A 144,179-nucleotide genomic window follows, 5' to 3' on the forward strand; every position below is an offset into this window, starting at 1 on the left:
CCACTTTACAAGGGAGCTTCAAGTTGTAGTGTCTTGATCCTAAATCAAGCTCTTCAGTTCTGGCTCCTGGTTCTCAGCTTTTATATAGGGCTGTCTCCTATAGAAGTTAAATGATTAAACACTGCCTCAAATGCCCAATCTTGAAAAATTAATTTTAAGTATTCTAGTTATAAAAGCAATATATGGTGATTTAAAACCAAAACAGCCAAAAACAATTTGGTAACACCTAATTTTCCAGCCCTACCACATTTGACAGACAGCCTTCCAGGGTTTTGTTCCAAGCCTATGCATATCTTTTTCTACTAATCTATAACCCTCTATATTTCCTACAACATATACTGGGAATGCATAATCACATCTTCACAACAATGCTATGAGGTATGTACCATTATACCATTACTGTTCCAACCACAGAAATGTTACTTACAAGTTCACACAGTATGCAGGAAAGCTAGGATTCAGCATCTGTCTGTATCCAGAGGTCAACTGCCACTTCTTACAGATCTCTTTTTAATAGAAATTTTATTTATACGCACATAATTTTTAAAAAATGGCCAACAAGAATTTGGTTGTGCTCACCCTGTGGTAGCTCCTCTATGTATGTTTGTGTGCCACTGTACTATAGTATGTTACTACAGAAGTGGAATTGCTGGGTCCCAATGTATGGAGTAATTTACAAGGGTTCTTTGGTATACGTACTGTATCTGGATTAGTTCATCTTTTCCAGAGGGCGGATAAATCTCTCTGTTTTGGAGTTGTGTGTACCTGTACCTATATCCTTCCCAACACAGAATGTTAATATTTTGAAAGTTGATAAAAAAGCAGAGCAGTAGCTTTCGCTGAAATTGAAGCTTTCAGTTCTAAGGGGGAGATCTGATAAGGTGGAGGCACCTACTGGTGAAAGGTGACATTGCAATCTCACTCAAGGGAAGGAAGCACCCCTACAAATGGAACCGAGGGTGCTTCCAGTGTTGGTAAAAAGCAGTCTTCCACTCTCCTATGTCTGTGGAGCTGCCAGATTTTCATTTCAGCCTTTCTCCCTTCAATTTTATAACAGCTGTTAATGAGAAAAGTTTGCCTTACAGAAATTTGCTTCATAGATAACCTGATAATGGCTGGTTTTTCTCCACAGCAAAGTCCCTCCTCCTTAGTTTCCTTACCTACATATACCATTTAATAGGAGTGTTACCATGGAATGAGCACCTACTAGTCCACTGACACAAAGAAAGCACAAACTGGTTTCCTTCTCACCCTGTCTTAAGATGTGAATGCTCAAATTTTAGGCATTTATTGAAAATTTATACATGCCATATAAATGGACTGAACTTCTTAAGTGGTACACCATTTCCACAAAAGCTGTGTGCTGGATAGAGAGGCTGCAGCCTGACCACATTCTCTGCCACTGCCCGTGAGGGCTGATGGCACATGGAAAATGATGGGCAGACTCATGAACACATGTTTGGCATGGTGCTTTCTTCTTCATCTTTTATTCCCATCAGTCCTAGGCCAGAGAATGATCCATGAGTGCTGCAAACAAATGGGGTGAAGATAGGTCACTAATCCACAGGGTTTAAAAGAATGGTTACAAACTCATAGGTAAGAGGTGGTAAGTTTTTTTGGATATGTGTATGGGGTGGGGCACAGGCAGGTAAGGCAGTTGAACAAAAGCTGCCTACTGAAAATGGCTCAATGGAAAGAACACTGACAAGTCCTAGAGTCCTGGAATCAAATCAGCTCTGCCATTTAACAGATGGGAGGCATATCTCAATCTAGGGTGAATGACCTCAAAGTGGGCTTTCATTTTTTCAACTAAAAAACTATTAAATACGTATGTTACTATCTCATGGGGCTTTTGTGAGGACTATCTAATAATAGCTAAAATATACAGATCATTTCCTTATGCTTTCTTCATATATCACACAGATCATTCACCAGGTACCAGGCTTTATTTTATAAAGTACTTTATGTGCATTCTCATTTAATCTTTCAAAACAGCTTATGTACCTAAACTAGGTACTGATGCAGGTCTAATTGTTCTGTCCACTTTTTAAAAAGAATCAAGCTCTTGATTGTTCAACAAGCTGAGTGACAGAACCAGGTAATAAAGGCAATCTACCATCAAGAGTCCTTCTAAGCCATGTATGTTGTAAAACACTTGGTCCAGTGGCTAGAATGCAGACATCATCCAGTACATGTTCATCTACCCACTCATTCCAGAATTGCCTATCTTTATGCTTTAGGATTTAACAGGAATTTTTCTTTTAAAGAAAAGATTTTACAGTTGAAAGGGTTTGGAACTCACTGCTATTCCAAATCTCTTATTTTACCAAAGGGAAATTGAGACCCACAGAGGGAAAGTGGCTTGGCCAGTTGTCAGAGAAGGTATGTGATAGTGCTGGGACTGGCAGAAGGCAGGACCATGCTCCTGAAACGTGGGAAGGGTCATAATCTGGTCTGGGCCTTGCCCTAGACCTTCTTTGACTGTTTTTACTCAAGTGGGGGATTAGGCAGCTGCTTTTTGTCCTGCAGAGGCTATAGGATCTAAGGCCTCTGGCTTAAAACTGGGATGAACTATCTCCCTGAGGGGTTAATAAGTATTATTAATTAATTAATTAAATGGAAGAGCATATGTATGTGTAAAATGGATAATGGATATATAATACCCAAGAATAAAGAGAGGATTCCTTAAGTCCTCATTTATGTGCTGGAAGGTCAACCAAAAGGCCTTTCTCTCAGCTGAAGTCTAGAGGCCAGAATCCTGAAGGGACAACCCTTTAGTCCTTACCTCTTGGTTCCTGGCAGCAAGATGAGGCAGAGTGTGCCTGGGCCCAGGCTGTGGTAGAGCTTTCCTATCTTCCGGCCCCAGCGCCAGGCTGCTATCTTTGGGTGGTCCATCTTCAGAGCCTAGGATCAAAGGCAGATGTTGACACTCAGCTGGAGTATCCTCTGCTCACCTTTGGAGGGGCTGCAACTTTCTTCAAGTTCTAGGACCTTGGGGTCCCAGAAAAGGCTCTGTTTAAATTCTCTATCTGCAGCTAAAGCCCATTCTTCAGGGTTCCCTGTCCACCCCACCATCTCCAGGCCTTCGGTCAGTTTAGGAGTACAACTGTTGTTCTTTCCTCCATTATGGATTGGGTCTTCCAGGGCCCTGACACAGAGGAACCACGTCACTAATGGCCCCTGCCATTAAGTATCTTTGTGACCTGGGCAAATCCCTCAACCTGGGCAAATCCCTCAACTAGTTCTGGCGTCTATTTCTCACCTATTAAGTGTGGGAGATGAGACGAGAACAGGGTTTCCCAAACTTCAGCCATTGACCTTCTACCTTTACCCTTTTACTTGTGTATCCTAATATTTTTCTTTAAATTTTCTGCCTTCATCTCACTAAGATAGATCTGTGAAGTCATCGGTTCAATGTGATTGTTATACAAGTGTTAGAACAAGATCTTAGCATAAGTAGGGGGAAAGGTCCATCTATGACCACTAAAAATCATCTTGTGTATGTACTACACTTTGGGAAACCCTAGATTACTAAAGACTTGCCCAGCTCTTTAACCTCCTATGTTAGCCCCTCAAAGTCCCTTGGAGAGCCATCTGGAGGATTAAAAGCCTAACTGTAGCAAGTATGGAGTGGGCAAAAGCATGAGCTCTTAGAGAAAGAAAAATGTGTCCAAAGGCTGGGAAGCTAGAGAGTGAAATAAAACTAGTGCCAGGGGAGGGAAAAAAAAGATTCAAAGGCTTAAGTGTCACTTGAGCTGGACTCTCCTAGCTTCCATAAACACGAGAAGGCCAACCAATGCCAAGAGCTAGCAAACCAAGACCGCTACCTCTGACCCCAGGATACACTCACTCACTCACCTGTAAGGCCTGCTGCTCAGAGGGGGGAGGTATGACACGAACCCCTGGGGGCCTTCTTGATTCAGGAGGCAAGCCCCTGAGCCAAGCATGGAGATGCCTGGGGGTTAGGGCATGCCGGCCTTTCAGCTTCCAGTCCTTGCCTTTGAGAATGTCGAGGGCCCTCTGGGCACTGCCAAAAGTTTTGAATTCTGAAAGCAAGAATAGTCCTGTTCTTAAGGGCCACAAAGCCTGGTTACCATCCAGGGCAAAGGGAGGGCAGAATCAGCTGTTAATGTGATCTAGCATCCCAGGTGGGGCTATTTAGTGAACACTTCCCTTCTCTGACCTCATGTTATCACCATCCCTAATCTCCTTCCCCAAGGTCACATTCCATAGCATAGACTTACTCAGGAAACAGTATCTTTTTTGCTTTCCACTTTTAAGATCTTTAGGCAGGATGACCGCTTCCAAGCCAAGGAAGAGGTTGGACTGTTGAAGTAAGTGTTCTTTGAAGGTTTCGCTCACTCCAGACAGGTATATTGTACCTCGGTTCTCAGAATCTTGTTCTAGCTCATTCACAAGAGTGTTAGAATCAAGGGTGAGCTCTGTCACAGGCCTCTGCACCTAACCAAGAAAGATGGCATTAGTGATACAAAGTCACCACTCGGGTGCCTTGGTGGCACAGTTCATTAAGCCTCTAACTCTTGGTTTTGGCTCAGTCATGATTTTAGGGTAGCAAGATCAGAGCCCTGCACTGGGCTCCACACTCAATGTGGAGTCCGCTTGGGACTCTTACCCTCACCCTCTGCCCGTCCTCCCTGCCTGCTCTCTCAACTAATAAATCTTAAGAAAAGTCACCACTTCAAACTTTAGGCCTATTATATACTAGCAAGAAACTTAATTCTGTGGTTTCTTTATCTGTATAAGGAGGCATGATAAATGCCTCAGAGGACTACAGTAGAGACTTAATACATAAATACAAATGTTTTTGTGTAAACATACTCTCTCCCTTTCCTCCCTGCACAAACACCCTGCAATGGAAATATGTTCCCTGACTTCTACCCCAATGAAACTCTTGATCTGCCTAAGAAACTTCAGAACACCATCTGATCCCTTTGAAAGCTAAAGGAAAGGGCAGCTACAGAAAAACACCCAGAATAAACCATCCAGGGTCTAAGGTAGTGTTAAAAAAACACAAGGAAGACCCCAATTTAGCCCCAGGCTGATTCTGACAAAAATGAAAGCAGTCATGTTTTAGGTCACTGCTAGAAGAATGCTGCGCTTGACCGAAGACTTCCCAACACAAAATCCTCTGCTCAGGCCTCTTGAGGGCTTTTCTCTAAGCTTTTATATACTAGGGCAGTATAAATAAAGGCAAAAGGGTGATGCTTTTTGCTTTCTCTGGCCACTCTACCTTGATGCAGGCACCTTCTACCAGAATGCCATCCAAGGATTCTATGGCCAGCTGGGCAGCTTCCAGGACTTCATATTGTATACAGAGATGTGGCTGCAGGAGGAAAAAAAAAAACAACAAACCCAAGATTTTCTTATCTCTGCTTTCTGGGCTCAAACTGCTAGAGAAGGGACTGGGAAAGGGCCCTGAACTAGTGGCCAAAGCCACCAAAATGAATTTCTCTTTGCTGTGCTGGGCTAGACAGCAACTGTAGATCAACTTTAAGTAGAATCACCAAAGTTCAAGAACCGATTTTTCAGCCAATAAATAACCTTTACTTGTTAATTAAAGTTGAAGTCGTCTCTCCCTGGGTGGTACAGGCAAAGCACTAATAAATGTTTACTAACCACCTTTTCATATTATTTATTACGAACCACTGAAGACATCACTGCAAGTCATTTAGATTCTCATTTGTCTCGTTAGCCTATAGGCTTGGGGAGGTTAAGTGCTTCCATTGGATAGGCTCTATCTTCAAACTAACTGCTTTTCTGCTTAATGATGTGATGTGCAGCATCATCATGGGGACAAAAGTGCTCCTACAGAAAAGCTTCATGGTACTAGATTTGGCAAGTTTCCTGAATGTGACACCAAAAGCAAAGGTGACGAAAGTAAGATAGATTGGACTTAGAATTAAAAAGTGCATCAAAGGATACTCTCAACAGTGTCAAAAAGCAACCTTATGAGTGGGTGAAATTTTTCAAATCACATAACTAGTGAAGATTTCCTATCTAAAATACATAAACTAAAACTCAACAACAAAAAATCAAATAACCCAATTAAAAATAGGCAAAGGACTTGAATAGATATTTCTCCAAAGAAGACATCCAGTGGCCAATAAGCATATAAAAAGATGCTCAGTATCACTAATCATAGGGAGATGCAAATCAAAACCATGAGCTACTACTTCACATCCATTAGGATGGCTAGTATTGAAAGAAGAAAGGAAGAAGAATGACAAAATGTCAGCTGTAATATAGAGAAATTGGAAACCCTGGCACTGCAGGTGGGAATGTAAAGTTGTGTAGCCACTGTGGAAAACAGTATGGCAGTTCCTGAAAATATACATAGAATTATCATTTAACCCAGCAATTGTACTTTGGGTATACACCCACAAGAACTGCCCAGACATTCCAATGGATATCTATACATCTATATTCACAGCAGCATTACTCAGAATAGTGAAAAAGTGGAAACCATCCAAATGTTCATCAACAGATGTATGGATAAACAAAACGTAGTACATCCCCACACAATGGAATATTATATCTGTCCTTGAAAAGAAATGATATTCTGACACATGCTACAACATGATGAACCTTGAAGACATTCTGCTAAGTGAAATAAGCCAGACATAAAAGGTGCTGTATGTGATTGATTCCATTTACAGGATGTATAATAGAGTAGTGAAATTCATAAAACCAGAAAGCACAAGAGTGCTTACCACACCTGGTGGGCAGGGACTGAAGAGTTATTGCTTAAGGGGTACAGAGTTTCAGTTTGGGATGTTGAAAAGTTCTGGATATATTCCAAGACCCCCAGCAGATAACCTGGAACCACAGAGAGTACTGAACCCTATGAATACTGTCTTTTCATATATATAAGTTAATCTAAAAATTAGGCACAGTAAGAGATTAAAACAGTAACAATAATATACTGTAATTAAGTCATGTGAATGAGGTCTATCTCAAAATATTCCATTGTACTTACCCTTCTTGTGATGATGTGAGATGATAAAATGCCTGTCTGATAAGATGCAGTGAGGCAAGTGACATACATAGGCATTGTGAGGTAATGTTAGGCTACTGCTGACCTGATGGTATGTCAGAAAGATCATCAACTGCTTCTGGACTGTGGGTAACTGAAACTGTGGATAAGGGGGTACTACTATACTTAGTAACAGAACTGTATATTTAAAAAATTAAAAAGGCAAATTATATATATATTTTACCAAAAAAAGAGAAAAAACCCCCAAGACTTAAAGCAGGTGGTTATGGTCCCCTGACATATACTTCCCAACCCTTAGGTCATCTTCTTCTATTTTTAGGTATGAGAGACATTAATAAAAGATTTGGAGAAAGCACATTTTAAACATCTAGGATTTTATACTTCAATCACTTTGCAAGATGGCAGATTCTTAATTCTCAAAAGAATCAGAGAATCTGGCAATACTGGGTACACTTTATAGTGAGTCAAGAACTGTGTTATCAAACAGCAGGACTCATATTCCAGCTGGTGACAGTCAAGCTCACATCACTAATATTTGTTATGTGAATGGCCCCAGGAGGCATCTGAATTTCCAACACTAATCTAGAGGTGAAAATCCAAGTTTTCTCATTTCATTACCTGATGGGTTTCAAGAACAAGAGTCATGGACCGGACTGGGCCAAAGCTCTTAAACAGCCTTTTCAGAGCCCTGAGGTTGCAATTTTTGCTAAATGGCCCAGCATAAACAGTCGACATCTCTGTCCACTTGATCCTCATCTATAAGAAAAACAATACAGTGAGGAGGTAAATGTGGTAAGAGAATTAAGTCAAATCTAAAGAAAACAGTCAAACCATGGAATAATTCTGCTTTAAGGAATTTCTCAACACAAACACTTGCTGAATATACAAAAAATTTGTATACCGGGATTTCACAACTGCATTATTTGGAATAGCAAAAATTTATAAAGCACCAATAATGAAAATAATAGGTATATCATAGAGTGGAATACTATATAGCCATTAAAAACACAGGAAATTAAATCGTGACTGACATGAAAAGATATACACAATACACTGCTGAATGAAAAAGTTGCCAAATAGTATACATAGTTTGATTCCCATTTTAAAAAAATATATTTTCTAAAATATTAATAAATACATTAAAAAATCTGGAGAAATATAGAGCCAACTTATCAGAGTATGCATTTCTTTCTGTAATGCAGGGAGATTATAACTCATTAAATAAATCATCTAGCACAACTCATTTACTTACCCTCTTGTTCATTTCCTCAGTGAGGTTGGGTGAAAAGGGTTCAAAAGAGAACTGGACGATGCTGAAGGGAAATAGGGGAATTTCCACTCGGGCCTGCTCAAGAACCTGCAGAGAACAGGAAAGCCAAAATGAGGCAGATACCTAGTGGCTCCTGGAGGTGAGCCACAATAATATAAGTAAGGATGCCTTTTTACCCATAGCAAAAAGCAATATGGGGCTGACTTTAAGGTCTGGAAGAAAATGGTGACACCGTGTATCCTCCTAGAAAACAGGAGAGTCAGTAAAATGATGTAGAACCCATGCCTTTAGCATTACTAGGAAAAAAGTCTTAAAGAACCTTCAAAATACCTCTAAGAAATAAGCTGAATTTCAGCAGAACTCCCAACATTTTACACTGTTAAAGCCTGTTTTTACTAACAAGAAGAGGCTTCAAGGGCTCTGGGAAGAAATCAAGACACATGGAAGACTTAGATGAAGTACAAACGAAATTACCCCCCAGAAAGAAAAAGTACAACTAAATGCCAAGATAACGGACACAGGTCACAACTTTAATATTGCACAAGCACAGCCTCAGAGAAGTGCTTTTGGGGAAGAATAAGGTATAAAGAGAAGAGATACTGCAGGGAAGGGAAAGAAGTAAACGACACCTCTCCCCCATCCAACCGTGCACAGTGCAACCGAGAAGAAACCTCTCACACTGGTGATTGTCCCTTGGACAGAAGCAGTGTGGACCTCGCATTCAACAATTTGGCTTGTGTTGAGGCTGCCTCAGAGACTAGTTTCTGTCTCACTTGACTCAAAGCACTGATGGTACTGGAAGCATTGTTTGGAAACTCCTGAAAAGGAGTAATGTCGGCAAGGTCACGGACTAGAAAGCTTCAGGCCCTCATTCTTCCACAGACACCAAGTTAATAAAGAGACCAGAATACTAGTTTGTAAGAACTCTAGAGCCCAGCTGAGAAGCAACAGCACCAAGACCAGCAAAAAACCCCAAGGAATTCCAGAAAAAGGGAAAGGAAAATATGCAGAGTTTTGTATGCCCACCTATGTTCTCCCCTATCCTTCCTACACTCCCTCTGGAAGGAAACAAAAGAGGGGGAGTCCGCCTCCAATATTATGGCTAGTCTGGGGTTGCCTGAGAGACTAGTTTCTGTCTCAACTAGAGCACAAATGGGATAGGCAGCCTTGTTTGGAAGCCACTGAAAACAAATGCAATCATCATAGCACAATAGAGCTGCATTCCATAGGCAGATGCCCAAGGGAGCAAGAGATTATGAGCACTGAGAAGAAAGAAAAGCTCCTTAGGGAATCTAAAAGTATACAGGCAGGCTCAGAGAATATATATCCTCAAACTGGTTTCAGAGGTCCTGAAACCTCTAGCTGGGCTAAACAGTGAAAGTCTTCCATTCCATGATGCCAGGTCTTAACGATGGGAGAGGTAGTTGTCTGTGTGTTTTTGGTTTTTTTCCCCAAATGATTAGGTCTCAATAAAGATTATAAGGCATGCAAAGAAATAGGGGAAAATGGCTGAAAACAAATAACAGTCCAGAAATCAAACAGAATGAACTACAAGAGAACAAAGACAAAGGAATGAGGAAAATGCTGAACAAAAATAGAGTATCAACAAAGAGTAAGTATAAAGAATGAAACAAACTAATTCTGGAGCGGGAAAACATAATAACTGAATTGAAAAATTCACCAAAGGGGTTCAACATCAGATTTGATCAGGTAGAAGAAAGAATCAGCATTACAAATATAGATCATTTGAATCATGGATCAGAGTAAAAAGAAAAAAGAATGAGGAATGTAAGTAGATCCTAAGATGGGACAATGTCAAGACCAATATACATATAATGGGATCGTGGAAGAAGACAGAAAGGGTCAGAGAGCTTATGTGAAGTAATAATGGCCAAAAACTTCCCAAATCTGAGGAAAGAAATGAACGCAGAAATTCAAGCTCAAAGAACTCCAACCAGGATAACTCCAATAAATCTAAAGAAGGCCACGCAAAGACACATTATAATCAGGCTGTCAAAAGTCAAAATCAAGTAGAGAATCTTAAGAGCATTAAGAGAAAAGCAACTCACTACATACATATTAGGGAACTTCCTTAAAATTATCAGTGGACTTCTCAGCAGAAATCTTACAGGTCATCAGAGTGGCATGATAGATTCAAAGCGTTAAAGGGGGAAAAAAAAAAAAAATCAAGAATACTGTAGCCGGCAGAACTCTGCTTCAAAAATGAAGAAGAGGGGCGCCTGGGTTGCTCAGTCCTTAAGTGTCTACCTTCAGCTCAGGTCATGATCCCAGGGTCCTGGGATCGAGCCTTGCATTGGGATCGGTGCTCAGTGGGAAGCCTGCTTCTCCCTCTCCCACTCGCCCTGTTTGTGTTCCCTCTCTTACCATCTATCTGTGTCAAATAAATAAATAACTAAAAAATTTTAAGGAGAAATTAAGATTTTCCCAGATCAAAAAAAAACTGACAAAATTCATTACAACTAGACCTACTCTGCAAGAAATGGTAAGGGAGTCCTTCTAGATGAAAAAACATTAGCAACATGAAGCCACATGAAAACAGTTTCCAGTAAAGATGAACATGTGAACCAATACAGTAACATCTATGAAGGTAATTTTGGTGTATAAATTCCCTTTTAATTCTTATTCAAAATTTAAATGACTCATGAATAACTATATTCCTATGTTAATGAATATACAATGTATATAGATGTGGCTGAATAATTATTAAATGAATGTTTACTTATTCACTTTCACGATCTAATTTACTAATAACTTTTCTCTTATTTTTTTTTAGTATAGCTGACACACAATGTTACATTAATTTCAGGTATACAACATAGTGATTCAACATCTCTGTATGTTGTGCTATGCTCACTACAAGTGTAGCTACGATCTCTCACCATATAATGGTATTACAAGATCATTCACTGTATTTCCTATGCTGTACCTTTATATAAAAATGCAATTTAACAAAGGGGGGGGGAGTGGAGCTTATAAAAGTACAGTTTCTGAATGCACTTGAAATCAAGTTATCAGCTTAAAATAGAATGTTTAACTTTAAGATGTTATATGTAATTGCAGTAACTAAAAGGAAAATATTTATAGAATACACAAAAGGAAATAGAAAATTATGTCACTACAAAAAAATCAATGGAACACAAAGGAGGACAGTAGAGAGGAAAAGAGGGACAAAAGCTACAGGATACACAGAAACAAAACAGAAAGAGTAAGCCCTTCCAGTCTAGTAATCACTTTAAAAAAGTATCAGCAAACTAAATTCAACAATACATTAAAAAGATCATACATTGAGGCACCTGGGTGGCTCAGTGGGTTAAAGCCTCTGCCTTCAGCTCAAGTCATGATCCCAGGGTCCTGGGATCAAGCCCAACATTGGGCTCTCTGCTCAGTGGGGAGCCTGCTTCCTCCTCTCTCTCTCTCTGCTTGCCTCTCCACCTACTTGAGATCTCTGTCTGTCAAATAAATAAATAAAACCTTAAAAAAAAAAAAAAAAGGATTAAACATCATGACCAGTGGGATTTATTCCTGGAATTCAAGAATGGTCCAATATATGAAAATCATCCCATGGAATATACCACTTTAATGGAAAGAAGGACAAAAACCACAAGATCATCTCAATTGATGCAGAAAAAGTATGTGACATGATTCAACACTCTTTTATGATAAAAACACTCAACAAACTAGGAACAGAAGGAAACTACCCACCAGAATAAAGGAAATATGAAAAGCCCACAGCTAAGACTTTAAGACAAACAATAACGGCTGCTCTTGCTACCTCTATTTAACATAGTATTGGGAGGCCTAGCCAGAGTAATTAGGCAAGAAAAAGAAATAAAAAGCGTACAGGGGCACCTGGGTGGCTCAGTGGGTTAAGCCTCTGCCTTCAGCTCAGGTCATGATCCCAGGGTCCTGGGATCAAGCCCCACATTGGGCTCTCTGCTCGGCAGGGAGACTGTTTCCCACCTTCCCACCCCACCCCACCGCCTGCCTCTCTGCCTACTTGTGATCTCTGTCAAGTGAATAAATAAAATCTTAAAAAAAAAAAAAAAACACACATACGAATTGTAAAGGAAAAAGTAAAACTATCTTTGTTCACCTATGACATGTAGAAAACCCTAAATATTACACCAAAACGGAACAAATGACTTCTTCAAAGTTGAAGGATATAAAATCAAAACACAAAAAAATCAATTGTGTTTCTATATACTAAAATGAACAATCAGAAGAGGAAAGTAAAGAGGAAAAAAATTTCATTTACAAAAGCATCACAAAAGAATAAAATTCTCAGGAATAAACCTAACCAAGGAGATGAAACACTCCTAATGCTAAAAACTACAAAACACTGTTGAAAAGAAATTTGAGAACAACAGAAACATTCTCATGTTTACAAACAGGAACACAGTACCATTAAGATGTTAATAGTACCGAAAACAACCTACAGATTCTTTGCAATCCCCTTTAAAATTCTAATGTCATTTTTTTCTACTGTCTTTTTTTTTTTTTTTGCAGAAATAGAAAAAAAAATCATAAAATTCTTATGGAATCTCAAATAATTTTGAAAAGAAGAACAAAGTTGCAGGACATAAGGTTCCTGATCTCTAAACATAGTACAAGTTACACTAATCAAAATAGTATGCCACTGGCATAAAGACAGACATACAGACCATGGAACAGATTTCAGAAATAAACCCTTGTGTATATGGTCAAATAATCTTTGACAAAAGTATTAAGACCATTCAATGAAAAAACATAGTCTCTTAAAGTGGTACTGGAAAAACTGGATATCCATATGCAAAAGAGGGAAGTTGGAACCTTAACTTACATATATATAAAAATTAACTCTAAATGGTTTAAACACCTGAGAGTAAGATCCAGAACTAGAAAACTCCTATAAGAAACCATAAAGAGGGGCGCCTGGGTGGCTCAGTGGTTTAAGCCGCTGCCTTCGGCTCAGGTCATGATCTCAGGGTCCTGGGATCGGGTCCCGCATCGGGCTCTCTGCTCGGCAGAGAGCCTGCTTCCCTCTCTCTCTCTCTGCCTGCCTCTCCATCTACTTGTGATTTCTCTCTGTCAAATAAATAAATAAAATCTTTAAAAAAAAAAAAAGAAAAAAAAGAAACCATAAAGAAAAAGCTTCATGATTCTGGATCTGGCAATGATTACTTGGGTATGACATCAAAAGCATAGGGAACAAAAGCAAAATAGACAAGCGGGACTACCTCAGTTCATCAAAACACATAATCAGCACAGTGAAAAGGCAACCTATGGAATACGAAAATGTTTCCAAATTGTTTATCTGCTAGGGAATTAAAAGCCAGAATATATAAAGAATACATAGACTATATATGTAAATATATAAAGAACTCCTAAAACAGCAAAAAAACCCAGTTCAAAAATGGAATTGAATAGACATTTCTTAGAATATTATATACAAATAGCTAACAAATCCAAGAAAAAAAAAAGAGGTTCAACATCACTAATTACCAGATGACAATGAGATATCAAGTCACACCTTTAGGTTAAGATGGTTACTATCAAAAAAGGAGAGAAAAGTAAAAGTGTTGGCAGAGACTTGGAAAAGCTGGAACTCTTATTATGCATTGTTGGTAGGAGTATAAAATCCTGCAGCCACTATGGTGAACACTATAGTAGCTTCTCAAAAAATTAAAATCCCTTTAAGAAATAACTATTAGTTGCACCTGTGGGGGCAGTTGGCTGAGCGACTCCTAGATTCAGCTCAGGTCATGATCTCAGGGTCTTGAGATGGAGCCCTACATCAGGCTCCTCACTCAGCACGGAGCCTGCTTAAGCCTCTCTCCTTCCTCTTCCTCTACCCCTCCTCCCCCCAAATACATAAATCTTAAAAAAAAAAAAAACTTAAAATCGTAAAACTTTCAAATCTTAAAAAAAGCAAAATAATAACATGTGAAATAAAATGAATGATGGCAAAAATAGCACCAAGGCTAGGAGGGGAATAATGCAAATATAGTTGTAAAGTTCCTATATGTGAAATGCTATATTATTATTAAGGTAATTACGGTACTAAGGTAAACTATGATAAGTTAAAAAGATAGATTATAAATCTTAACACAACCACTAAGATAACATAACAAAGAATCACAGTTAATACACTTCCAAAGGAGATAAAATAATAAAAAATACCTCATTAACTCAAAAAAAAAAAAGGGAAAAAAAAATAAGAGATGGGACAAACAGATATCACAGCAAGATAAGAGACTTAAACCTAACATCATCAAATAATCATATTAAATGCAAATACTCTAAATACTCCACCTAAAAGGCAACAATTGTTGAATTGAATAAAAAAAGCCTGACTGGTCACTATAAGAAACCCACTTTATTTTTTAAATTTTTTCAAGAAACCCACTTTAAAATAAAAATAAATATAGCAGGTCAACAATAAACAAAAAGAAGCAGAAGGGCTATATTAATACCAAAGGAGAAGTCACAATAGTCAGCTAAGCATCTGCCTTCAACTTTGGTCACGACCCTGACGCCCTGGGATCAAGTCCCACATCAAGCTCCTGCTCAGTGGGTAGTCTGCTTCTTCCTCTCCCTCTCCCCCTAGGTTGTTCTCTCACTTGCTCACTCTCACAAATGAATAAAATCTTAAAAAAAAAAAAAGAATAGAAAATGTTTCCAGGGATAAAGACCTATTTTAATGATAAAGGGGCCAATGCATCAGGAAAACACAATGTATAATGTTTATGTATCTAAAAGGAAAGCTTCATTATAAAGCAAAAATTAATGAAACTCTAAAAACAAACAAATCCACAATTATAGTTGGATATTCCATCTCTCAATAAATTTAAAAGATTCAAGTAATTCAAAGTACGTAAGTACATTCTTGGACAATAGTGAATTTAAGAAATCAGGAATAGTTCTCAGGAAAATCCCTAATTATTTGGAAAATAAATAGCACTCTTCTAAAAAAAACATGAGCCAAAGAAGAAATCAAAAGGAAAATTAAAAAGAATTCTGAACTGAATGAAAATGAAAACACTTTTTAAGTATTTATTTAAACTTATCAATCTTTCTAAGATGAAGCTAAAGTAGAACTCAGATGGAAATTTATGGCTCTAGAATACCTGTAATAAAAAAGAAAGACCTCAGTTAACACTATTGTGGATGCATTAGCCAAAGCATTTAGAGAAAAAATAATTAGGGACATGAGAACTGGAAAAAGAGAAATACAACTATGGTACATAAGCACACTGGAATACCATGGAGCTATAATAAAGAATAAAGAAAATCCTTAATAAACTGGTATGATAATGATTTCTAGATATATTGTTAAGGGGAAAAAGCCACTGCAAAAGAGCTTATATAGTATGTTAACCTCTGTGCAATAAAGAAAGAGAAATAAAAAATCATATATATATGCTTTTCTTTACCAAAAAAAGCAAATGAAGGATAAAGCAGGGAGTGGGAAGGAATGGGTAAAAGAGATGTATGAAGGAACTGCATTTCTCTTAGTTTACAGAGTTTGGGGAGTTTTGCCTTTGGAAGCACATTATTGTTCTACAGATCCCAAAAATAAATCAACAAAGATAGAAGAGGAGGAAAAAACCTAAAACTGAAAGCAAAATGAAACAAATGAACCCAACTATATTTTCAATATAAAACACAGCTAATCTGAAGGGGAGGAAAAAACCAATCCAAGTAACTTATAAATGAAATCTTCATATACCTAATACTCATTTGTAGATGGGGTGGGGGATAAGGAGGAGAGTGAACTGTAAACCAAATTCTTAACTATAGTGATTTGGGTGCATCAATTCTAAAAGCATTTTGGATATAGTTTAGGTTGGACCAAATGAGTAAATGTTGTTGTGAGCCAGGGTTGCCACACTGGATAAAGAAAGTTACAAATAGAGAATGAGGAAAAGCAAGGAAGAACCTTATATGAAAAGGCTGAAATAAGAGGTATTTGTAGAGACACATGATTTCTAAAACATGTATATGTGTGTATATTTATGTGTGTGTGTGTACATGTATCTGTCATCGACATGCATATATTTCCTAACTCTGCTTTAAGGGTCTAGAAGCAAAGACACCCCAGTACCAATATGCATACCCAGTGCCCAGCTCTTGGTTTCTAATACCAAGATGAAACCGAGTATCTTGTGCCAGCGAGGAAGAAAATGCTCAAAAAAATTATGAGTCCATGTCACAAGGACAAAGGAGCCAACTTGAAGGGGCTACCATTAGCCAAATCTGTGAAGTTTGGAAACCAAAACAATTTAATACAATTGTAAATTATAAACCACTGAAGTAAACAGGAATACTGAATGAATGAATGAATGAATAATACGTACGATAAAGGAAGGGTTCATTCTTTTGTTGTCCATCTGTCCTTTATATTTATAGTAAAATATGTTTTACATAAACATATATATAAACATATTTATATAAAACATTTTACTATAAAAATGAAAATGATACACATTTTTAGCAGCATAATTTTTATTTTTTTATATATTTTATCCATAGAACTTTTATAGTATCAAAATCAGAAAACTTAGAGAAGGAAACAGGAAAGTAATTTGTGGCCCTTAATTTTAGCTGGTTCATTTTGCTGTTTTTCCATTTAATGTTTAAATTTGTGCACATGCACACCAATTTCTTTAGAAAGCTTTCCTGTTTACATCTCAGACTTTCCTTTTTTTTTTTTTAAAAAGATTTTATTTATTTATTCGACAGAGAGAGATCACAAGTAGGCAGAGAGGCAGGCAGAGAGAGAGAGAGGAGGAGGCAGGCTCCCTGCTGAGCACAGAGCCCGATGCGAGACTCGATCCCAGGACCCTGAGATCATGATCTGAGCCGAAGGCAGCGGCTTAACCCACTGAGCGACCCAGGCGCCCCTCAGACTTTCCTTCTTCCTGAAATGCATCATTTTAAAAACTTTTTAGTAGGGTTTTTTGGTATAAAATGTTCTTCTTTATCTGAAAAGATACTTCTTCCACTTTCATTTTGATACAGTTTTGCTGGGTAGACTTTTATAAGTTGAAAGTCACCTTCTGTTGGTACTTTGAAGATATGCTTTCACTGTCCTCAGATTCCTACTGTTGCTGTTGAGAAATTGGCTTATTGCTCTTTGAAGGTGATCTTCTCTCTGGCTTGCTACCAATATATCTGTTTGGGAGGTAATAAATACAATCTCCCTGCAATATGTCTAAATGCGATTTCTTTCTTTTTTCTAATGTGATTCCTTATTATATTTATCCTGCTTATAATTCACTTAGCAACCTGAACCTGTGTTCACATAGCTCTGGTTAGTGGAAGAGGTATCCTTTCTCCTGTTCAAAAGACATTAGTCCATGGGATGTCACTTTTTCTGCCTTCTTAGCAATTCTTTATTATTATTTACATTCTATTCTGTATTTTCAGCTCTCCCTCTCTCCTGGCTCTTTCCTTGGAAGCTTCTAGCACTTCCTTTGAGAAAATGAAAATAGTAAAAAAAAGAATGGAGATAATAAAAGTCGCTGACATATTCCACTTAAGGAGGTCCCCTCAGCTCCAGCCCTTAAGCAGAATCTCCAAACTCAGACGCATCCTCAGCCGAGGTATTCCATGCTGACAGATATCTCACTTCCCACGAAAAATCAGCACTCTTGCTTATAGAGTGCTGAGTAACAATTAGTAAATACGAAGGAAGTGCTAGAGCTGGAAACCATCATTGTGCAACCATTACATGGGAATCAAAAATTTTTGCTAAATATTAAGAGGGGAAGTTTTGATGAAAAGCAGGATACGTGCTTTCCTTAAAATTATCTCCTCATATTACTTATTAGAAGGAACAAAAGTAGTAAATCTATTGTGGAGAAAGCAGATAGTATCTTGCTAAGGTCATCAAAATAAACAGTACAAAATAAAGGACAGATGGACAACATGTGCTCTGAATGTGATACCCTGAAAAGGAAACTTGACTTAAAGTAGTTTGGTAAAGAATGCATAACCTGTGTCTAATCATGGGGAAACAAACCCATAATGAGGAACATTCTGGAAGGGATGACATGCAACATGTATTACTTAAAAATTACCATGAAAGACAAAGAAAGAAAGATCGAGAGATATATCCAGATTAAAGGGAACTAAAAATATAGGACAACTAAATGCAATATGTGACCCTAGTATGTACTGCTCTGAAGGAAAAAGAAATGCTAAAGGACATTATTGGATCAACTAAGAAAATTGGAATACAGATGAAATTACAGAAAGGTACTGTAACAATATTAACTTTATAGAAGTTTATTATAGTTACGTAAGAGAATATTTCTGTTCTCAGGAAATATACATTGAAGGATCTAGAGGAAAATGACCATAATCTATGATGTGATCAAATGGTTTAAAAAATAAAATGTCATATAGAAAGAGGAAGATAGAAACAGCAAAAAGAGCATAAGCATGCCCGCACACACACAGATAGAGCAAATGGGGCACAACAACAGACGATGAATATAGATAGAAGGTATATACCACCATTCGTGCAAATCTTCTGTAAGTTTGAAATTCTTTCCAGATAAAACTAAAATACATACATACATACATACATATATAAATCTGAACAAGCTGACCTAAGTTCGTGCTGCAATACATCCCTTCAACTTTACACATACAGCAATAATAGATAAAATTTAAGAACAGAAAACCAAAAAAATAAAGTTAGGCTAAACTAAGATAAACATCTATATAAGTTAGAAGAACAGAAACTCAAAGTGGTGTGGAAATACCAAAGGTGGGATCTACAGGCAGACATTGACAGCTGACAGTTCTGCTCCTGTGGGGTAATTGGGAATAAAAGTGCTCCTTACAAGATGTGAGACAAAAACCAGACTTGATAATGGTAGCCAGTGTTGTTGATGAAAAAAAGCTTGCTGCTTAGTTTGAATTGCAAAGGGCTACATTCCCGTTTGCTTTGAGCATAATCTTCAAAGAGACAGCAGGTCACTCACCTCTTTATTTGAAAGGCACTTAATAGTCTGACAGTTTCTGGCAGAACAAAGTTCACTAGTTTCTGCTTCCCGGGTCAAGAAAAGGAGCTTCTGACCCATTAAGTCCAAGCATTCCAAAACACTGTGAAGAAGTATAAGAGATCAGGGAAGAACAACAGTTTTCCCTAACCTAAGACTTATTTCTCTACTTGCACTGTCTAAATAAGGCAGCCACTAGCAACATGTGGCTATTTAAATTAAGGTTGATATAAAATAAAATTACAGTTCAGTTCCTCAATATGCATTAGTCACACATACTGTACTGTGTGGACCTTACTGGACACCACAGACCTAAAACAATTCCATCACTGCAAAAGTCATAATGGACAGTATTGCTCTATATTTAGGGGAAGGACAGAGAAACAAGAAAAATACTCAAAGCTCTCTATCTAACAAGTTTATACTCTAAGGCTCTGATACATTTATTATGGTGTGGTGGTCAACTCCTTCCAGGCCTGTTTTTTGTTTTTCCCTAATCTTGGCAATACACTAAGGCTATAGTTGATTCTTCTAATCAAAATACCCAGGAGTCTATCATCTTGCCTAACGCTACTCAGTTCACTATATTTCAGTGTCTTCCTTTTTGGTAAAAGAGTTATTTTAAGACCAGTCACTACATTTAGAAAGTAAGAAAAATAAATAGGTACTATTTAGGGTGGAAGGTGGTATTTTTCCCTCTGTGGTTTTTGTGACAGTAGAATGTTATTTATACTATTGGTAAATAATTTTCAATAGACTCAAAAAGGGAAAAATTTGCAGGTTGTCTAAATAAGAAACCAGATATTCTTGTTTTTGTTCTTGTTTAGAACTGAAAAATATTACCTTGTATTTGGCTGATAAACTATTTCTGCTGTATTTCTCAGCTCTTGGCCTGTTGCTAGCAATTCTTGGTGACTAGCTAGTGCTTCCAGATTTAGTTCTGCAATCTTGAAGAAAATAAAGTGGTAAAAATCATCTAATTTCCTGCAAAGCATTTGAGGCTTGAAAAACAAAACACCACAAAGCAAAAAAAATCCAAGAAAAACTCACTCAAGTGGTGTTCTCTACTTCTGTAGACAGTGGCTTTGCCATTGCCATAGTCCCAGGTTGGCTTCAATAGCTACCAGATGGTTTCTGACCACTTAGCCAAGAATGACAATCTGTTACCAGCTGCTGATGTTGTTACATGAATATGGGAAAGGGCCAAGTAGGGCTAAGTATAAAGGGATGGCATTCTGGCTCATCGCTGATCCCACAGTCAGTCACTTAAAATTTACTTCTTTGTGAACATGCCATTTTTGGAAATTATAAAAGAATGGCTTTTATAGCAATAACAAAAAAAGACCTTTTATTGGTTTAATACAAAACCAGTTTATTCTTCTTCCATAAAGTGGGAGACCACTTGGGAGTTGCAATGCAGAGAGTGAGATACAAACTACTATCATTATTTATACATATATGTTATAAGACATTTTAGAATGTCTTTCTACCACTGTGACACAAAATACTATTCTGGATGCTCAGGATCCCACACAGACTACAGTGTATTTCACAGTGGAGTTATGATAGAATATATCATGCAATGGGACAACCTAGTAAGTTGGAATGCATTGTAACAACGTATGTAAGAAACTGTCTCCTTCAAGGTTTCCCTCATGTGCTGTCCTAATCTACACCCACTGAACTGCTGCTGAAACGGCATGCTTCCCCCACCCCAAAAGAGCAAAATCTATGTAGATCTTTCATAATTATTATTATAATTATCAGCATACAATGAGCCACACATTATTGTGCTTAATATATTCAAGGCACTGTACTACTAGCTTTATATAAGATACCTCATTTACACGCACCAATATCTCACAGAAATGTGTTTCCATTTTACAGATGTAGTAATTGAATTTCTTTGGAGAAATTGACCCAGATTATGTAGCTAAACATAGTACTATCTTTTTTTTCCTTTAAGATTTTAAAATAATCTCTATATCCAACATGTGGCTCAAACTCACAACCCCCAGAGATCAAGAGTTACATGCTCCACTGACTGAACAAGGCAGGTGCCCCATACCATCTTTATTTAAAAACAGGTAAGCCCAACTTCAGAGACTACATACTTAACTATTACATTATGCTAGTCATACAGGTCTTAATTCTGAATGCTCAGCTTGAATTACACTCCTATTTTTTTTAAAGAAAGGTAACAACAGGAAATGATTATCTGTGACTATCTGTTCTAGTCTCATAATTTTAAGAAAAGCAAACACACAGGTCAAATATACTAACCTTCCTTGGGCCATACTTAAGGAAATACCGGGCCAATTCAAGGGTTGTTCTAGCATCTTCTGTGGCATCATGACCAAGCCTATCTGGACACTGTATATCCTTCCTGGAAAGTCAAGATAAAATTGACTTACTCAACAGCATTTTCAATGATCGGTTCTTTCAACCACCTCTAATATTCTGGTTATATGTAAAATTTCAGCAATCTGATAATCAGATTTTATCACAACAATCAAGATTACTTTATTCCTAAATGCCAGGAGAGTACGTGAAGTGAGAGGCACTGATGACGCACAATCATCAGAAATGGCTTTGTCTACAGCAAGCATATCATCTGGACAAAATGCTACCCAATAAAGTCTCTGGCCACTCCCCAGTGAACCCTTTTGCCTCAGTCTTTTAGATGTAACCACTATTTAAAGCTACCTTCCAGAAATTTTATATAGGTACTTAAATTTTATATAGGTACTTAAATTTTTTCTTGGTTGTTTTCAAAAACCTTAAGAAAGTACAAATGTTTGTGTCTATAAACTTATTAAATCTAATCTGTATCATACTGATATCTAGGCATATACAGATCTTCTTCCGCATCTCCATTTTATTCTCAGTAGTACTTTCAGAGGTTTCCTTATTAGCAGATATAGACCCATAACATTCTTTTAACAATAACAAAGTATTCAATAATACAGATAAACTTAATTTATTTAACCACTCCTAGAGAATAGTTGCAGTTTTGGGCTGTTTTAAACCATAGTATAATGAACATCCTTGTACACAAGTGTTTGTGCATAACAGAATACATTCTATATAGGAACATTATGTCTTCAAATTCTGGTTAAGTTTTCAATTAGTTCTGTCTAGTTTATCCATCAACTCTTCAGAGTGCATGTAAACCCCTTCTATATTTCCATAATTTCTTTATCTCTGAGTCCTACTTCTCTGGAATTGGGATCCCAGGATTCACAAGAAATGAAAGGAATAATGTTTACAGACATTAAGAGGGAGAACAGAGACCCTGAATTTTGCAATATGCATTAAATAAGAAATTATATGTCAACTTACAGGCAACTTGTCAGGACAATGTTATAATATACAAACAACCTACCCCAAAACAGCTTTGGCTAAGAACTTTAGCTTAAATCTTCTGCCCTGCTCTCTGACATAAAGCAATGATGTATCAATAACATATGGATGTATCATCTGAGGAGGAAAGAGAACAGAATGAGTAGCATCCTATGTTAAAGGAAAAAACAAGTGGACTGGGGGAATAGAAGAATCCAAGACTTTAGATTTGAAATAAAAGGAAAAGGCATATAAGGTGGAAAAACTCAAATCAGATACTCACTTTCAGTGCTCTGAGATCCAAGTCTAAGGAATGGCCCACTAACACAGCATCAGGAGGAAGCAGTGCTTTTAAATGTCTCTGTACATCTTTGAGTTTGGTGGTCACTGGATTAAGAATCTTCTTTGTGATTCCCGAAAAGCTTTTAATAAAAAACCAGAAATGGACAGGTCAGGATATTAATAGGTTTTCCTCCCTGGAAAGTCATTTCAGAAAGAGTATTTTTAAAAACTAATACATGCTCAGTGTAAGAAGGTTGAAAATACAGATTAAGAGGAAATTTAAAATAACCCAAAATCCCATGACTCAGAGATGATCACTGTTTACATTTTAGTAAATATCCTTTCATATTTTTGGATACATATATTCATGTGTGTGTGGACAGATTTACCTTAAAGATTTACTTATTTGAGAGAGAAAAGAGAACCAGAAAAAGAGAGAGAGAGAATCCTCATGCAGACTCCCCACTGAGCACGAAGCCTGATGCAAGGCTCCATCCCAAGACCCTGAGATCATGACCTAAGTTGAAATCAAGAGTCGGATGCTTAACTGAATGAGCCATCCAGGCATGCCCATGTATATATTTTATTTTTATAAAAATGCAATCATAATGCATGTTATTTTTGAACATGATTTTATCATTTGCCATATATCATTAACAAGTTTTCACATCACTAAATCTATTTCAACACATCCTTTTAAATGGTTAGAGTATTCCATTATGTGGATTTCAGAGTTTGACCAATCCCCTACTTTCAGATGTTTATATTCCCATATTTTTGAAATATTGTGACAAACATGCTTATACATACATCTTTGCCACAAATGACTGTTCCCTAAGAATACTAATTAGGTCTACTAATAAGGGAGGGCAGAAGGCAAGGTGAAAAATACCTGGTGAGGTAGTCCAGAATCTTGTTGTCAGGTTTAACAAGTTCATCCATTACACAGCAGCCTCCTTCAGCAACCAGTGAGATGCGGGTTAGCTCTCTCCCCTTGGATGTGAGGCACTGAAAGAACAGGCCATTGTCAGACTGCTGAACTGTGGAAGCTCTGGCTTGCTCTCCTTATTCACAGTATCTCAACTGCCATGAACTATAATCTACTGGGGTGCCAGTAACAATGGCACAGCCTTTGCTAACTAGAGAGCCCAGTATGAATGAAATTAAAGCTAGAGACTGCTGAACATTTCATCTAATTGCTCTGAAAAGGATGTGCTCAAGGAAGATGGATAGAAATAACATCATTCATCATCTTACCATTTATTGTTATGACATCCCCGTATTAGCTGAGTACCACAAGAAAGTAATTTTTAATTAGTGCATCTAATGCAATACTTAGCATTCTACATACACCACCTCATAGTAACATGATGAGGTACCTCTCTTATTATCCCCACTTCACAGACAGAGAAGTTGAGAATGAGAGGTTACAGAATTTGTCCAAGGTGACAACACCAATAGCTAAGACCAGGATACATACACACTCTGACATGAGACTTGAAAACTTTAGCTCTTAGCCACTCTGTTAAGAAACAGAGACTGGTACCTGAGTACTGATAGGGGATGCCCTGTCTTTGGAAGGAGACTTACTAATGAGACACAGTAAAACACAAAGGGAACTTGAGGGAAATCCTACTTCTTTTCTTTTCTAAAGATTTTATTTATTTGACAGAGAGAGATCAAAAGTAGGCAGAGAGGCAGGCAGAGAGAGAGAGAGAGGGAAGCAGGCTCCCTGCTGAGCAGAAAGCCCGATGCAGGACTCGATCCCAGGACCCTGAGATCATGACCTGAGATGAAGGCAGCAGCTTAAACCACTGAGCCACCCAGGTGCCCAAGGGAAATCCTACTTCTGATCTTAAATGTGTAAAACTAGCCAAACCCATGTAATTGAGTCAAAATCTCTAGGGGAACAATAACAAAACACCTGTTCAAAAGACAGAGTAAACTTACGTAATTGACAGAGATTTGATTAAACATAACTAGTTAGAAAACTTATGTGATATTTATTCTTTTTTTGGGGGGGGTGATATTTATTCTTGATAAATCTGGAACAAATATCCAAGTTTTCTAAAATGTGAGTAAAAGGGTCTACTTTCAGTTATTTAAACCAAAATAGTAGAACTAAATGCACTAGTTCACTAGTGCATTAGACTCAAGAAATCATCTACTGGACTCTAGTTTGTAACCTTCCAGTTGAAACATTAAAAGTAGTACTTACCATTTCACAGTCAAGTCCAAAGAGAGGACTGCTGTCTGTCACAGAACCATTACATTTGGTAGGTACAAAGTTTTCACAGTCAGGAAAACCTAGGAGGAAAAGAAACTAAAAATCTGCCTTTAAAACTAGAGAAGATAAACAATACTTTTAGATTCATTCACCAAGGGAAAACCGAAATACCAAATTTGCTGGACACCTTCTCTGTTAGACACTTGAAATATAAAAATTATATGAGAGATAATGTTGGTCCTCAAGTTTTTCTCCATCTGCTCATTTTTATACTCTTGGAGAATACTACAGGCTGCCCTTATAGGGAATAATAGGGCCTAGACATCATGGCAGTTACCAAGTAACAATTTTCCCTCCATATGAGGAAAGAGATTATAATTAAATTGTAGCTGGGGCGTCTGGGTGGCTCAGTCAGTTAAACACCCAACTCGATTTTGGCTCAGGTCATGATCTCAGGATTGTGCGATCAAACCCTGCATGGGCTTCACAATGGATGTGGAGCATGCTTAAGTTTCTCTCTGTCCCTCCTCCTGTGTGCACACACACCCTCTCTCTTTCTAAAAACCCAAACCAAAAAAATAAAAAAACACCTAAATTTTGGCTAAATCCCAAGTCACTGGACCTTTTCATGTAGGCACTAAGAGGATGAATAAAGTATGCAGAAACTACATGTAGTATCTTTCCTTCCTAAATAAAGAAAAAGTAGGAACAAAATTCCACCATAGTAGAGATCTAAAAGGATTTCACTGTAGGCAGGGAGTAATAGCCACCATGTATACCTCTGCACCCAACTCTATCCTTGAGACTTCCCTGAGATCTTTACTCAGAATACGCTTGCATTTTTTTGCAATCACAGACTGAAAATTCCCTATAGGAACACACCTACAGGCTTAAGGTACCCCTTCCATTGTGTACCCTTAGTTAATAACAAGGAATATTCAGCGCAGAGTTCCCAAAGTGTTTGAACCATTGAAGATTTCCTACCTTCAGACAGAGGCTTAAACAGTAAAATTACCTAGGTTTTGTGTGACAAGAAACAAAGTACAGTGTGAGAAACTTTGACCAGTTTCTGTGTCATAGTACCTCAAAACTGCTAACTAATTACAAATAAAAGAATCAAGATATGGTCTAGATCAGAAAAGAGAGGCATCCCCAAATCTGGGAGACATTATACTTGCTGCTCTTATCTAGATGATTAGTAGTAATAATAATAAACAATAACTTTTCACGCAGAGTACTAACCACTATACGATCACGGCGAGCTACTGGGGATTCAACAACCATGATATATGAGCTATTAACTCCATTTTACAGATGGTAAATGAAAAGATATTCAACATCATCAGCCATTAGAGAAATAGAAATTGAAATCATGATATATTGCCTCAAACCACCTTAAAAGATACAATAAAAAAGAGAATAACAAGTTGTTCATAAGAATGTACAGAAACTGAAACCCTTATACATTGCTGGAGGGAATGTAAAATGATGCAGCTGCTCTGGAAAAAGTCTGATAGTTCTTCAGAAGGTTAAACAATTACCATATGACCCAGCAATTCTACCTATGTATATATTTCCCCAAAATGAGAACAGATGTCCACAAAAAAACTTGTACCTGAATGTTCATAGTATATTCATAATAACCAAAATGTGGAAATAACCCAATGTCCATCAACTAATGAAAGCATAAAATGTTGCATATCCATATACAGAATACCTTTAGAATGAAAATAAATGAAGGTGACAGACGGCAGCTACTTACTGAGTACAACAAAATTACAGAGCTGTCAAATCACTATGCTGTATACCTGAAACTAATGTAACATTGTGTGTCAACCACCAATACTTCACTAAAAAAAATAATTGCTAGTTAAGTCTTAAAAAAATAATAAGTAGGATAAACTGAAAGATACAAGTTTCCAGATATGGACGGTGCCACACATACTATTTTCAAACTAAATTTTATATATATATATATATATATATATACACACACACACACATATATATCAGATTAAATATATCATCAGATTAAACATAAAAATACATTTATATATAAAAATAAGTATGTATGTATATATATAAAACCAAATATAAATGTAAATATCAGATTAAATATAAACCAACCTTGTAATGGAAAGTGAAATGTTTTCATTTCCTCCTTTGTGAGAAGGCACCTGGTTAAGCCCACTTTCTTAGAGCCATACTTTTGAATAACAGGGTCATTCTGCAGGTTGACGCTGACTTTTGAACTCGCAGAAGGTAAAGACCCTGAAATAAAAAGAACAATTAAACTTATGTCAGAATGTCTGTTTAAGAAGGGACACCTGAGTGGCTCAGTCTGTGAAGTGTCCAACTTGATTTCTGCTCAGGTTGTTATCTCAGAGTCATGGGATCAACCCATTGGGTTCTGTGCTCAGCATGGAGCCTGCTTATTCCTCTGCCTCTGCTCCTTCACACTCCCCTGACCACCATCCAGCTTGCACTCTGTCTCTTTCTTTTAAAATAAATAAAATCTTAAGGAAAAAAAAAAAGAGTACACAAGAAAAACTGATAGAACACAGTGATAGAATAATTCAATTCAGTCAACAAATTTTTACTAAGTACTTATATGCCTGGCATTATTCTATCCACTTGAGATTCCTCAATGAACAAAGTCAACAAAATTCTCCATGAACTGAAATTGTTTCTGAAACAGAAATTCTTTTCTGTTTAAAGTAGTTGGGAAGATGGGACAATAAAAAAATATATAATATGTCAGGTAAAGATAAGGACTACAGAGAAAAATAAAGAAGGGAAAAGAGGAGAGGGTGACTGAGGCAGGAAAAGGATTACCGTCATATATTTTATATTCGGGGAAGACCTCTCTGATAAAGTGACAAGTGAATAGATATTCATGGGAACCAAGGGAATGAGCTATACAGACTGGGTATGGGGAGCCAAAAGAAAAGTAATTCTAAAATTCAAGACTGTTGGGGTGCCTGGGTGGCTCAGTGGGTTAAAGCCTCTGCCTTCAGCTCACGTCATGATCCCGGGGTCCTGGGATCAAGCCCTGCATCAGATTCTCTGCTCAGTGGGGAGACTACTCCCCCCCCCCCCCTTTGCCTGCTGCTCTGCCTACTCGTGATTTGTCAAATAAATAAAATCTAAAAAAAAAAAAAATTCAATAGGAAGCAGATAGAGGAGATAAGAATCCCTGGCTACTCCTCACCACTTTTTCATGTCTCCTCAATGTAACTACTCAGTTATTTCTGAACACACACAAAAAAGCATCACTGAACAATACTTACCTTACTATATCTAATGAACTCTAACAAGTTCTTTTCTATTGCATCACTTACCTGAAAACAGAAGGTTAACTACAACTTTCTCATGGATACAACCCATTGTTTGAAAAACACAGGGTGCCTGGTGGCTCAGTGGGTTAAAGCCTCTGCCTTCGGCTCAGGTCATGATCCCAGAGTCCTGGGATCGAGCCCCGCACTGGGCTCTCTGCTCCGCAGGGAGCCTGCTTTCCCTCCTTTCCCCTCTCTCTCTGCCTGCCTCTCTGCCTACGTGTGGTCTCTGTCTGTCAAATAAATAAATAAAATATTAAAAAAAAAAAAGAAAAACACTGCCATCATGGATAGTTCTCTTTTAGATGGCCGGCATCTAAACCTTCTGCCTATTCCCCACTGTGGGTAGTATTAAGGATGTCCTTTACATTAGTCAAAGGCAAGACCTTCCTTCCCATCTGTGCACTCGTAGGTACAAAGACCCACTGACAGTTTAAAAATTATTCACAGTGGGGCTCCTGGGTGGCTCAGTGGGTTGGGCCGCTGCCTTCGGCTCAGGTCATGATCTCAGGGTCCTGGGATCGAGTCCCACATTGGACTCTCTGCTCGGCAGGGAGCCTGCTTCCCTCTCTCTCTCTCTGCCTGACTCTCTGCCTACTTGTGATCTCTGTCTGTCAAATAAATAAAATCTTTAAAAAAAAAAATTATTCACAGTAATTTCTAAGAGTCCAATGTTAAGTGATTTGCAGGGATAGCCTTTTCTATCTCACCTAACCAGATGGCTCCTGGGACATGAATATTGGCTATATGGTTCCTGCTCTTTATCCTCCCTAGGTACTTATCCATTTTATTCTTTAAAAACAAAACAAAAAAACAAAAAACTGCTCTTCTGTTTAAGGTAGTTAGAATTGACCTTTGTTGTTTGCAAGTATAAACTTGACCGATAAACCCACAGCATATCCAGAATGTCTTTTAGAATGAGCAAATCATCAAACTAGAGTCACAACCATACCTCCCACCATCTTGGATAGATCTCCTGTTGTTTGCTTCTTTTGCAGTCCAATGATATCAGCTAGAAAATTAGATGATGGTGGTGGCAAGCGGAATTTCTGTAAGTACATACCAAGTTTTTATAAAAATGCTTGAAAGCAGTTAAAATATTGTCAAAGACTTGCACTTTTATTGTCAGCTGAGTACTAAGAAACGTTTGGACCTTAACTATTCTATTTGTATTACAAAATGAGGACTATCTCCTTAATGTGTAAAAGTGACTGGGTAATAATAATTTAAAAAAAGTGGCCAAGTAAGTGAAGCCACCTTTATCCTACTCCCAGATATTTTCTTTGGTTCTGATTACATGCCGGAAACAAAAACAAGCATTACACAAATGTGTAACTAAGAAAAAGAAAGTCCCTTATATTTTTCAAAGCACTTCTGTATCTATTACTTTAGTGGACAGCTTGCCAGGTAGTTAAGACAGATGACACAGCAAAGCTGAAAGGTTGAGATCTCCAGCCTTAGGCTCACCTGTGCTGAAATTTCAGCTCCACCACTTCTAGCTATAACCTGGACAAGTTATTCAGTTTCCTCACATATAGAAGATATTTTTATCTCTCACAGAAGTACTTTAAGAATTAAAGATGATGCACACAGAATGATTGTTGTAGGTCCTAGCATGTATGTAGCCTTTGATAAATGAAAGCAAAAAAGAAAATGGAGACCCAAAGAGATTAGGACTCACCAACTCAAATCCCTCAGAGGTAAATGGATGAAACAGTCCAATAAAGACTGGAGGTGGCTATGGGAAGGAAAACAGGGAGCACATGCCTCTTCTAAAGATGACAGCTGCTATTCAGCTCCAGATACTGTTCTAAGGATGTCCAATTTTGTGATGTTGTCAGGAGGCCAAAAAACACAGACTTACATAGAGTTTTTAATTTTTAAAAACATCATAGCCTGAATAAAATAGGAAGAATCAGCCTGGGAACTATATATAGACTGTAATCTGGTAATAAATATTTTGCCTAAATTATCAAAGAAAATCAGAGGCAAACCTAATCTCAACAGGAGAGCTCTGAATCTTAATCTTTCTTGCTTCCTACAACCTCTACTGCTTGTTCAATAAGGTTGCCCGAGAGCAATTTGAGACGTGCACTAGTCTCTGGATGAGAGGACTCAACTCAGGCCCTAATACAAAGTTTTCTTAACTTACATGTCTGAATGCCTTTCGGAGAAATCCAAACTCCAAGTAGAACCTGTAAAAGTGTAGCTGGCTCATTCCCTGCAGTACAAAAACCACCACGTTGTTCAGGTGGTTTTGGTGAAAAAGCTGGCACCAGCTGTTGAAAAATCAAACCAATACAGCTAAAGGTGATATCATCAAGTCAGGTATAGACATACAAAAGGGAAGTGTGGAAGAAAAAGTAGTGAACAACAGTTAATGAAATTTACCATTTACCATTACTCAGTGACTGCCCAGCAAAGAACAGCTACTATTGTACAGAATTCAAATAAGATAATTGTTTACTGCATTCAAATCAATTACGATAACAAGGGAAACACAATGTATTCAAATTTAAAATCCTATTACGATTTGTTTTAAATTGGAAATAAACTCATTTTACAAAGGCATATCCTCAAAATCCCTAGCTGCTGAGTCCTTCCTTTTTTTTTTTTTTTTTTTTTTAAGATTTTATTTATTTATTTGACAGAGAGAAATCACAAGTAGATGGAGAGGCAGGCAGAGAGAGAGAGAGGGAAGCAGGCCCCTGCTGAGCAGAGAGCCTGATGCGGGACTCGATCCCAGGACCCTGAGATCATGACCTGAGCCGAAGGCAGCGGCTTAACCCACTGAGCCACCCAGGCACCCCTGCTGAGTCCTTCCTAAGCTAATAATGACATGACTAGCTTTAAGAAAGCCAGTTTCAGATAAATTGACAGACTACTGGTAATATTTGTTAATGGAGAAGATGGCTTTTGAGTTATCTAGTCAATCTCTCTCACATAGGTATGTCTGAAAAACTGAAAAGTTTTGTAAATTTTTATTGGTACATATACAAAAGCAATTTTCTTTAGACATTTAACAGTGGCATTGACGATATCAGAATAATAAAATTGTCTTTGTTTCTTAATGTGAAAGGAACAAAAAAGATGAACTGGGATACTTAATCCATGATCATGGTATTTCAATTGGGTAACCCCTAGTGGACTAGGGGTTACAAACCAAAATGCCTTTAAATGGTGTTGGGAAAGATCACTGAAATGACATGACTGCCTGCAGATATGTCAGCTGGCCCCAGCACCTGAAGGCTCCTCACCCCTTCTCCTCTGTCCTTGGAATGTGGGTTCTGCTTATCTTTCCTGATCCCAGAGGCTGCTCCAAGGACACAGCCTTGAGACAGTGATGTGGTGTTGAAAATACCTGCGTGGTTCATAGGACTGAACCTAGTTAAGGCTTCTATATACACTTTTTTAAGATTTGGCAGGCACGTGTAGGAATCCATTTGTCTTCCTCCTGCCAGAGACAAGCCTTATATGCAAGTTCCCTTGGTTTATTAAAACTGCCACTTAGCAACCTGGCGCAGCCTGCCTCTTTCTTCAGTCTCTCCCTACCCTTCAATAAGTGTGCTGGGTATCAGTTTATACCCAGGAAGCTCCCAAGAGGGTTGCAAACCAAAAAGCAGCCAGACAGATAATGTAAATAAGGGAAACAGGCCTTATTTACCAGTAAGTGGTACACTAAAGTATACATGCCCCATCTATAAGGGGAAGGCTTTGACAAATTGTTGCCATTTGGGAATAGAGGAACAATTGCCAGATCTTAAGAATTTTTTGAAAAGATAAATTATCTGGATTTTAATAAAGGAATTACCAAATTAAATGTTGGCAACACCTGCAAAGAAAAAATGTAGGGGTAGCCTGGGTGACTCAGTTGGTTAGGCATCCGACTCTTGATTTCAGCTCAGATCATCATTTCAGAGTTATGAGACTGAGCTCCGCATCAGGCTCCACACTGGGATTGCAGCCTGCTTGGGATTCTCTCTCTCCCTCCCCCTCTGCCCCTCCTCCGCCATTAAAAAAAAAAGAAAAAGTTTAGGACATTCTGTATGGCAAACAAATAATGTCAATTAAGGAATATGTGACCCTCTATACACTAGTTTGAAACCTTGGGTCTATACCCCCCATTTAAGTTCATCTCATACCTGGGTTTAGGAACACTGGATTTGCCCAGAACTGCATACTTCAGCAATTCACATAACTGGTCATGGGTTACTTCACAGTTTTCAGCAAATAAAATGGTAGATAAGCGGGCTTTCTGCAAAGATATATCAAGTCATTAACAATCAAGACTACTGGAGCGTCAGGGTGGCTCAGTCAGTCGAGCGTCCAACTCTTGATTTTGACTCAGGTCATTATCTCAGGGTCTTTGGATTGAGCACCCCCCCCATGTTGGGAATCCCCACTCAGCAGGGAGTCTGTTCCTCTCCCTCTTCCGCTGTCCCTCCCCCGCACACATGCTTGCTCTCGATCTCTCTAAAATAAATAAATCTTAAAAAAAAAATTAGGACTGGGGGTGCCTGGGTGGCTCAGTTGGTTAAGCATCCGCCTTCAGCTCAGGGCATGATCTCTGAGTCTTGGGATCAAACCCCTCAACAGGCTTCCTGCTCAGCAGGGAGTCTCTTTCTTTCTCTCCTGCCCCTCCCACCATTCATTCTCTAATAGAGAAACAAAATATTACAAAAAAAATTAGGACTATTGAGAACAGGATCATAGCAAAGCAAATTATATGCAAATATAAGGAGGGATCTAATTAATTGGAAATGAAGGTCTAAAACAACAACCTGTGATATAACATTATTAATATTTAATAAACATTGGTAAGAAACCTTAGTACAGATACTTGGTTTCTTGCTAGGGATAACAGAATGAATGAAACATGATGCATGCTCTCCAGTTCATTCTACTAAGAGAAAAGAAATACAGAAATAGGTAATTCCAATACAAAGTGGGTAAGTGCTATTATAAAAGTATAGGAGTAAAGAGCCTAACTGCCTTGGGGACTAGAGAGTTTGCGGGATAGCTTCACTGATATTAAAAATACTGGGGTTGTCTTGAAAGGGGGGAACATTGTGTCTAAACACGTCATTTTGTTTGGCTGGAACCAAGATGGCATGTTGCAGTGCAGTAGAGATCTGTGAGTAGAGAAAAGAGGAAGTCAGGTCATAGATCAATGCGGTCTAAGCTAAGGAATCTGACATTATTCTGGGGAAACAGGGAGTTCACTAAAGCTTCTCCCTCCTAAAAAAAGGGCCTAATTCTTTATCTCTATATTATACTGCCCCTACAGAATTAGAGTATACATTCTGTTTGGTAATGAACTCTGCAACCCTCCCATCCCCCCAAAATCAGTAAATATCTTTTCATATCAGTTAAATGTAACAGACACCAATTTTAATAGTCCATTCTGTAAAATTTATCTCAACACTTACAACGTATATGGAAAAAATTCCCTATTGATGACACTTTTTAAAAAAAATTATACAGTATCATAAGCATCCTTTCAAACATTCCTGTGTACCTGGATAAATTCTCCAGTAAGTTCCTGGTCAAAATAAGCACATACAGTTGACCCTTGAACAACACAGGTTTAAACTGTGTAGACCCACTTATACGTAGCTCATTTCTGGTAAATATAGTATAGTACTGTAAATGTATTCTCTCTTTTTTTTTTCTAAGATTATTTATTTATTTGACAGAGAGAGAGAAGAGAGTGACAGAGGGAATACAAGCAGGGGGACTGGGAGAGGGAGAAACAGGCTTGCCACTGAGCAAGGAACCTGATGCAGGGCTTGATCCCAGGACCCTGGGATCATGGCCTGAGCTGAAGGCAGACTCCTAATGACTGAGCCACCCAGGTGCCCCAAATGTATTCTCTTCTTTATGCTTTTCTTAGTAACATTTTCTCTGGCTTACTTTATTATAAGAATACAGTATATAATACATGTAATTTACAAAGTATGTGTTAACCACCTGTTTATGTTATCAGTAAGGTTTTTGGTGTACTGGTTACCTGTATTATTGATAAGGTTTCTGACTTTAAGTACTTAAGTTTCTGGGGACTCAAAAGTTACACATGGATTCTGGCCTGCACAGGGCAGGGAGGGTAGATGGTGGTTTGGCACCCCAGTCCCCCATGTTGTTCAAGGGTCAACTATTTAATTGTGACAAGTACTATTAATTTTTGAAAGAATATACCAATTTATCTTTACTAATCAAAAACATGAGATTGATAAAGTGAGACTAAGTGAGGTAGGTAGGGCCTATGTGGCAGTGAGTAAATATGGTTGCCAAGTATGAGTAGGGGAAGGAGGGAAGCCTGAGCCTGAGTAGGGGAAGGAGGGAAGCTATAGGGGAGAGAGCTAGGAAGGGTAGGAACCCACGGCATACATGCAGAAGGATGGCTCATTGTGGGGTGTCAAAACCTGAGCGGTATGAAGGCATCCATGCAGTGGGCAGTGGACACCAGTGAGGGCTGGTATCAGATATCAGAAAGTATGTAAGGAAAGGAGGGCACCAATACTGAGGGACAACAGTGGCCTGTCACAAGATTCAGAGCCTGAACAGGGTGAGGGTGTCCATGTACATGAAGGATAGCAGCCTGTCACAGTAGTGACAGGAGCATTCACATAGCAGGGTGGCCTGGCACATGGTGCAGGACGACAGAGCCCAAGCAAGGTGAAGAGGGTGTGGGAGTGTGGGGCAGTGGCACCATGGAGAACAGGTCAAATATACTGAAGGTAATGACAGATGTCTCACTGAATAGAGAAGGAAATTATAAACATGGAGAGAGAAAGCAAGAATGAACCTTGTGGAAACACATTGCAAGTAGAGATTTTAGTATGTATGGATAGAAAAATATTTAAATGTAAACATGTATGTGTGTGTATATACATATACAGATATATAAATACATATTTCCTAGCTTTCTTTTGGGGGTATTGACATCCCAATAGCACTGAGCACATCTAGTACCCAGAACCTTGGGTTTCTAAATGTCATTCTCTACTAAAAAGAACCAAGCATCCCCCCCAAAAAATTACTGATTCCAGCGCTGGGGCAGAAAAAGCACAGATGAGCCTGGAACACCTTTTTGTGGCAAAAAGTAAGGAAATGTTCAAAGAATTATGAGGTCATGTGCAAAGGACACAAAAGCTAGCTTAATGTTCAAATATGGGATATAAATATATCCCATAAATAAATATAGTAATGGATTATAACTTATTGAATGAAATAGGCAATGAGCTCATACTAATAAAAAAATGAATTAAAAGTTTAACAAGGAAGCATCTCTCCATAGAATTAGAGAAAAAGAAAACAAGAATGCGACAAATAAAATCATGTACAACCTAACAAAATACAAAGAAAGAATGTCACTTCTGTGATATTCCTGCCAAACATGTATAACCTGAAATTAATCAATGAGAAACAAACCTAACTTGAGGGACATTTTACAGAATAACTGGTACAGGATTCTTCAAGAGTAGTAATGGGGCGCCTGGGTGGCTCAGTGGGTTAAAGCCTCTGCCTTGGCTCACGTCATGATCCCGGGGTCCTGGGATCAAGCCCTGCATCAGGCTCTCTGCTCCACGGGGAGCCTGCTTCCTCCTCTCTCTGCCTGCCTCTCTGCTTACTTGTGAACTCTCTGTCAAATAAATAAATAAAATCTTAAAAAAAAAAAAAAATGAGTAGTAAGGCCATAGATGTCAATGAAAAGACTAAAGAATTGTATGGATTGAAGACAAGACAACTAAATGTAACACATGGTTCTAGACTGGATCTTATTGCTAAAAAGGGTATTACTGGAACAAATGAGGAACTTGAATGGGGTCTGAAAATAAGATGATAACAATATATCCATGTTATTTTTTTTTTTTAATTTTGATGGTTGCATTGTGGTTATGCAGCACTGTTTACAGATAACACATATTAAATATGGGTGGGAGCATTGTCAGCAATCACTTTCAAATGCTCGTTGGGGTTGTTTCTGGTACTGTTTTTGCAAGTTTCAGATTGTTTCAAAATAAAAGAGTGATGAGATGGTTTATCTCCTTATACTTTCACCATATTAACCTTTAAGAAGTTGTTTTGCCAATTTGATAGGCAAAAAAAGAATCCCTTTTAAATTAAAAAAAATTTTTTTTCAAAGCACTATTTCCCATTTTACATCCTACAGGTATCCCCAGCTTTCTGAAAGCTTGTGTCCTGCCACTTCCCTTTTACAAGAGACCTGTTAGCACTGTGCCTTTCTTCGCTTTTACCTTCAGCATTTGTTTCACAACAAACCAATTATAAAAGCAGCACACCCCAAGCAAAGTGGCACAGCCAAGCTCCTTCCCCAAGAACTACACTAAGCATGAAGCCCCCATAGCTTTGAATTGTGTCAGTGAAAATCTGCGCTTTATCTTGATTTTGTGCATCAAGTAGCAAAATCTGTCTTGAGATACGAGAAAACCCAACAAAGGTATTTTGGGGAGTCGGGAAACGCTTCCAATCCCCATCACCCCCCATAATCAATAAATCAATAAATGCTTCTTTGCTACTTTCCTATAGTGGGGGAAACCTGTGTATGATTTCTATGTATTGTCTGTCTTCGGTCTCTTTACACTGGAACGAAGTAGTAACCTCTTTATTCACTGACGTTCCTCAACTGCCTAGGGCAGTGCCCAGCACAGGAGAGACAACAGAAACCTCATAACTGAAGGGATGGACCACGTATATTTAATTCTCAATACAGCGCAGGGACGCTCATCAGCCTTATTATTCCCTTACTGGCGTGGCATGTAAACTGCACGAGGGCAGGGACTTTTGGGTCCGTGCACTGGGATATCCCCTGAACTGGCATATATACAAAAGACTCAATTAAGCATTTCTTGAGTGAACATTCTTTTTGGGTCCCAAGCACCACACCAGTTTTAAAAAGAGCCATATCAGCCCTGAGGTAGGTGGCATTAACATCATCGTTCCCATTTTACGGACTGGAAAGCAGGATTGCGAAAGGACAGTGGGTGGATGAGGCTAACCCTCCGCCTCCAGGGCAGGCAGGGCCCGGAAGGCGGCTGGGGGGCGGCCTGGCCCCTCCGAACCTCCCCGGGCCGCCCACTGGGGCTCCTCGTTACTCACCTTGGCCTCGGGCTGCCTCTCCTCCAGATCCCGACGGGCTCTCATCGCCTCAGCCGCCCCGACCAGCATGTTCGGGGCCCTCCTCCTCTTCCTGCCCTTCTTGGGGTGCCCCCCGCTCCTCTCCCTCTCAGGATCCATGCGGCTGTGGAGAAAGACCAGCGAGACCGGCGAGAGCTGAGGAAACGCCGCCTCCGGACGGGTGAGCAGGCGGGGCTTCGACAGCCTACAGCCTTCCTCAGATCCTCTCCCAAATTCAGTGCACGGAGCTCTCCCAACCCTCCCGGAGAAGCGAGAGCGCTAACTATCCTCCCTGCGCCGCGGCGGAGAAAACCGCACCGACACCAACGGTTTTACCGTCCGCGCTGGAGGCCGGATTCGAAACGGTTCCCCAACGGCGCAAACGCGCCTCCGCCCGTTGAAAAAGAGGGAAAAAGTTGCTGCCAAGACGACTTCCCTGCAAAAAAACACTCCCCGCGCCCCCGAACCCCGAGAACACCGAAGAGAAACCCGGCACACAGCCGAAGCCGCCGCCGCCGCCACCGCCTCAGTCGCAGCCAAAGCCGCCGCCGCCGCAGCCTTCTCAGACGCGCCAGGCGTTTGAACGGACCGGAAGTGGTGGTTTAACGACTTCCGGCAGTTGGGCACAGAGGAGTCAGGAGTGCCGGGAATGGCGACCAAGAAGCTTGCGCGGTACGCGAGGGGTTTCTGGGCTGAGGGTGGCTCCTGGTCGAGTGCTGGCGCCCGCAGCCGGCCTGGGAAGTGCGCATCCGCGGGGTCAGCTTTCATTCTCTGCAGCCCAGGCGTCTCCGACCTGCACTGTCTGCCCCGGACTGAAAGGTCTCTGCTTGGATCTCGGTCTCGAGGTTCTCAGGCCGCTCTCTGCGCGAGGGTGGAAGAACCAGGGTTCGGACTGTGTGGCCTTGAGCCACTGTCAGCCCTTTCTAGGCCTCTGGAAACGAACTGGACGTGACCGCGCCTAGGCCATTCCGAGGTCTCAGGCAGCCCCTCTTCACCGGCAAGCTGTTCACCCTACCACTTGCTAGTGACCCGTTAAAGTCGTGTTGTGATTTATTGTAGCCTTCTCCCTGATTCCTGGTCACGCTGTACACATTTCTGATTTCAAAAGAACTGTTGTAATGTAGTGGTAAATAGCATGGGCTTCAGAGTTGGTCGATTCTGCTTTCACATACCAAATCTGTGTTCTTTGGCGAATTACTGAATCCGTTTTCTCATCCAAAGAATAGAGACAGCAACAATCCTACAGTTCTTGACGATTAAGTGAGATCACTAGAGCTCAGTGCTTGCTATGTAGTAAGAAATTAGATAAATGTTCGCTGTTATTCCCAATTCCTTGCATTTCCCATCACAGGTCTTAAACAAAACAAACAAAAGCGGCAACAGGAAGTGCCCCCTAGTTAAGCTTGACCTGTTCCTCAAAGTAGTTGTCTTACTTAACACCTAAGGAAGCTCATCCCTTTCTGTGAATTCAAGTATTGCCTTTGCGGATCCTTTGTCATGTATTACCTTATAGTAGTTTACCATGGGGGTCTACTTTCTTTACCCAGCTGTAATGTGGAGCTCCTGGAAGACTGGATCTTCACTATCTCCTCAGAACTGGTCTGTGCACATAGCAAGGGCTTGAAAAATGAAAAGGCGGAAATAAGCTTTTCAATGTATCTTTACCTCCGCAATCACTCATGTTCCTCAATATTTACTGTCAAATAAGGAAAGCAGAAGGAATTACTCTTAAGTTGGCAAATATGAACTTTGAGGCTCATGCAGGTAAAATGACTATTAAAATTTAATGACTGTTAAAATCAAAAGAGATTTTGGCAGTCAGTATAAGAACCAAGGTCTGGGGCGCCTGGGTGGCTCAGTGGGTTAAAGCCTCTGCCTTCAGCTCAGGTCATGATCCCAGGGTCCTGGCATCCTGCTTCCTCCTCTCTCTCTGCCTGCCTCTCTGCCTACTTGTGATCTCTGTCAAATAAATAGATAAATAAAAATCTAAAAAAAAAAAAAAAAAAAGAACCAAGGTCTTCTGTACCCCCTGGAGCAAATAATACATGATATGTTTATAAAAATAATTAAAAAAAAAAAACAAGGTTGTCTGCTCTCAAAGTTGTTCAATTTCCAGTCACTCACATAAATACATTAATAATGAGGGTTATAACATTAGTTTGTTAGCATATTCAAACAGGAGTGTGAATGCTTTTGTTGAACATACTTGGTTGTTGTACATTTTAGGCAGCTTGGATTAATTAGAAAAAAGTCAGTTGCACCAGCAAATGGAAATCTAGGAAGAAGCAAATCCAGTAAGTTTTGTGCTTCATTTCTTTACATTTTGTATCCTTGCACTTTTAACACTGATAAACCATAAGGTCACCCTTTGTTTTGCAGAGCAGTTGTTTGACTACTTAATTGTCATTGATTTTGAGTCAACATGTTGGAATGATGGGAAACGCCACCGGAGCCAAGAAATAAGTAAGTCTGGACTGCCAGTGGCCAAAGCTAGCCCAAGAGGAGTCACTAATAGATATAAAGTAGTCAGCAGTTAGTTTAAAGGAAATAAGATACCCTATGAATTGGTAGTTTACTATAAAACCTGACTTGACAAAAAAAGAACAAAAGTCTAAGTATATAAAATTATTTTAGAATTTCATACAAAATCTCAATTGTATAGTGACAGAAAAAATACCTTTGCTAAAAGAAATACATTTTAACTTCCATATGGTTTTAATATTTAATTGTAGAAATATATTCCAGAGTTTTAAATAGATACAACTTTAATATTCTGATTTAGTCTTTGGTACAATTTTATTATAACTATTATATCACACTGCTTTGGTCATTTTAATATGCTTTTACTGAACTAGTGACTATCTAATAATGCTATATGATGGTTAAATATGTTTAATTTAGAATGATGACAGCATTAATTTAACAATTATGTATTCAAGTGTCAATTGAATTTTTCGTGTAGTTGAATTTCCAGCAGTATTGCTGAACACATCAACTGGGGAGATTGAATCTGAGTTCCATGCTTATGTTCAGCCTCAAGAACATCCGATTCTTTCTGAATTTTGCATGGAACTGACAGGCATAAAACAGGTATGCCCTTTTCTTTTCCCCACCTCTCTTCTCACCCTGCCCCCCCCAAACCAAGAAAGTATGATGCAAATATTAAAATTCAGAAATCAGGGGCATGTGGGTGGCTCTGCTGCCTGAGTGGCTGGCTCTTGATTTCAGCTCAAGTCATGATCTAGAGGTCCTGGGATCAAACCCCGCATCGGGCTCCAACTTCAGTGGGGAGTCTACTTTAAGAGTCTCTCTCCCTCTCCTCACCCTGCACATGCTCTCTCTCCCTCTCTCTCTAAAAATAAATAAATCCTTAAAAAAATAAATAAATAAAATTCAGAAATCAGTTTTTAAAAGAAAATAAAAAGTATATACCATTTGAAATTAGATTTATGTACTGTTAGAAATAGTGTTCCCTCCAGAACTCTGTTGGAATCTTTAAAAATTAGATAGAATAGTGTTGTAAAAATGAATATCAAACTTATTTCATGGAAATTAAATTAATTTCATGGAAATCAGTCAGGATTTAATTACTATGTTTCTGTGTGATTTTAGCTAGAGCAGCCCAATTTTTCTTATCTTGCAGAGTTCTTACCATTATATTATCTCTCTTCCATGTGTTTTAGCATCTTTTTCTAAATTCTGGCAGTCAGAAGCTCTTTTTTTTTTTTTTTTTAAGGTTTTATTTATTTGCGAGAGACACAGAGAGAGAGAGAGAGAGAAAACGAGCTGGGGGGAGGGGCAAAGGGAGAACCAGGGGAGCAAGGAGCCCAATGTGGGACTTGATCCCAGGACCCTGGATTATGACCAGTGCCAAATGCAGATGCTTAACCAACTGAGGCACCCAGGTGCCCAGACCTCTTCTTTTTTACATGCCTCTATAGTGCTTAATTTTGTGCTAATGATGTATTCAATAATTATGGAATTCGATTGTTAAATTCAGATTTTGTGACTTTACTCAGGCTCAAGTAGATGAAGGAGTCCCCCTGAGGATTTGCTTATCTCAATTCTGTAAATGGGTTCAGAAGATTCAGCAACAGAAGAAAATTATTTTTGCTACTGGGATTTCAGATCCGCCTAATTCCGAAGTAAAATTATGTGCATTTGTTACTTGGTCAGGTAAAAAACAAGTTGTATCTATCAAGCATAAATGAGTGGGATAACCACTGTGAATTCTTTATCTGTAGTAAGAATTGTACTTGTTAACCTCTTAGGACTTGAAAAGAAATCTCAGTGCCTAACAAATGTTAACCAAGGAAAATAAATTTATTCATCTTTTTCAAATTTTACCATCCTGCGATACTTTAAAATTTTTTAAGACATAACCCTAAGAATTTTTCTAGATTGTACTTCTTTGTTCTTCTGGCTCCAGGCAAAGATGATTTAGTGAAAACTCTTATGCTACTTTCTACAACCTTGAATTAAAGAGAGTCTTCATTCCATTCACATCCTTTGCTTTATACTTTCATATTAGGAAAAAATGGGCCACTTAAGTCGATCTTTTGTATGCCTATGATACAGCGTTGCAATTAATAGTCGTTGATAGCAATGCTGTGCCATTGTTAGTCATATTTTTGGTTTTAGGTTTCTATAAGATATCTGGTTTCTCAATTACGTTAGTAATTTCTAGAATGTTGAAAGCAGATAACCTTCTCCAGGCCTTGTAATTTGATACCTTACTCTTCTTTCTGAGATACTCAGTGTGTTTAATTGGGTGTTTAAGGAATCATTTTGAGACTTAGTTACCAACCTTATTTCTTAATAGTAAATTATGTAAAGTGAATAATTGTTAGATATTAACAGCAATTAAATCCTGTTTCATTTTATATAGTATATTGTTATAGTATATACAGTATAGTTTATATTCTTTATATAGTACATATTATACTTTGGTATATAGTATGTAATGATAGTATACTATATGCTCATAAAATGTATATAAATTTATATATATATAAATGTGTCATTTTAAAAATTTAATTTATTTTTTAAGATTTTGTTTATTAAAAAATAAAAATTAAAAATTAAAAAAAGATTTTACTTATTTACTTGACAGAGATCATAAGTAGACAGAGAGGCAGGCAGAGAGAAGAAGGGAAGCAGGCTCCCTGCTGAGCAGAAAGCCCAATGCAGGGCTCCATCCCAGGACCCTGGGATCCTGACCTGAGCCAAAGACAGAGGCTTTAACCCACTGAGCCACCAGGCGCCCCTAAATGTGTCATTTATATAAATATTATATTCTATGTGTTATTTCTTTCTAAATCTTACATAATATTTCAACCTTTTATTTATAAATGATTTATATTTATATTATATATTTTATATTGTATTATTTATTATATATTTATATTTATATCTTATTTATAAATATATTTATTATATTTATTTATCTTATATATTATATATTTATAGTATTAAATTTATATTTATAAATATAAAAACTGCTGGCATCATTGAATTTGTTCTATTTTAATATACTTAATGCAGACTGGGACCTGGGGGTTTGCCTGGAGTGTGAGTGTAAAAGAAAACAGCTGATAAAACCCATGTTCTTAAATTCTTGGATTGATCTCAGAGTAACTTACAAGGTAAGGGTCAAAAATGGGGTCATGGTCTCTTTCCTTCTATGGAAAAATGATTAAACTTCATCCCATGTTGGGCGCCTGGGTGGCTCAGTGGGTTAAGCCGCTGCCTTCGGCTCAGGTCATGATCTCAGCGTCCTGGGATCGAGTCCCGCATCAGGCTCTCTGCTTGGCAGGGAGCCTGCTTCCCTCTCTCTCTCTCTGCCTGCCTCTCAGTCTACTTGTGATTTCTCTCTGTCAAATAAATAAATAAAATTTAAAAAAAAAATTAAAAAAAAAAAAAAAAAAAAACTTCATCCCATGCAAGGGTATAGGTTACTATAAATAAAATTTTTTTAAACTTTAAACTTTCACATAAATACATTTTTTTAAAGATTTTATTTATTTATGTGACAGACAGAGATCACAAGTAGGCAGAGAGGCAGGGAGAGAGAGGGGGAAGCAGGCTCCCCACTGAGCAGAGAGCCCGATGTGGGGCTTGATCCCAGGACCCTGGAATCATGACCTGAGCCAAAGGCAGAGGCTTTAACACACTGAGCCACCCAGGCACCCCCAAAAATACATTTCTTAAAGAATGTAAAAATGACAACAAAACAAGCATATTCCAAATCTAATAGAATGAAAAATTATGAAAAGTAAGTGTTAATACATAGTTTTTCTTTTTTTTTTTTGCTTTTTTTTTAATACATAGTTTTTCTAATAGTAACTTTTTTTGGATATGTTTCTTTTATTCGGTTAGATTTTCTATAGAAGAAAACCAAAAGGACTGAGCGGTGCCCTGCAGGAAGTGGGAATAGAATTCTTAGGACGAGAACATTCTGGTTAGTATAAACTGAAAGTAATTTTATTATGTAAGTCTTCTTATTTCTATAGTCTTTCATATGAATCTCGTATGTTTGGTGATGTCATTCAATTTTATTATGTAAGTTTTCTTATTTCTATAGTCTTTCAGATGAATCTTGTATTTTTGGTGATGTTATTAATTAGTAGTATCCTTTCAGGCTAAAGAAGTTCCTAGTCTATACAATTCAAAGATGTCTGACTTTCAAATCATACTACCATAATGTAGTATAAGATAAAGACTGCCATCTAGTGGCTTTCTGGTTGCTAAAAAGAATGAGAATTAGCTAAACCAGATGGAGATTAAACAAATGCCCAAATTAGTGAATTCATGAAAAAACTGAATAAGACTGTTAGATTACTCACAAAGCATGGTCCCTACAGAATGTTGCTTGCATTTTTTTGAACTGTAACACATTTTTATCTCCTCTGTAAATGTGGGAGATCTTGTCTTTTGTTGGTAAGCTTGCCACAGCATTTGCTAGTCCAATTTATCATAATTAAAATTAGTAGATGATCATAAAACTAATAGTATGTTCCAGTGTTAATTATGATTTCTTATTTTTTGCTATATTTCTTTACACTGTTACTATTAAATTCAGTGTTTGTTATCTATTTCCTCAGGGTTGGATGATTCTCGGAATACTGCCCTGCTTGCTTGGAAAATGATCAGGGATGGTTGCTTAATGAAAATTACAAGGTCCTTGAACAAGGTTAGTGGTGTCTTGCCTCTTTATCCTGTCATCTCAAACTCCAGAAGTAATCGTAGGTTCATTGAAATATAGATAATCATGTGTGGAATCCTTGATAAATCATTGAATGATGACATTTTTCTTTTTTGTCAAATCATATAATGTGTACTAAAGAGATTATGAATGCATAGTTTCTAAAGCTGTTGGGTTTGTCTGTGGAATCATAGGTTCCCACTAAGAAGAATTCCAGCGTTTTCACCAGAAATTTGAATACGAATCAAGTTGAAGAAAGGTCAGCCTGCAACAGTAGCATTCAGGGTCTGAGCATATGTGATAGGGAGCTTAAAAATACAGTAAATTCTCATGAAAAAGTTCAAATGAGGTCAGTTGGTGTAAATTCTCCTATAAAGGTACAGCAAGATCACCTCCAACTAAAAAGCAATGTAAAAGCAGGTCTTCATAATGCCAAAAGCTATTTCTCTCTTTTTAATACAAAGTCCTCTACTTCTGTGGAGCAGTTGCCGTCTGCCAGCTTGAATACACCTATGCAGAAGCACATAAGAAACGAACACCTTGCATTTAGTACCAAATCTAAGTCTTCAGCAATTGGTTCAGAATTGGTACTTGTATCAACTACCATTTCATCTGTTAATCATGTTTCTGATACGGAAATGAGTTCTGCTCTTGATTGTTTACCTATGTTGGCTGATTGGGAGGATGTAGCTTTACTGCCAGCATCTCAGCCTGAGCAAAGTATAGATTGTATACCTTCCACTAGTGACTCAAACTTAGATACTTCATTTAATTCTATAGAAAGATTAATGGTTTTAAAAGAAGGCACAGAAGAAACCCCTCAAAAATCTGGGACCTCTAAGTCTGTCGTATATAAGAGTCCACATACTACTATTTATCATGTGGAGGAAGCCAAAGATCCAGATTCAGATGCTTCTGACTTTAAATTACCTGAATGCAAATCAAGTAGCTTCAACAGTGTTAATGCCACTATGTCTCATCCTTCAGTTTTGGGGAAATACCCCCACCCTTTAGGTAGTACTAAAAGGAATCTATCCAGTCCTCTATCTTTCCCGCCAGCAAAAAAACAGACCCGCACTGTTCATGAAGAAAAACCTACATCATCTGATGGCTCTCCAGTGAGAAATTGTTCCCGGAAGGTCCTCCCCTCTATCTTAGCTTCTACAGTTAACCTACAAGAGCCTTGGAAGAGTGGGAAAATGACACCTCCTTTATGTAAGTGTGGCCGAAGATCTAAGAGACTTGTTGTTTCTAATAATGGACCAAACCATGGAAAAGTCTTCTATTGTTGTCCAGTTGGGAAATACCAAGAAAACAGAAAGTGTTGTGGTTATTTCAAATGGGAAGAAACACTTCAAAAGGAAAGAGCCAACAGCAGAGTTCTGTCTCATTCTCCAAGGGGACTCACTCTTAGTTCCCCAGAAGTAAGCCATATATGTAACAGAAACGTAAGTTTTTCTAAAAATTCATTGAGACTCAGACCTTCAATGAGGAATTGATAAACTTTCTCTACATTTAAACTATGCTTTTACTTTAATTTGACTTTTTGTGTGATAAAGAGAAAAAAGTATATAGGGCTACAAGTTATGGGGACTTAGCATATCTTGAGTTCTATAGACTATATTGGGGCTAGTATACACACACACACACACACATACATACATACACACACACAGTAAATAGAGAAAAAAATCAATTTCACAGTCTTCTAATTTCATCAGTTATCTAACATGTGTCTTCCATTCATGTATGAATCCTGGTTGTTCCTTGAATTTCCAAACATCATGAGTATTCTGATAATAGTTGTAGTTGTATACTGTTTTATTTTTATATATTAACACTTGCCAAATTTATCATACTTTTTTGAAGAACCACAAATTAAATATTTTGTATACTTTATTGATTAGATACATGCAACGGTAGTATGATGTTCTTCTTTAGTTAGACCCTGAAATGAATTTAAACTATTTTTAAGTTACTTGAATAAAAATATGACTAATAAAAATCCCTAACCTGTTTTCAGGTAGATATTTAGACTTTGAGAATTATGATCATCTTCTAACTGATATTTTTATTTTTCTAAAAACTTTTATAATAAGTTGTTTAGTTTTATTTCAAAACTTGAAGATTTGTTCTGATTTGTATATCAACGAGTCAGATGAATGATTCAACCAACAGGTCAGAAATTTGATTCAGATGCTATATGCTTTAAAATTTTCTCAGCAATTGATGGCATTGTTTTCATATTGCCAAAATCATAAGAACATTGACACTAATGCAGAGGAATTTTATTCTAAATAAATGTTCTAAATATTTTATTTCAGAATTCAGCCTCTGATGTTACACCCACAAGATATTTTATTTTATTTTTTTAAAAGATTTTTTTTTTAAGTACTCCACACCCAATGTGGGGCTCAAAATTAGAACCCTGTTATCAAGAGTTGCATTCTCGACTGATTGAGCCAGCCAGGTGTCCCAACCACAAGATATTTTAAAGCAACAACTTATAAATATATTACCACATTTGTCATCACCTCCCTATACTCTTGTGGTTTGGACAGAATCTTTGTTTTATAGATACTGTGATAAATAATAGAACAGATTTAAATTGTTTCCCATTCTTTCTTCCTCAGTTCATTTCTTTTGATCTTCCCGCTGATAGTCTTTGGCAGCTCTTGAACAAATTCTACCTGTTGGGATCAAGGGAAAAAATTAGTCCAGAAGTTTTCATCTTTAGACAAAGTAAGTTATATAGCCATTATTATCTCTAGGTGAAAGAATTAGGACACCCATTTGGGTCAGTTTTGGTAACAACCAGAAACAGAGATGGGTGTTATTGAGGAGATGTCGCTTAGTATTTAGAATTTACTACAAGTCCAGTAAGCCAAATGACCCAGCAAATTATGTCAAGAGTTTCATTTTAATCTCAAAGATTCTGATTCTTATTCATGTCATTAGTTCAGTTTGGAATATTTGGTGTAGCGTGTTTGAGGAGAATATTTATTAAAAATTTTTTTAAAAAAGCTGAAATTTGTCAGAATGCTAAGCAAATTGTCATCATAATTAGAATACCTACCTTTCTGGGATATTTGTAAGGTGCTGTAGTTTTTTTTACATGCTCCTGAATCTCCTTTTTTAGTTTTTCTTGATCATGTGATATGTAATCAGGGGCCAGAACAATAAAAGCCTTTACTACCTGCAAAAAATATTTGAAACACAAGGAAGATGAGTGTATATTTTTATGTTTTTCTAACTGGGAATCTAAGTGCTTGCTGGGGTGGGCCAGAAGGCTTCATAGTGTTTAATCCCAGCTCTGTGCTCTTAAGTCAGCCAGTTTGAGTCTCATAACTCTTATTCTGTAATACAAGAGAGTTTCTGGGACCTCTGCTTTGTTAATGATCTTAATGTTCTCATCTAACTACATCTTGAACTCTGCCCTCTGACCTGCTTCTGTTTCTGAGCTGTTTTTGCTCTTGACTTTTTACCTCATCTTTTATCTCCTTCAAGAAAATTTCCTTTTAGAAAAAATATATTTTCCTTTTAGGAACTCAACAAGGCACTAAGCACCGCCTTTTGGGTAACATCTTAGCCTGGTCTAGCCTAGTTTCTAGGTCTCTACCCTCATTGTGCCCCTTATAAAGAGTATTCACACTGAGTTTGCTCTTGTTGAAGGGAACAGTTCATTCAGGCTGTGCACTCTTCATTCCAGAGGTACTTATGTTGATAATAAGGCTGTGAAAATTCCGACAGACACTTTGCTATTACTCCGACCAATTTACCTGACCTTGAGGAACAAGAGTAGAAAATGGTGGTGGTCTTGCTGTCTAATTGGCAGAAGACAGGGAGGACTTCATCACTTTATGCTCACAAATCCTGTTCTCAAAGTTCACTCTTCCTTGAAATGTTTTGGAAAATCCTGCCCTGCCCAGAGTGTTTAGACAATCTATCTATAATTTTATCATACCCATTTTTTGGTAGTTCATAAAATGTTCTTGTGTTTATACTGGCTCTTCTGCTTTATCAATAAAAAAATTTAACCTTGCTAGAGGTGACTCATTCAGAGGCAGATTATTTTAAGAACTAATGTTTGTAATTATTGGCTTGAATATTGATAACTTCTACACCTTGGATAACGTCCACTGTATCTTTGTAAATTTTTTAAGATTTATTTACTTACTATAGAGAAAGCACATCCATGCACCCAGGAGTTGTAGGAGGGGCAGAGGGAGAGAATCTCAAGCAAATCCCACACTTAGTGCAGAGCTCAACTTGGAGCTCAATCTCATGACCCTGAGATCATGACCTGACCTGAAATCAAGAGTTAGATACTCAACTGTCTAAGCCACCCAGGTGCCCCTATAAAAATCTTTATAAACCATTACAGAAGATCGTAAATTAATATGGAGTGCCCTAACATGATTAAGAGCATGAACTCTAAAGTCAGACAGTCCAGGTTCAAATCACACTCTGTTGTGTAATTTTGGGAATGTTAGGAAACCTCTTTGTGCTTGTTCCTTCTCCAAAAAGAGAGATTGTGAGGATTAAATACGGCCTATACAGGCCCTGTGTAGGGCTTAATAATACCTGGAACATCAGAAAAAGTCATCAGAAATATTAGGTATTAGTTGTAGTGGTATTAGAAGTACAAAAAAATTTTTTTAACTAAAATCCTTAAGTTGGCTTAAAAGTTTCTCTAAAATTCTCTGCAAAATGTTGCATTTTTATAAGTCTATAGTTGTGCCATTTAATATGGTAGCCAGTTGTAACTTTAAACTTAATTAAAATGAAATAAACATTTTCTCAATCATACCAGCCACATCTCAAGTACTTTATAGCCATGTGTATTGTATCAAATGTTGCAGATATAGAATATTTCCACCATTGCATAAGTCCAGTAGTGACCTATGGCCTTCAAATTACAAAGAACATTGTGATCCTACCGGTGGAGTTAAAAGTGAAAGGATAAACTTCAGTAATCACAGAATCAATTTGCTGATCTATGGAATATTGGAGGCTTTGCTTGGCAAAGGAGACCTGAAGAATAGCACGGAATCTTTAAACCCAAAGTACCCTCTGACCAGCCCCAGTAAGAATGAGCTTTCAGGCGTATATATGACTCTTGATCTCGGGGTCATGAGATGAAGCCTCTCACTGGGCATAGAGCTTACTTTAAAAAAAAAAAAGGGAATGAGCTTTTAGGACTGTCTTATTCACAGCTTATTTCCTGAATCTTCCACCCATCACGTACCCAGCCTACTTCTGGTTGCCTTAGTTGCTATCTTTTTTTTTTTTTTTAAGATTTTATTTATTATTTGACAGAGAGAGATTACAAGTTGGCAGAGAGACAGGCGGCGGGGGGTGCGGGGGGAGGCAGGCTCCCCGCTAAGCAGAGAGCCCGATGCGGGGCTCAATCCCAGGACCCCGAGACCACGACCTGAGCAGAAGGCAGAGGCTTAACCCACTGAGCCACCCAGGCACCCCCTTAGTTGCTATCTTTGACCTTCCTTCCACCCCCTGATATCTGATGCCGGCCTAGCCTCCTCAGCTACACAAGAGACCATGTTGGTTTCCAGACCTGGGTAATAATACCATCTAGCTGATATCTGGCATCCTATCCTGCTGTGAGCCTGGGTTGTTGGCATTCACACCATCCCTCTAGGGAAAGGATACAAATTCCTTATATACATTTTCAGTCTTATTCATAGCAGTTCTTTCTGACTAGTGTATTTACTAATGACTGTCTGACTTGGAGTTAGTCAGTCATTTGGGGAATTCTGTTTCAGTGAACTGCTGAAAAGTAGACTGCCAACAAATTATAAAGTGAAGATGAATTTTTTTTTTTTTTTACCTCCCCCCTGGTGGGGTCTGGGCTGCTGACAACAGCAGCCTCTACAACTGCAGGATGCTCAACCAGGGCACTTTCCACCTCAAATGGTCCAATTCTGTAACTGGGAAATAAAACATATAAAGGTGAGCAGCAGATTTACTCCAGAACACCAATGATCAGTTAATGTAGACATATACACAGATGAAAAATTACCCAGAGGACAATATGATATCATCTGCTCTTGCAACAAACCAGAAATAGCCATCTTCATCCACATAGCCCCTGTCCCCAGTGATGTAGAAATTGCCTCGTAGTGTTGAAGCTGTTTTTGTAGGATTATCCTGTGAAACAAATAGCATTCTGTTAGTATTACTGTGAATGTGATTCTTCTGTTCAGCTGGATTTTTAAATGTTCAAGGGAGGGGGAAAAAATGGTCTCTTTGAGAAGTCTGGGAATGAAGAGGTGGCAGCACATGAAATAAAGATGAAATCCCATTGCTGAGCTAGCCCAGTCAAAGAAAGGTCAACTGTAGTTACAAAGACTAGGCATGCTGCCATCCTGACAATTTTCTTTTCTTTTTTAAAGATTTTATTTAGGGGCACCTGGATGGCTCAGTGGGTTAAGGCCTCTGCCTTCAGCTCAGGTCATGATCCCAGGGTCCTGGGATCGAGCCCCACATCAGGCTCTCTGCTCAGCGGGGAGCCTGCTTCCCCCCCTCTCTCTGCCTGCCTCTCTGCCTACTTGTGATCTCTGTCTGTCAAATAAATAAAATCTTTTAAAAAATAAAGATTTTGTTTATTTATTTAGAGAGAGAGAGGGAGATAGCAAGGGGAGGGCGAGCATGAATGGGGTTGGGAGGGGCAGACACAGAGGGAGAAGGAGACTCCCCGCTGAGCAGAGAGCCTGAGACATGGGGGGCTGGATTCCAGGACCCTGGGATCATGACCTGGGCCGAAGGCAGATGCTTAATAGACTGAGCCACCCAGGTGCCCCTTCTTTTCTTTTTTAAAGATGTTTAAAATTTGAGAGAGAGAGAGAGAGAGTAGTGGGAAGGCCACAGAGAGAGGGAAAGAATCTTAAGCAGACCCCATGTTGAATGCAGAGCCCAATGTAGGGCTCATTCCCATGACCCTGGGATCAGAACTTCAGGGGAAACCAAGAGTTGGTTGCTTAACCAACTGAGCCACCACGTGCCCCCCTGAGAATTTTCTCTGATGGATCACTAAACACTGCAGGAGTTGAGGATCCAAGGTGTGGGGTAATTAAGTCTTTTGGGTGGTTAATACCTAACACTGGGAGGAAAAGAGAGAGGTGAGTACTCAAGAGTTAAAAGAAAGCACCAGTACCTAATAAAGAATAAACTTTGTTTTTACATTTTGTTTTGTTTTACACAAAACCAGAACTTTGGTGGGAGGAAAAAAGGAAGTATTGTTATATTATGTAAAATTCATGGACAAGTAGGGATGCCTGGGTGGCTCAGTCAGTTAAGCATCTGCCTTTAGCTCAGGTCATGATCATAGGGTCCTGGGTTCTGTCCCTGTTTCTCCCTCTGCCTCTGCCTACCGCTCCCCCTGCTTGTGCTCTTTTTATCTCTGTCAAATAAAATCTTTAAAAAAAAATTTAAAATTCACTGATAAGTAGAACCTGGACCTGTGATTATATCAATGTAAACTTCACTATAATTTGTTTACTTCCATCATAGATGAAAATAGGTTTGCAAACAGTAGGGAACTTGGAAGGCCTCTAGTGAAAGACATTTCTTAATCTCACTGCCCCATTTTCTATCCCTCTCACTCAAGAAGGGAGAATAATCAGGTTTCAGGAAAATGATTAGGTGCTGTTTTACTGTGTAGAGGATGAGTATATACAAAAAGGCTGTCTTTCTAGACAGAGAAGGCTCCCTTCTCTTACCTTCATGAGCCTGGAGCAGTGATCTAGCCTTGGAGAACAAGCATTTGAATGTTTCTTTGGTTTCCTGTCTGAGGAATTAATATTCAGGACAATGAATCTCTCAAGATATGTCTAAAGTACCTATCCTGGGTGTGTTTTATGGCAAATAGGGATCAATACCAAGCACTTTTGAGAAATAAGTAGGAAATAAGAGGTTATTTAATAAGTCTCTTACTATATAATGAGCAAAAAGGCCAAATGGTCGGTTAGGTAGAACTTGAATACCAATATCTCCTTCTTGTCCAGGAGGTAGAACATTGCCATTTACATCTACAATCTAGGATAAAATAGAACAATTCATTTAAGGAAATTTTTATGTAAGGTGCATGTTAAAATTTTACTTTGCATGTTTTGTATTTTGCCATTTAAGAACACAGGCTTCCAAAAAAAATTTAGGTATACTTTAAATTCTCAAGAGAAATCTGTTTATTTAAATTCTTAGTGCAAAATACATGACAAAATGCAAGTTAGCAAAATATAAAGAATAAAAATCATCTTTAATTCTATCTAACAATAATCTCATTTTTGGTCATATTTTTTGAGACAATATAGAGATAGGAAAAAATAGGATCACTTCATAAATACACTGTTTTACAACCTTCTTTTATCATGCGGTATGTCTTGGTTGTCTTATTCTCAAGTAAATATTTCATTACTGGTTTACAAACGTTGTTTAACTATGGAACAAACAAAACCTTACTTCAGGAGCCCAATATAAGAAGCAGAGAAAGGGGAATGTTCTCTGGTTGAGACACTGCTGAGTATGCCAGAAGCCTTGTTTTCTTACCTTTTCCCGAGTCCTCCTAGTTCCCTGAAGTACCTAACAGTGAAAAACTGACAGTAGCTAGCATTACCTAGGCCCTGACTGCATTCCAACTAATAAATGCTACAGCTCTAAGTACTTCACATATATTGTTTTCTTTAGTCATTACAACAGTTCTATCTGGTTAGCGCTATTACCGTGCTTAAATGAGGAAACCAAGGTGCAGAATTTAAGCAACACAGTGTATAACTGAGATGGAATTAATCTCAGCAATCACACTCCAGATCTTGCCCTCTTCGTCACAACACTTCTCTGCAGGTTCTCCAATGAGTTCAATCCAATTTTGAAAAACCCAGATTAACGTTTTTCAGGCTGATCACTTAACTCATGTACCACATTTTGCCTTAAATAACTTTTAGCTATCTTTAAATATGAAACCCTCTACTTTCTTTTACGGACATCCACCAAGAGCCTTCAAATCTGAGATGTGGCTTGTGTGGAAAATAGGGGTATAATACTTATTTGGCATTTTCCAGATGGAAATGGGCTATGTCCCCAAAAGAAACTTGAAAGGCAGAAGAATTCTAAAAGTAAAATCATACTTTTACATTCTTATAAATAAAAAAATATATAAATTCCCACCCAGTCATCTAAAGAACATTTGGTTCCAGTATCAAGGAATTACTGATGGAAAGGAGATATTTTAAGAGTTCCAGATACTGGGGTGCCTGGGTTGCTCAGTGGGTTAAGCCTCTGCCTTCGGCTCAGGTCATGATCTCAGGGTCCTGGGATCGAACTTGCATTGGGCTCTCTGCTCTGCAGGGAGTCTGCTCCCCACCTCCCACCCCCGCCCTCTCTGCCTGCCTCTCTGCCTACTTGTGATCTCTCTCTGTCAAATAAATAAATAAAATCTTAAAAAAAAAAAAAAAAAAAGAAAGAAAAGAGTTCCAGATACTTAAAATAGACTACTCTTTAATGGATAGGAAGAGGCAAATGTTCTATTTCTGGCGAGAATCTCCAGATTATGCAAGTGACCTTAAAAATCTTTAGACATGAAAATTACGGGTTTTGGGCTTTGAAGTTGCAAGAATCTGATACCCAGCTGGTGGGAGCACATCCCCAGATGCCACACTGTCATTGCAGATGCTCTTAGCTAGGTAACAAGAGAAGTAATAGGAGCCCTTCGGAAAAAGTTGAAAATGGAGGTAGCTGCCTTAGGGAAATATGCACATCAAAATTACAAAGAGATACACTTCACACCCATTAGTTTAGCTGCTATCAAAAACACAAAGTGTTGGTGAAGATGTGGAAAAATTGGAACCCTTGTGCACTGTTTTGGGAATGTAAAATGGTATAACCACTGTAGAAAACAGTATGGCAATTCCTCAAAAAATTAAAAATAGAATTACCATATGATCCAGCATTTCTGCTTCTGTGTATATACCCCAAAGAATTAAAAGCATGGCCTTGAAGAGATATTTATATACCATGTTGATCACAGCACTATTCACAATAACTAAAATGTGGAAAGAACCACCCATTGACAAATGAACAGAAAAGCAAAATGTGTTATATCCATACAATGGGCTATTATCCAGCCTTAAAAAAGGAAGGAAATTCTGACCCATGCTACATGGATAAGACTTGAGGACATTATACTAAGGTGTAATTAGCCAGTCACAAAAAGATAAATACTGGTTCCACTTAATATGAGGTACTTATACATAGTAGTTACAGAGGTAGAAAGTAGAATGGTGGTTGCTGGGGCTGGGGACATTGTGGAATGGGAAGTTATTATTTAATAGATATAGTCTCAATTTTACAAGGTGAAAAGAGTTATGGAGCTAGATCTTGTTAATAATTGCACAATATTATGAACGTATTTAATACCACTGAGCTATGCACTTAAAAATGGTCAAGATGGTATATTTTATGTGTATTTATTATAATTTAAAATTGGGGGAAAAATTAGTAATGCTGACTGGGAATGCATGACAGAGCAATTCTCCTCTTGGCCACACCCTTTCTGCATTCAAATGTAGTTGCTCCAGAAAACCACTGGGCTCAAATTAGGGTGGGGTGGTGGTGATACACTGCTTTTGGATCACTGTGAGTACAGCTGCACCTGTGAGACCTTCACAGCAATGCATGTTGGGAATTGTCATTAAGAGGGAAGAAAGGAACACAGCTTTGTGAAATGCCAGCTTGATTACTTACAATGCAGACATGATAATGCTTAATTACCAATTTTTCTTTCTCTAATCTAAGGCTGCCTATAAACCAACGAACCATTGTTAAGCCTGTTTACGGAATGTAACCCGGACTCCTTTACCATCTCTTCTTAGAAAAGCTTTTCAAAGGAAGGAAATGCAAGGGAAAGAGGAATGATAATAATGGCACCTATCTTTTAGGTCTATATTATGTGCCAAACCCTTTGTTCTTTAGAGATGTTATCTCATTTAATCCTCACAAGAAGCCTATGATATCAGTTCTGTTATTATTAGGTCAACCAACCACCAGTTTGCCTGGGACTGAAGCAGGAGAGTGTCTCTGGGATGTATGTCTTTCCATGCTAAAACCAAGTAAGTCCCAGGAAAACCGAGGCAAGTTGGTCTCTCTAGTCCCTGTTTTACAAATCAGGAAACTGAGACTTTAGTAACTTCCCCAGAGACACTCAGCCAAAGACACTCAGCTCATGAAGCTCAGAGCCAGACCTGAACCACCAGGCAAGCCTACTTTTAGACGAGGTTCTCATCAAAGTTAAAGCAAGGGCGAGAACCCAGATCTGGCTTATTCCATAAGTTGACATCAGTAATCCTCTTCAAACTTACTCAAACTTTCTCAAACTTACCCGATCGTAAGAATTGGGATGCTTGTTTAAAACACAGATTTCAGGGTCCCACCTAGAAGGGGCCTGAAAATTAGTATTTTTTAACAAGTATCTGTGTAATCCTTATGATCAGAAAAGCCTCGGAAGATTGATTTAATCTGTAATTACGCCTCATTTAGGTTTGGTTTTGTGTGTTCTGTTCTGTAGACTCATCTATTTTGTGTTTTCATTGCTATGCCATGGTTTTCTCTTATGTATTAGTGTAAGTTCCTTTGGCTATGCCTAGCTTTGGGTCTGCCGATCTGAGAACAATTCTAACCCTGTCCAAATTGTGCAGATGGGATAATAGGATGCTCCTTAGGGATCAGGTGGTAATAACAGCCATGGTTACAGAGAGCCAGGAAATGGCCAGGCAGGGCTGGGTAAGGAGAAAAATACTTCAGCTACTATAACCTGTAGCTTTCTTTGGCCTACTTGAACCCCTTAGAAGGTCTTAACCTCCCTTGTTAGAAAGGGCAATGTGATGGTTGTGGTTAAAAGTACAGATACTGGAACCAGATTGCTTGGGATTGAATCCCAACACTAGTAACTCCTAGCTATGTGACCTCTGGTGAATTCCTTCCCTCTCTGTGCCTCATCTATAAAATGATTCTTTTTTATTTTTTATTGACATGCAGTTGACATACAGTGTTATTTTAGTTTTAGGTGTACAACATAGTGATTCAACAAGTTTATATATTATGCTATGCTCACCACAAGTGTAGCCCCCCTGGGTCACCATACAATATGACACAATACCATTGACTATATTCCCTATGCTGATCTTTTATCTTTGTAACTTACTTATTCTATAATTGGAAGCCTGTATCTCCTACTTCCCTTCAGCCATTTTAAGATGGTTCTTATATTGGTAATGTCTCTCATAAGTTCTTTCTGGGAATCAAATAGATTAATATTTATAAAATGCCTATAACTGCTTGGCACAAGAAACTTCTTTGCAAAAAAAAAAAAAATGGAAACCATTAAATTAATGTCTCTAATCCATTTCCATTACATGGAAATTAAGATGTCATAGAAGCAGCATGAACTCATCGCCAAAACTAGGAGCGTAGCAGAGGGTAGAGTGGGGTAAGTGGTAAACAGATTGGGTTGTTAAATATTCTCCTGGAAGGGGATGTGCAAACCTTAACATCAAAAGCAGGAGACGGCTTTCCCATTGAGCCAGGCTTAATTTTCATTCCCTTAAAATTTCCGCAGATTAGCACCTAGTTCAGAAGGAAAAAGAATCAAGTGCCATTATAAGTAACTTAAAATTCATTCATTCATCTACCATGCATTCATTAAACAAATATTTATTGATGATCATCATTATTATGATGAGCAAGGCTCAAAATAAAACAAATTTCTGCTCTCGTGGAGTGTAGAGATAGACACTAAACAAATACATAAAGTTACAACACTTAGTAAATTGATAAATACTAAAATATCCACATTAATGAAAACATTTGTACCCATATTAGCATGATACTTATTATGCTGCTTCTATTTTATACATCTGTCACTTTTAGGTATTTTAATTTTTGACCAGGCACTGCATTCTCATGGTTTATAAATTGAAGCATTATAAAAAGATACGCTATGAAAAAATTTTCAACCTTTCCCTTATCTGCTCCATTGTATGCCTCCTTTTCCTTACATAATAATCAGTCTTGTTAGTAGCTTATTCATTTCCTCTAGAATTCTTTCTTATTCTTATTTCTACAAGCTCTTTAAATAACTCTTTTTAGAAATATACTTGCCAAGGAGTTATCTAGTGAACTCTTAATATTTCAAGTAACAAGGAGCTCAGCATTTTACATTTTGAGGCAGCCCTGACTAAGAGAGTTCCCTCTTACATAAGGGGAAATCTTTCTGTAGATCTAGTATTCTTTCACTTAAAATATATTGTAATGCCTTCTGATCGGCTCTATTGTGGCTTTTCTCAGTATATGGCTAAACAGCTGTATCTGTTACAGAGCTTTTATGCAGCTAGCTTCCCTTACAACTTTTTTTTTAACTATTCTTCTAACCACTCACCTTCCTCCCTATCTCTCAATCATAAGGATATAATAAACACGTATTTTAAAATTTATTTATCAGTTATTTATATTTATTTATCAGTTTTTATTTATCCAGCTAAGTCGAGTCCAGCCTTGTCTTTTCAATGAGGTCCTATACCGTTTCAGTCTGTCCGTATCCTTCATAGATATCCAGACCTGTCCTTTTTCTCCATTGTTCAGTCACTTCAGGATTGATTGGTTCACCAGCACTCACACAGTGCTTTAAGCTTTTAAATTTATAGCTTCTCAGAAAACAGGTAAGTTAAATTATGGAGAAAAAATGGAGAGAAATGAAAATTAGTGTTACTTCTAAGAAATTCAATGTCAAGTGTGTTTTAGTTCCCTCCTTCCTCCCCTCACCAATACAAAAGAAACAAACCATTCTAACATTGTAAGGTGACTCCTAAAACATCCTTTATTTCCCCCTACTTTTATTTTTTGGGAGTGTATGATTTGTTGCAAAAAAAAAAAAAAAAAAGCCATGTCACCTCAGGGAAGGTGCTACATGATAACATTTTAAATCAGTGATTAAAAATTTACCAATTGGGGCACCTGGGTGGCTCAGTGGGTTAAGCCTCTGCCTTCGGCTCAGGTCATGATCTCAGGGTCCTGGGATCGAGCCCCACATCGGGCTCTCTGCTCAGCAGGGAGCCTGCCTCCCCCTCTCTCTCTGCCTGCCTCTCTGCCTACTTGTGATCTCTGTCAAATAAATAAATAAAATATTTAAAAAAACAGTTTACCAGTTGTGTGGTTAAATTGACTGTGGAATATTATGCAATGGAATACTATAGAGCGGTAAAAAAAAAAAAAAAGAATAAAGAAAACTCCTAGACAGTGCTGTCCAACAGAAATTTTTGCCACAATCCAGGTGTTCTATTAACTGCACTATCCACTGCAGTATCATCTAGCCTTATGTGGCTACTGAGCGCTTGAAACATAGCTAGTGCAACTTTGGAACTGAATTTTTAATTAATTAAAATTAAATGTGAGGGGGGCCTGGGTGGCTTAGTGGGTTAAAGCCCCTGCCTTCAGCTCAGGTTATGATCTCAGGGTCCTGGGATCAAGCCCTGCATCGGGCTCTCTGCTCAGCGGGGAGCCTGCTTCCCTCCCCTCTCTCTCTGCCTGCCTCTCTGCCTACTTGTGATCTCTCTCTGTCAAATAAATAAATAAAATCTTTTTTAAAATTTTTAAAAAATTATATTTAAGTAATTACATGGGGCAATATTTACCATATTGGATAGAACTGGATAGCACACAGTTCCAGTATATATTGTTAGGCAAAAAAAGGAAGGTACAGAACCGTGAACATATTATGTTTCCATTTATGTTTTTTGTGTTTGTTTTGTTTATTTATTTATTTATTTATTTATTTATTTATTTATATTTGACAGAGATCACGAGTAGGCAGAGAGGCAGGCAGAGAGAGAGGAAGGGAAGCAGACTCCCCGCGGGGCTTGATCCCAGGACCCTGGGATCATAATGAGAGCTGAAGGCAGAGGCTTTAACTCACTGAGCCACCCAGGCGCCCCTCCCTTTATGTTTATAAAAGGGTGAGAATACTGGCATACTGGCTTGCGTTTGCACAGATTTCACAGAGGAGAACTGAGACAGAGGACAAGGCTTAGAAAAAGGACTTTCACTCTGTATTTTTACGCACCTATTGAATTTTATGTTGTATGAAATACTCCCTATTCAAAAAGTTTAAAAAATTTTTAACAATTCAAAAATATTTACCAATGCACCCTTTCAAATGGAATCAGTAATAGAGCAAAAGACATCTATCCTTTCTCCTATTTGCTGGACTAGAGTTCCAAATAGGGGTTATTTTTCTGGTTTCTCAGCTCAGGCAACATTGATCATCTAAAAGATTAAACACCTTTTATCCATAACCACTGGGCTCCAAAGGGGTACACCCATGGCTGAAGCCTCCCTTTCCTCTTCTTGCTTGGGGGAGCCTGCCCTGGACCTAACAATTATGACTTGAATGAGAGCAAGAAGGAAAAGGGGACAAGAGATTGTTAATCTCCGTACCTACCAACGTGGAACTACGTTTTTAGGCAGAAATAGCCTTTGTTTTATGGCTTCCTTTTCTTCTCCCCTAACCCCACTGAGTGCTTATTTACCAACCTGCTTACCTGGTCATATCATTCTGTATAAGCATTCGGTATGCAGTTGGTGCTGAACAGAAGACTGTGATGGGAAACTTGGAAAGTGTCTGCAATTTAGAAGTAAACTCTTAGTCTTACTGCAACTTTAAAAATAAGTCCCTAAACGTTTATGGTAGGCACAGCACAACTTAAATGTTGTTTATTCCAACATAAATGCATTCACACCTTTCCTTTGAATATCTTTTCAGGATAATTGACTTTCCAGGTGTGAAATATCTTAAACCATGTTGTCTACTCTGATTTCTGCAAGTTGCTTTATTCATCAGTCCTGTCAGGGACACTGCTAAAGCATTCCTGAATAGTGACCTCTTGCGCCCTGGGCCTTACTTGCAAGATGGAAGTTGGCTCGAAACGTGGCAAATAATGTGCAAATACACATGCTCCCTGGATCCATGGAGAAAAGACACTACTCCATGCCGACTTTGCCCAGCCTGTGTCTGAGGTATTCCACATCACATCTGAAGGAGTCAAATCCAGCCAGAACCTGGGAAAACAAAGAGTAGTCCTGATCCATATAAGGAGAACAAATTGAAAAGATCAACAAGTGAATCATCACCTTTGTAGTTTTGACACGTCAAGCTGGAGTTCTGTGAAGGTACCTTCCATTTACAGATAATCCTAAACCAAAACTGCTGTGAGTGTGTCCAGTCATTTTAGGGGATCCGCTTGTTCCGCTGGTAAAGTAAATGGACATCATCTCATCGTGTTTTGTCTTCACACAGGTGTGGCTGTCACTGGCGTGTCTGCAAAGGAAGAACTACATTGATTCTGCACATTGCATGTGGCATCATGAACTGTTACCACAGAAAAGAATTCAAGAAACCATCTACATGGACCTCTTCACCTCATGGATCAGGCTCCGGTGACTTAGGTTGAATTCCAAGGTAAAAGGCATCTCTTTCTCTATCTTCATAGGTGCTTTCTGGAATTAAACTAAATTTTGTCATCAAAGCCCATTTATAATAGGCTTATAATTGGTTTCATAGCTTTTTACTATGTGATAAAGAAGAGCTGAAGCATTTTAAAAAACTCAAGTGTTTTATCATACCGTCAGCAGAACGAGGAATCTATGATCTTATAATCAAGACTATGTGATAATAGTCCCTTTCCCTTCACTGTGGATGTTTTCAAGTGATTTTTTTTTTTTTAAGGAAGTGAGTATGTGATTAGAAGTCATGGGTGATGGTATAAGGCAAGATGGTGATTCCCACATTGTTCAAGAATCGGATGTAGATCCAATGGATAACTGGGCTGCTAATAGGTCATACATTAGGGCACTTGAGAGGAGGTAAGCTCTGTACATACGGTGCCTAAAAAGCATAGAAATTTTACCTGGGAGTGTTGGGCTGAGAATGAAACATTAGAATTAGAAACATCCAGGGGCACCTGGGAGGCTCAGTGGGTTAAAGCCTCTGCCTTTGGTTCAGGTCATGATCTCAGGGTGCTGGAACCAAGCCCTGCATTGGGCTCGCTGCTCAGTGTGGAATCTGCTTCCCCCCTCTCTCTCTGCCTGCCTCTCTGCCTACTTGTGATCTCTGTCTGTCAAATAAATAAATACAATCTTAATTAAAAAAAAGAATTAGAAACATCCAGGGGCACCTGGGTGGCTCAGTCATTGGGCGTCTGCCCTCAGCTTGGGTCATGATCCCAGGGTCCTGGGATTTGGCCCTGCATTGGGCTCCCTGCTTAGCAGGAAACCTGCTTCTCCTTCTCCCACTCCCCCTGCTTATGTTCCTTCTCTCGCTGTGTTTCTGTCAAATAAGTAAATGAAATATCTTAAAAAAAAAAAAAAAAGTAAGAAACATCCAGGCTACAAGAATTATAGAAAAGTTGTTATTATAGAAAAAAAAGTTGTTATTATAGAAAAGCCTAATGAAGCTAGTCTAAGTGTTTAGTCTATGATTCCATAATTTTTTCCTTAAAAATAGTACCTATAGCTGTGTACCTCTCATTTCTATAGAAACCTAAGGTGGGGTTATCATACCAATTTCACCACTAGAGGCTGTAAACGTAGCAGTTAGGAGTGTGGCCTCAGGTGCCAGACTCCCTGGGTTTGAAACCCAACTCTGCCAAATCCTAGCATTTGGCCTTATTTACGTGTATTACTGTAGTACCCCTTCTTAAGTTATTGCAACATGTAAATGAGTTAATATATGTGAAATGCTTGGAACAGTTTTTGGGACATAACCAAAGCCATATAAATGTTACCCAAGTTGCAAGTATAACATTTTAAATTAGAACAGTACTTGGCTTTTGGTAAAAACTCAGTGAATGTTAGCTATTTCAGAGGAGATAGGAATAAGTATGGAGTTGCAAACATACTCCCAATTCCTTGGGTAAAGGTGGGAAGCTCATTCTAGAGAGGGAACTGGCTGCCAACCTAAAGCTAAGATAGAACCAATACTGGGCGAGAGTGCTGAGTGACCCCTGGAAGCATTCCACAGAAGGGACTGAACATCAGTGTAACTTAGTTTTATAATAGCATCCATTAACTTTAAGTGTTCTTATTTATAACCTGAAGTGTTGGTATCTGCAAGGAAATGATATAGCCTACATATAAGAACTGATTATGATCAGTTTCTCTGGGTGACGATAACAGCTCTGTGTTGGTGCTATGAATGCACCTCCTAGATTCGGCTGCAGGAACCAAGGACTTACTCCCCACAGCTGCTGGGAGCCCTATTCAGAGATAGCTTTGGCTGAAGAGAGCTGCCTCGCTCGAGGTCATCCCTTCCTTCTAGGGAAAGCACACACTCAGTTACTGATCAGTAATGGTGTATAAAGGCCAGGACCTTTTGCTTTATGTTGGAACAGCATTGGAGGACTATCCAAGCCCCAGAGGTTCCAGTGGATTAGCTGAAGGTTTTTCTGGGAGTGCATGGCAGATAAATTGCTTCCTTTGCTCAATCCACCCCCTTGCCCTTCTTTCATAGATATTGACCCCAAGACAAATCCTTAATAAACTTCTTACACAACCGATCTCTATCTCAGGGCCTGCTTCCTTCAAGATCCTAACATACAAAAACCACAAGCTCCTGCTTGCCTCAGAGCTTTGCAGATTATTAGTGCAGGAGTAATCACCAGTTGTTCCCTTTGCCTCGTTTTAATTTTCATTTTTCTGATCACTTGTGGGTTGAATACCTTTTCAGTTGTTCCCTTTCTTTCTGGGGAAGCTGTCCCACAACAGTTATGACTACTCACTTCATCATCTCCTTGAGGTTCCCCCACCCGTCTTTGGGTTTCTGAGACACAATTAGCTTGGAGTGCAGATTTTCACATTTAGATGCAACAGCGTCTACTGCTGGGGCTAAAACTTCATTGGTAATAATGCACTTGGCTTTCGAAGATTGCAGTCTGTAGAGAATGTCTTTCTGGGTCAGCTGAGTGGTTCCTGGAATTAAAACTGTCCCTGAAGGAGCAGAAGAAAAGAACATATAGAAGGAAGGATTTTCTTTACCCTGTTAGTTACTGTACTATAGATCGCTCCTGTGTCCTCTCTGTGTCTCAGAATGAGTTTGCCATTCAGTTTACCAGTCTGGGTATCTATTTGCCTTCCTTTCATTATTCTGCTTTTGCCTTTCAAAGCATCTCAATATCTGTGTCCCTTTTGACTGAACATGAAAGCATGTTAAATGCTGGCTACTTTTCTTCCATCTGAAGACCATTTGTAACATTCAGCTTGAAGACAGGGTTTTTTTTCTTTTTTTTGAAGACAGTTTTGATTGAAGAGTTATATTATCCAATATTTATTGGCTCAATGCCAGATGCTAGTGTAAGTTTGCACGTTTAAACTTATTTAATCCCTACAAAAAAACCACCATAAAAATCTATGAATAATTTGCCAAAGATCACTGGAGTAGAAAGTGGCAGTGCAGGGATTGAACTCTGTAGCCTGACCCCACAGCTGTACACTTAACTACTTCAGTCCAGCACCTTTTAAAACGTATGTAAATGTTTTATGATTTCTTTCCAAAGGGAGGGATTGAGGCATTCATCTTTTCAGTGCTCTATTTCTCCCTGCTGTAAATTACACTGTAAGTGTAGTATAGTTGTTAAGAGTCTGTCCTGCAGCCAAACAGTCTTATCGGTTGGCCTTGGAAAAGCCACTTCATCTCTATGACTGTCAGGTTCTACATCCGTACAATGGGGATTCTGTAAGATTAATGAAGAGTAAATGAGTTAAAATGTGTAAAGAGTGCTGAATGAATTTTAGCTATTATTTTCTCAAAGGATTATTGGAATTTCAAGAATGTATCTGTATCTGTATCTATAGTTAAATGTATCCATATCTATATCTCGGGCTCTACCACTCTCAAGTCCAGACCCTAGAGAGAGGGGTGGAAGTTATGCACTGCACAGTGGTGCTTACTCTTCCCAGCATCACAGCAGGAATGGAAGATTGAAGAACATGTACCTGCTCATTTCTGGACTCTTGACACTGGCTTGTCTTTCCCTTTGGGGTAGGACAGTCCCCTCCAGTGGAGATCTTCAGGAAACAGACATCCAGGACCAAACCCCAAAGTTCTTCAGAATATCTTTCTTTTCTAATCAGGCAATGCAGCATTGTTTATGAATCTTTAACTCCAAGGTCATTCCTTAGAGATGATCCATCTGGGGATAATTAATTAGCCTACCATGGCCTAACAGTTTTCTATAATTTAAAGGCACTCTGTAAGAACAAGCCCACTACCAGCATTTCATGCCTAGCAGAAGCACTTTATTTAAACACATCACCCTTAGATAATTAATTCCTGCTAATACATTATTCATATTCTATCTTTAAAGAACCTATTAATAGTGACAGTCTTACCTATTAAAACTACTTCCTGTCCAAATTAGTCATTTAGGGAAACATTACATAGTCTCTTGCCAGGGAACAAAATGTTACTTTAAATCTTAGTCGGGGGACATCGCTTCTTGGCCTTTGGCTAAGATCGAGTGTAAATCTTGGGGAAGGCCTCTTATTACCATGGTGATGATATAGGGTGTACAAAATGATATTACCAATATGTACATTTGCATGAAAGGTCAAAAGACTCTGGTACTAGTAGTCCCTTCTCTCCCTGTTAACAGATCTACGTGAAAAGACAAAGTTTTTCCAGAAGTTTGTTTGGTGGATGAAAAAAGTAACTTTTGTGATTCAATTTGGCAACAGGATTTGAAAGCCTAGCCTATCTATCTAGATGGTAGATAATGCTTATTTTCAGCATTGTTAGTATGTTAGATTTACCATTTACTGTCTCCCTTTCATTCTCCCTTCCAAGAGAATCTGCCTTCCTTTCTGCAGCCTCAATAACTATGTTTGTATCAGATGCACCTGCCTCCGACCACATCTGACTGGCCCAACCCAAGCCATGCTAGTCAGATTCTGCCTCAAGTATTTGATTTAAGAGACTGAGTAGATTAAGACATACAGAGTTAGGGGCTAAGGCATCTGTGTAACAAACCAAGCCACATGTCAGGGAAAACGAAGAGGAGCAAAGAAATCATGTGTTATTAGAAAGAAGTCAAGAGTCAGGAGAAAGAAAGAAGTCCAGAGACAGGAGGTCCTATGGCTTCAAAGCAAAAGAAATGGAGAAAGAAGCCAGTTGCTCTGTCTGTACTTTTTGTCCCCTGTAGATCCTTCAGTAGATGTTCAATAATTTTCCTTCCTTACTGAACTAATATAAATGGATTTCTGGTCCTGGCAGTCCAACATGTTGCCCCTTTACTAAGACAGTGAACTTAAGCAGCATTCATGAAAGCTATCACTTTGTTTCAAGAAAAAAAAAAAGCTGTTAAAAGTGGGTTCTGCTACTCTAGTGTACAATTCATTGGTACATATGATATGAGAACATGTAACTCTCAAATGCAAGTAATTATGATGAATTAAGAATGTTTACTCAATATAATTATTTATTAAAACAGTAGGGATATTAATTAATTCAACAAATATTTTACTGGGCATTTACTATATGCTGGTAATTGAAGGTACAGACATGGCTATCTTAGTCATTGGCTTTTAGGAACATATATAGTCCTAGGGGAATGACAAATTTATTCCAAATAGACACTCAGACACTACAGTACAGTTTAAAATAGAAACGTACACATGTTTTCTAGGGGATGTCAAAAAAGAAAGCACCTGAATTGGGATATCAGGGTAGGGTTGCCTGAGAAGTGACATTAGAGTTGAGACCTGAAAATCTAATAGAAGTTGTCCAGGTGGTTAGGCGTGACGGAAAGGCTTTCCAAGCACAGGAAATAGTATGCACAAAATCCAGGAAAAGAGAAAGATCATGAACCTTATAGGAAACCATTTGATATGGCTGGAGCAGAGAGTATGAAAACAATGAAGGGAGGAGATCAAACCTTCCGTGACACACCTGAAGAAGTTCTGATTTTACAGAGTAGGCAATGGAGAATTATTAAATAACATCAAGCAGCATATTGACGGGATAAAATATGCACTCTAGAAAGAACGCTAGCTATGGTGGATGAATTGGAGTACGGTGTGGGCACACACAAGATCAGAAATAGGGAGACTTTGGGGCACATCCATTCAGGAGATGCCAAATGTGTGAACTAAAGCAATGGTAATGGGATTGGAGAAGAAGGAGGACTCTGGGGACATGTAGGAAGTCAGAGTTACAGTTACAAGATGTAGGAACTGATTTGGAAGGAGGAGTAGCAGCTGCTTGCTTTGGGCACCAGATGAATGGCAATTAACCGTGAGAGAAATAAAGGCATGAAACAAGAACTTTGAGTTTGTGGCTGCATTGAGTTTCAGATGACAGTGGGTCTATAGAAGGGAAGCAGTGGTAGGTATGAGGGAATTCCATTGTTGATTGGCATTTGGTTAATAAACCTATTTCATTATGAAAAACCTAACTCCTAGTTTAGGTCAAAAGATATGGTGTGTTTCCAACACATATCTAAGGTTCCTGAGAAGAATACTATATTGTATACAGTTCCTCAAATAACTTATCCAAATAAATGTCTCATGATTACTTAAAGTTTTGGTAGATCTCCCATCCAGTCTACTTTAAATGTAATCAGATTTCAAACACTACTAACCTGTTCGCAGACAGGCTACATTTGCAAGCCACCATTCTGGGATCTTGGGAAGAATCACAATTACTCTATCTCCTCTTTGCAGGGAACAGGCTTCTGTAAGTATATTGGCAAATTTCCTAGACAAAGATCCCAGTTCCTCAAAACTCCATCTCACTTCTTCTCCATTTCCATTTATCCACCAGAAGGCTGGATTGGAAGGTCTCTTTCCAGCCTGAGGAAAGGCAAACCAGATGATTTAAAGCTCCTGATGCAGCTTAATTCTATTTTAACTGACTCAGTGGAATATTTTCTCAGAAGAAAATTCATAGGTCTTTAGTTAGATCACATGGGGAAATTTGGAAATAACTCTGGGGTCTTCATTTCTAGCTGTCAAGAGCCAGATTTTGTTTTTGTTTTTTTGTTTTTTGTTTTTTGTTTTTTTTTAAAGATTTTATTGATTTATTTGACAGAGAGAGAGAGATCACAAGTAGGCAAAGGAGGGGTGGGGGGAAGCAGGCTCCCCACTGAGTGGATAGCCTGATGCGGGGCTTGATCCCAGGACTCAATCCCAGGACCCTGAGGCCATGACCTGAGCTGACGGCAGAGGTTTAACCCACTGAGCCACATAGGCACCCCTGTCAGGAGCCATGTTATTTTTCATTTAGCCTGACTGTTTTTCTTCCCAAAAAGTTAGAATTCTTTCATTCTTTTATGTTCTCTCATTGCTATATCTATACCTTATTCCCTACCATTTCTGACCTTCATACTACTAATTTTGGGTATTTTTAAGAAGTTAACCTATAGGGGTACCTGGGTGGCCCAGTGGGTTAAAGCCTATGCCTTCAGCTCAGGTCATGATCCGAGGGTCCTGGGATCGAGCCCCACATCGGGCTCTCTGCTCAGCGGGGAGCCTGCTTCCTCCCTCTCTCTCTGCCTGCCTCTCTGCCTTACTTGTGATCTCTGTCTGTCAAATAAATAAATAAAATCTTAAAAAAAGAGAAGTTAACCTATAATCATACATTTTTATAAACCAGGCTTTCTCAACTATGAAACTATTAACATGTTGAGCCACATAATTTTTTGCTATGGGGGACTGTCCTGTGCATTAGAGGATACATAGCAGCATCCCTGGCCAAAATTGTTTCCAGACATTTGCTCTGGGGGCAAAATCACTTCTATCTGAGAAACTGTAGTTGGACTGGCCCTTGATCCTTACCTTTTCCACATTGGTCCATTCGTCCAGGACATCTTTAGCAAAGTTGAAATACTCTGGAATCTCCAGTCTGAATTCCTGTTTCATAGATTCATAATTGGAAAAATTCTGAGGTGAAACTGTTCTATAATCTTTATGTAGTACTCTCACAGAACCAGGGATTGCGAGGCGCTGAAAACACTTGACACGAAGTAATGTCTCCATGGTGACAAGAGCTAGCATCAGTCTTGCTGGATGTGTTAGCACTCAGGATTTCCACAGAAACCGGTTCATCCAAAAGACAAGCTAATGAACATGCATTTGTCTCTGTCCTAAAGGTAGCCATACCACAAAGTAGCTAAGTTCTATTATTATTATTATTTATAGTCATCATACAAGTGCCATTCTCTGAGCACTCAATATGTTTCGAACACTGTACTCAGTGCTTTACTTACATATGAAATTAGTAAATTTTCAGAGTAACTCTGTGAAGTGGATATTATCATCTCTGTTTAGATAGAAAACATTACTAAGAGGCTGTCTTAGTGAACTCTGGCCACCATAAAAAAATACTATAGACAGGCTGGACAAAACAACATTTATTTCTCACAGTTCTGGAAGCTGGCAAGTCCAAGATCAAGTGCTAGCCAATTCAGTTCCCCCGTATGGGCTCTGTTCCTGAATTGCAGATGACCACTTTCTCTTTATGTACTCACATGGTAGAGAGAGTGAGAGCTCTGGTTTTTCTTCTTCTTCTGTTAGGATACTAAGCCCGTCATTGGTGCCTCACCCTTATGACCTCATCTAAACCTAATTACCTCCCAACGACCCCACCTCCAAATACCATCACATTTTGGGGGTTAAGTTTTCAAGATATGAATTTGGAGAGAGGCACAAACATTCAGTACACCACAAAGGCACTAGCTGGATTTGAACCTAGAGCTGTCTGGTCCCAGCCCATTTTCCTGACTATGTACTGCATGCTGTTGTCTCCCATATGCATTTCAAAAGAAGTAAAGGTCTGAGTCACCCAGTTACTCCCAGTGAAAGCAAAGATATCTAATATATTTCACCTGCATTTCAAAAGTCATAGAGACATGTTAAGGAGAAATTTCCACAGTGGATAATCCATAAGTGAAGAAATTGAGTAACCTAGTACCAATTAGGCATGAAAGAACTGTCAAAAATCATTAGTTTATAGGCTGTAGTTCCCATGCTCCCAATAGGAGCCCACACAACCTTCAAGTCCAGACTTGGAGCTGCGTTTACCAGAGATGTCATCATAGGTCTTCAACCTTTGGGACTTTTGTGGGGGAGGACCCTCCAGGCCACCTAGCCCTCCCTGTTTCTGTGGGAATTCATCTGATCATGATGTCATTTACCTGGCTGAGACCTCATAAACAAGGTTGTTAAAAACATGGTTCTAGAGATGATAGGGTTCATCTTCATACTTTCTGTAATTTTCCAAATTTCCTACAATGAAATACTACTCTCACAATCATTAAATCATTTTTTTATAGAGGGAGGGGCAGAGGGAAGGGAGAGAGAATCTTAAGCAGGCCTCACTCATGGAGCCTAATGCAGGGCTGGATCTCACAACCCTAAGATCCTGACCTAAGCCGACACTTAACCGACTGAGCCACCCAGGCACCCTATCATTAAGTCATTTGTAACTGCAGCTCTAGCTGTGCAGTATGTAAGGCAGCGTGGCCATGTGGAAGAGTTTCTGTATTGATGCATTGCCAAATAATGGATATCATCCATAAGTTTAATCCTAAATGGGCCTGGTGTTCAGGCATCATGTTGCTGCACCCAGTGCACGGGGATATCTAGGTACTTCTTCTGACCCTCCCACATCTTTGTGTGATGACCTGACAAGTCACTGAGCTTGAGTCCTCTGAGATCATCCAGTTTGAGCTCCTCATTTTTCAGAAAGAAAATGGAACCCCAGAGAGGGGAAGCAACTCACTTCAATAGGTCATGTCAGAGTGAGAACTAGAACTCATGTCTGTGGATTCCCATTTCAGTGTTCTCTTTACTATAGTTCAATAGGATTCAGTAGAGCAGTGATTCTTAACTCTGGATGTGTATTTGAACCATCAGGAAAGCTTTTTTTTTTTTTTAAATACCAGTGCCTGGGGCTTAAACCAATTAAATCAAAATCTCTAGGGGTGGGGCCAGGGCATCATATTTTAAAAATTTCCTCAGAGGATGCTAACGTGAAATCAAGGTTGAGAATCACTGATCCAGAGGTGATCTGTGAGCCAGCAGATCAGCATCACCTGGAAGCTGGTGAGAAATGTACCTTCTTGGGCACCTGGATGGCTCAGTCAGTAAGCGTCTGCCTTTGGCTCAGATCTTGATCTCAGGGTCCCAGATAGAGCCCCACATCGGGCTCCTGCTCAGCGGGAAGCCTGCTTCTCCCTCTGCCCCTCCCCCTGCTTATGACACACTCTCTCTCCCTCTCTCTCAAATAAATAAATAAATAACATTTTAAATATTTATTTATTTGACAGAGAAAGACGCAGTGAGAGAGGGAACACAAGCGGAGGGAGTGGGAGAGAGAGAAGCAGGCTTCCCACTGAGCAGGGAACCCCTATCAGAGCAGGAACCTCTATCAGAGAATTGTCACAAAGATTAAATGAGATAATGCATGCAAAGTGCTTATCATAATGTCTTGCCTATTACTACCCACCCACTGGAGTGGGGGTCAGCAAACATTTTCTGTAAAAGTCCAGATAGTAAATATGGCTTTGTGCACCATATGGTCTCTGTGGCAACAGTTTAGCTCAACTCTGGTTGAGATAGCAGCCACTGACAGACAATACATGACTAAATGGGCATGGCTGTGTTCCAAACAAAACCCATTTATGGATATTAAAACTTGAACTTCATGCAATTTTCTTTCTTTTTTTTTTTTTAAGATTTATTTGAGAGAGAGAGGAAGCATATGCAGGGGGAGGGCCAGTAGGAGAGGGAGATAGAGACTCCCAAGCAGACTCCCTACTGATGCAGGGCTCGATCGCATAACGGTGAGATCATGACATGAGCCCAAACCAAAAGTTGGACACTCAACCAACTTTGCCACCCAGGTGCCCCTCATGAAATTTTCATATGTCATGAATTAGTATTTCTCTTTTGACTTTTTTGAAATATTTGAAAATATAAAATAAAACCATTCTTGGTGGGGCACCTGAATGGCTCAGTGGTTTGTTTAAAGCCTCTGCCTTCAGCTCAGGTCATGACCCCAGGGTCTTGGGATCGAGCCCCACATCGGGTTCTGTGCTCAGTGGGGAGCCTGCTTCCCCCCCAACCCTGCCTGCCTCTTTGCCTACTTATGATTTCTGTCTGCCAAATAAATAAAATCTTTAAAAAACAATTCTTGGTTTGTAGCCCATATAAAAACAGAGAGAAGGCTGGATTTAACTCATGGGCTGTAGTTCTCTGATCTTTGGTGCTACAGTGTAGGTTTTGTGAGGGTGGGTATTTTGTCTGTTATGTTCATGGTACTATCCCTAGGAAATAACATAGTGTTTGGTTTGTAGTATGTGCTTATTTTTTGAATGAATAAATGACATCATTTATTTCAGAAGGGAGAACTTTGTATATGGTTTATTTCTATAGCTAAATGTTATATTAGACCTGAAAAGTACCTCTATTGCTTAACCAGATTTATATGACTATGTGTACTGTTCATATATGGCTATTTAAATTTAAATTTAGTACTATTTAAAAACACTGGCTGCATTTCAAATGCTTAACAGCCACATGTGACTGGTAGCTACTGCATATAGGTAACTGCAAACACATAACATTTCTATCATTGCAGAACATTCTTGTGGACAGTGATGATCTATATTGATAATCGCTGAGAACTGGGTGATATAAAACATTAAAATACAGGCAGCTGGGGCGCCTGGGTGGCTCAGTGGTTTAAGCCTCTGCCTTCAGCTCAGGTCTTGATCTCAGGGATCTGGGATCGAGCCCGCATCTGGCTCTCTGCTCAGTGGGGAGCCTGCTTCCTCCTCTCTCTCTCTCTCTGCCTTCCTCTCTGCCTACTTGTGATCTCTCTCTGTAACAAATAAATAAATAAAATCTTTAAAAAAATACAGGCAAACTGAGGTGAATGGTTTCCCAGGTAAGATTTTTTCCAAGGGTTTCGAAGGGTTTCGGATTAGTAAAGTACTGCCTCCCACTGTTGTCTTGTTTGGCAGTGAGGGCTGAGTGGAGAGGGAACCACCCTTCTCTGCTGTTTGCTGGCAAGTTAGAGCCCACACATTGGCAAGTTATCTCCCGTATCACAGAATTAGTGTCAGGACTCCTCCAACCGAAGGAAGAAGTTAAGTAGTACTTAAAACTGTGTTTTTAGTGTTGTGACTTTTTCTCTTTATTTTCAATTTTTTAGAGAAGGTCTTCAAATGGTTCAAATGTTAAATATTCAAATGCTAAAAATTGGAGTGAAAAATTGTGCCGTTCCCCCCACCCCCACCGCCCACCTGCCTGGGTTGCTCAGTCTGTTAAGTGCCTGCCTCTTCATTTTCGCTCAATTCATGATCTCAGGGTTGTGAGGTTCAACCCATGTCTGGCTCCACACTGGGCATTGAGCTTGCTTACAATTCTCTCTCTCCCTCTCCATCTGGCCCTTCACCCTGCCTTAAAAAAAAAATGCCCTCTCCCTCCCCCATCTCACAGCTGCCCAGTTTCATCCCAACCCACTCCCTCCAGGAACTATGATTAGTTCTATGTATCTTTTTAGGATTTCTTTCCAATTATTTCAGCAGATGACTATAGATCCTTATTTCTTCACCACTTTGACACAACAGGTAGCCTAGAATACTACACTGTTCTTATAGTTTAAAAAAAATTTTTTTTTAAACATTTTTTATTGTCTTTTTTTTTTTTTTTTTTTTTTTTTTTTTTTTTTTTTTTGAGAGAAGACAGTGAGAGAGAGCATGAGAGGCAAGAAGGTCAGAGGGAGAAGCAGACTCCCCATGGAGCTGGGAGCCCAATGTGGGACTCGATCCCGGGACTCCGGGACCGTGACCTGAGCCGAAGGCAGTTGCTTAACCAACTGAGCCACCCAGGCGCCCTAGTTTAAAATTTTTTTATAACAAATTCTTGACGGTCCGTCCATGTCAGTGCATCAGGATCTTTTCTCATTTTGTTTGTTTTTTTTTTTTTCATTTTTCTTTTATGTTTTGTTTTTTTTAAAGAGCTGCATGGCATTCCAGTGAACAACTGCACCATAATTTCTTTTTTTTTAATTTTATTTATTTATTTGACAGAGAGACAGATCACAAGTAGGCAGAGAGAGAGAGAGGAGGAAGCAGGCTCCCCGCTGAGCAGAGAGCCCCATGTGGGACTCAATCCCAGGACCGTGAGATCATGGCCTGAGCTGAAGGCAGAGGCTTAACCCACTGAGCCACCCAGGCGCCCCTGCACCATAATTTCTTAAGCCAGTCCCCTACTGATGTCATTTGAATTGTTTCCATTATTGTGCAGTTAAGATGAAATTTTGAGACCATTTCCTCCACTACATTTAGAATCCTTCAAATATACATTGAAAAGAAAATTGACCAGTCAGTTGGAGCTTAAAATGAGCCTAACCAGTCTGTTCTACCAAAAAGAAAATATCAGCATCATCTTGATCAGCGATAATGATTGCCTTCTCCTCAACAAAATTTTTTTTTGTTAATCTTAGCACTTCACAACATCTATTTTCCAGCTTTCCAATATGCTTTGTAGGTAAAAGAGTTGAGATAGGAGTCCAGATGTTTGCACTGAGCCACAGAAAACTCTTCTAAGAAAGAAAGTACCACTGCTGGTCAGTTGGGTGTGAAAGTCTTTGTGGTCTCATCTGACATGCAAGTTCTACATCGTATAAACATCAGAGCAGAGGAGAGCTTAACCCACTGAGCCACCCAGGCACCCCTATGTTTACAGCTTTTTGTGTGCACATACTCTTAGATAGACTTACACAACAGCTGAGAAATTCTGATAGAAACACTTGGGCTGCCTAAGACTTCCATGAGAACGTTTGGTCTGTTGCTTTTGGTTGCTTTTTTGTTATCTTGGCTCAAAAGTGTGCATGCCAGACCGGCAAACCTTACATAGGAGACAGATAAGGTGGTACTCACTAAAGTGACGGATTCCGACACAGCTGGAGGTGATGGTAGACCAGTTTCTTGGGAGAGCAGGCCTGAAACTTGAACTCTCGCTTCTGTGTTAGTCCTGGCAGTAGCCAAAAGAAGAGTGAGAAGTAGTAGTCTGACAACTGGGAGAAGCAAGACATACCCAGAGGGCCTTTTCTGGATTGGTGGAGATATTCCAGAGGGAGGAGCCAGAGTGCTGGGCTAAGATTATGCTCAAAGTTTATGCAATCTCCTGCCACCCTCCAATTCATAGTTAATGATTTAAATACACTGCAAGGTTTTGCTGGTGAGGGGGTGGGGACTGGGAAAGTAATTTATTCACAGGAAGGGAAGTGACCATGGAGTTGCTGGAGGGTTTGGACTTGTGAAGGGGTAGAGCAAGTTTTATCTCAGAAGGAAGAAAGAACAAAGTATGGAAGAGGACATAGAAGAGTTTTGAAATGGAAAAGAAAGAAGTTAAGTGGCGCATTTGAGTTGTTCTACACCTCAGAGAACCAGTTCCTGTGTTTATCTGTTGAACTAGTCAGGACTAAACATAAATGCTCTCAGGTTGCTCCTTTGCTCATATCCTGCAGTACTTCCCAGTTTACTCCAGGTAAAATCTCAAGTCCTTACCTTGACTACAAGGAACTGTGTGATCTGGCACAGGGTTCTCTCTGACCCATCACCTGCTCCTCCTCCCCTTACTCAGCTGGGGCCACATTGGCACCCTTGCTTTTTTGTTTTGTTTTGTTTTGTTTTTGAACATACCATGCATGTTCCAGCCTTGGGATTTTTTCCACTTCCTGGAACACTCTTCCCTTAGATACCCCTTGGCTAAATCCCCATTTGATGAGGTATCCTATCAAAGAGGTCTTCCCTTACTACATTTTCTAAAATAGCATGCCTCAATTTTTCTCTTTAATCTGTTTTAACTTTTTACATCTCTTACCACCACCCTTAAGAGTAAGAAATTTGTTTTGTTTGCTGATGCATCATTGTTGTGATGCGTTACAACAGTTGTCTAGAACACTTACTGACAAATTTTAGGCATTCAATAAGTAATTGATGGGTAAATGAATAAATAATTTTTTCAGTTACACGTGACAGAAACCCAATTTAGATTCACTTAAGCAAAATGAGGCATTTATTGGACACTTTTTGGTTCAGTGAAGTTTTGGTTGTAGATTATTTGGGATTTTCTATGTGGATAATCATATAATCTGCAAACAGGGACAGTTTTACTTGTTTCATTTTTTTTACTGATACAATTTTTTTTAATTTAAATTCAATTAATTAACATATAGCATATTATTAGTTTCAGAGGTAAACCTCAGTGATTCATCAGTTGCATATAACACCCCGTGCTCTTTGAATCCCATGGACCCTTAATGCCCATCACCCAGTTACCGCATTCCCCCACCCACCTCCTCCAGCAACCCTCAGTTTGTTTCCTGTAGTTAAAAGTCTCTTATGGTGTTTCTCCCTCACGATTTTGTCCTATTTTTCCCTCCCTTCTCCTATGATCCTCTGTTTTGTTTCATAAATTTCATGTATGAGCAAAATCATATGGTATTTTTCTCTGATTGATTTGTTTTGCCTAACATAATACCCTCTAGTTCCATCCATGTCATATATATATAATATATATATGAATATTAATCAGCCATCAAAAAAAGGAATCTCACCATAGATATTCATATATATATATATGAATCTTTTTATCCATTCTTCTCACCATGAACATCTGGGCTCTTTCCATAGTTTGGCTATTGTGGATATTGTTGCTATAAACAGTGGGGAGCAGGTGCCACTTCTGATCACTATGTTTGTATCCTTTGGGTCATAGGATATTGCTGGGTCATAGAGTAGCTCTATTTTTTACTTTTCGAGGAACCTACATACTGTTTTCCAGAGTTGCTGTACCAGTTTTCATTCCCACCAGCAGTGTAAGAAGGTTTCCTTTTCTCCATATCCTCGCCAACATCTGTTGTTTCCTGACTTGTTAATTTTAGTCATTCTGACAGATGTGAGGTGGTATCTCATTATGGTTTTGATTTGTAGTCCCCTCTTGCCAAGTGATGTTAGCATTTTTCATGTGTCTGTTGGCCATTTGTATATCTTCTTTGGAGAAATGTCTGTTCACGTGTTCAGTCCATTTCTTGACTCTATTTTCTGTTTCTTTTTGGGTGTTGAGTTTGATGAGTTCTTTATAGATTTTGGATACTAGCCCTTTATCTGAAAAGATATTTGCAAATATATTTTCACATTCTGTTGTTTGTCTTTTGGTTTTGTTGACTGTTCCCTTTGCTATGCAAAAGATTTTATCTTGATGAAGTCCCAATAGTTTACATTTCCTTTCCTTTTCCTTGCCTTTGAAGATGTGCCTAACAAGAAGTTGCTGCAGCTGAGGTCAAAGAGGTTGCTGCCTCTGTTCTCCTCTAGAATTTGGAGGGGTTCCTCTCTCACATTGAGGTCTTTCATCCATTTTGAGGTTTTTTTGTGTATGGTGTAAGAAAATGGTTCAGTTTCATTTTTTTGCACGTGACTGTCTAATTTTCCCAACACCATTGTTGAAGAGACTGTCTTTTTCCCATTGGATATTTTTTCTTGCTTTGTTGAAGAAGAGTTGGCCATAGAGTTGAGCGTCCATTTCTGGGTTCCGTATTCTGATCCACTGAACTATGTGTCTGCTTTTATGCCAGTACCATACTGTCTTGATGATTACAGCTTTGCAGTACAGCTTGAAGTCAAGAATTGTGATGCCACTAGCTTTGGCTTTCTTTTTCAGTATTCCTCTGGCTATTCAGTGCCTTTTCTGATTCCAGACATGTTTTAGGATTATTTGTTCCAGCTCTATGAAATATGTCAGTAGTATTTTGATAGATTTCTTGAAATGTGTAGATTGCTTTAGGTAGCATAGACATTTTAACAATATTTGTTCTTCTAAACCATGAGCATGGGATGTTTTTCCATTTCTTTGTGTCTTCCTCAATTTCTTTCTTAAGTATTCTGTAGTTTTTAGAGTACAAATCTTTTACCTCCTTGGTTAGACCTTCTTGTTGGATGGACCCTTTAATTATGGTATACTGTCCTTCATCTCATATTACAGTCTTTGGTTTGAAATCTAGTTTGTCTCATACATGGATTGCCACCCCAGCTTTCTTTTGATGTCCAGTAGCATGATGAATAGCTCTCTACCCCCTCATGTTCTTTCTTTCTTTCTTTCTTTCTTTTTTTTTTTTTTTTAGTTTTTTAAAAATTCTATTTATTTGACAGAGAGAGAGAGAGATCACAAGTATAAAGAGAGAGAGAGAGAAGCAGGCTCCCCGCTGAGCAGAGAGCCCGATGTGGGGCATGATCTCAGGATCCTGAGATCATGGCCTGAGCCGAAGGCAGAGGCTTTAACCCACTGAGCCACCCAGGCACCCCTACACCCCCTCACTTTCAATCTGGAGGTGTCTTTATGTCTAAAATGAGTCTCTTGCAGGGGTGCCTGGGTGGCTCAGTGGGTTAAAGCTTCTGCCTTCAGCTCAGGTCATGATCCCAGGGTCCTGGGATTGAGCCCCGCATTGGGCTCTCTGCTCAGCGGGGAGCCTGTTTTCCCCCCCTCACTCTGCCTGCCTCTCTGCCTACTTGTGATCTCTCTCTGTCAAATAAATAAATAAAATCTTCAAAAAATTTTTTTAAATAAATAAATAAATAAAATGAGTCTCTTGCAGACAGTGTATGATTGGGTCTTGTTTTTTTCTCCAATCTGATACTCAGTGTGTTTTGAGTGCAGTTGCCCATTTACATTCAGAGTTGTTATTGAAATATATGAATTCAGTGCCATTGTATTCCTGTAAAGTCACTGTTTCTATATATTATCTCTGTTTATTTCTGGTCTTTGTTATTTTGGGGCTGTCTCTTCACTTAAAGGATCTCCTTTAATATTTCTTGCAGGGCTGGTTTAGTGATCACAAATTCTTTTCTTTCTTTCTTTTCTTTTTTTAATCATTTTCTTTTAGTTTGTCCTGGAAATGCTTTATCTTTTCTTCAATTCTGAATATTCCTTGCTGGATAAAGTATTCTTAGCTGTATATTTTTCTCATCGAGCACCCTTACTATATCATGCCAGACCTTTCTGGCCTGCCAGGTCTCTGTGGATGGGTCTGCTGCTAGTCTTATGGTTCTACCCTGGTGGGTAATGACATCTTGTCTGGAGCTGCTTTCAGGATTTTGTCTCTGAGATTTGGAAGTTTCACTATTAGATGTCAGGGTTTGGGCTTATTTTTACTGATTTTGAAGGGGTTCTCTGGGCCTCCTGGATTTTGATGCCGGTTTACTTCCCCAGATTAAGGAAGTTCTCCAGTATAATTTGCTCCAGTATACCTTCTACCTCCCCCTTCCTCTTCTGGGATCAAAATTATTCTAATATTGTTTTGCTTTATGGTATCGCTGATCTCTTGAATCATCTCCTTATGATCCAGTAGTTATCTCTCTTTTTCTCGCTTCCTTATTCTCCATCATTTGTCTTCTATATCACTGACTCTCTTCTGCCTTATTTATCCTAGCAATTAGAGCCTCATTTTTTTTTTTTAAAAGATCTTACTTATTTATTCATGAGAGACAGAGAGTGCAAGAGAGAGGCAGAGACAGAGGGAGAAGCAGGCTCCCTGTGTAGCAGGCGGCCTGATGTGGGACTCAGTCCCAGGACCCTGGGATCACTACCTGAGCTAAAGGCAGATGCTTAACTGATTGAGCCAACCAGGCACCCAGAGCCTCTATTTTTTTAAAAATTATTTTTATTAACATATAATGTATTATTTGCCCCAGGGGTACGGGTCTGTGAATGATCAGGCTAACACACTTCATAGCACTCACCATATCACATACCCTCCCCAAGGTCTACAACCCAACCACCCTCTCCACACCCTCCCTTTCCCCAGCAGCCCTCAGTTTATTTTGTGAGATTAAGAGTCTCTTATGGTTTGTCTCTCTCCTGATCCCATCTTGTTTCACTTTCTTTTTAAAGATTTTTAAAATTTATTTATTTGTCAGAGAGAGTAAACACAGGCAGACAGAGGCAGAGGGAGAAGCAGGCTCCCTGATGAACAAGGAGCCCAATGCAGGACTTGATCCCAGGACCCCGGGATCATGACCTGAGCCGAAGGCAGCCGCTTAACCAACTGAGCCACCCAGGCGTCCCATCTATCTAGTTTCATTTTTTCCTCCCCTACCCCCAAACTCCCCACTCTGCCTCTTGAATTCCTCATATCAGGGAGATCATATGACAATTGTCTTTTCCTGGTTGACTTATTTCACTCAGCATAATACCTTCTAGTTCCATCCACGTCATTGCAAATGGCAAGATTTCATTTCTTTTGATCAGAGCCTCTATTTCTTATTGCATCTCAGTAAGTAATGTTTTTTATTTTGACCTGATTAGATTTTAGATGTTTTATTTCTCCAACAAGGGATTCTCTAGTGTCTTTTATGCTTTTTTTCAAGCCCAGCTCATATCTTTGTAATTGTTGTTTGAATTCTAGTTCTGACATCCTACTTATATCCACATTAATTAAATCCAATGGCGGTGAGTACTGCCTCTTGTTTTCTCTTTTGGGGTGAGTTCTTCTATCTTGTCATTGTTTCCAGAAAAGAATAGAAGAGAGAGAGATAATATAAAAATAGCAACAACACCACCAGAAAAATATACACTAAGCAAATCAGAAGAGAACAGAAACAAAACAAACAAACAAACAAAAAAATCAAAAAGAAGTTGAACACAAAAGAACAATAAACTAGATCCTCGGTGTATTTTGGTCTGTTAGAAGAAACTTGATCCCAAAATAGGAAAGAAAGAAAGAAAGAAAGAAAGAAAGAAAGAAAGAAAGAAAGAAAGAAAGAAAGAAAAAAATATATATATATACACACAAAAATAAAATTAAATACAATGTAGGAAGCCACAAATGAAAAATATATTTGTAAAACATAAATGTAAAAATGAGAATTAAAAGAGACTTTAAAAAAGAATTGATAAAGTAAGAAAATAGCTGGAAAGGGAAAAAAAATTTAAAACCGAGAAACTAAAGAATAATAAGAAAAAAGCATGAATGCTAATACTGCTTTCTTCCCGAGAGCTGGAGTTTTGCAGTAAACTTAGTACTAGCTGGAATTTCCTGCTGTTATCTTGGGGCAGGGGTCTGTTGCACTGATTCTCATGTGTCTTTGCCTTTGCAGAATCACACTGACTTTGCTAGGAGGCTGGGTTCAGTGCGAGTGGCTCCGAGCCATTGTGGGGATGAAAATGGTGGTGCCCTGATCTCAACCCCAGAGCTGAAAGTTCGTGCTGTTCCCCCTGCCCACCCCATCTTAGTGGGCCCTCACAGAAAAGCAGTCCATCACTCTTGTCTCCCTGATTTCTGTCTGAACTCTGGGTTCACTGAGGCTGTGACTGAGCATTTTTAGCTTAGGCACATGACCCTGTTTAGAGTCTCCAAATGTTACAGACTCCTGTGGCACATACCTGTGCCACTCCTCCTTGGGGAGGGGGGTCTCCTCAAGCATCCATTCTGCCTCATGCTGGGCCCCTGCTGAGAATGCAGTCGCTAGCTCCTGGGCTCACTGTTTGCAGCCAGCTTCCCTGCTCCAGTGCTTGGGGAACTCCACCACACACAGGCACCCCCATTCTTTTTGTGATGCTGGGGATCCTGAGACCACGCTGTCCCACCTGGGATTCTGCCCTGCTTCACACCCTGAACATGTTTCAGGCAGAGTGGTAAAATTTCCGGTTTTGTGCTCTGCTGCTTATAATACTTTGCAGTACCGGCTTAGGAAGGCTCCCTCCCCCCCAGTTTATCTTCTGATATATTGCCTTGGATTCATGTCTACACACCTCCTATCTTCCAAAAAGTGGTTGCATTTCTATTTGTAGAATTGTAATAATCTTTTCTCAGATCTCTGGTTGATTTCATAGGTATTCGGAATGATTCGATAACTGTCTAGAAGAATTTCAGGGACCAGACAAAACTAGAGTCCCCTACTCCTCCTCCATCTTAATGCCTCCCCCTACTTCTGTCTTGCAGATCTATGTGCCTTTTATTTCCTTTTCTTGCCTAATTGCATCACCTAGAATTACAGTATTATGTTGAATAAGAATGGTAGGAACAGATATGCTCCTTTGCATTTTCCCCGATATTAGGAAGAAAGCGTTCAGTCTTTCATGCTTGAGGGTCATGTGAGCTGTAGGTTTTTTGTAGATGCTGTTTATCAAGTTAAGGAAGTTCTTCTCTATTCCTCTTTTTCTGAAAGTCTTTATCATGAATAAGCCTTGAATTTTGGCAAATACCTTTCCTATATCAATATCATGTGATTTTTATTTGTTAGCCTATCAATAAGGTGGATTACACCGATTGATTTTTTTTTTGATGATTTTATTTATTTATTTGAGGGAGGGAGTACATGAGCGGGGGGAAGGGCCAGAGGGAGAGGGAGAGCAGACTCCTCACTGAACAGGGAGCCCGACACAACATGGGCTCAATCCTAGGACTCTGGAATCATGACCTGAGTTGAAGGCAGCTGCTTAACCAACTGAACCACCCAAGCACCCCTGCACTGATTGATTTTTAATCACTAAACCAGCCTTGCTTCCTTGCAATAAACTCCTATTGGTTCTTGTGTATAATATTTTTATATATATAGATGAAAAATTTTTAGTCATTATTCGAGAAACTTTCAGTCATTATTTATTTTCCAGCTCTGTCCTCTTTTCCTCTCTCTCTCCCCTTTTGGGATTCTGATGATACAATATTAGATCTTTTGTAATAGCCCCACAGGTCTCTGAGGCTCAGTTCTTTTTATTCCTTTTTCTTCCTTTCTTCTTCTTTTTGTTTTTTGTTTTTGTTTTTGTTTTGGTTGTTATTTTTTGTTTTGCTTTGTTTTGTTTTCCGTTCAGCTGGCTTCTCTCATTACTATTGGGTAATTTCTATTCTGTCTTCTAGTTCACTGATTATTTCCTTCTCTTCCTCCCATTCTGCTGTTGAGTCCACACAATTAGCTTTTTATTTCTCTTATCATATTTTCTAGTTGTATTTTTTAGTTTTAAAATTTCAATTTGATTCTTTTAATATTGTCTATTCATTTGCAGAGGCTTTGATGTTTCAAGCATATGTATTTGTAATTGCTTGTTGAAGTATTTTTATCATGGCTGCTTTAAAACCTTTGTCAGCTGCTTCTAACATCTTTGTCATCTTGGTCTTGGCATCTATTGGCATCTATTGATTATCTTTTTTTTTTTAATTCAGTTTGAGACCTTCCTGGTTCTTGGTATGGTGAGTGATTTTCATTTGAAACCTGGATAGTTTTATATTATGTAATCAGATTCTCAGTCTCATTTAAACCATCCATTTTAACTGGCTTTGTTCTACAGTGTTCTGGCAGGGAAAGTGAGAGGGCACCACCTCATTAATGCCAGATAAATATAGTAGTCCGGGTTCTCATTAATGCCAGATAAATATAGTATTCCAGGTTCTCCACTAAGTCTCCAATGAAACTGGGATTGGGAGGAGTTGCTTTTTAGTGCTGGATAGGATGAGTTCCAACTCCTTATGGGGTCTCTACTGACACCGGCTTGCTCCCTACTTGGCATTCTCTGATACTATCCCAGTGGAGGGTGCGGGGATACAGCCTCATGAGAGTAGAAGTCTAGGCTTCCCATTCTACCTTTGTTGGCATAAAGATGGGTGGAGCCATGATTTTTTTCTGGGGTACTTGGCTAGCGTAGAGGATTTGATGTTTTAAAAGTATTCTGTCTTGCTGGTCTGCTCCTTTCTTGGCCCTTTGGTGAAAGACGGCAGGCTTTTTCTGGTTTTTTGTTGTTGTTGGTGGTGGTGGTGGTACCGTTGGTGTTTCCAGGTTTTCAGCTTTTTCAACTCCAAGTCTAGGATATATGGGCCAGAAAGAAAACCCAGAGAACTACCTTTGTGTCATTCCTTAAGTCCCAAAGTCTGTAACCAGTCTGCCTTCCTCTCTATACCTTCCAGAGTCTTCTTATGTTTGTTTTATAGTATTGTCAGGACTTTTAGTTGTACTTAGCAGGAGAAAAGAGAAAGGTCTGTCTCCTCCATCTTCCCAGAATAGAAGTCATCCCATCTCATATTTTAAAAAGATTTTATTTATTTATTTGACAGAGAGAGAGAGAGAGAGAGAGAGAGAAAGAGAAAGTGAGCACACACAAGTGGGGGGAGGGGCAGAGGGAGAGGAAGAGAGGAAATCTACTGCAGACTTTCTGCTGAACAGGGAGCCCAACGCGGGGCTTGATCCCAGGACCTGAGATGATGACCTGAGCCAAAGGCTGATTCTTCACCAACTGAGCCACCCAGATGCCCCCATCTCATTTTTTGAGGTTAAAATAGCATTGATAGCATTTTTACTTTTTTTTTTTTTTTTTTTTTTGACAGATCACAAGTAGGCAGAGAGACAGGCAGAGAGAGAGAGGAAGCAGGCTCCCTGCTGAGCAGAGAGCCAGATTCGAGGCTCAATCCCAGGACCCTGGGACCATGACCCAAGCCGAAGGCAGAGGTTTTAACCCACTGAGCCACCCAGGCGCACCATGCATTGATAGCATTTTTAGACAAGAACCCTGCTAAAAAGAAAATCACAGGCAAACTGAAAAACTGAACATAAATAAAAAGCCTAAAGTAAATTATTAACAAACTGAAATCAGCAATGTACAAAAACCAAACATCCATTCTGACCAGTTTGAGATTATACTAAAAATGGTAAAAGGAGGGGTGCTTGGGTAGCTCAGTGGGTTAAGCCTCTGCCTTCGACTCAGGTCATGATCCTGGGGTCCTGGGATCGAGCCCCGCATCGGGCTCTCTGCTCCGCAGGGAGCCTGCTTCCTCCTCTCTCTCCGCCTGCCTCTCTGTCTACTTGTGATCTCTGTCTGTCAAATAAATAAATAAAATCTTTTAAAAAAAAAAAAGGTAAAAGGAGGGGTGCCTGGGTGGCTCAAAGTTGATTAAGTGGGGGCTCATTGCCCTTAAAAGTAAATACAAATAGAAGGGAATTTCTTTAGTATGATAAATAATGGATATCAACAACTTAATTTGATACTGAAACATTAGAAACATTTTTTTTTAAGATTTTATTTATTTGACAAGGAGAGATCACAAGTAGGCAGAGCAGCAGGCAAAGGGAGAGGTAGAAGCAGGCTCCTATTGAGCAGGAGCCTGATATGGGGCTTAATCCCAGAGTCTGGGATTATGACCCAAGCTGAAGGCAGATGCTTCTGAGCATCTGCCACCCAGGTGCCCCGAAATATTAGAAACATTTTATGGTAAAATGTTGGAGGCATTTAATGAATCAGGAATAAGGCTATAGCCTCTATGCCTAATTAATATTATACCAAAGGCCTTTGTTAGCCCATTCCAGGCCAACTAGAATGCAAGTACTTTAACTGTTCACTCATTACTGAATTTCAGATAGGTAGAACAGGGCCCAACACATAACAGGCATTCAGTAAATATTTGTTAAGTGAGTGAGTGAAGAAGCCATGTCTATGAAAATTATATACTTAAAAAAGCCCAGGAAAACAGAGAATAAATATTTTTATATGTAAGTAATTCATGTTAATTTTAAAATTCTAGCAACATAGATAAATGCAAAGAGGATGGTAAAAAAACCATTTCAAATCTCACCACAAAAAAGCAACTGTTAATAACTCTGGGGTCACATCATTTTACATATTACACTGGGCATATTTACAGAGGGAAGGTAGGTAGATAAACTGATAAAAAGTGGGTCTGGGATATGCACAGTATTTTAAGTAAAATGATATTGAACTGTAACCCACAGGAAAACAACTGAAGCAAAACTGAAGAATAGTCAAATACCAGGAAGGTATTTATTTTTTATTTTTATTTTAAGTGGGCTCCATGCGCAGTGTGGAGCCCAGTGAGGGGCTTGAAATCATGACCCTGAGATCAAAACCTGATCTGAGATCAAGCGTTAGATGCTTAACCAACTGAGTCACCCAGGCACCCCCCACGTAGGTGCTTCTTAACTAGACATGTCATTATTTCTTAAAAGATCCCACCAAAGTTAAGGAAAACCTTAAGTGATTGGAATAATTTTTAAACCTACATTTTTTCTAATTAAACTGTATCAATCAATATCTACTTTAAGAAATTAATCAATTGGTTCATTCTGTTTCTCCTATCTCCCTTCCCCTAGCCCCTTGATTTTTGTTATATTATTGCTAGGTTTGGAGACCAGTACATTCTCTTCTATAACCATAGCTTCCTCAGTTACCAAGCATTAGTTTATGTCACTGATTCCCAAGGTGGGGGGGGGGGTGTACCCTAAGGGGATGTAAGGGAATGTCTGGAGACATTTTGGGTTGTCACACCTGGGAGGAATGCTATTGGCATCTAGTGGGTGGTGACTAGAAGGGCTGGTAGATATCTTACAGTGCACAAGACAGCCTCTGCAACCAAGAATTAATTATCCAGCTCCTAACCTAAATGCTATGGCTAAGAAACCCTGATCTAATGTCTAAGTGGGATTCAGTGCTACCAATAGTCCTTTTCATATAGCTTCTCTTTCCTTGTATTCTTTACTGTTTTTCTTTATTAGCTGAATTTAACATCTAGGAGATTTTTTTTTTTTTTTTTCTTCACAAGGGCTTATAATAACTGTGTTCTCTTGCTTGGTTGATAATGCCTGTTTACTGACTTTATATGGAGAATAACTTGGCTGGGTTTGAGTTTCTTATGTTAAATTTTCTTTCCCTCAGAAAACTCTGGACCTTGTTCCACTGTTATTTGGCATTAAATATTACTTTGGAGGAGCCCAAGGTCAACCAAGTTCTTTTCTCCTGGTATGTGTCTGTTGCACAATAAAAAATGGACTGGCCTTTGTCCTTGGTTCTTGTCACTGGAGACTCTAAATTCTTAGAATTCTTGAGTAACAGGAGTGCCTTTGTTATTCATGAAACCCCTTAAAGATTTTATGTATTTATTTGTCAGACAGAGAGAAAGAGAGCACAAGCAGGGGAAGCAGCAGGCAGAGGGAGAAGCAGACTCCCTGCTGAGCAAGGTGCCCACTTGTGGGACTGATTCCAGGACTCTGGAATTATGACCGTAGCCTAAGGCAGACGCTTAACCAATTGAGCCACCCTGGTGTCCTTCATGAAACCCCTAAATGACACCCAAGTTTATCCTAGCAAGATGACTCAGGAGGAAGGGTCAGGTCACCAGAAAGGTCAACCATGTGATTACAAGGTTGGAGCTTTGAAGCTAGCCCAGTGCCTGGGGAGAAAACTGGAGATTGACTGTAGTCACTTGGCTAATGATTCCCTGATTAAAACCTGGTGAAGCTTCCTGTTTGTTGAACTCGTCAAATGTACTGGGAGGGTGACGTGCCCTGATTCCATGGGGAGGGAGCACAGAAGCTCTATATTTGGGACCCTCTCAGACTTTGCTTTATGTTTCTCTTCATTTGGCTAGCACTGATCTATGTTATTTGTAATAAAACTGTACTCCTAACTATAGCTCTTCTTTGAGTTCTTTGAATTCTAGTGGCTTAAGGAACATGAGGGAGTTGTGGGACCCCCTGATTTTGTAGCCAGTTGCCCAGAGGTTTAGGTGGCCTGGGAACCCCTGAACCTGCAGTTAACATCCAAAGTGAGGAAAGTCTTATGGGGACTGTGCCTTTAAACCTGTGGGTTCTGATGCTAATCCCAGTTAGTGTCAGAACTGAATTCAAATGTAGTATTGTAAAGCCTCACTTACTCTTCCTGGGTGCTTATATTTTTTTCTTTGTTCATAAGTTAATAAACTTCAACCAGTGGTATCTTGATGTTGTTAGTCCTATATCAGATCTTACCTAGAAAAAAATGTGTTCTATTGTTCTGCAGATCCTTTCTCTTTTGTGCTAGTTTATGGTCATTCTCAGTTATTAGTCATTCTCCATCATTCTTGTTGGTAATGTTCCTGACTTGGGTCCTTGGGCTCTCCAAACAGTACAAATTGACTGGGGCCAAATGGGAATTTCCAGGGAAGGCTCAAGCATAAGGGAGACACCACAAAGAGTGTCCTTCATGCTGGCTCTCAGAACAAAGGCCAGGAAAGTTTTTAAGGAAGCTAAGGCAGGATAGGAGTGACTTCTAAGTGATGAGGGAGCAGAAGGCAAACTGAGGACAAAGCACAAGCTCACACCTCACAATCCTGCCCTCCCCACTCCCAGGTGGGCTATGGGTGACATTCCCCAGGCCCTCCTGGCTGCCCTAAAGCTAAGGGAAGGAAAAACAAATGGTTAGCTTAGAGCAGATCACTGTCCAGCAAGACATGTGTCTCCCTCAGTTATAAATGTCTTAGTAATTTAGAAGAAAAAAGCATTTTTAAAATAATTTTATTTATTTATTTAACAGAAAGAGCAAGATTACAAGTAGGCAGAGAGGAAGACAGAGAGAGAGGGGGAAGCAGGCTCCCTGCTGAGCAGAGAGCCGATTCAGGGCTCGATGCAGGACCTTGGGATCATGACCTGAGCTGAAAGCAGAGGCTTAACCAACTGAGCCAACCAGGTGCCCCAGAAAAAAAAAAACAAAAAAAACCAAAAAAAACCCATGATCAATAACCTGACTTCCAGAAGGAAATGTAGCTAAAATTAAATGTCCTTATGACCTGCAACCCATTGACAAATACTTGAGGCAGGCAAAGCTTCCTCCAGGAAGCACCCAACCGTCTTCACATTAGTGCCTTGCCAGAGGGAAAAACAACATTGGGTTGACAATAGCAAGGCCTCAGATTTCCTGTGAGTCTTCTTTAGCACGTGAAAATCCACTTCAAAACTCCCTTATCTTTACTTCCCCCAACCCCAAAGTATATAATCAATTGCTTCTCACCACTGCACAGGTGACTCTTTCTGCCCACAGGTCCTGTCCTCATGCTTTTATAAAACCACCTTTTGGGGCACCTGGGTGGCTCAGTCAGTTATCTGCCTTCAGCTCAGGTCATGATGCCAGGCTCCTGGGATCAAGCCCCCTGTCAGGCTCCCTGCTCAGCAGGGGGTCTACTTCTCCCTCTCCCTCCGCCCCTCCATTTGTGCTTGCTCTCTCTCGTGTCCTCTATCTCTCAAATAAATACAGTATTGAAAAAATAAATAAAATCATCTTTTGTACCAAAGGCATCTCAAGAATTCTCTCTTGGCTCTTGGCTCTGGACCTCACCTGCATTCACAACTACATAAGCGTGTGGGGGTGGGGAGAGATCCAGGAAGTTGGGCACACTGGCACAGGGGGACAAAAGCTGCTTCTTCATGTCTATCGTTTCTCATTAGCATGTTAAATCTTCACTCTGGGCGTTTGTTAGTATTATAATGAGGGGAAAAGTCAGTGAAAGGTCAGTGCTGGGGTCCAACTGCAGTCCTGTGACTTGGTCTTTGCCAGTGAAGTCCCTCTTTGCTGAGCATCCTGCTTTCACATTCCTGCGAGAGCAGAGTTGTATCGAGGATTGCTGGATTTTGTGGTGAGGATTGAGGGGACGTCAGTCCAGTCCCTGCTCTGTCTCAGTAACTTCAGTCCTCATGTGAGCAATCCATTTAATACCCTGGACTTCCATTCCCTTGAGATCCTGTCTCCCAATGATCCTACTGAGCCTCAGTCTCTCATTATTGGGACTGTACCCTATACCTTCTTTTCTTTTCTTTTTTTTAAGATTTTATTTATTTATTTATTTATTTGACCAAGAAAAAGGGAGCACAGGAAGGGTGAGCAGCAGGCAGAGGGAGGGGGTAAAGCAGGCTCTCCACTGAGCAAGCAGCCTGATGCAGGGCTCAATCCCAGGACCTTGAGATGATGACCTGAGCCAAAGGCAAGTGCTTAACCATGAGCCACCAGGTGCTCCTATGCTGTATCTTCTTATTACACCCGTAGTACTACTCCCAAAATGTTTCAACATCCTTCCCCCTCCTTTTTTAGGAATTATGTAATTCCTCCTGTCTCGTCACCTTGTTTGCCTTTGCTGTTTTTATTAAGGTAATTCCTTGACCCCACAAAAATCTTTAGTTCATTGACTTGAAAACTGTCTTCTTCATGCGCTCATTTACCTCTTGCCCATCTTGGATTCTAGGTGCTACTGAGCTCTTTCGCACTGCTCTCCCTCACCATACTCACCTGGAAAAACCCAACTCTCTGCAGAACTCGACGGCTCTCTCCCTATTCTGGGATTGCACATGAGCAGCTCAACATGCTTCAGGAGAAATGGGTCTGTGGAAACATAGTTCTGCCCTTAGGACATTGATGGTACTTGCTAATGGTCTTAAAAAATCCAAGCAGGCCCTCCTCACTGCTTGATAACCCCATTGCATATCTCTAGCTGGAGATAACCATATCCCACCTCCTGTTTCTGTAACCTTCACCTCTCCTTTCTCCTGATTTCACTGAGATTTATAAGTAGCCAGAAGAGACCCCATAGCACCTAATCAACCTATACTCCTACAGCTCTGCCCACACTCTGCATTCCTTCCTGGGACAATAAATACTGTCAAGTTCCGAGCTTGGGCCACCCTCTCCACTGTGTCCTCGACATCATCTGCTCTCCCCTACTCAAGAACATTACTTCCTCAGGGTGCCTACGTGGCTCAGTGGTTTAAAGCCTCTGCTTTCAGCTCGGGTCATGGTCCCGGGGTCCTGGGATCGAGCCCTGCATCGGGCTCTCTGCTCAGCGGGGAGCCTGCTTCCCTTCCTCTCTCTGCCTGCCTCTCTGCCTACTTGTGATCTCTGTCTGTCAAACAAATAAATAAAATCTTAAAGAAAAAAAAAAAGAACATTACGTCCTCTGTTACCTCTCTCCTATACCATCCATTTCTTCCTTTTGTTTGGATAGGAATTATAGTAAAGAGATAGTTGGCCACAGACACATGTTAGTATCTCCTTTATTAAAATATCTTCTCTTCTTCCACCTTTTCCTTCCTCTTATCCTTTTTACAGCAGAATTTCTCAAAATAGTTATCCAACTTGTTGTCTTTACTTCTTTATTCTGTCTCTCTCTCTTCGCCATCATGGAGAAATTTCAACCAGATAAACTAACAGCTAGAATAGTATAACAAATCCATATGTGTATCCATCATTCTGCTCCAATAATTGTCAACGCATGGCCAATTTTGCTTCATTTATACCCCACCTACACCTCCCTCTCCTTGCATTACTTGGCAACAAATCTAAAAATCATATCATTTTACTAATTCAAACCTGTGGCGGAATTTAACCTATTTTTCTGTTCCTGTACTTTCTGTAAACTGAAATATCGAGGCCAGATCAGTATTTAAGCAAAAAGATTGCATAAATAGTATTGCATAATTCTATTACATGACATCTGGGGAACATAAAGTCTAGTTGGCTCACCTTTTGTGATGTTAAGCTATCAGTCTGATCCATCAATTACAAGGTTCCATCAGCTTTTCACCTAAATTCAGCTTTGGAAAATCATTTCCTATATCAATTATTTCATGATAATCCCTATTTTCTCTGGAATGGGGTCAGGTTTTCTTCTCTAGTACTCAACTGAAATGTAATCCCCTTCAAAAATAAAGACATTTTCAAAAACTGTTCTATAGGAAAATAGAGTTTTATAGTACTGTCTCCACTATTTTGTCAACAACTTACAGACAGGAAAATTTTAATTCTATTTCATATACATTTTGTAAGGAGGGAGCAAGAGGCATCTCATGGTGTCCCAGCAAGAAAACAGAAGCCTGGCCACTGGTCCAGGATTTCCCTCTGAGTCTTAAAGAAAATACCAGCACTGGGCTTTCTAATCAGGTCTCTTACTTCAAAACCCATAGTCTCTTCACTTCATTGTGAGCTGTCTTATTAATTTATCTGAAGGACAGTATTCATCATCTCTATGGACAATAAGACTGACAAAAAGAGTAAAGACATTTTGAACAAACTCTAGATTCCCAGTGTGTTTTTCAAGGAGTGCTAGGTCTCAAATAAATAAAATCGGAAAAAAAAAAAAAAAGAGAGAGAGAATGTTATGTTATGCTGTAGAAACAACTAACCCAAAGCTCAGAGGCTGAAGTCTAATGCAAAAGATCTGGGTTGATGGGCTTTCCTGGCTAGCTAACCTCCACACAGTGACTCAGGACCCTCATATTCAGGGACTCCACTCTCTCTCAGGCCTCCTATAGGCCCTGTGCTGGATCCTTTGAAATCAACCAACTGATAAACAGCAGAGCAAGAGCCAGAGCAAAGAGCTGAAAGAGACAGTTGTGGAGGATCTCATATGAATTTAGGCTAGAAATTGGCCCAGCTGTGGACCCAGGAGGAAGAGAAATACTTTGGTGAGCATGCACATCAAGAAAGCAACAGTTTATTTTAATGTAAAAATAATACATGCATATGGATAAAAATAAAAGATATAGAGTAAGAGAATAAAGTAATTACCAAATGTGTTGCCAAACAAGGGGTGTGTGGGTGTGTAGGGAAGTGGGTGGAATATATAAGTAACTAGTTTTTCAAACAAGTCTTAAATCAAAACTTTTATTTTTCCTCCCAGTTTCTCTTTCCCCCTGCTGTAGCCAATATCCCTGTTCTATCCAATAGTGACTTCTTGCCATGATCCCAAAATTAACAATCACTTTTAGTTATAAAAGTTTGTCCACTTAAAACTGTTAACCACAAACTCAATGTACATCGCGCCTGTTCTTTTCTGCCCAACGTAGGCTTGCTCTGTGCTTCGGGGGACCAGCAGTGGGCAGGAGGACTGGCCACTCTTCTGCACCCCTCCCACTCTACCACCTCGAAAAGAGACAAGTGGCGTGTCTGTCTCCCAGACATCTTTCCCCTTCCCTCTTCTAAGCTCTACATACTCTGTTGTTGGGGGTAAGGAGAAAAGACTGGGGCAGGAGGGTTTACCTCCTGTTGGGTCGACGTGTTCAAGCCCAGGTAACTTCAGGGAGTCTACTTGACCCGCATCTTTAGAACACCTTGTGTTGGGCTGCAGGCTTTTCCTTTCTTGTCTCTCTACCTCGTCTCACTCTCTGTGCCCTGCCATGTGTCTCTATTTCTCTTTCTGGCTCATTTCCAGAAATGGCCAGGCAGAAGGGGACATGGTCCCAGGAAAGTGATGCCAGTGTCTTCTTCCAGGAATTTCTACCTTTATAAGGGATTTCCTTATTGTTCCTCTCAGCAAAGGTGTGCAAGTACTCTCTGCTCTCCGATCCCCAGTCTTTGGATGTAGGCCCCAAAGCAGAGTGGTGTCAAAGTAGCAGGACAAGATGAGCCACCTTTTCACAAATCGGAGAGAGTTACCTAACTTAGTCTCTTCTGACAGTTTTCTTTAGAAGGGAAAGGGCAGTGACTTAGTGCCTCTTAATTCTTAGCTTTGGGCTTTAGTTGAGAAATGTGAAGAAACACCCGAAGTCTTATGAAGTATCATTTTTATATACATGTAGGATGAAAACATATATGTTAGTGTTTATATTATATGTACACTCACATATGTATGTGTGTGTATGTACATGTATGTATATATATTCCCTTTTAAAACATGAATTGGTTTATAGTACACATACCTTACTTTTTTCCTCTTCATTTCCCAGTGTATCTTGTACATCTTTCCATATTAACACATTTAGATAAAATAAGGCTTCTCCTGGGTACTGGAAATTACTAAGGGGTGGCTGGAGACACTTCAAAGCTAACTGGCCAATACAAAAAGCCTGGGTCTTCACTTCAACTCTTGTTTGATTATGAATTAACCTCCCCAAACCTCCCAATTAGCAGCAGCCACAACAAAACAGAAGTAGCTGACATTTATTGAATATTTCTATATATGATTAGTATGCATTATTTTATTCAATACTCACAATGACCTATAAGATATATATTATAGCTAGTCCCATTTTACAGATGAGGAATATGAGGTTAGAGCAGTCGATGTGCCCAAGGTCAGGGATCCAGAAAGTGGTAGATCAGTATTTAAACACAAGACTGACTCTCTTGGGGTGCCTGGATGTCAGTTAAGTGTCTGCCTTCAGCTTAGGTCATGATCCCAGAATCCTGGGATCAAAGCTCTGAGTCAGGCTCCCTGCTCAGCAGGGAGTCTGCTTCTTTCTCTTCCCTGTTCTCACTTGCTCTCTCTCTCAAGAAAAAAAAAAAAAATCTGACTCATAATGTATATTCTTAATCAGTTTGTCTCTCTGTTCACCTGTACATTGAATGCCATAGTCTCATTGACTTCTCTCCAACTTTTAATTTAAATATAAATGATTCAACCTGACTACTCATCTGTGCTGAACAATCGTTTAACCCTCAGTCACCCTGGACTCATAAACATGTACTGTACCTACTCTGAAATTTATATTTCTTGCATTAGTACTTTATCCAGTGCTCGTGTTATGCCCTGGTGGAGTGTGCAGCTCATAGATGATTTCAGTTCCAAATGGAGGTATTTCTTATTTGTTGAACTGTCTGAGATTCCACCATTAGGGATCCATTCTTAGGAGCACTGACTACAGTGGAAAGTAAGAGGAGCAGGAGGAGGATCTAGAAGTGGTCAACGAAGTAGAACTAAATAGTAACACAATTAAATTTAAACATAGATTATTTAACCAAATCTCAGCAGTAGGAACGAAATACCCAAGAATCCTCAGAAAAAGTTTTAAGGAGAAAGACTCATGCATGTGTAGGGTATAAAACTGGAGAAGAAAATTGGAGGGAAAGAGATTTATTCACTTTTGCCCTCAAGAACCTATGTCCATAAAATGCCAAGTTTGCCTTAGAGAAGCATACCTGTCCAGCTAGACTCCAGCAGTGGTGGGATGAAGCACATCGAGGGAGGCTGGGGTCAGGAGGTCAGGACACCCAGCAAGGCTGAGCCAAGATGCGGGTAGGAACAAAGAGACAGACCAAACGTGGCTTCCCCATGGAAAGACCCAAGTTCAGATGGCTTCAGAGTCAGGCTGTAATCTGGGGCTCAGGCTGTTGGGCATGTTTCCTGTCCAACTGTGGGTGTGAGCAAAATGCATGTGTGCACAAGTGCTGTGGGCACAGAGCCAGTGTCATTCAATCAAATGGGAGGCAGGAGCCAGTTGGCAGAGGTAAGGGCATGTAGGTATTATGTATTTATCCTATCTTACTTCACACTATATTATTTTTAAGATTTATTTCCTTTCTGGCCTCCTTCCTAGAAAGATTAAATTTCGCTTTCAATAAGTGACACACTGAGATAAGAGATTAGGGGACGAATAATGCACTGAGGGGATTAGGTTGGGGAGTGGATACTAATACTAAAAATACTAGACCTCAGTGAGTCACAGCTCAGCCCCAAACCAGCTGTTTTTTTTTTTTTTTTTAAGATTTTATTTATTTATTTGACAGACAGGGATCACAAGTAGGCAGAGAGGCAGGCAGAGAGAGGGAGGAAGCAGGCTCCCTGCTGAGCAGAGAACCCGATGTGGGACTCGATCCCAGGACGCTGAGATCATGACCTGAGCCAAAGGCTTAACCCACTGAGCCTTAACCCACTGAGCCACCGAGGTGCCCCAAACCAGCTGTTTTTAAGTCCACATTGACTGAACTGTGACTATGAATTAAGCACTTATCATGCCTGATCTTGAGTTCTGTTTTACCAGTAACCTAGAAAATGGGTATTTTATTATTACCTCCATTTATTATTTTATTATTATCTCCATTTAACATTTGGGGGGAGTGCGCCTGGTTTTGGGGGGATGCCGGTGGAGCATCTGACTCTTGGTTTTGGCTCAGGTCATGATCTCAGGCTCATGAGATTGAGCCCCATGTTGGGATCCACAGTCAGCATGGAGTCTGCTGGAGATTCTTTCCCTCTACCTCTTTCTCTCTCTAATAAAAATAAATCTTTTTTCCTCTTCTTCTTCTTCTTTATTTATTTATTAAAATATTTTATTTATTTATTTGACAGAGATCACAAGTAGGCAGAGAGGCAGGCAGAGAGAGAGGAAGGGGAAGCAGGCTCCCTGCTGAGCAGAGAGCCTGATGTGGGGCTCGATCCCAGGACCCTGAGATCATGACCTGAGCTGAAGGCAGAGGCTTTAACTCACTGAGCCACCCAAGCGCCCTCTTCTTCTTTTTTAATAGCGAATGAGGAAATTTGACTTGTAACTTGCTTGGAGTCCCACAGCCAGAAGATGGCAGAACTGGGATTTGAACCTGGTTTGGCTTTATAATTTGGGCTCTTGATCATATACATAATACCAACTCTGAAGGTGGCAGGTGTGGAGAAATCAAGTCAGAAGGTGGCCAGGGTTAAATTGTCAAGACATCTACTCTTGAAAAATACTGGGTATCAAGAGAATAAGGCAGGTAATGCTGGACGGATAGTGTAGTTAGAACATGAACAAAATCTATGAGTGTATGCTGTCTGTGTTTGGGACCAGGATGGATTCTGTCCTCAACATACAAGTAGAAATTACATGGCAGTAACTTTTAAGCTTAGGAAGAGAAAGAGAAAGAGAATTGAGAATGATAGACACCAGACACTCACCATGACTGGTAACCAAAGGAGGTGAAAGTTCACACGAATAGAAACTTGACACAAATGTGTTTCTCTCTCCTAATTCCTAGTTTCTGTTCTCCCTCCTCTGGTGGGGCTTAATGGGATCTGGATTTGGTATATTTCCCTTCTTAATAGCATGAGTCTTAAACTTTTTTCTTTATTGAACATTTTTTGGGGTTGAGTTCAAATGTTCAATAGCATTTTTTGAGTACTTACTGTGGACCAGGCACTATGCTAGGCACTGAAGATGAAAGGAAAAAAATGAGTTTCAGGCAGCTCTATGCCTGTAACACCACCAGCAATGCCAGCATAATGAAACTGTTCTTCAGAATCAACTGAGGACCTCCAGAAATCTATCTATGCTCTGCAATCTCCATTCTGAGAAGTAAAGGCTGTGCTGATTATCTAGGTGGAAGCAAAAAACAAGATGATGACAAGATTTTTGTAAGTAGTGGAAGATTCAGGGATAGAACCAAAGATTAGTGACTATTATATCAGTGCCCCTTGTGCAATATCATATTACCTGTTTTGGGATTTGTATGAACTCAAATCTGGCGGCAACTCTGTGTCTGAGAAGTAGCTGCAGGTATGGGGAGCATTTGCTGAAGCTGCTGAAATTATGGATAAAAAGATCAGAGAAAGCAGTGTGAAACACAGAAGCCAACATTCTTGGTTGTAAGTAATATTGAAACATATTCTGGCATACTTAGGCTGGAAAGATACTTATTGGAAACTCTTGGGAAGCCAAGAGAATTATAGGGAAGGCTGAGGGTGCCAAGGATGGCTGGAGGAGCTAGGAAGCTGGAACTAAATCTATGTTCTAGAAAGTCTGGCACTGCCATCACCTCTGGAGTCGCTGCAAAGCTGCTGATACTGGATTTGGGATGCCAATGCCATTGGTGGGATGAATTCTCAACAGGCACTGCCTCTTTACATATTTGCTTTCAATTCTCAGTCCCGGACAGAAGCGTCCAGTTGATGAAGCTGAGGTGATGTGCTCACCTTACAGGGTGGGAAGAAGGGATACCTGACATTTCAAGTGTCCATGACACAAGGTGAGCCCTGCTTTCGACTCAGACTCATCCAATGATGGATTCCACCTCCTCCCCAAGGAAGGGGTTCATTTATTGAGCAAACAAAAACAACAAATGTCAACCATAATGGAGACAAAAAATAAAGAGAAAGAAGTCCTAGGCGGTCCTTGTATGTGTTCTACCTCAGTCTTCCCCTGTTGGTGATAGAATCTGGTTATTTCTCTACCTTCATCCCCTAGAATAATAGTATTAAATAAAGACATACTGGAAAACACTTCCTCAAGGATTCCGTTTCTTATGAAATCGCTTCCATATTTGGCCAGAAGGGGGCATCCCGAAAGGGAAATGAGTATTTTTTATTTGTCCTACTCTGCACTGTGGAATAGGGCAGTTAACACTTAGCACTAATCAGGAATTGTAGTATTAATATTAGTAATTTAAGGAAAGAACCTAAGGAAAGATAAAGTTATACAAAGAATATGTATATATACACACGTCTACATATATGTATATACACAACTATACACATACATATATATATACATCTTTACATATACATATAGTGAAGAAAAAAACCCCAGTTAATCATCAAGTTCAACACCAGCTAATTATTTTTCCTCCTCTCAGTATTTTGTTGTTTCATACATAACAAGTAAATCTCAGAATGTGAGATTGAAATACCTAGGTCAGTAAAATGCACAGTACTCCTGCATTTGCTCACCAAAGCAATACACTGTCGAAGGCAGGACACCAACACAAGGGATTTATAAGGATCTGGATTCCTGACCTTAGGGTATGAGGAATATTATCATGTTAACTATGAAGGGACTGCTTACCTATCCAGACTAGTGAGTATTCTTAAACATTTTGGGGGGACAGAATGAAAAGAAAATAGCAAGATATAGTTCATCTTTCCCTTACTATTAGCAAAACATCTTTTAGATGTATATGGATTTCTAGACCATTATTTCATATCAGCATTACTTTGTCATGGGAGTCACAAGAATGTCAATCTGAGAGATATAGGCCTTACAATAACTACGAGGTTCTCTATTTCTGACTTTCTACGACCATCCACTCCACATTTTGGGGTCACTGGATAAGCTAATTCTTCCTAGGGCAACAAAGGACAAACCCTTTGGGCTCTTCATGGTTTTGTTCAGAAGTGAGGACATGATTTCTTGTCCAAACCAAGTGCACTTGGACCAGTAACTCACCAAAATGTTGCTTGCTATGGCATCAGTGTCAATCAAAAGTGTGTGAAATTGATATGGACAGTATCTTGGGTATGAATATAAATACATTTTACAAGTTAAAATGTCCCTTCAGTGACAATTTAATGCCAAGAAGTTTGTCTGTACTTTATATTTCTCATTCCGATAATCGGGTCTCTGACTTAGGAGTTCCTTATACTTTATATTCTTCCTTTGTGGCTCTGGGGGTCCTTCAACAGGAGTACTAAAGTGTATTGATTATGCACATTTCACCAGAACCAAAAAATAAGTAGGATAGTTTGGAAGGCCCCAGTGACTTCTAAGAAGCATTGGCCTAGAAGGGCAAGATGTGTATGAAATGCGTCTTGCTCTGCCAAATTGAGTACTAAGGTCCTTAAGTAGTACATAGGTACTTAATAAATACTAACTGCATGAATCAGTGACTATGAATGGTAAACGAAACCGTTCTTTACAAGCACGATCTACACCCAGCATCCAGCTGGAAGCCCAGCATGTAAGTTTACAGACCGGCCTCCACCCGAAGGCCCCTTTCCCTGGAAGTCCGAGCATGGGCTGAAGAGCCGTGAGAAGTGCCTGTCAACATTCGGGACAGATGGGCCTAGCACCACCTCTCCACAACCTGCCTCCTACCGGCTCTAGGACCCCGAGCAGCACCGACTGAAACTTGGAGGCGGGACTAGGGAAAGGCCGTCGCGCACACGTGACGTAAACCAGCTCGCGCCAGCGGAGGTGAGGAAGCCGGGAACAGCGCAGAAACACGTTTCTCGCTAGCCTCGGTTCTCACGCGCCATGGCGACCCCAGTCCAGCAGCCTCCTCAGTCGAGCGGCGGAAAGCGCAAAGGCAAAGCTCAGTATGTGCAAGCCAAGCGGGCGCGGCGCTGCGACGGCGGCGGGTCCCGGCAGCTGGAACCCGGGCTACAGGGCATTCTCATTACCTGCAACATGAACGAACGCAAGTGCGTGGAGGAGGCGTACAGCCTGCTCAACGAGTACGGCGACGACATGTACGGGCCGGAAAAGGTATGGCCCGGAGAGGGCAAGCGGCGTTTGAGTGAGGGAATGCTGCAAGGCCGGCTTTCTTCTACGCGTGCGCGCATTTTGTGGGGCGCTGGCGAAGGGGCGTGGCCGCCTCTGTGCTGCCGCCTCTTGACCTTACCGGGGTTGCGGACCCCAGCCGGGTCGCGTGCTTGAAAACTTGCAGCTTTCGGTTGTTTTTGTTTTGTTTTGTTTTCTTCCTCCCCCATTAGTAATCCTAGTGGCTCCTCTATTTATAGGTTGCTTCTGCGGCCCACATGTTGTGTTTCCGAAGCTCTCAAACGTTTACTACTTACAGTAGATTTGTGGAGTAATGTTCACGAGGACACTGACACTCAAGCTGGTTAAGTGAACGGTCCAAGTTAATAAAGGAAACTTAATTTGCCCTCAGTTTCTGACGTATCTTACCACTTCTACACCATGGTTGTAATGATGTTTGTCCTGAGCAGTGTCTCTGAAATAGAGGGTTTAGTACTAGTGCTAGTTACTTTTAAAATGCGCGTGTAAATGCAATTTAAAAAGTAAGAACTTTTTGTCCTCACACCACCTAAAACCTAATTTTCCCATCACAGTTTGGAAATCATTATATTCCTTGCTTAGGATCAGGACTAATACCTACACAAACACCTCAATGAATTAAAAGAGGGAGGATAATACAGGGGGCATTTGGATTCAAGGTCCACGATTTACTAGTTTTAGGGCTTGAACGTGGGTGTATTATTTAATTTTGCTGAGCTAAATAAAGAAAAATAATAGTGTACTTAATGTTGACTGAAAAGTTGCATATGTATATAAAGTACATCGTGGCAGGTAATAAAGTTCCATAAATGTGTATAATTATTATTAGTGCTTGTCTGGCAAACTAATAATGGGGCAGAAAACTGGGCAAGAAGTGAGTTCCTGTCTACACTGGTACCTTGAGCAAATTCTTGACTCTTTCTGTTCCCTGTTCCTTGGTAGAATATAAGGGCTTTTTATGCCCTGTTTGGTCTAATTGATGTAGTTTTTGAATGTAGGTGAGGTCCAGAGCTGAGGCCCAAGAAAGAATTCTCGAGAGGTCTTTGGTGCAAAATGGTGGCTTTCTTAAAGCACCGGGTCAGGACCTGTGGGCAGAAGGAGCTGCTGCACAGGGGTTGTGAGGTGTGACTGATTATATACTTGGTAGTTGGGGGAGGTAAAGGAAAAGGGAGGTTTTCAAAAGAACTTTTGGATGTTAAAGAGGACCAACAGGATATTAGAGTCTCTGCCATTATCAAGTTAGGGTGGTTTTTTCCCCTCTACTAAAGCCTGAACAGTTAGATATTTGGGAGTTTCCCTCTGGAAGTTAGGTTATTGATAACAATGCTTTTTTTTGCCCCCCCTGGTAAATCACTAAAACATTTCTAAGATGAGGGAAACTCTTGTCCTGCACGACTGTGGTCTCTATTCATTAACCATTTATTTTTCCCTCCCTTAGCATTAGGGCAGCCAGGGGTGCCTGAGGAATGTCACACATATCCCACCTGGGAGGGGACTGGGGTTTGCAAGATGTCAGGTTGGGCTTTGTCCTCTGCCTTCCACTTGCTCCTTGTAATCTCACCAAAAGGAGAATGTCTTATTAGGCACAAAGGTATGCGGTGATGGAATTAAGGTCTATCTTGAATGAATTCATCTAGTGAGCATGTTACCCTGTGTCCCAGAAAGTTAAGATGTTTTTCAAAGCATTTTCAAATTATATGTGTTCCACTCTAAGGGAACTCCGTTTTTCCTCCACATTTTGCAGAGAGCGATGTCACTTACTTTCTTTCTTTCTTTCTTTTTTTTTTTTAAGAGTTTATTTATTTGAGAGGGAGAGATCATGAGAGGAGAGAGGTCAGAGGAAGAAGCAGACTCCCTGCTGAGCAGAGAGCCCAATGTGGGTCTTGATCTTGGGACTTCAGGGTCATGACCTGAGCCGAAGGCCGTAACTTAAGCAACTGAGCCACCCAGGCGCCTGTGATGTCAGTTTTTTAATAAAAAGCTTTATTGTCAGTATTGACCTGTCTGCCACTGGAGATTTCACATAGGTAGTTAATTGTAGCTTTTTTTTTTTTTTTAAGATTTTATTTATTTTTTTGACAGACAGAGATCACAAGTAGGCAGAGAGGCAGGCAGAGAGAGAGGGGGAAGCAGGCTCCTTGCGGAGCAGAGAGCCCGATGCGGGGCTTGATCCCAGGACTCTGGGAATCATGACCTGAGCCAAAGGCAGAGGCTTTAACCCACTGAACCACCCAGGCGCCCCTTAATTGTAGCTTTTAACATGAACTCTTTTTGCATCTCTGCTCATTTGTTTCATGCAGTTTACAGACAAAGATCAGCAGCCCTCTGGAAGTGAGGGAGAAGATGATGACATGGAGGCTGCCTTGAAGAAAGAAGTTGGTGACATTAAAGCATCGACAGAGATGAAGCTAAGGAGATTCCAGTCAGTGGAGAGTGGAGCAAATAATGTAGTCTTCATCAGGACACTTGGAATAGGTACTCATGACTAATAAACCTTAAGATTATTGAGCCTATAATATCTGGACATCTCCTTGCCTTAGAACACTGCCTACAAAATGGCTTCATGGTTATGGCTCAGTTAATTATTTGACTGATCTTTTCCACTCTTCTTGCACTAGACATATGGAAGGGTCAGATGGGGTGGTGAACATCACATTGGTTTAGGAGTGGAAACGTGGCTTTACCACTTTCTTTGTATGTAACTTTAGGTGAAACAAGAGTACATATTCTGTTTAAGAGGAGCAGCTGCTCTTCAGTGCCAGCCAATTTGGAATGTAAGCCTGTAGGGCCAGATCTTCTGGTTTTTCAAAAGAAATTGAATATCTGGAGAAGTTCCTAGATTTTTTAATGCAGTTAACTAATTTAAAAGTATTAAAAACACTCAGTAGCTCCAAACAGACTTGTAGGTAGTGAGGATGGCCTAAGGACCATATCATGATCTTGTGTAATTCATGGTTTGGGGGCTTCTCTAAGTTCTGAGATATAGATTATTGTCCAGACTTAACTAATGGATAAATTAAATCTTTTAAAATGACTTGCAGATTTGTTTTGTAAAAGAGTATACCATTTAATAATGTTATGTTTGTAGTTGCTATTGTTACAGGAAGACAGTAGGGTGTTGGGCAGTGAAGACATCACAAAAATGTTAACTCCAGTGTCTTCATGAACAGTTGTTTTTAGTGAAAGCAGTAACAATGCTGAAGAGTTAATATATTAGGGCGCCTGGATGGCTCAGTTGGCTAAGTGATTGCCTTTGGCTCAGGTCATGATCCTGGAGTGTCAGGGTGGAGTCCCGCTTCTCCCTTTGACCCTCCCCCTTCTCATGCTCTCTTTCTCTCTCATTTTCTCTCTCAAAAAAAAAAAAAAACTTTCAAAAAAGGAGTTAACATATTAGATATAGTAATAATCAGCATAGGCAGTTAAGAAAGTTGGAAAAAATGTTTGGTTAGACTTATTTAACATTCATTATGATAATTTCTTCTATTAATACTGTCGACATAGGTCACTGCCAATGAAGACTTCATTGATATCAAGAGCTTTTAAAATGAGAGTTTTTATTCCTAACTTACTTGTGTGCTTTGTGCTTTTTTTCTTTTTTCTTTTAGAACCTGAGAAATTGGTACATCATATTCTCCAAGATATGTACAAAACCAAGAAGAAGAAGACTCGGGTTATTCTACGTATGTTACCCATTTCAGGCACATGCAAGGCTTTCTTAGAAGATATGAAAAAATATGCAGAAACATTTTTGGAACCCTGGTTTAAATCTCCAAACAAAGGAACATTTCAGATTGTATATAAATCTCGAAATAACAGTCACATGAATAGAGACGAAGTTATCAAAGAATTGGCAGGTATGTTTTTCTTAGTGATTTTACGTTAGTATGTAATACTAAATACTTGTTCTTGATTTTATTAATTTTTTTTTTTACAACTTAAGTCTTATATTTTTGAGTATAAAAGAAGTATATTAAAATGTCTTTAAAATAGGAGTACCTGGGGGCACCTGGGTGGTTCAGAGGGTTAAGCCTCTGCCTTTAGCTCAGGCCATGATCTCAGGGTCCTGGGATTGAACCCCACATTGGGCTTTCAGCTCAGTGGGGAGCCTGTTCCCCTCCCCCCGCTCCGCCTGCCTCTCTGCCTACTTGTGATATCTCTCTCTCTTAAATAAATAAATATCTAAAAAAAAGGGGGGGTTCGTGCCTGGCTTAGCAAGTAGAGCATGTGACTCTTGATCCCAGGGTTGTGAGTTCAAGCCACACATTGGGGGCAGAGAGTATTAAAAAAAAAAAAAAAATTCTTAAAATAATATCAGATCTAACAGATTTCAATATGTTGGTTATGAGACTTTCTGGTAGGTAGATGGGAAATCTTCCAAATCAAGATTTAATTTTCGGGCGCCTGGGTGGCTCAGTGGGTTAAGCCGCTGCCTTCGGCTCAGGTCATGATCTCAGGGTCCTGGGATCGAGTCCTGCATTGGGCTCTCTGCTCAGCAGGGAGCCTGCTTCCTCCTTTCTCTCTCTCTGCCTGCGTCTCTGCCTACTTGTGATCTCTCTCTGTCAAATAAATAAATAAAATCTTTAAAAAAAAAAAAAAAGATTTAATTTTCTTTGGAAAAAAAGGACTCTAATTAATGTCTCGGGATTTCATTTGTATTTATTTATTGAAAGGGTTCACAGCATTTCTTTTTGTAAAGATTTATTTACTCATTAGAGAGTGTGAGAGAGCATGAGTGGGGGGTGGGAGGAGAGGGAGACAAGCAGACTCGCCACTGAGCAGAGAACCCTGTAAGGGCGCTTGATTCCAGGACCCCGAGGTCATGACCTGGGCCACCCAGGGGCCCAGAATTCACAGAATTTGACGGGTCCATGTAGAGGAGTAGACTGTGTATAAATTGGTTTACCAAGTCCCAAACAGAAAGATGAAAGATTGTATTTGTATCTGTCAAGCTTCATGGTATCCCTCTCCCTCTGTTTTCCTCTTCTTTTTGTTACAGGAATAGTAGGCAGCCTCAATTCGGAAAATAAAGTGGATCTCACTAATCCGCAGTACACGGTGGTAGTAGAAATCATTAAAGCTGTCTGTTGCCTGAGTGTTGTGAAAGATTATATGTTGTTCAGAAAATATAATCTCCAGGAGGTGGTAAAGAGTGCTAAGGACCCATCACAACTTAACCCAAAGCAGTCCGTGCAAGCAGGAAATGGGAAAGAAGCTAAATTGGAATCTGGGAACAAATCAAATCAACATGATCCAGCAGAAGGAAAAAATAACCAGCAAGCAGTACCAGAAAATAATGAGGAACTGGGGCAGACAAAACCAAGATCTGAGACACAGGTGGTGAACGAGGGAGGAGCTAAACCTGAACTTGAAAGTCAAGTCACAGAAAGATCTGAGTCAAGTGAAAATGATCTCTCATAAGGATAAAAAAAAAAACCTCCTTTGGTGTTGCAGGTGGGTTTCCCAGATGGCGTTCGGTGAGATAGTGCTAGGATTCCATATAAGATTATGACTGAAAATTTATTGTTTTTGACCTTTGTACGCTGCATAATGCTGAACTCATAATATTGAACGGTGATTGAGAAACCCCATTAATGGTTCTGTTGGAGATCTTTTGAACCCCCTATGCCAGTGTGCAGTTAGGCCTATATGCATTTGGTTGAGCTAGGAGAGGCTATGGATAATGATGAACACTTCTGTGGAGCGGAGGGTGGAGGCAAGATGGCGTTGGCTTCTCCCTCCCGATTGTCTTCCCCAGCCTCCCCTTCTGTGCTGGCATCTGACTTAGGGGAGCAAACAAACTCTGTAAAAGAGAAAGTCATAGGGAAATTTTCATTTAAGGACAGAATTTTTATATGTTGCCAACTCAGCTGTCCCTTCGTACTTTTGTTGTAAGCATTGCAAAAACATGGGTCTTACAGGTTTAGAAGTGAATTGTTTCTGTGACTTTTTTCTATCTTTTTGTGATTCTATTACTTAGTTATGTCAGTTTTTACATTTTATAAACATTTGTTACAAATATGATGGTCCAATGCTGTAATTTTTGAAGACATGGTGTGAGATAGGACCATTTTAGGCATAGAACTACAGACATTTCTGCTAAGGTTAGTGATGAAGAATTAGTGTTCTGAGTTTCTTCAGTATGATAGTGCAACAGGAGACACAAATTCTTTTTTTATAGCGAAAGCTACTTTTCAGGGGTCTTACATAGACTTAAATCCGAGCTGTTCTATTGCATTATGTATTGTCAGTGGAATGCAACTTACAAACCTAGCATTTCTCCAGCAGTTGTAACTGTAAGTCAAAACCATTTGATGAGTAAAAATGTTTGTTATTTTAATGGCATCTGGAATATCAAAACAGTAAACTTTAAAAAAACAGTAAAAAGTTTAAAAAAACAGTAAACTTTAAAAAAAAACTTTAAAAAACAGTAAACTTTAAAAAAACTTTTAAAAAACAGTAAACTTTAAAAAAACAGTAAACTTTAAAAAAAAAAACATTCAGGGGCACCCTGGCTGGCTCAGTCCATACAGCATGATACTGTTGATTCTCAGGGTGATACATCCAAGCTCCATGTTGGATGTAGAGATTACTTAAAAATAAAATCTTAAATAAAATCACATTCAGTGAAAGGTCTAAGAAGCAAATTATTTAGTAACAGCACTTATACCAAGAAAAGAAAAATTCACATAGTTGGTAAGAATCTAATCTCAACATAATGTTAAAATGCTAGAGCAAGAAGCAGCATAAGAAATTGAAAAACCTTCACTTTCAGTTTATTAAATTAAATGTCACCTGATGCTAAAAAATTAACTGAAAAGCAGCAGCTTCTCTATCTGGGTTGATAAGTCAACAGATTTCACAAGTATTTGTCATACTGTAGCTTTGGTAAGATTAGTAAATGATGAAATTCAAGAAGGCTTTTTCTGCTATGAGGAGCCTCTCAAAACCAAGGCAGTATAAATTTAATGGGTCTTCATATCTGAAGGCTGAAAGTCTGTCATCTTTACTTCGGGTGCTCATCGGTTTTGCTCATATTGGTAAAATCCTGACGTTGATGTTACAGCACATGGCTTTCTTCACAGAGAGCTGCTGATACAAAACACTTGGAGATGAAATGAAAGTTCTGGATAATGCTGCAGAAATTGTTACTAAAGACCCATTTATATAAGTATGTTTAAAAAAAAAAACAACTAAAGTCTGAACAAAGAGCACATAAATCTACGTACAGAAATCCAGTGCTTGTCAGAGGAAGAGTTCTCAACAGGATGTTTGAGTTGAAAGGTAAATTGCCAGAGTACATACAAGGAGCTACTAGGCCAGATTTTTTGGAGTGCTCAGGAGCCCAAGTATGGCTATAGAAACTAGTCTGTTCAGTGGACATTTTTCATCACATGAGCAAATGAAACAAGTTTCTGCAAGGTCCTGGAGAATATGTATTTTCCTGAAAGTGATAAGATTCTCAGATTAAAAAGAAACAGACTCTTCGGAACTATCACTCTGCCAAAGGAACTCTTGAAATGTTTCCACAGCCAGTTGGGCTTGAGAATGAAGAAAAGATAGCAACAGGTCTGGAGCCTTAACTAAAACTCTCCATGACGAACTGCAAAACCCAATTAAATAGCATTTTCTCTCCTTTTCCTAAAACTAAGGGAGGAACCTCTTCTCTGAATCTCAGCCCGAGATTTTCTCCAGGAGAAGAAAAAGAACTCTGAATCCTAGTCTGATAGTTCTGGGTTTTTGTGAAATCAGAGTATCCTTAACTTACTGCTCATACTCCCATGCCATGAGGGTTCCCTTAATTTGGAAGATTTTTCAAGGTTTCCTCTAGTGTAAAATTACTGAAAAACACTGGAAGAGACGGACACCAAAGAGGGCTGCATACTAAGTCCAGATTATGAATCAATAGTAAGGGGCTGTGAAATTAACTTTTGGAGATGGGTTTATTAAGTTTGAAAAAGTTCAGTAGTAGTATAAATGTTGAGTCTTCCTGCACCAATGTTTATTTAATGGCTAGGGAATATGGGAATGTATTTGTATCCTAAACTAGTGGTCCAGACTAGAAGGATTTGGGAGGGGCAAAGGCTGTTACAGACTCGACCTTGTTTGATGCAGATGAGGCTGGAGCTTCCTTTTCCATCTTCCATATGTAAAGTGTTAACTCTTAATAGGTTGAGGTCATCTTGGAAGGATGGTAAGAGCATTTTCAGTGTCATTTGTGTGAACATGGAGGATAGGATTTTGGTGCCTTCATTGGACTTACTCCAAGAAAAAGATCATTTTATTTTGATAGTGCAAGCCTCTGGGACTTCGGGAATAAAAGTGGCCATATGCTTTTGGAACGGCTAACTCTGCAGAACTGGATTCCTTTTACTTTGTGAAAGCTGCTACTCTACAGAAAGATTTTGCTTTAGTAGTACTTTTTTAATCTTCTTGTATTTATTTGTATTTGGTAAGACTGAGTGCGACAAAAGCTCTTCTTCCCCAGTTCTAAAGCACTGTGTTCTGTTGGAATCCGAATCCCTTTATTGATATGTGAAAGGTTTCCCAACTTTATTGTCCCTGACATTTGAGGATGTTGTTTTATAAATGACAAATTTCCAGGATGGGAATTGAATGGTTTTTTTTTTCCTTTTAATTTTTTTTTTTTTTTTAAGTTATGTCAGTTAAAAAAACTTCAGTATTGTGGTTTAATAAACTTGTTTTGCTTTGTGGAGGAAGGAGTGTTATACTTAGTATCTTGAAACATGTTTGTGTAAGGTCACACATGATTTCTAAATGTTGTTTTTACTTGTATTTTGCTTTTGGTATGGCCAGATATTTAGCTTATTTTTCATAGTTCCTGATACTTTCAGAAAAAGCAAAATAAATTTGTTCCCTAAAGATTGGTGTTCTGTGTTTTTCTTCCTGTCTCTTACTAAAACTCTTGCTTTATAATAGACATAAAAGATGCTTATATGTTATATTATGTATCAAAAGTCATGTACATTGTCCTAAAACATACAGATATAAAACTCTTAATAATTGCTCTGGATTAATTACTCTTAAGTAATCCAAACTTGGGATATTCCATGCTTTAAAAGGACGTATTGGGTGCTTGGGTGACTCAGTTAAGCGTCCAACTCCTGATTTCAGCTTGGGTCTTGATAACAGGTTTGTGAGATCAAGCCCCATGTTAGGCTCTGTGCTCAGTAGGGAGTCTGCTTGGGATTTTCTCTCCCTCTGCACCCCCACCCCATTTTCTTTAAGTAAATCTTAAAAAAAAAAAGTTTAGTAATACAGTACTCGATTAAATTCACTTACTGGCTTTTGAGTTATTTATATTACTTATTTTATTTTTTTTAAATATTTATTTATTTGAGAGAGGGAGACATCACAAGTAGGCAGAGAGGCAGGCAAAGGGAGAGGGGGAAGCAGGCTCCCTGCTGAGCAGAGGGCCTGATGCAGGGCTCAATCCCAGGACCCTGAGACCATGACCTGAGTTGAAGGTAGAGACCTAATCTGCTGAGCCACCCAGGTGCCCCTATATTACTTATTTAAAAATTGATATTTTAATTCACTTTATTTCTGTTAAGTAGGCTCCACACCTATCATAAAGCCCAACATGGGGCTTCAACCCATGACTCTGAGGTCAAGACCTGAGCAGAGTTGAGTCAGATGCTTAACCGACTGAAACACCCAGGGACCCCTTTAATTCACTTTAAAGAACTAGTAATACAAGATGTTAAACAGAAGAAATTCTGTCTTGAACACTTTCCTTAGAATAGTTCTAATCTTTATTTTGACTTAATCAGGCACAAGATCAATTCATTGTCCACTGTGCATTTCTAAATAATCATTTAGCTATTTTAAGTGCTGTAGGTCATTAAAATCACTGCCTTTGTCAGTTCTGTCATCATAACTTTTTTCCCCAAATATTTTTGAATTATTTATATAATTTTTGGCTAAGTACAGAATGAAAAATTGAGGTTTTCAACCTGGAAAAACCTTCAGCATTGCAAGAGAGTAGTCTCTAAATCGGCAGGAAGCAAGGACTGAAAAGAAATCTATAACTATTTAATGCTGTAGTTGCTTATTGGGCTATGTTCGACCCCATTCATGGTCTCTCAGAACATTGCGTTTGATTTTCCCGGTGACTGTCTTCGGGAGTTCTGGAACAAATTCCACCTAATTAACAGAGAAACATACTATGAGACACTTGATTCCGTTTTGACAATCACAGTTGTCAGTACAACTGGGAGAGCTTTCATGTAACTGATGAGTTTGAGTCTGAGGGACATCTTAGCCTAAACTCATTGAAATTCATGTGTTTATTTTCCAGTTGACAATGGACCTACATCATGAGTTTTCAGTGCAAAGTTTTTAGTGATATGCTTTATCAGGCGGATATAATGATCCTTTGCTCCATTGCTTCCCCTTCCAGTTCAAATTAGAGCTGGGCCTCTACTGCCCCTAGGAAATAGAGGCCACACCTAAATGTGCAAAGAAGCAAGTTAATTAGGTTTGGGGCTTTTAAGAGCTGGATCCTGCAGCCCCTTTCTAAGGGAAACTTTTGAGAGTTAATTTTGAGTACAATTTACCCATTATGCTCAGTAAAATCCTTTCTCTGTTTCCCTCGCTCAAGATATGACTTTAAAATTTTTCCTCAATGTTTCTGCAAATCAGCTGGTGACTGATTTAGTAAATTTGATGGAGAAGATGTATCTAGTTCTGAGGCTGAAGTTAACTGCCTTTTGGTTGAAATACCAGTTGAATGGAATTCTCATCTTAAGGATCAGTATCAACCAACAGTATTCCAGGATGAAAAGGAAGGAAATTGCAGTGCCATCATTATGTTTTTATATACAATTATTCTTAAATCCTCCCTTGAAGAAGTTTTCAAGAAAGATTCCACAGTTTCTTTGGATAGCATCTTTTTTCTGGGCCTTAAGTTTGGTCACTTGATACTTAAAAGGCTTGTGCTTTGAAGAGTATTATGGCTTGAGAGTACTGATAACTGAATCAAATGCTGTCTTTAAATTTTTTTCCATTTTTTTCCCCCTCATGGAATGGGACCGATTAGTCTTACAAGGATCCTTAGTAGTTACTCAGTATTGCAGAGTAGATAAAAACTAGTGTATCAAACATCTAAGTGTCCTAAAATAAATGTTTTAAAGCAAAATTCTTAAGTCTAAACAAGTTGAAGTAAGTGTCTTCCACTTATATAATGAGCAACCATAAAGTCAAAAGCTAGTAAAATCTATGTACTTAATATCTTAGACCCTTATTTGGTAACACTTAACTTTGGGCAAAAAAAAATACTTGCCTTTCTTGGATATTTGTAAGGTGCAGTTGATTTTTTCACATGATCCTGAAGTTCAAGAATTAATTTCTCTGGGTTGGATGATTTAAAGGGTGCAGATAAGACAACAAAAGCTTTCACTACCTGCAGGAGAAAAGTCAATTTATATTGATTTTTTTTCTTTCAGACACATCAGGAGTTTGGAACTAAAGCCGAGCACAGACAGGTACTTAAAATTACTTGTTTACACAACTTGAGTGATGGACACAAACCCAGAGATCACCCTTGATCTTGGATACAAGTGGGGTTTTGAGATCTAATTCCAGATAAATGGTTTGTGAGTGTGAGGAGTGCAGTGTTTCAATAAAGCTAAAACTTGAGTTTTGTTTACATGTCACACATGTATTTAATATTTCAGTCAGACTAGTCCTATATGTTCTACAGGCAGTCCTTGATTTGCAGATGATCATTTACTCCAGACCTACACTGTTAGAGGCATGTGATAGGGAGACAAGTGGAGGTTCCAGAGAATATGGTTTGAAAGGGATTTGGGGAGGCTTGGTGGAGGGATTTTGTATGCTGGGAGATGAATTCTTCGGAAGGATCAGTCTACCTCTGAAAGGTCTTTTTTGCCTAATATTTCTTGCTTGTCTTTGGAATACTATACAAAACCCACCAATTAGATAGTTATTAAGGTTAGTTAATTATACTTTAAATTATTAATTATTCATACATTGATTCCAATTGGTATTTACTTCTAATATTCAGATGAAACCAACTATATTGAGAGAATGAGAATATGGTGGCAGGAGAAAAGTACTTTGGACTAGAGAATCCACTGGGTGTGGAGGTGGTGCAAGAGGTTTGAGTGTGGGATCCATAGAGTCACTGCAGAGGGTCAGAGAGGGCGCCTGGGTAGCTCAGTCGGTTAAATGTCTGCCTTTGCCTTGGGCCAGGATCCCTGGTCCAGGATCGAGCCCCATACTGGGCTCCCTGCTCAGTGGGGAGTCTGCTTCTCCCTCTCTGCCACTCCCCCTGCTTGTGCTCTCTCTCTCTCTCTCTGTGTATCAAATAAATAAATGAAATCTTTTTAAAAAAAAGGATCAGAGAAAGAGATGTGGGCGGATGCTGATACAAAAACTGTTTTTGGAATTTTGCTACTTACTAAATCTGTCAGAAACTTCCATGAGGAAAGGAAACATCTCCCTTCCATACTACAGGGCTTCCTCTTAAAACTAAGGCTATTACTGTCATTCCGTAAGTTCCCTTTCATTAGGTCCTAAGTAGGCTAGTGAGACTTGTTTGGGAACCTAGCCACAGTCTCCTATTTGCATTGTTTCTGTGAGACAATGTATTCTGATTTCCATGACCATCGTAAATACAGCAAAATCTGCTTTTTCTATGCAACGTCTGTTCCCACCCTTTTAGTAATAGTACCCCGATTTTCCTATGGAACATTACCCTAACTTCTCTGTCTGGTGGTCTTGACACTAATTTCTACCTCCAGTGATCAGCATATGATCCAGGTCTGGCCAGCGAGCATATGCCATTCCCTGGACCACATTGCTTAGATATGTGATCTAAGATAGACACATATTACTCTGGGAGTTTCTTGAAACTGTTGGAAGAGGAGCTGTGTCCTTTACTGGTTGTGAAGCTATGTACATTTGGAATCAGTTGCTACCACGTAGGAAGAACATGCCTGAATGGAGCCACGCTAAAGAACAACAGCCCGGAAATGAAGAGAGACAAAGCTTTGCTAACTTCTCATGAACCCTTGGATGTAGCTGCACCTGAAGACCTCACTTACGTGTGGGCCAATAAATTCCTTTTTTAAAAACCTTAAGTCAGTTTGAGTTGAGTTTCTGTCACCACTAAATGAATCCTAATACATCCCATTTGGGACACAATTCATTTGTAAAGCTGAGTGCTGGTACCCATTTTTGGCACATGGGTGCTTCATCATGAGAATTACATGATTACTCCTGATTTACTCTCCAGAGGGGTCAAATGGATAGAACTGGAAAATATGAAATTGCTACTTGAATGATATTCACTCTACCTCTCCTCTGACTGGATCCGGACTGCTGACAACAGCTGATTCAACAACAGCTGGGTGTTCAATTAGCGCACTCTCCACTTCAAATGGCCCGATACGGTACCTAGAAGAGGAAAAGAAGCCCTTGGCCACTACATCATCCAAGGAGGAGATCTTCCCTGGCCATCTGTTACTCTCTAAGAGTGGCAAATGCACAAACCCAGAGGATATGATGACATCGTCAGCTCTGCCGACAAACCAGAAATACCCATCACTGTCCATCACTCCTCTGTCTCCAGTGGTGTAAAAATCCCCTCTTATTGTGGCAGCAGTTTTCTCTGGATTGTCCTAGGAACCAAAGATGGCTTTGGGGATTAATTTGGTCAAAATAGAAAAAGAGGCATGACATTCATAAAGTGACTAGTACTTTGCACATTCTATTTATAAAAAATCGATTTTTTAAAAAAATGTGATTCATACTGTAGAATAAAGAAGGTTCAAGAATATAATGAAAAGGAAACCCCTCTTTCACATCTTCTGCCCTGTATCACCCCCTCCCTCCCCTCAGCAGCCTAGTTGTCTTTTCTAAGGACAAGCATGGCAACTGGCTTCTTACACATAGAATTTAATCTTTACAAAACTTTTAGGAGATAGAAGATATTCTCCCCATTTTACAGCTGATGAAATAGACTTGGATTTTGTGACTTGCTCAAGGGTAAACAGCAACACATGATGGATATGAAATTTGGACCCAAGTCTGTATGACTCCCCATGCCACCTTTCTGTTAACTTGTGACTAGAACATTCTATGTTCTTATACCACATATTCAGAGAAGAAACAGAAGGGCCGTGTAGACTTTAGTCTGAGGGCAATTTCCCCTTCTTTGCCAGGTGGTAGGATGTTGCCATTTTCATCTATAATCTAGAGTGAAAGAAACAATTAGGTTCCTAAAATTTTCTTTTTACAAAATGAAAACAGGTTGCAAATAGTTGTACAATAACTAGCAGAAAACTGTAAAACATTCTTCTCTATTGAAACAGATATTACCCACCTGGACGTCATAGGGCAGTACTCCTTTCCCCATCGAGCCCGGTTTAATTTCTTGTCCTTTCTGATTGGCACAAATTATTCCCTATTGAGAGAACATGTTTTATTTAAGAATGTAAAAATTCATTTTCTCTTGCTATTTGTATCATGAAAATAAAACATAAGACTCACTTTGACTGGACTGATTTTCCCCGTGTGCATGTTTGTCTTCTAGATACACACACACACACACACACACACACACACACTATTTTAGACCAGTGCTTCTCAAACTTGTGTGTCAGAGTCACCTGGAACATTCATTTTTCAAGCACAGATTGCCAGGCCTCGTCCGAGTTTCTGACTCAGTAGGTCTACCTGGGGTGGGATGGCGTGTGTGAGAATTTGAATTGCTACCAAATTCCCACATGCTGCTTCTGGTGGTGGTTTTGGACCACACTTTGAAAATGACTCCTTTAGACTAAGGGTCCTGTTTATTGCACCTTGGGATAAATTCCACACTGGGCCTCTCTGGGGTCCTCAGTGCTGCTGAGAAGAAACACTTGATTCTTTTTTTTTTTTATCTTCCAGGAACTTCCCATAAGTCTGTCTGTCTATCTATCTATCTATCTATCTATCTATCTATTTATTATCAATGTGCCAAGATTCATTGTTTATGCACCACACCCAGTACTCCATGTAATATGTGCCCTCCTTAATACCTACCACCAGGCTAGCCCATCCCACTCCCCCCACTCCCTTCCAGATCCTCAGTTTGTTTCTCAGAGCATAGTCTCTCATACTTCATCTCCCCCTCCGATTTCCCCCCCTTCACTTTTCCTTTTCTTTTCCTAATGTCCTCCATGTTATTCCTTATGCTTCACAAGTAAGTGAAACCATATGATAATTGACTTTCTCTGCTTGACTTATTTCACTCAGCATAATCTCCTCCACTGCCATCCATGTTGATACAAAAGTTGGGCATTGATCCTTTCTGATGGAGATGTAATATTCCATTGTGTATATGGACCATATCTTCTTTATCCATTCGTCTGAAGGGCATCTTTGCTCTTTCCAGTTTGGCAATTGTGACCATTGCTGCTATGAGCATTGGGGTCCATATAACCCTTCTTTTTACTACATCTGTATCTTTGGGGTAAATATACAATTGCAGGCTCATAGGGCAGCTCTATTTTTAATTTTTTAAGGAATCTCCACACTGTTTTCCAAAGTGGTTGCACCGACAACAGTGTAAGAGGGTTCCCCTTTCTCCACATCCTCTCTAACACTTGTATCCTGTCCTGATAATTTTGGCCATTCTAACTGGCGTAAGGTGGTATCTCAGTATCTTTCACTGGTATTTTTCAAAGTGCTAGAACAAACAATCCTAAAATTTGTATGGAACCAGAAAAGACCCCGAATCACTAAGGAAATGTTGAAAAAGAAAAACAAAGCTGGGGGCATCACGCCTGATTTCAAGTTTTACTACAAAGCTGTGATCACAAGACAGCATAGTACTAGCACAAAGCAGACACATAAACCAAGGAACAGAGTAGAGAGTCCAGATATGGACCCTCAACTCTATGGTCAAATAATCTTCAACAAAGCAGGAAAAGGTATCCAGTGGAAATAAGACAGTCTCTTCAATAAATGGTGCTGGGAAAATTGGACAGTTATGTGTAGAAGAATGAAATCTGATCATTCTCTTACACCATTCACAAAGATAAACTCGAAATGGTTGAAAGACCTATCAAAATCCTAGAGGAGAACATAGGCAGTAACCTCTTTGACATTGAATATCGCAACCTCTTTTAAGACATGTCTCCAGAGACAAAGGGAACAAAAGTGAAAATGAACTTTTGGAACTTCCTCAAGATCAAAAGCTTCTGCACAGCAAAGAAACAGTCAACAAAACAAAGACGCAACCCATGGAATTGGAGAGACAAAGATCTATAAAGAACTCCTGAAACTCAACACCCAAAAAACAGATACTCATATCAAAAAATGGGCAGAAGACATGAACAGACATGCATGTCTTCTCCAAAGAAGACATACAAATGACTAACAGACACATGAAAAAATGTTCATCACCATTAGCCATCAGGGAAATTCAAATCAAAACCTCATTGAGAGCCACTTGATTCTGTCCCTCTCCATCCCTGAACACCTTTGGGAGTTCTCCTGCATAGGGAGAAGACAGGAAGACTGCAAGGAATAATCCTAATTCTGCCCTAGCCAAGCCAAATTGGGAAATTCAGAGGTCTTGGTAGTTATGGCCAGGTATGGCATTCTCAGAAATTCCCTAAAAATTTATAGCCCCAAGGGGGCTCTTCAGGGGCTCAGCCTGGGATTGAAAGGCTCCCAATATGCTAAACTCAAACTTTTTCCATTAAACATACCACTTCTGTCTGTCCGTAGCCTTCATACAGTTCCAGCCCAGTTTGGGCCTTCCACTGTTCCAGCACCTCCGGGTTGAGTGGCTCCCCTCCTGTCAAGCAGTGCCGTAGCTTCTTGAATTTATATCTGCAGACACAGAGTCTCATGGGGTCTTTGGGAGGGAAAAATCTGAGTGGCTTTCATTAAAAAATTATTAAGATGTTCTAGCAACAAGCCAATGAGCTAGGAAAGGCAAGCAAGCCTTAGGAAGGTTCATTCAGCAAAAATTTTTGGTCACTTACTATCTTACCAGACACATTTATAGGTTTTGTGGGGCATGCTAATGATGAAAGTAAAATTTGCTGACAGAGCTTGTATTAGGTGGGGAGAAGGTAGGAGAAAATACTGATAATGATCTTAAGCATTTATTATGAAAAAAGTGGTAAAATAACCAACACTAATTGAGCATTTATTGTGTTGTGAGGGATTGTGGAGCATTCTCATAATCCTCATGCCCTATTTTATAGATGAGTGAGACTGGGAGAACTTAAAGAAGTTACATAAGATTTCATGAAGGGCTGAGTTAACTACTCCACAGTTACTGTTTGTCTGGTGTCTGACCGAGCAGGCCACTTACACTGAATTCTCACCACAAACCCATGAGGCAGCTCTTAATCCTTTCTTGTGGTTGGAATGAAGGGAGGCTTACTTAGCAAGCTCATCTCAAGTGTCTGAGGTCTCACGATAGTAAACAGCAGAGCCCCACTTGTTTGACTTTGGAGATCAAGCTTTCCACCCCTGGCCTTACTACTATGCTGCCTGCTTTCTTAAGTGAGAAAGTCTGGAACAGCCCCGCTCTGATGCATTGAGGTTTCCAATGGGCAGGACAGGATTGTGCCTATTCAAAATAGCCCTCGAAAGCCCTCGGACTACTCTTGAGATGTGAGCAAGATGCTCATATTTTGAGGGGCACCTGGGTGTTGCAGCCAGTTGAATGTCCCACTATTGGTTTTGGCTCAGGTCATGATCTCAGGATCTTGGGGTCATCAGATTGAGCCCCATGTCAGGCTCCATGCTCTGTGCAGAGTCTGCTAGAATTTCTCTCTCCCTCTCCCTCTGCCCCTTCCCATCATGTGTTCCCCCCACTTAAATCAATCAATCTTAAAAAAAAAAAAAGATACTCACATATTGAGGGCCACAAGGGAATTGACCCTAACTAGAGAAGAGAAGGTTCAGATCTGTTTTATTTTGTTTCCCAGCACTCTCCTTCCCGGGCATCCACATTTGAGGAGGATAGAGGATGGACAAGGCTGCGCTACTTAAATTGTCACTACTTACATTGTTTCTCTCTTCCTTTCTCTCTCTCCTCACATATTCAATTCATATTGCTTACGTAAATATACATTGCAAGTCCACTAGAGGTTCAGGTGATTTAGATGAATTGATTATAATCCTCAAGTCATAAGACTATATTAGCTTCTCTTCAAGGCATATAAACACAGTTGTACTTTGGGGTGCCGCGGGGTTAGTTCTCAGACTGTAGGGCTCTGGTTGTCCTGGAGAAAACAGGAGAGTTGTCCCTAGACACTAACCTCAGGGGCAACTGGGAGGCGATTTAGGCAATATCTGGAGCCATTTTTGGTGGTCACCAGGGAGGATCTACTGACATCTAATGGGTGGAGACCAGGTAGAATGCTGCTCAAGATCCTACAGTGCACAGGCCAGCCCCTGACAGCACAGAATTCAGTCCAAAATGTCAGTAGTGGCGAGACTGAGGAAACCACTGAAATGGGGAGATCTATGATGCTAGACCGCAGCTTTCATTTGAGCTTCACATGGAGATGCCCGCCCAAGTACCTCTTCAGGTCTTTCTGCACAAGCATCCTGTACACAGTGGGGGCGCTGCACAGGGTGGTGATGGGGTAAGTGGTGAGAGTCTGCGTGATGGAGAAAGACAGTTGTCAGAAGTGGTTAATTAGAGGCCACAACTAGAGCTGATGTCTGCCACCCCCCATCCTCTTTCACTGACAGGTTTCCATCATATATGATCACTGCTCAGAACAAAAACCCAAGTACTTATTAGTTGTTCCTAGTGACCGTATGTCTGCTGGGAATTTCCAGTTATTGGAAAGAACACATGTCTGTTACAGTAATAGACATACACAGCCCACTCTCCACAGTGGACTCAACACAGTCCACTCTCTAAACAGAAAGTAAATATTTGAATTTGAGACCAGCCCCCAAGTATGAGCTAGTTTATTCTACCTCAGGGCTGCAAATTACCTTTCACCATGGAATTTTGAAACCTCCTGCCCATATATTTCTATACAGTACACAGCCTGGGTGTGAACTAACCTACCCAAACCTCCCAACACTTTTTGTCTGAAAGACATCGGTGCTGGGGCACCTGGGTGACTCAGTCGGTTAAGCCTCCACCTCTTGATTTCCACTCAGGTTGTGATCTCAGGGTTGCAAGACTGAGCCCCTCGTAGACCCCACACTTAATGCAGAGTCAGCTAGGGATTCTTTCTCCTCCCTCTCTCTTTCCCTTTGCTCCGCCCCCTGCTTGCATTCTCCACCCATCCCTCAAATTAAAAAAAAAGACACTCCTTTTGAGTGGATTGATTAAGTGCATTAGTGAGGCATTTTTCAGTCCTTTCCTTAACTGTTTAAGATTTGCCAGGCATATTTTACCTCCAGCTTCATAAAGAAAAATAATAACTTAAGCATGCTAAATCTAGGGAGATACTCATGTTTTAGATGTCCTATTTCTAGACAGATTCTACTATGTCACATAATGAATTGACAGTTTGTATTAAATGCTAGCATTTGAGAGAATATTTTCAAGATGTATTTGTAGGCTATCTGGATTGTCAAAGATCAAGAAAAACTTTTGATCCATAAGTGAGCATTTCTGCTGTCTGTACATTCCCCCTGGATTCCAGCTGTTCTTAATAACAGTAAATGCCTGTAACTAAGAATAATGTAAAGTTTTTAGAATACTTAAAATATACACACTATCTTTGCAAAATAGGAGTATTCTTCTAGTAGACTAATATAATGCCATATATTATTATAGCATTAATGTATCTTATTTACTATAACATTAAAGACTATTAAAATAAAGATATATATTTTTCTTAAGTATTATATAATATTTAATATTTTATTAAAAATTATTTTTTTAAAAATACACGTTTTAGAACTGCCAAGTTAGCTTATTTACACAGGACACTTTGTAAACCTGACATAGAGATCCCAGTTCTTATGTTACCCACCATTTCTGTTAAGACCCTCAAGCCATCTCATAAGACCAGTTAGCAAAATAACAGGGTGAGTATAGCTTCTATTCACACACAGGTGTGGTGTTTAGTAATATGTATTTCATTCAACATAATTGATTTTTCATGGTTGAAAAATAATTAGCCTAAATCACATGTTTGTAAAGGCTAAAGAAATCAGGGCAATCTGATACTTCAGTCTAGCCGTGTCTTGTTGAGAAGGAGGGACGTGCTTGGTTTCAAGACAAACACTGGGTTCTGAGAATTCACAAAGTGAAAAGCACAGGGTGAGGGCAGAATGGAAGGAGCCACAGTGGGAGAAAGGTGACCCCACCTTCAGTCCTCCCTACGTAGGGTTTTGGATTTGTCGCCTAGTGTTTTGGTTTCACTGAATCAGAAGCCAAAGATTTGTTTAGCCTTGAGCCTTGTAATCTGTTATTTATAATATTTCAAGTGGAATGTGGACCAATCCTGAATAGTTTGAAACATGAGAGTGTTGTGGGCGTTCCTTCTTTGTTAAATACATTCAAAAGCCAAATCCCCGGAGACTTCCTTTCTTAAAAAGGAATGATTTCCACAAGCCCAGGAAACTATATTCTGAAGAATCATTTCTTTGTGGTTTTGGCAGGGTATGGTGTGTGTGTGTGGAGAAGACAAGGGAAAGATAGCTAGAAACCTTGACTTACATCTAGGAAGGTGTCAGTGTCAAACTGGGCCATCCGATGTACAAAGACACAGGCTCCCTGAAGCCAGGTTGAAAACACACTGCCAATGGCAGCCTTGATCCAGCCAGTGTCAGACATATTCCACATGATATCTGAGGACTTCAGGTCTAGCCAATACCTAAACGATATGGAGAAGCAACAACATAGACCCCAAAAATCCCAAAACAAAACAGCAGAAAAGCAGACGAACTGGAATCTTCGAGAACTGGCCGGAACCTCATGGCTATAGAGAAGGGTCATAAGAAGCTAAAGGCAGAAAAAGTGATTCTTTCTTCCACTTTTGTTAGGGGACCTTCTCAGGATCCTTGGTAATCTGAAAGTAGAGAGGGGGCTAAATTTGACATGGTATTCTGAGTTTGTTCATGAATGCATCAAATACTTATTGTGCAAATATATGGTAGGCCCCGTTCTCCCTAGCATGGTGAGTGAGACCAGATACCTGCTCTTAATTTAATAGGACAGAGAGTGGATAAGCACACCATAAAATGAGTAAGAATATAAATCAGTATCGTAATTTCAAATAGTGATAAGTGCTCTGAAGAAAATAAAATACGGTAAAGTGATAGTTATAGAATATGTAGGAAGGCCTTTCTGGGTGGGTGAATTTACCTGGCACCAAGAAGGAACCAAACATGTTGTTGTTGGAGATGGGCTCAAGGCTGGTTCCGGTTTATCACCCGGCGCTCATCACACAAGTGCCCTCCTTAATCCCCATCACCTATTTAACACATTAATTCTTGCTTGATCAGTTGGTGAGATGGTGCTATTTATTGAGCTAAGCCTGGAGAAGGGCATAGGGGTTCTGTTTTGTGGATGTTACACTGGAGAAATCTAATAGTCATCCAAGTGGAGGTGTCAGCTAGGCAGTGGGATATACACGTTGGGAGCTCAGGAGAGAGTTTAGCAAGAACAGTTCTCTTCCCTACCTTCCACAGAGGGTGTACCCAATTCCGAGGCTGCTTTGAGAGTGCTGGGCCATCTTGGGAGAGCCTGTGGTCCCACTGGTGAAATAAATGGCCATTGGTTCTTGACTTCCTGTCTCCACACAGTTGTGCTCTGCAGAGGCAGATCTGTAAAGTATGGGTCCCAACCCAACATGGTAGCTGAAGATGGCAGCCCAATTTAACTCTGAGACTATATATATATATGAGATTGCTATTATATATATTACCATTATATGTATATGAGATTATTATATATATTACAATTATGTGTATATATATATATATTTTTTTTTCTCTGCTACTTGTGCCCTCTTGATACCAGAAAAGAGTTAATAGAACAAAGACTTAATCCAAAACCTCTTTGAGAGGAATTTCTCAATAAATCTTAAAGGGATTTTGCAGATCAGTGCTAACCTTTAACAATTCATTTTTCTTTAAGCACCAACTCTGCATAGTCCACACTGATAGCCAAGATGACTTTCAATATCAATGATGAAACGATGTGAATTTTATTTACTTAAACATTTTCTTCTAAGTGCTTTTATTTAATCTCTCTCTATATATTTTTAAGTCAGTCATGGGTCTTTGTGGATTGTTTATTAAGATTTCAGGAGTTTTGGGGCACCTGGGTGGCTTAGTGGTTTAAGCCTCTGCCTTCAGCTCAGGTCATGATCTCAGGGTCCTGGGATCGAGCCCCACATCGGGCTCTCTGCTCAGTGGGGAGCCTGCTTCCCCCTCTCTCTCTGCCTGCCTCTCTGCCTACTTGTGTTCTCTATCAAGTAAATAAATAAAAATCTTTAAAAAAATAAAGATTTCAGGAGTTTTTATGATTTAAAGGAAGATCTTCTGGTATTTGAATCAAACTTTTTTTTTTTAAAGATTTTATTTATTTATTTGACAGACAGAGAGCAGATAAGCACACCATAAAATGAGTAAGAATATAAATCAGTATCATAATTTCAAATAGTGATAAGTGCTCTGAAGAAAATAAAATGCGGTAAAGGCAGAGGCTTTAACCCACTGAGCCACCCAGGTGCCCCTGAATCAAACTTTTTAATACTTTTTATTCAGCATCTTCATCACTGGCACACATCATTGGGAGCTTACCATATAGCATCCCATTCTTCTCCTTTGCACTGATAAAACTCTGATTTTGTTCAGGTATCAGGTAGTTATATGCTTCAGGGGAGACTGTTACTTATATAGCTCCAGGGGGTATCCTAAGCCAATTGTGGGAATTCTCAGGCTAGAGACTGATTTAGGAATGGGCAGACATACAGTCACAATCAATGAGATTTAAAGGCTTTATGGAAAATGTTTCCTTAATACAAATCAAAACCACAATGAGATACTACCTCACACCTGTCAAAATGGCTAAACTTAAGTCCGGAAAAGACAACATATGTTGGCAAGGATGAGGAGAAAGCAGAATCCCATGCTTTACCGGCTGAGCCAGCCAGGTGTCCCTCAATAATTATTTCTGAAGATATGCTACAATTTAGTGGTCAATAAAGAGCATATGTACATGAAGTTGGTATGTGGGGGCTGGAGAAAGGAGGATTTCTTCACAATATCTAATACTGTGGGGGGAAACCCCACTCTTATTTTTTAATGCTTCTCAATCCAGTGTGGAAACCTTTAACGTAAGGCTTTAAATTTTCTTTTTTCTTTGACCAAAAGAGGACACATTACAATCTGCAGGTGACAAGGAGATTTTTTTTAATTAGTGATTTCATTGTCTGACTGACTCTATTTCTTTGGACACCTGAGTTTTCTCTCTCTGGATTTTTCAGAACTGATTATATGTTGATGACTTCCAGATTTGTCTCTTTAGATCCTTGAGTCTGAGCCTCATGTATCTACCACCTGCTAGACATTTGGATCTTCACAAACTCCTCAATCTTAATATGTCCAACTTTAAGCTCTTTCTCGAGCTGATACTACCCACCCATTCAGTCACCCATGTTATAAAGCAGCTCAACCTGGACTCCTTCCTTCATCCTCCAAGTTTAGTCAAATCTTATATTAGGTGATTCTTTTATGGGAAGGAGTTTGGATCAACTGACACAATTGCTAAGTCCTCGGAGGCAAGGAGGCTCCAAGATATAGTTGTGACTGATTTTATTGTGGGTACTGCAGATGAGGCAGGGGAAACCACTCACTGAAATAATTCCTGGAAGCTGAGCCACCCACTCTGGCTGTGTGGAGACACCAGGAGTTTGCTCTTCAAGTCAGGACATTCTGAGATGATGGACTCCACTGCCGGGACCACCTCTTCACTCGCCACAATACACTTGGCCTTGGACACTTGCAGCCGATAGAGAATATCTTTTGCTCTCAGCTGGGTTGTTCCTGGCATGAAGACCAGCCCTGGGAAGGAGAGAGAGCCCTGAGTTGAAACAGATCTCTTGTCCCTTAGGCCAGATAATGGATTGTGGAAACAGGCTTTGTACTTGGGTGGGGAATACAGACTTTAGCTACTCCTGTCTTGATCCCCAGGGATATCCCACAGGACCCTGGTCACTGGGTAATCCTTCGAACAGTGGCTTCAGAGTCTAATAGTCCTTGGGTCTAATTCTGTCCTTGTGACTTATTAGCTTTGTGACCTTGAACATGTTACTTGATCTCTCTCTGTGCCTTCCTTTCCTTATCTTTAAAATGGGGAAAATAATAGTAAGTGTCTGGCATATAGTCGGCAATATAATGGCGGGCCATTATTATGTAACATTTTTGTGGAACGTCATTATGTAATGCTTAAATAGCGCTTTACAGCTCATAAGAAATTTTCAGGAATATTATCTTACTCAATCTTCTGAACCAGTGGTCTCCAAAATTAGTTCTGCAAGGTAATCCACTAAAGATGAGAAGAATTAGAATTTTAAAAAGTTGTATTGAGATAGTGGTATTCTTTATGTTTTAATCTCATTTTGTGTATATTTTATAACATGCATGCTATATTGTGCAGAAGAATAGTACAAATAATTATATCCAGATGGGAGGATGTGTATCCCAAATATTTTTATTGATAGATTGTGCAGTTAGAAGAGCTTGGAGGCCACTGTTCTAAGTAGCCATGTGGGCCCATGCTGTTAGAATTAGAGATTAAGTCACAGCCAGTGAGTGGCCGAGTCAGCCCTGAAACTCGGGTCTTCCCAGTGGTCTGGAATCGTCGAAGTCTGCCTACACTCCTTCGGCAATGCTTAGTTTGTCCCACCCTTCCACTCCACTCTAAACACTGGCCTGAGATGGGCCTGATTTTAAAATACGAGTTCCTTATGAGAAGAGCATATATGGGAGAATTAGATGAAAGAAAGAGGGATGGTGGTTTGCTCTTTCTAAAGTGAATCAGCGAAGGAAAGAGAAGCGTATGTAAAGTATTACAAATAGCCACTACCATTTATTGAGTCCTCATTATGTGTCTGTTATCTCACTCAAAAATCAATCCCGGTGTACAGATGAAAACGAGCCCAGCGGTCACAAAGTCAGAAAGTGGCAGAATCAGAATTCAAAGATACACTTCCTAGACTCCCAAAACCGGTGCTATATAGCAGACTACTTATTTCTTGTTGGGTTTCCTATTCAGTGAAATGGGGATATGTGGATTTGAATTCCTAGAAAGGAGACTATACTCGTGTGTGTGTGTGTGTGTGTGTGTGTGTGTGTGTGTGTGTCTATCTTTTAAAGATTTTATTTATTTGACAGACAGAGATTACAAGTAGACAGAGAGGCAGGCAGAGAGAGGAAGGGAAGCAGGTTCCCCGCTGAGCAGAGAGCCCGATGTGGGGCTTGATCCCAGGACTGTGAGATCACGACCCAAGCTGAAGACAGAGGCTTTAACCCACTGAGCCACCCAGGCATCCCCTCGTTGAATATATTTTACAAGTTCTCACTTGTCATCACCTCATGGGAAAATGAGTAAATATATGACATTAAGGAAGTTAAGAAAATACCTAACCAGATCTCAGATAGTATACTCCATATAAAATATGATTATTTATTTTGCCAATACTTGTGGGTTTTTTTTTTTTAAAGATTTTATTACTTTATTTGTTAGAAAGCACAAGTAGGGGGAGCAGTAGGTAGACGGAGAAGAAGACTCCTTGGGCAGAAGATGCAGGACTTGATCCCATGCCCCTGGGATCATGACCTGAGCTGAAGGCAGACCATTAACGGACTGAGCCACCCAGGCATTCCACAAACACTTGTTGTTAGTGGCTCAGGAATTATTAGTACTGTTGGTAGATTTGTGATATGACTGTGTTCAGTGGATATCATGAGGGTTAAGGAAAAGTTCTCTTCTGGTGGATTTCAGACTGTATACACTCTATAGCAAAAGCAAAATATTTTGCCACATGATACAATACAGCATCTCACCGTTTACTCAGAAGATTTAATAACTCTGAACTAGAAAATAATCCTCAGCTGCTTGTTTAACATTTAATTAACTGAATGTTTTGATGATTTGGCTTGTTCATTTTTAATCTTGGCATTTCCCAAATTGCTTAAATTATGTTATGTAATATTGCATACATTTTTAATGACAAACCACCTTTAATCTCCTTTAACCCACTGTTGGTTTCACATTTCCAAGTTCCTTTTTATACTGGATGTAAAAAGAATTTTATTTCTTGCTTTCTTAAAAATTTAATATTGAGGGTGCCTGAGTGGCTCAGTGAGTTAAAGCCTCTGCCTTCGGCTCAGGTCATGATCTCAGGGTCCTGGGATGGAGCCCCTCATCAGGTTCTCTACTCAGCGAGAAGCCTGCTTCCCCCTCTCTCTGCCTGACTCTCTGCCTACTTGTGATCTCTGTCAAATAAATAAATAAAAATCTTTAAAACATAAAAAAAGCTTAAAAAATTTAATATTGACAGTAAGAGCATTTTTTAACACCATTATGAAATCCTTATAGTTGGTCTTTTTAATGATATCCCATCACGTTCAAGTATCATAATTTCAACTAGCAATGAACATACCTCTACTAACTTTGTTAGCCAGAATGGCCAAAATTAACAAGACAATAAACAACAAGTGTTGGAAAGGATGTGGAGAAAGGGGAACCCTCTTACACTGTTGGTGGGAATGCAAGTTGGTGCAGCCACTTTGGAAAATAGTGTGGAGATTCCATAAGAAAATAAGTCATAATTTATTTAATAATTTCTACATAGTTTCCAGTTTTTTCTCTTATTATGATAGCATAACAAACAGCCTTGTGTCCTCTACGGTAGTTTTTCCTCTAGTCTTCTTATTTATTTTTAATTGATTTATAAACATTTATGTCATGCTCTGGAGTAAGGATTGGCAAACTTTTTCAGTAAAGGGCCAGAGAGTAAATATTTTAGGCTTTGTGGGCCATTCCATCTCTGTCTCAGTTAATAATTCTGCCACTGTGGAGCATAAAGGGCCACACACAATAAATAAATGAGAAAGCATGACTATATTCCATTAAAATTTTAAAACTTATGAAAACAGGTGGCCAACCCATAGGCAATGGTTTTTGCATCTCTGTCCTAGAGGGGAAAACAGTACTGTGGAATTTTTATTTGAGGTACGTTATAAATTACTACTTGGGTACAAAATGTGTCATTGAATACATTAATTAATTAATTTTTTATTTTTGCCTAGAAAGAGGCAGAGGGAGGGGCCTGGGTTGCTCAGTCATTAATATTCTGCCTTTGGCTCGGGTCAGGATCTCAGGGTCCTGAGATTGAGCCCTATTTGGGGCTCCCTGCTCAGCGGGAAGCCTGCTTCTCCCTCTCCCACCCCCCTTCATGTATTCCCTCTCTTGCTGTCTCTCTCTCTCTGTGTCATATAATAAATAAAACCTTAAAAAGAGAGAGAGAGAGAGAGGCAGAGGCTTTCCAACTGGTTTCCACAGTCATATTCTTTTTTTTTTTTTTTAAAGATTTTATCTATCTATTTGACAGAGATCACAAGTAGGCAGAGAGGCAGGCAGAGAGAGAGAGAGAAGCAGGCTTCTCGCTGAGCAGAGAGCCCGACGTGGGGCTCGATCCCAGGACCCTGGGATCATGACCTGAGCCAAAGGCAGAGGCTTTAACCCACTGAGCCACCCAGGCACCCCCCACAGTCATATTCTTGTAAGTCCTTACATTCCTTTTTTTTTTTTTTTTTTTTTTAAGATTTTATTTGTTTGATAGAGAGAGACACAGCAAGAGAGGGAATACAAGCAGGGGGACTAGGAAAGGGAAAGCAGCCTTCCCGCTGAGCAGGGAGCCCGATGCGAGGCTTGAGCCCAGGACCCTGGGATCCTGACCTGAGCCAAAGGCAGATGCTTAATGATTAAGCCACCCAGGTGCCCCGAGTCCTTACATTCTTACAATGCTTTTTCATCCTTTAATATTTTCATGTTAGGGAGAATCCAAAGATTCTCTTTCTTTCCAAAGAAAGTAAATTCTGTATCATCTAGATAAATACATCATAGCCATCTCTGCCAAGAGGCATAGTTAGCCCCATTTGCTTTGATACAGTTTTGTGTTTAAATCCCAATTGCGGGGCACCTGGGTAGCTCAGCTGGTTTAGTGTCTGACTCTTGCTTTCAGCTCAGATCATGATCTCACAGTTGTGGGACTGAGCCCCCCATTGGGCTCCACACTGAGATTCTCTCTCCCTCTCCCTCGGCCCCTCTCCTCTCTATCTCAAAATCAATCAATCAATCAATCAATCAATAAAATCTTTAAAAATAGAAAAATAGATTCCAATTGCATAACTTTCTAGCTGTGTGACTTTGTACAGTCTTCTTAAGATCTCTGAACCTCGGTTTCCTCCCTTGCAAACTTTTTTTTTTTTTTTTGCAATACTCATATCTTAATAAGAATAGTTGTTATTATTAAAAAAAAGAATAGTTGTTATTATTAACCCATCATGGAATAATAATAATTATAATTACTAATAATTGTCATTAATTAATAATAACAAATCAACTCTTATTTTTCTGTTTTTTGTAAGCATAGCTTCAGTTGGAACTAACAATTCAGAAAAACGTCAAATTTCATTCTCTCTCTGTTTCTGCATGATTTAGAAATGTTAGATATTGGGGCACCTGGTGACTTAGGTCATGACCACAGGGTTGTGAAGTGGAGCCCAAGTCTGGTTCTGTGCTCAGTGCAGGGTCTGCTTGAGATTCTGTCTCCTCTCCCTCTCCTCCCCCTACCGACTCACACCCACTAGCGTGCATGCTTTCTCTAAAATGAATAAATAGAACTTTTAAAAAAAAAGAAATGTTAAATATTAGCACTCACCTGTTCGCATACAAGCCACGTTTACAAGCCACCACTCTGGGATACGAGGCAGAATGACGGCCACTCGGTCTCCCCTCTTCAGGCCACAGGGGTCGGTGAGCACATTGGCAGCCTTTCGGGACAAGGAGCCCAGTTCTTCAAAGCTCCATTTCACCTCGTCCCCTTTGCCATTCACCCACCACAGGGCTGGGTTGGCTGGTCTCTCTCCTGCCTGGCCATGGGCGCATGGGAAAGAAAGCAAGCTTGCATGACTGGTCCACCAAATAGATGGGACATCTGCCATTACTTCCCCTCAGCACCCATGCTGGTGGATTCCGGTAACAGCACCCCAGTTTGTCTTTGGGGGAACTGCTCCTCTCCTACTGAGTACAGCTTAGGTGAGACAACCCATCAGGGTAATTGTCCACCCACCAGTGGGTGGCATGTGACCCATGTGGGGCGAGTCAGGCCTTCTCTCCCAGATTTTGAGTTCTCTAAGAAGAACTGAAAGATACAATATGGTTGAAACAAAACTTGTGTATGGGCTTTTGGTGCTTACATACCCCCAGGGAGCTGTCCTGGTTTCCTGGTCTTGCTGAGACTGACTGTCCAGTTTTATGAGCACTCCCATGTCCATTAAGGTTTTTGTCTTGCTTAAGTTAGATTATGTTCCATCTAAATAAACCCAATTTTTGTACTAAGGTTGATTAGGAACTATATGTATGTATGTGTGTGTGTGTGTGTGTGTGTATGTATATATGTAAAATTATTTTTTTTAACTCCAAAGACTGAAGTATGGCTTTTATAGGTAACAAAGAACAAGATGGTGGACCCTTGGGGGAGGTTCATTGAGGAATTGATTTCTGGAGGAAACTTCTCATATCATTCTCAGAGTACACCGTTTATGTTGCAAAACCCCTGTGTTTTATATGTTACCTGGGACAAAAATTTATTCCTCCTTTCTTTCCCTATCTGGGATATCTGGAATTCTCCTTTTACCTTCCCTGGTTGGAAACTATTTCAAAACTCAATTTCCATTTTACTTCCTCTGTGAAGGTTTCCTTAGGCTCCTCTTCTCCTTCCTGACATCTCTGTGTTTCTGCAGAATTATGCTCCAATGCCAGATGACTCCATTACACTGCATCACATGCCCTGCACTATGGGTATAAGCTCCCTAAGATCAGGGGCTGTTTCCCATATCCTTGGGACTGGTGACCTTGGATAAGGAGCTTAACTTTCTATGAGGTTATTTTCCTTATCTGCAACCCCCCAGGTTGGTGATGGGGATTTGTTGAAATAATATAGGTCAGCATTGCTCAACCTTTAGTCATTGGAATATCACTATTTTTGCCAGATCTGTCTACACCTGTGCTACTGTCCTTTATATTTTTCTTTACATTCATTCGCTTTTTTGGTGCACATTTATTTAAGAAGGAAAATGCATTTACTTGTCACCATAGTTAGAGAACCAGTACCGCTTGTTAAAATAGGTTACTGAAAAATAAATATATGAAAAACAAAATATACCCAGAGATTTTCAACTTCTACCCGCTCTTTTGTTCAAAAGAGAGTATTTAATAGTATTTAATAGGAGAGCTATTAAAGATGTACATGGATTTAAAGGAAGACTGTCCCCTCAATTTAATAGGAAAGATTGATTCAACATTGTTTGAAACCTTGTATATCTTCTGAGGCACAGGCTCTTGCAGTGAATTTCGGGAAGCGCTGATAGGAAAGTATCTAGCTCAGAGCCCAGCATGGGGTGGGGTCAGTAAGCAGGGACTTGACCTGAGGCTACACTGCAAACGCTCAAGGCTTTTTGCTTTATTCTTCTCAATGTTTTCTCTCCTAATCACTCCAATGATGACTATTATTATAAAATAGAGGCAATGTCTACAATAGCCAAACTGTGGAAGGAGCTGAGATGCCTTTCAACAGCTAAATGGATAAAGAAGATGTGGTCTATGCACACAGTGGAGTATTACTCAGCCATCAGAAAGGATGAATAACCACCATTTGCATCATGGATGGAACTGGTGGGGATTATGCTAAGTGAAATAAGTCAAGCAGAGAAAGACAATTATCGTATGGTTTCACTCATATGTGGAACATAACTAATAGCACGGAGGACCATAAGGCAGGGGAGGGAAATCTGAAGGGGGAGAAATCAGAGAGGGAGACAAACCATGAGACACTATGGACCCTGGGGGAAAACAAACCGAGGGTTTCAGAGGCGAGAGGAGTTGAGGGATGGAGTCGGCGGGTGATGGGTGTTAAGGAGGGCATGTGTTGTTATGGGCACTGGGTGTTATATGCAACTAATGAATCATTGAACACTACATCAAAAAACGAATGATGCACTTATACAATGGCTAACATAAATAAATAAATAAAATAAAAGTTCAAATTATTGCTTTTTGAATAAGCCTGTGACCAGCTCAAACAGATGAATAGAAAGCAAAGAGCTGCTGTGTGGGACTTGGAGAAAATGCAGGAAAAGAGGCAGGACTCTGTAAGTAACCACCTTGCTCTGGACTGAGGAGGCTCCAGAGAAAGACAGCACGGGGAGTTGTGGATCAAAGACCTCCCCTGGGGAGAGAGGAGGGCAAGGGGAAAAGAAACAAAGAAAACCAAGAAGGATGAAAGAACTGAAGTGGGAGTGGCAAATGGACCATGGAACAAGGAAATGGAAGCCCGAGACACATGTGGATGCCAAGCATCTAATAGAAGCCTGTCAAGTCATACCTTCTCTTTTTGGGACCACTGGTCCAGCACATCCCCAGCAAAGTTAAAGTTCTTAGGCAGTGACTTCTCACAGCGATTTATGGCTTCAAAGTCAGCAAGAGTCAGAGGCGACCAAAGCTTCTGATCTTTGTGAAGGTACCGGCCAGCCGGCTTGGCAAGCCAGATGAATCTGAATGTCTGGTATCGGAAAAAAATCATTGTGATTCCCAAAGGGCTTTGCCAACTGATGTGGATGTGGAAGTTCTGCAGCCTGTGAGGAGAGGTGAGTGGAGAGCGTTAGTTTCTTTGGATGCTCTGTGGTGAGACTGGGAAGAGGATTGTGGCCGTGTGCTCCCCCACCCCCGGGGAAGCTGGGGACACCTGGAGAAGACTCATTTTTCTTCTACACTGTGGCACTCAGCTGCTCACCAGTCTCCCTGCCACTGGCCTCTCCCTCTTCATTCTATGATTAGATTATTCTTAAAAACAAAACAAAATAAAACCAACGATTATAGAACTGTTGAGTTCCCATCTCCTGTCCCTACCCTCTCTCCCAACCAAACAATAGACACACAGAATATTTCCTGCCACAAGGGACATTCATTCAAGCCCTGCTTCTGTCTGTTGCATACTCGATTCTAACTGTATTTTCTAACTCCTCTCCTTGAATTTCCTCTTCCAGTAAAAGCACTCACTTTTCAGGAATGTCCATTTCTAGCTCTAAGATTTAGTCTGTCATTCCCCTTCTGGCTTCTCTGCCATCCTTTCCGTCAAATTCTTCATTATAAGTGGTTAGGAACCTTGATTTAAGTCCTGGATCAGCAACTTTCTGATGGTAGGACCCTGGGGAAATCACTTACCCTTGCTGCACCTGAATTTTCTCATCTGTAAAATGGGGGAGGAATATAATGCCTGTCTCCTAGGGTTTTTATGAGGATTTAATAAGATAATGTGTGTAAAATGACCAGCATATAGACAATACCTCCAACGTGTTAACTAATGCTTTTGTTAAGATTATTTTCATTAGTACCATGGTAGCATATGTTCATGAAATAGTATTACTTCATGAATCAGGGGACCTGGACTTTATTCCAACTCTTTCAAAACTAGCTTTGTGATACTAGTAAAGTCATCTTCCTACTGTCGTCTGTAATTTAACATTTCTTTTTTTTTCTATATTTTTAAAAAAGATTTTATTTATTTATTTGCCAGCGATCACAAGTAGGCAGAGAGGCAGGCAGAGAGAGAGAAAGGGGAGGAAGCAGGCTCCCTGCTGAGCAGAGAGCCCGATGCAGGGCTCGATCCCAGGACCCTGAGATCATGACCTGAGCCAAAGGCAGAGGTTTAACCCACTGAGCCACCCAGGTGCCCCTCATTTAACATTTCTTTAAAAATAATACTGTTATTTCTTCCTCTGAATTTCCATATTATGCGTCGGTACTCCTCACATGACAGTTTTCTACCTTATATTATTGTTTTCAATGTCTGTGCCTTGTATCCCTAACCTACCTAGATGGTGCGGGTAGAGGCTGTGTATCTTATTCTTACTACTTAACATGACATTATGACTTACCTTCTTTGATAAAGGTTTTTTGCTGAAGATGAATGCCCTTATCTTTTTGCCTTCTGGTCCCACTTAGTTGCCTTGTATGGGATGGAAAAATCTGCAGGTGCAAAGGGTGCCTAAGTCTGCCACATGGTGATAACATAAACAGCAGGACAAAGGATGCCGGGAGTACCCTTCCCTCACTGTTTTGGCCAAGCCTTCCTTGCTGCTCAGGGTGACATGTGGAGAAGCAGGAGGCCCATTTACCGCAAATGCAATTTACTGTAACCCAGGAAGAGCTATTTCTGGCAATACCATTGGTATTATGTTCTCCATTATTACAAGGAAGAAAGAAGAGGAACCACCTGCGCAAGTATGGTGGAGGTAGCAAGAGTAGAGAAGGGCGGGGAGAGGGAGGGTAGTGGGGGCCATGCTTATGATTTAGCATTTTGCCAAAAGTGACACCCTATTTCTCTCCCAAACACACAACCACACCCGTGGGTATGCACCTATACAACACGCATACTTGCATTCACACTTGCCTCTCTGGATGCCCTTCGCCAAGTTGCTTAATATCTCCAAGTTTCATTTCATCTGTGCAATGAGATTAATGGTAGTCCCTTCTTCATTGGTTAGTCGTGGGGTTTAAGTGAGCACCTTATCGTAGTGCCGGGTGGGGAGCTAGGGCTCAGTAAACATTGCATGTTAAAAATCAAACTTCACAGCTGTTTATGGCAGAAGGCTTTCACTGTTTGAGATTAAAAAAAAAAAAAAACTAGAAGAGCTATTGGATTGGAGCCACCATTTGGGTTTTTTTTTTTTTTTTATTTTTTTGCCTTTTTTAATGCTCTGTCACTTGTGCTCCAGGCTCTTGGGGCTGAACTCAACTGCCATCAGTCTGAAGTATTCTAGTCTTCACTTCCATCATTTTGAGCTTTCTTGGTCCCAATTTATTGATTTATTTAAAAGATTTTATTTATTTATTTGACAGACAGAGATCACAAGTAGGCAGAGAGGCAAGCAGAGAGAGAGGGAAGCAGGCTCCCTGCTAAGCAGAGAGCCCAATTCGGAGCTCGATACCAGGACCCTGGGATCATGACCTGAGCCAAAGGCAGAGGCTTAACCCACTGAGCCACCCAGGTGCCCAAGCAGATAGTTTTTAATACAAATCTCCTTCATCTTTTCCTCCAAATTGAAAAATCAGTTGTTGTGATTTCCTGTATCACCGCAGATAAATATGCCATATCATCAAATTAACATACCAAAAAATGTGAAACTAAATATCATAAAATAGATCTGATCTGAATTCTTCATTACCTCCATTATCTGCATAATCAGTGAAATAGGTCTTGTATATGCAAACACAATCATTACTAATAAAATAGTAATCAAGATATGACAGGTGAGAATCTTTCAATTAAACTGTAAAAATTTTTTGCCAGTAACATTTCTTCTTTCTGTCTCTTTAGTCTGCTATTGATTTTCTGGGTAAATTTGTACATATAAGCCTTTATGGAGACTGTGAAACTTGGAAGAGTCTCCATTTTGCATTGAACACGGCCATTTCCTGACTTTGGATCCTGTGGGGAAGTTGATGATTCCAGGGTCAAATCTGGAAATCACTGACTCTTTTAGGTCAAGACATTATCTAAGTAGAAATTTGTGTATACACATATTTAACAAAATATTTCCTGAAGATATCTGTAAAAGTGAGAGAATTTGAGTAGGTTATTTCTAAAGTCTTAGTGATTTCCAGGGCGTTAAGGGAACTTTAACAGTGGAAGGATGTTTGAGCAATTAATGTGCACTCAGCACTCTGTTTTTTATACAATATCTTGTTTACTTATCTCAACACCCTTCGGAGGCAGGCATTTTGTTTTATTTTTATTTTTAAAAATTTTTTTGAGAGAGAGAGACAGAGAGAGCACCTGAATGGAGTGGGGTGGGGGGCAGAGGGAGGAGAGAGAATCCTAAAGGGGCTCCAGGCTAGGTTAAGCCCGACATAGTCCTTTGTCTCACAATCCTGAGATCTTAACCCTGAGACCATGACTTAAGGCGAAAGCAAGAGTGCAGGCATCTAACAGACTAGCCACCCAGGCGCCCTAGGCATTGTTTACCTATAAAGTGACTGAGGCTCTGACGGTTGAATAATTAACAAAAGCCATTCGTGGAGCACCAAGCACAAATTTTAGCCTGCATTTGTGTTCTCCAGGGCCAACCCAAGGAAATGCTATCACAGATTTTTGCTATATTTCTATCACCTTTCATTAGGTAGAACAGTCCTTTTTCCTGGCAAAGGGACATTTATCTGGGGTTGATCAGCAGTTACCCAATTACAGCAAGATGATGGGACTCTTTGTGCTCTGTTCTGTACATTTAAACATACTCTCCCGACTTCTCATTTACTAGAATCACTTCCATGTTACCACATGCATATTTTCCTTACCAGAAAATGGTATTATTGATCCAGAAAGGCCTTCGGCTTCTTCACAAAGACTCAGCTCCGTATCTGCCAAAAAATTGGTTCCTTCCTTCTTTTCTTTTGGTGGCATCTATGCCATTGTCGTCCAGAGTCTCTGGTGCACAGTTGGGAGGATCATAATCCCGTGGGAGGAGAGCTGCTGTTTCTCTGGACACCTGTGGTTAAAGCAACAGCAGTTTATGAGACACAGCTGGGAGGGGAGAGAGGCAATGCAGCAGCATTTCCTCTCACGGTTCAGTGCTAAGCCCCAGCACATTAGTGGATTACTCTTGTCCATGGAGCTGAGAATACCAAGATCCATACTGTTCGATGGCCTATTATCAGAGTCGCTCATGATTTTCAAGTAGCCTAGGATATTGGCATGCTAGATTCTTGTGGCTTAGCTGGACATAGCCTGTCGTCCTGGCAAAGGACAGCTAAGGGAATCATATCTGAAGTCTCAACTCATTGATCAGAGTAGATCATGAGAAATCCTTCAAACTCCTAGCTTTTATTGAATGTTGGCTTTTATTGAATGTTTTAATGGAATGTTTTATTGAATGTTTATTGAATGTTGGCAATCTCATTTGGAAATAGTTTCGAGACAGTATAGCTGATTGATTTGAACATTAACGTTGACTGTTTGTAACTTTGTGAATGTCAGTTGCTGCCAAGAGGAATTGGGTTTAGTGAAGTCCGTGCCTAAATGTTTCTTGTTGATGACAGTGATCAGTGACATTTTTCACCTCCAGAGTTCATTGGTACCCCACATGATATCCAGAAGAGAGTGCCTGGGCTCAGATATTACGAGGGTTCCTTTGTCCTTTAATGAACAAAGTCTCAAGGTTAAGTTGAGTGTTGTAGACTGAATAAAGGCTCTCCAAAGATGTCCATGTCCTAGCATCCAGAAACTGTGACTATGTTAGCTTATCCAGCAAAAGGAACTTTGCAGATATCATTAAGTTAAGGACCTTGAGATGGGTAGATTATCCTAGTTTATCTGGGTGGGTCTGATGTAATTACAAGAGGGAAGAGAGTACCTGGACAGTAACACAGGCTCAACAAATGATAGTGCTCATTAGGAGGTGGCATCCTCCTCCCCTACACATTCCATTTCCCTGTTCCTAACAAGAAACAATAGAGCTCAACACAGGCTGAGCTGCTATGCGGGGTGGGTGCGGAGACATTGCTGGAGGAAGTGAAATTTGAATTGGGCTTTGGAAATGGCAAGACTATGAGTAGGTGGGAAGGCAAGCTAAGAGGGATCTCAGGAAGGGACCTCAACTTGGAGGAGGCCCAGCTGCACCTGGATCTTCCTATGGTTTGGCTGATCAATACATTCTTGTTTTCCCTCATTTTTTAAAAATTCAAATTTTAGTTAGTTAATATACATGGAATATTGGTTTCTGGAGTAGAATTCAGTTTTTCCTTCCTTAATACAACACCAGTGCTCATCACAAGTGACCCCCTTAATACCTATCACCATCTAGCCCATCTCCCCCTCCCTCCAGCACCTCCCGCCATCAACTCTCAGTTTGTCCTCTAGTATTGAAAGTCTCTTATGACTTGTTTCCCTCGCTCCTTTTTCTTTTCCTCCTTCCCATGTGTTCATCTGTTTTCTTTCTTAAATTCCATATGTGAGTGAGATCTGTGGTCTTTTTCCGTGACTGATTTATTTCATGCAGCATAATACACTCTAGCTCCACCCATGTCATTGGAAATGGCAAGATTTCATTCTTTTTGATGGCTGAGTAATATTATATATACCACATCTTCTTTATCCATTCATCAGTTGTTGGACATTTGGGCTGCTCCATAGTTTGGCTATTGTTGATAATGCTGCTCTAAACATCTGTGTGCACGTACCCCTCCAAATCTGTAATTGTGTATCCTTTGGCTAAATACCTAGTAGTACAATTGCTGGATAATAGGGTTGTTCTATTTTTAACTTTTTGAGGAACCTCCAGACTGGTCTCCAGAGTAGCTGCACAAGTTTACGCCAACAGTGAAAGAGGTTCCCCTTTCTCTACATCCTAACCAATACCTGTTGTTTCTTGTGTTGTTCATTTTACCTGTTCTGACAGGTACAAAGTGGTATCTCATTGTGGTTTTGATTTGTATTTCCCTGATGATGAGTGATGTGGAGCATCTTTTCATGTGTCTATTAGCCATTTGGATGTCTTCTCTGGAAAATTATCCGTTCGTGTCTTCTGCCCATTTCTTAACTGGATTATTTGGTTTTTGAGGGATGAGTTTGGTAAGTTCTTTACAGATTTTCAATACTAACCCCTTATCAGGTATGTCATTTGCAAATATCTTCTCCCATTCCAGAGGTTTCCTTTTAGTTCATTGATTGTTTCCTTTACTGTGAAGAAGCTTTTTATCCTGATGAAGTCCCAATAGTTCTTTTTTGCTTTTGATTCCCTTGCCTCCAGCAATGTGTCTAATAAGAAGTTGCTATGGCCAAGGTCAAGGAGATTCCTGGCTGTGTTCCTCCTCTAGGATTTTAATGGTTTCGCATTTAAATGTCTCACATTTAGGTCTTTCATCTATTTTCAATATATTTTTTGTGTATAGTGTAAGAAAGTAGACCAGTTTCATTCTTCTGTATGTTGCTGTCCAGTTTTCCTGGCACTATTTGTTGAAGAGACTGTCTTTTTTCCACTGGATGTTCTTTCCTGCTTTGTCAAAGATTAGTTGACTATAGTCGACCATGGATTACCCCCATTAGTTGTGGGTCCATTTCTGGGTTCTCCTTTTCTTTTTTATTTTTTTAATTTGACAGACAGAGATCACAAGTAGGCAGAGAGGCAAGCAGAGAGAAAAAGGAGGAAGCAGACTCCCCGCTGAGCAGAGAGCCTGATATGGGGCTTGATTCCAGGACACGGGGATCATGACTTGAGCTTAAGGCAGGGGCATTAACCCACTGAGCCACCCAGGTGCCCCTGGGTTCTCTTTTCTATTCTATTGATCTCTGTGTCTGTGTTTTTGCCCGTATCATAATGTCTTGATGATTATAGCTTTGTAACATACCTTGAAATCTGGAATCATGATGCCTCCAGTTTTGTTTTCTTTTTCAGGGTTGCTTTGGCCATTTGCATTTTCTTGTGGTTTCACATAATTTTAAGATTGTTTTTTCTAGCTCTGTGAAAAATGCTAGTGGTGATTTGATAGGAAAAGCATTAAATTTGTAGATTGTTTTGGGTAGTATAGACTTTTTTTTTATATATATGACAGACAGATCACAAGTAGTCAGAGAAGCAGGCAGAGAGAGAGGAGGAAGCAGGCTCCCTGCCGAGCAGAGAGCCCAATGAGGGGCTTGATCCCAGGACCCTGAGACCATGACCCGAGCCAAAGGCAGAGGCTTTAACCCACTGAGCCTCCCAGGCACCTCTGGACAGTATAGACATTTTAACAATATTTGTTCTTCTAATCCATGAGCATAGAATGCTTTTCCATTTCTTTGTGTCTTCTTCAATTTCTTTCATATATGTTCTATAGTTTTCAGAGTACAAATCTTTTAACTCTTTAGTTAGGTTTATTCCTAGGTATCTTTTTTTTTTTTTAAAGATTTTATTTATTTATTTGACAGAGAGAGAGATCACAAGTAGGCAGAGAGGCAGGCAGAGAGAGAGGAGGAAGCAGGCTCCCTGCTGAGCAGAGAGCCCGATGTGGGGCTCGATCCCAGGGCCCTGGGATCATGACCTGAGCCGAAGGCAGAGGCTTAACCCACTGAGCCACCCAGGCGCCCTATTCCTAGGTATCTTATTGTTTTTTGTGCAGTTGCAAATGGAATCAATTGCTTGATTTCCTTTTCTGCTACTTCATTATTAGTGTATAGAAATACAACAGATTTCTGCACATCGATTTTACATCCTGTGACTTTGCTGAATTCATGTGTGAGTTCTAGCAATACATTCTTTTTTAAAAAAGATTTATTTATATGAGACAGCACAAGGGGAGGGGCAGAGGGAGAGGGAGAAAAACTCAAGTAGACTCTGCACTGAGTGTGAGCCAGTGTGTTTGGGGCTCGATTCCACAACCCTGAGATAAAGACCTGAACCAAAACTGAGTTGGACACTCAACTGACTGTGCAACCCAAGAAACCCTCTAGCAATACATCCCTGATTCACCAGACCAGTAAATCCTTTTCTCCCCTCAAGTAGTATAGATTGGGACTCTGTTACTTACAACCAAAAAACAATTGACCAGTATAATACTGGTCCCTTCCAGTTTCAGGTGGGCTAGAAACAGAGTTAGGAGGCAGCCAATCTTTGCATTTCACCTCTGGAACACCTCCCAACTCCTGTGTGCCTTGGAATCTTCACTTCCTATGTATCCACTACATTACCAGAGTAACCATCCTAAATACCTCTTGTTTGAAAAAACATTTTCTGGCTCACATATCGCCTTCTTCACCACTGCCAGAGTATAATCAACTACTCCCTCTTTAAACCCATTCACATGCCACATGCAACACATCACTTCCCTATAATGTAATGTCCTCCAAGACAGGTGCCGTGTCTTATTCATCTGTGACCCCTCTGTTCTTAGCCTGAAATATTGTAGTGTCCAGTGATTATTCCACCCCGCCCTTGGCCTGTTTCTGTGTAGAGTTGATGTGGTCCGTATCAGTCTCCTCAACTTTCTGAAGAGGATGTCAATCCAAGTCCCACCTTAGCAGACTATCTGAACTTTGTTGCTGTTGTCCAGTTATGGTCTTCTTCAAAACCTTCATAGAATTTGCTTTTGCATTTGTTTTATGGGCGCTAAATGTGTCCATAAAATCATGCTTTTTCCCTCTCTTTCAGCTGGATAGAGGAAAGCTCTAGCCAAATTTCTGGTATACTTTTAATAGAATGGAAATGTCTTTGCAGCATGTGTTTTATGTCCTCATCTTATTCTAGTTTTTTGCCTTGTTTTTCTACCCTACTTTGTATTTATCTTCATTTCCTCAGCTCCTTTTTTTAAAAAAAGATTTTATTTATTTATTTTAGAGAGAGAGAAAGAATGAGAAAGAGAGAGCATGAGAGGAGAGAGGTCAGCAGGAGAAGCAGACTCCCTGCCAAGCAGGGAGCCTGATGCAGGACCCGATCCCAGGACTCCAGGATGATGACCTGAGCTGAAGGATGTTGTTTAACCAACTGAGCCAACAAGGCACCCCATCCTCAGTTCCTTTTTAAAAAGATTTTATTTATTTGTTTGAGAGAGAGACATAGCACTAGCATGAGTGGGGGTTGGGGAGTACAGGGAGGAACAGAGGGAAAGGAACAGCGGGGTAGGGAGAAGCAGACTCCCTGTTGAGCAGGGAGCCCGACATGGGGCTCCATCCCAGGACTCCAGGATCATGACCTGAGGTGAAGGCAGACAACCAGCTGAGCCACCCAGATGACCTGCTCAGCAACTTTTTTTTTTTTTTAAGAAAAATATTTCTATTCCATACCTCAATAACCACAATTATTTCCTGATGGGAGCTATCTACCTATTACGCAAGGCACAACTTCCTCAAATCTTGGCATCACATTGGCAAACCTACCATCATTTCCCCTTCCACAGTGATTTTCGTACAGTACTTGTTAAAAAACAGATTGAATCCATTCTTTATTTCCCTAAATAAAGTTTTAATAATAATTTTTATTTTAGAATAGTTTTGATTTACAGAAAAGTTGCTAAGACAGTGCAGAGAGCTCCAGGGAATGTTTTCCCCATGGTTAGACTAGGGTCACTGGTGTTGGGGAAGAAAGTCACAACAGTGAAGTGCAATTCTCATTGTACCATATCAAGGGTACATGCTATTAACTTGTCACTGATGATGTTAACCTTGGTCACCCGGCTCAGGGAGTATTTTCCAGGTTTTTCTACATGCACTGTTATGATAGTCATATAGTTGAGATAGGTTATTCTCAGAAGTTGGTTGCTAGGCAGACAATCTTAGGTATCTGCCTCATCTATTAGATGCTTGTTATACACCAGTAGCAGGGCCAGGACCTGGGGATATGAGACAGTACGTAGTATTCTCTCCCTAGGATGTCATGAAAAACAATCCCTAATTCCTATACAACTTACTCCTGAATTCCACTTCTCATTCTCTCTCCTTAGTGCTTTCATCCGAAATTTGGGGTGCAGTCATCCAGCCATAGTCACTTGGGATCCATTTGGTTCTTTGAACATCTCTGAGGTCTTTGAATGCTTTGTTTGGTTTGTAAGAGCTGAGTTCTCCCTCCTACAAGGGGTACTATGTATTCTATGCTTTCTTACTTAGTTACACAAGTGTCCTATGGGAGCATTTTACTTAAGCTAGGAAGAAAAGATAACAAGCCACCCCTGTTAAATTGCCACCAACTCTCTAATGGGTCCTTTGGAAGGGCCAAGATTACTTCCAGTGATGATAATTACCAGGGACCTTGTTATGCAGAAGACCTCAGGGACTATGTGGACATGCAGCTGGAACCATTAGCTGGGCCTGTGGGGGACATGTTTCATCCCTGGCAAATGAGATGGTAATTATAATCTAGCAGAGGTTTTAAGGGGGAGATTGCAAATTCTATCAGAGTAGATAATCTACAGTTAACCACTTAGGTAAATTGCTTGGATCATAGGCTGGGAAAGTAGAATCACTCCTCAGGTTTATGTAAGCACAACAATCCAGATGTTAGGAGCCTAAAAATCCTCAGGGATCCGTTTTCCACAGAAACTGTTCACCTGGTAATAACAGCTATCCTTTACATGTGTACAGCAGTTTCTAATTTCCTGAGATCTCATGTGCTATTATGTCAGGTAATCCTCACAAAAATCCTATGAAGTGTGTACTACTAATACTACTTTACAAATGAGGAAACTGGAACTCTGAGAGGTTAATTTTTAAAAAATTTTTTAAAAAGTTATTTATTTTATAGAAAGAGAGAGAGAGCACAAGTAGACAGAACAACAGGCAGACGGAGAGGGAGAAGCAGGCTCCCCGCAGAGCAGAGAGCCCGATGTGGGACTCAGTCCCAGGACCTCAAGATCCTGACCTGAGCTGCAAGCAGACACAATGCATGGAGCCACCCAGGTGCCCCCAGGGCATGTATTTTAATACTTAATTCTTTCTCTTTGTTATTGTCATCAATTCTCAAGCATATTGAATTGCGCTTTTACAACCTGTAATGGTGACTAATGAATTTTTTTTAACTAGTAAATTTTTAAAAATAATTTTTTATTTTTTATAAACATATAATGTATTATTAGCCTCAGGGGTACAGGTCTGTGAATTGCCAGGTTTACACACTTCACAGCATTCACCATAGCACATACCTTCCCCAATGTCCATAACCCAACCACCCTCTCTGACTAGTACATTTTTATTTATTTATTTATTTATTTATTTATTTAAAAGATTTTGTTTATTTATTTGACAGAGATCACAATAGGCAGAGAGGCAGGCAGAGAGAGAGAAAGGGAAGCAGGCTCCCAGCTGAGCAGAGAGCCTGTTGCGGGCCTTGGCCCCAGGACCCTGGGATCACCACTGGAGCCGAAGGCAGAGGCTTCAACCCACTGAGCCACCTAGGCACCCCTGACTAGTAAATTTTTAAAGTAAGATTATAAACTGAAACACACACACACACACACACACACACACACCCTATGATTATTTAGGGTACATTTATTCCCCAAAATATTTACTCATTAACCTACTTTGTACCATACTCTGTGCGGGTTCCTGGGCATACACAAGTTACAGATTCACACAGCTTGTAGTTATTAGAATAAAAAATGAGGTGCAATTGTTATTGCCTTTGTCACCCTTGGATGAGATGGCACATACATTAAGCCATAGCTGACCTTGAGTTGCAGTATTTTCTATGGGAACATACCAGTTAGAGTAAAAAAAATGGTGTTACCATTGACTTTAAACTCTACCCCTGGAACCTTCTGGCCTCAGTGGATAATTACCCTAGGGAGAGTCATTTCTTTAGAGGTTCCCAAGGGGATGAAGGGAACCTTAGATGCCAGATGTAATGATCAAAACATTGACTCCATTTCTTTCTGTAGTCCAAGTGGGCAGGGGACCAGGTGCAGCCAGAAGAAGAAAGATCTATTGTTTTCTATGAAGGGAAATGAAAACCAGTATTTAAGAGTTTAAGCCAAATTGGTGACCTGCATTTCAGGGCCCCAGACACTGTAGGTGAGATTATCACACATACTGCTTCACACTTTACCCTAAATGTTGACACAGGAGGGAGGTATTGGGTTTACCACATTTCTCATTTGTTCAGATGGATGCTCAGATCATGAGAAATACGAAGAGAATATGCCGGCACAGTTAAGTGTCTTTGGAGCTGTGTCATTGTCCTCCCTTACTCCACTGGAATGTAAGCGTCATTAAAGGAGGGATTTTTGACTGTTCTGTTCACTATTCTATCTCTAGTGCTTGGGATAATGCCTGGCACATAGTAGCTTACCCAGTATTTATTGGTTGAATTCATATATTTCTCCCACAGAAACATTAATATGGGTAGGCTCTTTTTGGGAGAACTTTTTGCCCCTGCTCGGTTCACATATACATGCGTATACATGTTCCTTCCAAGGAAGTGTTTGCAGTCTGAATGACTGTCATTTGGTCCTCCATTTATCGACTGCCTTGTCAGGTTGAATAGCTGATCATACTGAAAGAATAGAGGAATGTTTTCCTCTAATGGGCTTGGAGGGGTTTTTTTTAAATTTATTTTTAATGTACTGATGAGCAACACACACACACACACACACACACACACACACACGTGCTCTTTGCAGGCCTATATCTTACATAAATAGAACTAGTGAATTGTCTTCCCTAGTAGAACTAGTAATTTATCCTCCCTGATAAAACTCACAGAGGATCCAGTTTGTACCAGGATA

The 144,179-nt window shown here is 39.8% G+C and overlaps 5 protein-coding genes across 7 annotated transcripts; 2 read left to right on the top strand and 3 right to left on the bottom strand.

Annotated features, from left to right (window-relative positions):
- Positions 1-1,239: 1,239 nt before the first annotated feature.
- On the bottom strand, positions 1,240-68,770 carry REXO5 (RNA exonuclease 5). Of its 2 annotated transcripts, none has more exons than XM_032327468.1 (20): positions 68,715-68,770; positions 37,604-37,745; positions 32,626-32,738; positions 30,636-30,762; positions 29,436-29,532; positions 27,276-27,419; positions 25,140-25,228; positions 23,814-23,929; positions 22,923-23,061; positions 22,683-22,777; positions 21,581-21,683; positions 20,141-20,244; positions 19,280-19,400; positions 8,268-8,372; positions 7,634-7,771; positions 5,252-5,344; positions 4,245-4,461; positions 3,859-4,046; positions 2,786-2,904; positions 1,240-1,527 (listed from the first exon to the last, which is right to left on the bottom strand). In XM_032327468.1, exons 1-20 carry the CDS (start codon positions 68,744-68,746, stop codon positions 1,446-1,448), a joined length of 2,364 nt encoding a protein of 787 aa, XP_032183359.1. In that variant the 5' UTR covers positions 68,747-68,770; the 3' UTR covers positions 1,240-1,445. The 2 variants fall into 2 exon arrangements, with proteins under 2 accessions (XP_032183359.1, XP_032183360.1); XM_032327469.1 differs by lacking the exon at positions 68,715-68,770 and adding an exon at positions 37,958-38,095.
- Positions 38,123-60,794, top strand: ERI2 (ERI1 exoribonuclease family member 2). 2 transcript variants are annotated; one of them, XM_032327470.1, is made up of 9 exons: positions 38,123-38,293; positions 39,848-39,915; positions 40,001-40,084; positions 40,584-40,711; positions 41,641-41,797; positions 43,166-43,266; positions 44,000-44,081; positions 44,725-44,813; positions 45,020-47,185. In XM_032327470.1, the coding sequence occupies exons 1-9, from the start codon at positions 38,271-38,273 to the stop codon at positions 46,322-46,324; spliced, it is 2,037 nt and encodes a 678-aa protein (XP_032183361.1). In that variant the 5' UTR covers positions 38,123-38,270; the 3' UTR covers positions 46,325-47,185. The 2 variants fall into 2 exon arrangements, with proteins under 2 accessions (XP_032183361.1, XP_032183362.1); XM_032327471.1 differs by lacking the exon at positions 45,020-47,185 and adding an exon at positions 60,652-60,794 and having other exon boundaries at positions 38,189-38,293.
- Positions 47,244-74,914, bottom strand: ACSM3 (acyl-CoA synthetase medium chain family member 3). Its single transcript, XM_032327477.1, has 14 exons — positions 74,828-74,914; positions 68,715-69,022; positions 67,520-67,730; positions 63,665-63,872; positions 61,063-61,206; positions 60,791-60,947; positions 60,431-60,510; positions 58,414-58,537; positions 57,381-57,461; positions 52,779-52,880; positions 50,866-50,993; positions 50,674-50,773; positions 47,902-48,021; positions 47,244-47,515 (listed from the first exon to the last, which is right to left on the bottom strand). The coding sequence occupies exons 2-14, from the start codon at positions 68,931-68,933 to the stop codon at positions 47,429-47,431; spliced, it is 1,761 nt and encodes a 586-aa protein (XP_032183368.1). The 5' UTR covers positions 68,934-69,022; positions 74,828-74,914; the 3' UTR covers positions 47,244-47,428.
- Positions 74,915-99,287: 24,373 nt separating this feature from the next.
- THUMPD1 (THUMP domain containing 1) lies at positions 99,288-105,141 on the top strand. The gene is made up of 4 exons (XM_032327493.1): positions 99,288-99,634; positions 101,968-102,142; positions 103,273-103,521; positions 104,664-105,141. The coding sequence occupies exons 1-4, from the start codon at positions 99,404-99,406 to the stop codon at positions 105,083-105,085; spliced, it is 1,077 nt and encodes a 358-aa protein (XP_032183384.1). The 5' UTR covers positions 99,288-99,403; the 3' UTR covers positions 105,086-105,141.
- Positions 105,142-109,613: 4,472 nt separating this feature from the next.
- On the bottom strand, positions 109,614-133,018 carry ACSM4 (acyl-CoA synthetase medium chain family member 4). Its single transcript, XM_032327498.1, has 14 exons — positions 132,869-133,018; positions 131,317-131,566; positions 128,593-128,803; positions 123,499-123,706; positions 121,319-121,462; positions 120,354-120,510; positions 118,244-118,323; positions 116,410-116,533; positions 114,036-114,116; positions 113,804-113,905; positions 113,204-113,331; positions 113,008-113,107; positions 110,970-111,089; positions 109,614-109,831 (listed from the first exon to the last, which is right to left on the bottom strand). The coding sequence occupies exons 2-14, from the start codon at positions 131,512-131,514 to the stop codon at positions 109,745-109,747; spliced, it is 1,740 nt and encodes a 579-aa protein (XP_032183389.1). The 5' UTR covers positions 131,515-131,566; positions 132,869-133,018; the 3' UTR covers positions 109,614-109,744.
- Between the last annotated feature and the right edge of the window lie 11,161 nt (positions 133,019-144,179).

This window comes from Mustela erminea, chromosome 20 (genome assembly GCF_009829155.1).
Source record: "Mustela erminea isolate mMusErm1 chromosome 20, mMusErm1.Pri, whole genome shotgun sequence".
NCBI classification, from domain to species: Eukaryota; Metazoa; Chordata; class Mammalia; order Carnivora; family Mustelidae; genus Mustela; species Mustela erminea.

Excerpts from the sequence above, each read along its gene's own strand:
- ACSM4 (XM_032327498.1), bottom strand. The coding sequence starts at position 131,514 with ATGATTTTTTTCCGATACCAGACATTCAGATTCATCTGGCTTGCCAAG. Across the intron at positions 114,117-116,409 it reads GCTACGGACAGACAGAAGTG|GGAATAATTTGTGCCAATCA; the intron begins GTATGTTTAATG and ends TTCTCTCAATAG. Across the intron at positions 113,906-114,035 it reads TACTGCCCTATGACGTCCAG|ATTATAGATGAAAATGGCAA; the intron begins GTGGGTAATATC and ends CTTTCACTCTAG.
- ERI2 (XM_032327470.1), top strand. The coding sequence starts at position 38,271 with ATGGCGACCAAGAAGCTTGCGCG. Across the intron at positions 40,085-40,583 it reads CCACCGGAGCCAAGAAATAA|TTGAATTTCCAGCAGTATTG; the intron begins GTAAGTCTGGAC and ends TTTTTCGTGTAG. Across the intron at positions 44,082-44,724 it reads CTTAGGACGAGAACATTCTG|GGTTGGATGATTCTCGGAAT; the intron begins GTTAGTATAAAC and ends CTATTTCCTCAG.
- ACSM3 (XM_032327477.1), bottom strand. The coding sequence starts at position 68,933 with ATGCTAGCTCTTGTCACCATGGAGACATTACTTCGTGTCAAGTGTTTT. Across the intron at positions 52,881-57,380 it reads CTCCTGCTTTTGATGTTAAG|ATTGTAGATGTAAATGGCAA; the intron begins GTTTGCACATCC and ends ATTTTATCCTAG. Across the intron at positions 48,022-50,673 it reads CAGACCCCACCAGGGGGGAG|GTAGTAAAGGCTTTTATTGT; the intron begins GTAAAAAAAAAA and ends TATTTTTTGCAG.
- REXO5 (XM_032327468.1), bottom strand. The coding sequence starts at position 68,746 with ATGTCCTGGACGAATGGACCAATGTGGAAAAG. Across the intron at positions 23,062-23,813 it reads ATTCTGGACTACCTCACCAG|CTTTTCGGGAATCACAAAGA; the intron begins GTATTTTTCACC and ends TTTTATTAAAAG. Across the intron at positions 4,047-4,244 it reads AAAAAGATACTGTTTCCTGA|AATTCAAAACTTTTGGCAGT; the intron begins GTAAGTCTATGC and ends TCTTGCTTTCAG.
- THUMPD1 (XM_032327493.1), top strand. The coding sequence starts at position 99,404 with ATGGCGACCCCAGTCCAGCAGCCTCCTCAGTCGAGCGGCGGAAAGCGC. Across the intron at positions 102,143-103,272 it reads CATCAGGACACTTGGAATAG|AACCTGAGAAATTGGTACAT; the intron begins GTACTCATGACT and ends TTTTTCTTTTAG. Across the intron at positions 103,522-104,663 it reads AGTTATCAAAGAATTGGCAG|GAATAGTAGGCAGCCTCAAT; the intron begins GTATGTTTTTCT and ends TTTTTGTTACAG.